General features: G+C 59.1%; 1 protein-coding gene across 1 annotated transcript; it reads left to right on the top strand.

Moving 5' to 3' along the window:
* The first annotated feature begins 47,865 nt into the window (after nucleotides 1-47,865).
* Nucleotides 47,866-138,863, top strand: PHF21B (PHD finger protein 21B). Its single transcript, XM_043562874.1, has 13 exons — nucleotides 47,866-48,037; nucleotides 48,913-48,978; nucleotides 117,269-117,361; nucleotides 119,612-119,962; nucleotides 122,098-122,238; nucleotides 130,598-130,649; nucleotides 131,217-131,293; nucleotides 132,217-132,271; nucleotides 133,069-133,091; nucleotides 134,972-135,130; nucleotides 136,356-136,431; nucleotides 136,747-136,850; nucleotides 137,792-138,863. The coding sequence occupies exons 1-13, from the start codon at nucleotides 47,984-47,986 to the stop codon at nucleotides 138,008-138,010; spliced, it is 1,470 nt and encodes a 489-aa protein (XP_043418809.1). The 5' UTR covers nucleotides 47,866-47,983; the 3' UTR covers nucleotides 138,011-138,863.
* Nucleotides 138,864-139,279: the final 416 nt, after the last annotated feature.

The raw sequence follows: 139,279 nt of genomic DNA, 5'->3' as shown, positions 1-139,279 counted from the left end.
CTACGCAGAAGGGAAATATAATTTCCATCTGGGGGGTCAGGGAGAGTCTGTTGGAGCGGTTGGTATTCAAGTTTTTCTGTACCTGTGACTATGCCACGCACATAGTAGGGCCTCAAAGACCTCTTGTAAAACAAAACGGGCCGACAGCTGGTAGGCTGGCAGGTGGCAATGTGCCCACAGTAGACTATGGTGGCTCAGCCCTGGGGCCTTGGAGCCAGAGGCCTGGACATGAGGCTTTTGAATCTCATCTCCACCACTTACTAACTTGCCGCCTTGCTAAGTGTCTTTGCCCCTCAGCCTCGGTGTCCTCGCCCACAAAATAGGGATGATCACAGAGCCCAGCTCCCAGGGTTATCGTAAGGATTAATTAGAAAAAAAAAAAGAAAGAAAACATAGGAAGCCATTTGTAGAACGTGTGAGCATGTGGAGAGACAAGAGCTAAATTAGGCTGGACAGAAGGAAGGGTGTTTGTGGAGGCCTGGGTGCGAGCCACGGGGTGGGGCACCCTCGGGAGTTTGTGGAAGATCGAGGCTCTGAAGCATGACCTCATCCGCACAGGCTTCTTCCAAGGTCATGCTGGACCTTCTACAAGACTGTTCTGGCTGCAGTGGACAGGGCTAGATCGGACAAGGGGGCAGGATGGGAAGCCTGTATTGGGGCAGGGGTGGCCATGGGGACGGAGGGGCACAGGTGGATTCCAGATTCATTCTGGACTTGGCGGAGCTGGAGGGGAAGGAGGGCATTTGTCAGGGGCGAGTGTAGTGTGTGTAATTGGCGGGTGGCCATTCAGTTCCCAAGGCGGGAAGCGTGGGGGGGGGGGAGCAGAACCGGGTGGGGGGGAAACATGGAGAGCTTGGTTCCGGACAGTTTTGGAGCTGAGGCAGATAGAAAGGAAAGAGTGAGAAGACCATGAGAGGCTAGGGAGAGCTTCCAGGAGCCCCCACGAATGTAGGGATGGGGTGGGAGGGAAGGACAGGATCCCACTGCTTTTTCGGCAGGGACTGTAACATGTCAAGGAGAGGAGCATCTAATTAAGACTTTGTCTGGATGTGGCCGGAAGACAGGAGCTAGTGAGAGCACTTGGGAGGGGGCCAGGGACAGCTGTGTGCTTGGGACAGCCTTGTACTTTGTTGAGGGCTCAGATCCACGGGGACCGCGGAAGGCTCCAGAAGAAACATCGGCTTGGACTCCTAGAGCAGAGGCTTCCTTCCCCGAGGCGCCGCAGAGGTGGGGCCGTTGGCTCTCCGGGAACCATGCAGCCCGCACAGTTTCACCCCTCAGCCACCCTGTGCCCCTACAGGACCCAGTGACGTCCCCGGGGGGGGGACTGGCTTTTCCTCGCTTGGTCTCCTCTTTTGCCATTTCAAGGACACCGAAAAGCCCTACGCTGTGAGGCGCAGCCAGGAAGAAACTTCCGCTGCTGCCCCCGCCACCTGTCAAAGGGCTCCTTCCCCAGTGCAGGTGGAGGGCGGCTGCGGGCTGGGGGCTGGAGGGCGTGGTCAGAAGTCACCGGGCCTTGGGGTCTTCAGGGCCTTTGCACTCCCCCTCCTCTCCTCCCTTCTCCTCTCCTGCTGCTCCTCACCGCTGCTGCCTTCTCCTTCCTGCCCACCCCCCCACCCCGCTCCCTCTCCGTGTCCCCTCCTCCCCTTTTCTCATCTCCCATTGACATCATGACATCATCCCCTGGCTGCCCGCTCACTCAGCCATGTGGTTACTCGGTGAACGTCTGAATCACCAACATGGCAGGTGCCCCACCATCTGCGGCAACCCCGGGATGGGGTCAAGAGAGTGAGAGACGGAGTGTGTGCAGGGGAGGGGCAGAGAGAGAGGGAGACACAGAATCTGAAGCGGGCTCCAGGCTCCGAGCTGTCAGCGCAGAGCCCGACGCGGGGCTCGAACCCACGGACCACGAGGTCCTGACCTGAGCCGAGGTCGGACGCCCAACCGACCGAGTCACCCAGGCGCCCGGAGAGAAAGTGCTTTCTTATTCATTCCCATCCTGTTTCACGGATCGAGGGGCCCCTCCCTGCTACCCACACTCTACGCAGGAAACTCTGATGCTCCTTCAGCCATTACAGAGGCCAACACAAGGCACTCACCTGCGGCATCAGCTAGGAGGGGAAGGAGGGACGGACATCGTGAGTCGGTATGCCCCGGGACGAGATCGCTGAAGTCACGGCACAGCTAAACCTTTCAGGTCTGGAGCGAGGATGTGAGAGACGAGACGAGACGAGACGAGACATCATAAGGTAAGGTAACACATACAATAAACCAAGGCAAGAGGGGACACGAGGGAATCAAGATCCTCGAAAGAAGGGGACTCGTGTTCCATACCGCTGTCCCTTAAGGCATTTGTGGATTCCTAAGAAGCATCAAGCAAGAACCTGAGAAGCCAACACAGAGTGATGGTGAATCAGAACTCTCAGCATTTTTACGGAACTGGGGAGGCAAAAAAAAAAAAAAAAAATCAGGGCTACGAAGGCAACCGGGACATGAGGGCCCAGAACCGGGAGAGAAGAGAGGCAGAGAGACACAGGTCCCACACTCTGCACGGCCGCTATTAACCACTTACGCTATTGACTAATATTTGTAAGCCGCCTGCGCTCAGAGGATGAGACCCTGGCTGCTAAGAGCCTGAAAAGATAAGCAGAGATTTTGGCAGTTTCTCCAGCACTGGAGGTCAGGAACTGGTGCCCAGGACCCGCCAAGGAGGAGCAGTCCGATGAACAACTGAGACGCTTCACCGGGAACCAACCACCGGGCTCTGCCCAAAGGAAAGAGTCAACTCGAAACAGACCGAGCCCCAAACGGAACTATAGCCTCAAATCAGCCCCAACCCTCTCTAAGCACCTGCCAAAATCTAAAGCAAATTCTGTCTGGAGGAAGATGTCCATTATCCAGAGTCCTGGAAGTCTTAACACAACATCTGGCATTCGATTAAAAAAAAAAAATTCCCAGGTCTACCAAGAAACAAGAGCTGAAGAAAAAAGTGACAGTAGAAACAGACCCGCAGATGACCAGAAGCCAGAGGTGTCAGACCTGACAGTCAAGATAAAAGTGATTCATGTGTTCGAGAATAGAGGTGACCGTGGAGAATTTTTTTTTTTTAACAGAGCAGCAGAATTTGTAAAAACGAATGCAATGAAAATTCTAGAATTGAAAACCTCAATACGTAAAATGACGAACTCCGTAGATTGCTGGTGGCCGAAGACGAATGGGCTGGAAGGCACGTTTGCACAAGACGTCCGGCGGGAAGCGCAGAGAGAGAAAAGAGGATGGAAAACCTAAGAGTTTGTGAGACCCTGAGACGCGGTGCCAGTTGTAACACGTGGAACGGGACTGTCACCAGCAGCCAGACACAGTGACGTCCTGTGCCTCTCAGTGCTGTGCAGCCGATGGGATGCTGACTCCCAGCCCCCAGGACTGGAGAAAAGAAACATCTATGGTTTCAGCCCCCCGGGTCGGTGGTATTTTGTTAGAGCAGCCCGAGCTAAGACGCTTGTACAGGAAGGAGACCAGATGGTCCTTTTCTCCCTTGGGGAAATGCCATTTGGAAGACACGCTTCCTGTGTTCCGGCCACGCTGGCCTGTGGGATTCTCCCAGCATCCCAAGCTGCTCCCTCTGACTGGGAACATCTACCCCAGCCACCCACATGGATCCTCCCCCCCCTCCCTCGGGCCTCTGCTCGGGTGCTCCTGACCGCTCTGGAACACCCGTCTTCCCCATCACCTGGACCGCCCTTCCTGCCTTACCGTGCTTCGAAGCACACTGGCCCCTGACGCCTTCGGTATTTGTTTACTTGTATGTGATCAGCCCTCCTCACGGGCAGGAGAAGCCTGTGACTGAGCAGTTTGCTGTGTTCATTGCTCGAGTCCCAACAGGGGCTTAACCCGTATTTGCTGAGTGAATGCGTGAACAAATGGGTGGCACCTTGGATAGCAGAGCAGAGGACGGGGAAGAACCCGGGTCCCTCGACGGCACCCCTGAGCTGCGGAACCCGTTGGTCCTGGAGGTGGTACGGGCTCATTCCCTCACTGGGGAGCCCCTCTGGGGCGACAGGCTTTGTTACTGCCCCCCACGCCGTGATCTTCCTCGAACGCCGCACCCTCGTGCTCGGCTTGCTGCCTGTCTGCTGGGGGTGCGGGTCCCCCGGCCCTCCTTGCGGGGGCCCCTGCTGACCATTCTGACGGCTCCAAGCGGCCCTGCCTGCCTCCCCGCTGACCTGCTTATTCCCTTCGTGACACATGCTGTTATCCGAAAGCGGCTCGCTCGTCTGTTCCCTGGCTGCGCTGTGTCCTCTCCCCACCCCCATGCCCTCCAGGATGCGGTGACACCCCACGAAACCACTTCTCGCCCATTCCTCAGGGTCTAGAGGGGCTCCTGGCGCATATCGTGGCTCAGCACACGTTGGCGAATGCGTGGATCTCTATTTCCTAGAAAAGCACACAAACTTTTATTTATATGGTCGACCTGCCACGTAGGGGTAGTTAAGTGACACCTTCAGAGTCATGCTGTTAACCTCGGGTTTGGCACCTGCTTCCGGGGCTCCCTTCATGGAATCAAACCTCTTCCTCAAAAAACAAAACAAAACAAAACAAAAGACCAAAAAGAAAAAAAGAGCAGGGAGAAAGAAGGGGGGGGGGGAGTTTATAAGCTCCTGAAATCAAAAACATATTTGTGGAAATGTTCGGTTTGCTTGGTGCTGAGAAGTGAATTGTAAAACTGTGTCCATTATAGAAATTTCTTTCATAATGGTCTATGCCGAGGATTATGGAAATTTGGAATACCTGGGTTGGAAGGTACCTTAAGATGCATCTAGTATAATTATCCACTAGATGCTTTAATCTCTTCCCCAGCAGGCGGTGCAGGGGCAACGCATTAGGAATTCGTCGCTTGGAATCAGCCCCAAGTGAGAAGATCAAGGCTGTTAAATTGTATCCAAAATAAAAATCAATGCCTTAGAGCAGGAGCCTGAGGGGAAGGGGTGGGGGTGGGGGGTAGGGGTGGGAGGGGGGGGGGCAGGGGCGTGAAACTCAGGGTTTGGGTTCTGGGCATCTATTTTGAATAGTCAGGGACTAGTCTTTACTATTTTCAGTTCTAGAGAATGTTCCAGAAAAGTGACGGAGCTGATAATGGATCTCCAAAGAGTCCAGGAGTCTCTGTGGGGTTGGCTTTGTCACGGAGCCTGGGTTCGTCTTTCTTTAAATGGGGGAGAGCTGTCCCGGCCCCTGTCCTCACGGGGCCCTGGAGGAGGAGGGACACGTACCTGTCACTTTCTTCAGCCGGCAGAAGCGCCCGTGCCGTCGAGTCAGGAATAACCAGCGCCAGGCAGTGGGAAGGCTTCTGCTGGCTTGTGAGCTGCCCCCGGTGACTAAGACGCGTGAAAATAGCGGCTGAAAATGTCACACCCACCTCCCAACTTTCCAAGAAAAAAACCCACGAGCCGTCGGCCCAGGGTAACGCGGCCTGTGAGCCAAATGAGGAAGCAACAGGTTATCTGTGGCCTGAGATGAGACATCCGTGGAAACGAACATTGCTCGTGACGACCTTTGTTGGCCACGGACCAACGGATCCCCCCGCGGGTCTCTGTGAAGAAAGCCCAGTCAGTTCCACCCGGCGAGGCCCCTCCGTCCCACGCTGGGGGTGCCACAGTTACCGGGGCCGTGGCAGGTCAACCATATAAAGAAAATACAAACAAAATATGCCACTCACGGGGGCGCCTGGGTGGCTCAGTCGGTTGAGCGTCTGACTCTTGATCTCAGCTCAGGTCATGATCTCACAGCCTGGGATCGAGCCCCGTGTCAGGCTCTGTGCTGACAGCATGAAGCCTGCTTGGGATTCTCTGTCTCTCCCTCTCTCTCTGCCCCTCCTGCGCGCGCTCTCTCTCTCTCTCTCTCTCAAAACAAATAAGTAAACTTTAAAAAAATATGCTGGGTGGCTCAGTCGGCTAAGCGTCTGACTCTTGGTTTCGGCTCAGGTCATGATCTCGCAGTTTGTAAGTTCGAGCCCTGTGCCTGGGATTCTCTCTCTCTCTTCCTCTCTCTCTGCCCCCCTCCTGCTCTCTCTCTCTCAAAATAAATATGCCACTCACAACCCATCAGCCTTGGATCCCTCATGTGTACAGAGGACAGAGTTCCTACCCAGGCTGCTTTCCAGTGTGGACGTGAAATTTTGTGAGGGGTGCAGTGTCCGTCCGGGTCCACCAGTTAACCTGGACAGCACCCCACCCCCCATCACGGACTGTTCTGTCCTTCTTGGGGTCTTATCTGATGAATGGGAATCGGGGGCCACCACGTTGCTCAGGGAGGATCCCTCGGTCCCCAGCCCCCAACAGGAACTTACCGGCTCTCCCTTTTTTTGGGTCTAAGTATAGCATCAGTTCCTATCCTCATGAGGATAGAAGACCGTCTGGTCAACGGCAGTCGGGGTGCCCCACAGAGCGGGGGGTGCGGGCGTTAGTCATAAAGGTCCTTGATCATAGCACGGACCTTACTCACAAAGGGTCAAATGAAATATTGAGAAGTACGTACTAACTAAGTGATTCAGAGAGCACATGACCTCAGAGTTGGAAGAGGGGCAGCGGATGTTGGCTCCACCCTGGGTGAGGCGGACAGAGATCATTGTCCCCGTGCAGAGACGAGGCAGCTGAGACCCGGGTGGCCACCCCAGCGGCACCCTGCAGCCTAAACTCCCTCCCAGGGAAAACCGGGCGCCGTGAGCAGGGCCGTTTGCGGGTTCTGGTAACAAGCCTTTAAAACCAGTCCGGCTAGTACCTGGAAGGATTCAAAAGGAGGCACATGTTGTCTGGGGAGAAAATGATACAGCTCTTGACTAGCAGACAGGAGGGGACAGGAGTGGGGAGAGGTAGTGGCAGAAAAGGATACAAAGAACATGTGGGTTGAAGACACCGATGAAGCTCTGTGGTCAGCACGATGCCTTTAAGGCTGATGATTGCTGGTGTTTAACTCAGCTCTTACCGTGTGCCAGGCAGGCTCCAAGCGCCTCCCTCACATTTAGTCTGTTGAACGACCACCCTGGGATCTCCGTATCGGCTCTGACCCCCCTTCTGTCGACGAGGAAACTGAGCTCAGAGCTGTTAAAGAAATCGCCCAAGATCACCTCTGTTCGTAAGTGGCTGAGTCTTACGAGAATGTGCGTGTGTGTGTGAGTGTGTGTGTGTGTGTGCATGACAGAGAGCCTCTCGTCATTTCTCGATTTCCAGAAGCTTCCCCTCCCAGACTGCAGTCTCCACAATAACTGATGGAAACAGTGCACTTATGTCTTTCGCGTTTACGCGTTCCATCAAGAAAGGACTCAGGATCTTCTGAGGTTCTTTTGACTTTCATGCCGCTGCTCTTTGCTTCATTGTTATTGGAGTTATAAAAAAAAAAAATCCAGCCATAAAGATTCAGATGTGGCAGTGGTTTGGGGGGAGCATCTTGCCCTGTGCCCCGTTTGCAGCTTGGGGAAGCTGGGAGGCCAAGGGGAAGGAAGGCAGGCGGCAAGGCCAGCCTGCGGCCGAGCCAGAGCCCCCTGGCGACTCTTCCGTGACCTCCCTCGGGGGCCAGCACCCCTCACAGCTGAACCACCCCTCCTGCCCGGTCCGCTGCGGGTGACGCCTAAGTCTGTCCTAAATCCACCCCTGCCATTTAGACATCTCCACTCACTCACGCAGGAGACCCTCACGAGGTCGTCCCCTGGGCTCCAGCCTCACACAAACCAGCGACTCCCCACCCAAAAGTGTCCCCTCATGCTGTAGCTTCCGTGCGACCCACCTGATTGCCCTTGATGGAAACCCCAGGGTCACAGTCCACTCTTCTCCCTCCCCCCTTCTTCCCCTCCTCAGCCCTCCCACCACATCCTCCACCCAGAGGCATCTGCCTCTGTGCTGTTGGCTCGGGTTCATCCCCCTCTCCAAGCCGGGAGGATTCCCCAAGCCTCGCGGTGAGTGTCCCCACCTTCGTGAGGCACTCCCTGCCCCACCCTCCCCCCACACCAGACGAGGGTTTCGGGGCCCATCCTCTGGGCTCTGTCCCTGCCTCCCCGTGCATGCAGGGTCCTGGGGATGATAGGACATACAGAGAGAGGTTTTGACCCTTGATGCCCCGGGGGCCTGGCACGCCAGTGGATGTGGGGGGCGTTCCGGCACGGGTCTCTGACTATAAGAATCAGCTGGTGGTGGCATCGCCATTCTTGGATGCGGGGCTTTTTGCAAGGATGAATTCCATCTGGACCCCCGGATCCTGAAGGTCTCAGGGCACCCCCGGCTTGAGGTTTTCTGTTGATCGTCGGTAGAGCGTGAAGCTGCCTTCAAATCTTGGAATCAGAGCTGTCTCTTGGTGTTAGACTCGCAGAACCGTGAGATGATAGAACTTCATACGCAATAGAAGACAGACTCTTCATATAATGTTAGAAAGATCTAAAGACACTCACGACGACGAGCATGAAGCTCCCGGAAATTGTGCCAAGTGAAAGAAACCAGACGCGAATGAGCCCGGACTGTGTTATGTCATCGAGGCGAGGTTCCCACAGCAGGCAAACTCGTCTTTAGGGAGAGAAGTCAGAACAGTGGCTGCCTCTGCAGGGGTGGTGGGGCGAGAGGACTGAAGAAGCAGGAGGCGCTTTCTGGGGTGCTGGGAATGTCCTAGATGTTCACTGATCACGTGGGTGTGTGTGTCTGGGTGGCTCAGTTGGTTGAGCGTCCAACTCTTGATTTTGGCTCAGGTCGTGATACCAGGGTCGTGGGATCAAGCCCTGTACCAGGACCCACACTGAGTGCGGAGCCTGCTTAAGACTCTCTCTCTCTCTCTCTCTCTCTCTGCCTGCCCACATGTTCTCACTCTCTCTAAAAAAAATTTGTTTTAAGGGGCACTTGGGTGACTCAGTCGGTCGAGCATCCGACTTCGGCTCAGGTCGTGATCTCACGGTTCCTGAGTTTGAGCCCCTCGTCGGGCTCTGTGCTGACACCTCGGGGCCCGGAGCCTGCTTGGGGTTCTGTGTCTCCCTCTCTCTCTCTGCCCCTCCCCTGCTCACATTCTTTCTCTCTCTCAAAAATAAATAAACATTAAAATTAAAAAAAATTTTTTTTTTTAAATAAAGAAGAGCCACTCTAGGGACCCCCTCCCTGCATAAACATGACCCGTGAAGGGGAACCCAGCGCCTGCTTCATAAGACACAACCCGGTGACAGCAAGGACACCCCTCTGATACGTTCCCAAGGGGGCCCGGCCGGCTCCTCCTTTGCAGCCACCAACCATCCAGGCCCCGACCCAAGTCTTTCAGGGGCCAGCGACCCAGCGCTGCAGGCGACCGAGGGACTAACGATGCGTTGGACAGGTGACCGGGGTGTGGGGTGGGGGAGAGTGAAACACCCACGTGGGACGCACGCTGTCAACCGCTTGCACTATTTATAGGTTGACAATGCCTTCCGAGCGGTGACTCATCCATCGTACTGAAATCAGTCAGGATCTTTGGGACGCAAAGCAGGGCATCGAAAACGCTCTGCGGACAGGGAGGGAAGGTGGGCGGACGGGCCCGGCGTTTACAACCCAGACCAGCACCCAGAACGTGGAGGCCTGGACTTTCTAAGTCGGAAGTTCAGGGACCACCGAGCTCCCCCCGACACACACACACAATCGTGCGTGCACACACATATGGACACGCACACACACAGATACCATATGCACACGTATACACACACACACACACACACACACACCCTGACCTCTATTCTAGCTCCGCTCAATGGCCTGTGCACGGCCTGTGGCACATTTGGTGGCTGTCTTCAGCAACCACAGACCTTTTCTTTGGCGGGGAGTGTGATTTGGGGAACAGCCAGAAGAACGTAGATGAAAAACCTCGAGGTCACCCCAGGGGACCCCAGCGGGCCTCCCTGTGTGAGTCCCTTTCCCTGCGCGTAGTGGGCCCTGTGTCTTGCTCTCACCAGCGGAACACAGCAGTGGTGACGGGGTCGCTCCTGTGACGGGGTGACGTCATTTGGCGAAGGCGACAGGACGTTCACCCCGTAGCTCGCATCCATCTTGGCGGCAAGAGACCCTCCCTTCCCGTGTGTAGGGGCCCGTTGTAAGAGCTGCAGGGGCCTCTGGGAACTCAGAGGAGCCCCCAGCTGCCACCCACCGAGGGCCCCCCCCAGGCCCTCCTGGGTGGGTGCACAGCACGGAACGAGCCTGGCAGGGGACCCGGGCTCCAGTGCGGCCCCAGCCCAGTGGACACATGGAAGCAGCTGAGCCGTGCAGCCCCTAACCCACAGGAGCTGGGAGACAGGCCAGCGTCACTTCTGCTGGGTTTGTGGGGATTCGTCACACGGCCACAGAAGGCTGGCATGAGTGTATTGTCACTTTATACTAGGGCACACTGATGTTCCTCGCTGCCTCTGTAGGCATGACAGATCCTGGAGGAGACACAGGAAGCCTACAGGGCGTCTGCGGGGACCGAGGGCCAGGCGGCCGGGGCACCGCACTCTGTCCCTCTGTTTGCTCTGCTCTTTCGAGAGACGAGTGTGTTGACCCCTAATCAGAAAGTGGACAGGACTGATCGTGGTAGTGGCGGCTGACAAGTTACTGAGGACTCTTTTAGGCACCACGGATGAAATAACTCAGCTGACCCTTAACCACTGGGAGGGGGGGGCTGTCGGCACCTGCATCGGACAGACAGGGAAACTGAGGCCCATACACTTGCACACTTAGCATGCCTAGGCTTGCAGAATCTCCCCAGAGCTGGGATTCCAGGGAGGCTGCTGGGCTCCGGGTCTGAGCCCTTCTCTGCTTGGTCCCCATCAGCCAGGTCTCCTGGGGCGGCAGAGCCAAGAGGAGCCCAGAAAGGGGCGCCTGGGAGCCTCAGTCGGTTAAGCGTCTGACTTCGGCTCAGGTCATGATCTCGCGGTTTGTGGGTTCGAGCCCCGCGTCGGGCTCTGTGCTGACGGCTCGGAGCCTGGAGCCCGCCTCGCATTCTGTGTCTCCTTCTCTCTCTGCTCCTTTCCTGCTTGGGCTCTGTCTCTCTCTCTCTGCCTGTCTCTCTCTCTCTCTCAAAAAAAAATAAATAAACATTTAAAAAAGAAAAGGAATTTAAAAAAAAGAAATAAAGACACTGTTGGTGTAGGAAGGGCAGGAGTCCATGCGGGGCTGGGGACACTGTGGTGGCTGGGGTCTCAGCTGTCATACCTTGGGTACTGGGTGACCCCCATCGGAGCTTTACAGACTCCACGGGTTATAACCTACAGTCAACGCTCGTCAGTCAGACCTGGAGAACGCTTCTGTCCGTTCGGGACACTTCCTTGCCTTGACCTTTATGATTTACATCTATAATTATCTCAGCACCTGCTCCTGCCCCCTTCACTCATTCCTGAGCCCCCTTTGTTGAAAATCCCCATGGGAAAATCTCCTTTGATCACAAAAAAAGAAAATGTTCTTTAAAAAGGACTTTACGTCTCCCACGAGCAAAGAGACATTTCTAACTTTGTTGTTTTACGTGGAGGAGTTGGATTTCGCCGGCAGGTTCTCGGGGTTTCCACATTTCCTTGTATGATTTTTGGAGGGCCGTATGCAAGGATCGTTCATCGGTGCCATTTCTGATCTCGGTGCGTTTTTCTTTGGTTAATGAAAACCACGGTTTATAAATCAGGAATGCAAAGGTGGCATTTCCCTCGGCTTCCAGGAGGATGCAGTGATAAACCCCTCAGCTTACGTCTTCAATTTTGTTTTTCTTTTATTTTTTGGTCTGAATTTCCTGAGGAGACAGCTCTCCAAACAGCATCCTTAGGAGATAAGGAGACCCACGTTTCTTCTGGTTTTATTTCCGTGCCGAGACGCGTCTGCAGAATATTGCCGCTGTTTTGTGTCTCCTAACAGGGAAGTAGCCTTCTTACAGGTATCAAAACCCGTATGGTTTTAATGATATTCCCCTTCTCGCTCCCTTTCTCTTCCTCCGGTGGAGGGTCTTGAACAATGATTCGAAGGGCAGCGGAGCAGAGGGGTCCAGAGACCCCAAAATTTGGCTCCTGGGCTTGCCACTCTCTCGTTAGCTGTGTGTCCTTGGGTAGTTACAACACCTCTCTGACGCTTGGGTTCCTCACTGTCAAGGGGGTCACCTCCATAGCTGCATAGCGGTGCTGGGATGGACGAAACCTTTACACAAGGTGACTGTCATCACAACTGTTGTGAATAATCCTTAGTCGCACACTGACACTAGACTTCAGGCAACCCTGCTCCGTGGGGTTCAGTGTGTCCAGTAGGTCGCCGTGACACATTCTATGCGACGGGGGACAGGTGGCTATGGCCAGGTGCACCCCAGCCCCGAGGCTGAGTCCCAGTAGGACCGGAGAGCCTGGGATCTCTTCTTCGTTGATAGCTGTACGTCTACCAATGGCCGGGACCCGCTGAAGAGAATCCCAGGTGTTCAAATCGTTCCACGTTTCCCGTTCGAGATGCAGTGGAAAATTCAGGACTAGATGGGAAGCATGTTCCATGCGTAACTCTGTGAGCGTCTCCACCCAAAGATACGGGAATAAGCCGATTGCTGTGCTGATCCAGGCTCTTGGCTGGCCGTGATGGCTTCGCCGGCCCGTACGTGTGTAGATTGGGTAAACTTCCAGCCTCTCGGGGATTGCTTTCTTGCCATCGTCCTGACGTGTGAGGGTGGCCCCGGGCCCAGGAGCATGTTCCGTGACCTGCCTCCCTGGCCATGGTGGGTTGGTCCCCAGCGTGACCACTCACCACAATTACTTCCTTTCTCTCTGAGGCTAGGAGGGTTAACGGGTCACCACTGTCCCTCCCTCCCCCAGTCTCTGGTGGATGCAGGAAGCAGGGGGGTGGCCACTGAGCCGTGATATATGACGGGGGCCTTAAAACAGGTATGGGCTGGGGCGCCTGGGTGGCTCAGTCGGTTAAGCGTCCGACTTCAGCTCAGGTCACGATCTCGCGGTCCGTGAGTTCGAGCCCCGCGTCGGGCTCTGTGCTGACAGCTCAGAGCCTGGAGCCTGTTTCTGATTCTGTGTTTCCTTCTCTCTCTGCCCCTCCCCTGCTCATGCTCTGTCTCAAAAATAAATAAAAATATTAAAAAAAAAACAGGTACGGGCTGGCTGGGCAGAAGGAGAAGGAAAAAAGAATGAGCTCCACGGGATGTTGGGGAGAAGGTGCAGCGACCTGGCGAACCGGGGACTGTTGGGGAAAGCCGAGGCAGATTATTGGAGAGGAGCCAAAAGCCGGACTCAGGGCGCCTGCTCGTGGGCTCAGCATAGGGCGGCACCTGACGTCCCCCGTGACCACCAGCATCTCCTGTAGCCGCTGACCGAGGCGCACTGCACCCTGAGCAGCTCAAGCAGACCGCAGTCGGGTCTGAATTCCGGAGCCCCCTGTGCACCTGCCTGTCCAGCTTCCAGAAAGTGGCAGCCCGCTCTCTCTCTCTCTCTCTCCCTGCATTTTATACGGAATGTGCATCCTCCGGTCTCCCTTCGTGTCTCTCTGTTGGGGAGCTGGCAAAGCAGAGGTCCCCGGGCTGTTTTTATTTTCCTGGAAGCCGAGAAAACGAATGCGTGCTGTGTACTTCAGCGTGTGATCTTCATAAAACCCGTAACTGTGTTATTCAAAAACCAATTTCATTTCCTTCTAAACATGGCAGAGTTACTGGTCTTAATTCAAGGACTCCAGCGTCCGAGGTGTGACGTGGTAGGTGGGTCGCAGGGAGAGAAAGGACAGATACAAAATGCCATTTGGGCGTCCTGAGACCCACGGGGAGACACCTGGTGGGGGCGGGGGGGGGGGGCTGAGGGATTCTGGTGTTGGTTTCAGGTTAAGGAGTCGCTGCTGATGTGGCCCTATGAGCAAAGCCTCCCACTGGACCCGAGCAGTGCGGTGGGACGGACAGGCTCTGGGGTCCCCTGGGAATTGCTGCGGGGGCCCCGTCTACACCCCTCCGATCCAGCACGTGCTCCCCGGGACTCCTCTCATACTTACTACGTGCGGGGCCCCAGGATGGAGTCTGGGTCACCGCCAGACGTAGAAAGTGATCCGGATTTGGAGGATCTTTGAATCCTAGACTCAGAAGCCAGAGCCTGTCCTGTCTCCTCCCCACTCGAAAGCCAGTTCCCAGTAGGCCCTTGGGTGCTTTCGAGAACCGGAACCTGCCTTGCGCCTCCCCGCGTCCTCTGACGCCCCAAAAGTACTTCTCTCCCAGCACGCCTGGCTGTCCGCCACCCTGAGGACCTGGGGGGGGGGGGGGACAAGCTGTCACTTTCCCAGCATCCCCGAGCCTACCACGCCCCACCCCATCCTGCCCCGCCCCCACGTCCTCCCTGACGAGCTCCTAAACCCCGTCCTCAATTGCACCTGTGGGCCTTTTCCTCCTTTTGCTCAAAACTGCTCCCCCATCTTCTCGTATTTCAGGTCTCCACTTAAGTGACACTTCCACGGGGAGCCCCTCCTGATCCCTGGGTGATAGCGAGGTCCCAGAGCTGCAGGCACAGGGTCAGAGGCAGGAGCCTGGCCTCCAGGGGTCCACAGCCTGGTGTGGCCAACCGAGCCATGAGTTGGCGATGACCAGGTGGCACAGGGTGTGCGTGAGTGCTGGGAAGGACAGGGAGCCCCTTCCTGGAGGCCTTCCTGGAGGTGGCCCGGTGACATAAACAGGGGAACTGGTGTCTGAAGAACGGCTCTGAGTTGAGCAAACAGGAAAGAGAGCGTTAGAGGCAGAGAGCCCGGGCTGGGCAGACGGTGAGGCAAAGGGGCTCATTTGTGGATCTGATCTCAGTGGTGGGGAGCAGGGGCAGACGACAGAGGGCTGGGGAGGTCTGACGGGACGCGGGACTCCACACCAGTGGTTCACTCAACAAATGGTTCTGGAGACCCTCTGATGCCAGGCTCCTGCCCAGGTTAGCTTCCGTTGACAAGGGTCCAAGCAGAGCATAGATAGCAAGCCTCGGGCAGCACTGTGTCCCCGGGGCCCCACAGACCTGGGGAGGGGAGGGGAGGGGAGGGGAGACAGGCCGGTGCTGGGGACACCTTCCTGGGGGGGCTCGAGGGTGAGCCAGTGCCCTGAGACCTGGAGAAGGTCCTGCTGGAGACAGGATGCGCTGCACGTGGGGGTTGGGGAGGAGATAGGGCCTTGCCCGCTCCGGGGCTTTGCCTTAAGTGGCCAGGCCGAGGGTGGCAGGTGGAGTGCCAGTTTGGGGGGGAGGGGAACAGGACTGCGAGGTGCCTGCTGGGGAGGCCAGAGGAGGCGGCAGGGGGTGGATGGCCATGCGTGGAGCTCGGTTCGGGGCCGCAGGGTGTGAGAGCCAAGGTGAGGTCACGGGCCCGCCAGTCTGGCAGAGAGGAGAGGTGCTGGCAGGGCAGAGGGAGCCCCAACAATGGAGCCGAGCAGGGGGGCTGGGGGGCAGCGGGAACCAGGGAGGCTGGGGCTCCAGGGCCCGGGTGGGGTGGGGGAATGGATGGGGACCTGGGAGTCGGTGGTCCTGAAACATCCTCTTTACTAAAGTGTCTTCCGTCGTGTCCCAGTTCCTGGATCTCCCCCGACATCAACCTTCCCGCAGTGCATTCCTGGACTGGAAGGTTCTCCTGTGGGGTTGGGGGGAGACCAGTAGGTACGAGACGACAGCGTAAGAACTAAGGTAGCTGCAGCCAGCACTGCCGTTGCCGGTGGGCTCCTGGACAGCCTCCCGCGGGCAGGTGGTGCAAACACGCTTGCGCCATTTTACAGATGATCAAACTGAGTCATAGGGAAGCTGGGGGACTTTCCCAAAGTCGCACAAGCAGGCACTGGGGGAGGCAGGACCGGAGCACCGAGGAAAGGTCTCCTGGGTCCAGATCTGTTTCCCCAGCACGCTTCCCGGAGGAAGCCCTCAGTGAACACACCCCTTCCGACCAGAGGCCGTTGGCCGTGACCTCGGGGCCTCCTTCATCTAGTGCTGGGAGCTCAGGGTATTGTCACCTCGGGGTGCCCGGGGACAGGTGACACACGGGCTTGAGAATGGAGGCTTCGACAGTGTCAGAGAGCCGTGGTGTCCCGCAGGGGGGAGACTCGGGGACTCTGAACACGGGGCGGGGGGCACTTGGGAGGAAGAAGCTGGCTCAGCCGGAACATTCACACCTTGGGGTAGAGCACTGTCTTCTCATGGCGTCTCCCCCCCATCCCCCACCCCCACCCCCCACTTCCGGTTTCCCCGTGGTCCTAACCTGCGGGAGTCCTCCAGGATATTTTACCCTTGCAACTGACCCCGCCCTGCACACCCGCAAACTCCTCCTTCCTGGGTGAAGAAAAACGGCACTTAATTAAGATTAGACGCGTTTTTGCCGTTCTTTGAAACGAATTTGCCTCTGCAAGCTAATAATCTCCAGCGATCACCCCTTTTCCGGCGCACGCAATTCGCTCTGGGGGACAGCGGCAGTGTGAATGGTACCTGATTTACCTTAAATGGCTTTGAACTTTTAAAATGTCCCCCTTTAACCGTGGAGTTGAAATCGCTCTGAATCCTCATAATGTTGTAATTACAGGTGCCGTTTAGGTAGTGCCAGTGACATACTGGACATTTCACAGCCACCCTCTCTGCTTCCAGAAAACCTCTGCAAGCCAGGAATTATGACCGCTACTGAAAGAGAGAGAGAGAGAAATAGAAAGAGAGAGCGAGAGTCCTCATTAGGGAAGCATATCTCAGAGAGGTTAAGTCAACTTAAGCTCACACAGCTGGATTTGACCTAAGATTTGAACCAGGCGTATCTGCCCACGCTTCCGTCATCCCCCGGTGAGGTTCTGATTCAAGGACATCGGAGCTAGAGAAGACCTTAATCTTGTCCCCCACGCCTGTGGCTTTGTAAGTGAGCACACCCACCCTCCAAGGGTAGATGGGGACAGTTGCAGAGTTCTCAGAAGGGGAGGGGTGGCTCCTTTTCCTCCCGAGCTATGCAGGGTGACTGGGGGGACGGGGTGTCTGTGATGGAGGCTGGGGGGTGGGCAGAGGGGAGAGAGGGGTGATGGCCAGCTGGGGTCAGGCTAGACCCAGATGGGCCGGAGACCCGTGTTCTGGGGTGGCGAGGAAAAAGAGTGTGCCTGAAAGGGGGGGGCGGGACAGATGCTGCCAGGCTCAGGTCAGCAGAAAAGAGCAGGCTGGCCAGGGCCCCCAGCTGTTATTCCAGCAGCTTCCGCCACCATATCACGCCCCTTCCGGAAACCTGCTGGGCTCACTTACCTTGATGTTACCGGTGTTTACAGCTCTTCGAACAGGCGAAATCCATTATAGATGCAGTTCCTGTGCCTGCTGGGTGTCTCAGATCTCTGTGTTCTGCAACTAAATCACCCTTCAGCCAGAGACGACAGGACAGAAGCAGCAGCAGGGAGGAGAGGCAGGGAAAGAAGGCTGTGCAAAGGCCCAGGGGTGAGCGTGAGCTTGGGAAATTTGGGAGACTGCTCGTGTCCGCCATGGCTGGAGTGACAGGTGAGGCTGGGGTGGGGAGGGCGCCAGCTCCCAGAAGCTCTCAGTCCTGGAGCTGATGACTCTCAAGGGAGGGATGGGTTCAAACCAGCTGTCCAGTGGTGAACAAGTTGAAAGGAGGCGAGGCTAGGGGCAGCAAGACGGACGGAGCCGCCAAGGCTTGGGAAGCACTGTGGGTAAGCGGGTAGCCACAGACCCAGGAGGGTCCTGGGGACCGATTGTCCGCAGGGGTTTGAGCCAGCTCAGGGATGGCCCCAGGCTTCTGACCAGCATGGGTGGTGGGCCATTCACCCAGGTCCCAGATGCAGGAGGAGGAGGGGGCTCAGGGAGAAGGGAGGACACATTCTGTGTGCTCCACCTGGGGGTTGTCCCCACGGACTGATACCTAGAGAGTTCAGGAGACAGTTCTTTGCCAGAGATAGAGATACGGTAGCAAATGGTCATTTCCTTCACCTAAATGCAGGCAAAACCCTGTCAGCCAAGCAAAACAGCGCCGAAAGCAGTTTTTAAAAGATTAAATAGGGGCGTCTGGGTGGCTCGGTCGGTTCAGCATCCGACTCTTGGTTTCAGCTCAGGTCACAATCTCACGGTTCCCGTGCCGAGAGCACAGAGCCTGCTTGGGAATCTCTCTCCGTCTCTCTCTCTCTGCCCCTCCCTGGCTTGTGTGCTCTCTGTCTCTCAAAAAATAAATATATAAACACATCATAATAAAAAAAATTTTTTTAAAGAAGGCGCTTTCTTTGGTTCGTTTGTTTTAATGAAGGCCCAGCGGGAAGTCTTGACACGAAGGCTCCGTTTCGCTTCCCAGATTGGCAACGCTCTGTGCGTATTGTCACACGCACCCAGAGCACGACGGAAGCTTCGCGTTTGGCGCTTTTCTGGACCCTGCCACACCCGCCTCTTCCCGTGACTGCTTTCCCGTGAGGAGGGCAGCTTCCGGGGCGTTCTGGGAGGTCGTCTACTGAATGACCAACACTGACGGCGATCTGGGGAGCCCCTGCACCGGCGGTTGGTGTCAGAGGTGAGGGCGGTCCCGTGTGGACAATCCCCTCGTATTTTGCAGCTCCTTGGGGTCAGGCTGAGCCGTCTCGGGCAGACTCAGCTACGTCGCGACAGCCACGCGGTGAGCTTCGACTGAGCCAGGCCGACTCAGGGAACAGAAGGCGTGTCCACGTGGGGCGGCAGCCAGGTCAGTGGTGGGCGGGAGTCTTGTGTTAGTGGTTGAGCAGTTGGAGGACGAGGGAGCTGGAGCCCCAGCTGGGAACCGGCTCCCACGTTGGCAATCCAGACAGCAGCCCGGGGGGCTCCTCTTGAGAAAGCCCTGGAGGGATGGTCCGAGGCCAGGGAGGGCAACGTGGCCACGGAAGGGTCTCTTCAGTGTGCAAAGGTGGAGGTTGGTGATCGAGAAGCAGGGGGCTGCCCGAATGACCCTGAAATCAAGGGAGAGCCCACACAGCTGGGGCCCGTCCTCACCCCAGATCTGGGGGTTCCCTCGCGAATTAGCCCCTGTGAATGCTGTAACAAATTGTCAAGGATTTAAAACGACACGGGGCGCCTGGGTGGCTCAGTCGGTAAAGCATCTGACTCTTGGTTTCGACTCAGGTCATGATCTCAACAGTTTGTGAGTTTGAGACCTGCTTGGGATTCTCTGTCTCCCTCTCTCTCTGACCCTCCCCTGCTCACACACACACACTCTCTCTCTCTCTCTCTCTCTCAAAATAAATAAATAAACTTACAGATTAAAACAACACAAATGTATTGTCTTACAGTTCTGGAGGCCACAGGCCTGAAATAATTTCACTGGGGTTGACAGGGCTGGTTCCTTCCAGAGACTCTCGGGGAGACTCCGTTTCCTTGCCTTTCCAGCTTCCAGTGGCGGCCCGTCTTCCTTGGCTGGGGGCCCCTTCTTCCACCCACAAACTGCATCGTTCCGGTCTCTGCTTCCCTCTTATAAAGACCCTCGTGATGACTTTAGACCCACCTGGGTAATCCAGGATCGTGCCCTTGACTCAATCATGGCTGCAGACTTCCTTTGCCATATTAGGTCACAATCAGATTCTGGGGTTTGGGACGTGGAGGTCTTTGGGGCCACTGTCCAGCCTTCCCCAGTGGAGCCCTTGTTCATGCCTCCCACACTTGTATCTCACACTCCCCCCCGCCATCCTCAGAATTCAGTTCAAGCCACCTCCCACAGGAAGCCTCCGCGTATCTCCCCGGTTGAACACTGGACATGTTTCTTGTTTCTTCCTGCTCAGGTCCGCCTTCTGGGTCCCCATCCCACCCGCACGTGCCTACACCACCCGCGGCCTCCACCCCAATCATCGAGTTCCTTTCTGGCTTCCGTGGATGGGCCCCTCAGCGTATGACCTGTATCTCTTGTGGTTGGATGTCCCATAGCGGGAGCAGGATCACTGGCAGCAGGAGTGTCGTCGTCAAATAAAGGCAAGTCCTGCTCCCGGTGGGGAGGATACCTTTCAAATCCCACGTCTAAAGAAGCGGGGTGGCACATGACGAATCCGACCAGGGCACTGACAGACCACAGGGAGTCAGCTCTGGAGCCATCCAGCTCACTGGGTGGCGGGACGGGCCGCCCCGAGGGCGTGTGAGGCCCCAGGCCAGTGTTCGTCGGGGTCCCTGTCTCTAGAAGCAATGTCATTTAAAGACGCATCACAGGTCCACGGGCCCGTGAGAGGCACGGTGGTTTAAGGGTGAGGATTTAGAGTGATGGTAGGTAAGAGTTGCTAACGTATTTATCAAGGGGCACACGTGAAGATTCTGGGTGCCCTTCCCTCCTGTCCACATCCAGGAGCCATCCCTGCGTGTCCCTTGTCAACGGCACTGTTCCCGGGTGGTTTCACGTCTCCCACGGCAAGAAAAACGTGGCAACGCTGTTATTACCTACATGGTCATGACTCTTGCACAGACACCATGCAGACCTTCCCCATCCGCAGTCTCCTGGGGCCGTTTCTTTGAGACTAGTCCCAGGGGCGCCTGGGTGGCTCAGTTGGTTGAGCATCCGACTTCGGCTCAGGTCAGGATCTCGAGATTTGTGAGTTCAAGCCCCGCGTTGGGCTCTGAGCTGTTGGCACAGCTCAATGTACTGATCAGGGGCAGGACCGGGTGTTGATTGGAGGGACCTGTGGGTGTGGGGAGGGATGGTCTGGAAAACCCTCCAGAGGACCCTCTGACGGGTGCCGTTGAGCCTGCGGGAGGCATGGGTAAAGCCACCAGCCCCACCGCCCTCAGGTGCCGTAGACCAGAGGTGGCACCTTCTGGAATATGTTCAGGCAAGAGCCAAGGCATGGCTCCCACACAGCTCAAGCCCAAGGGTGGGCCGTGGGTTGTCAGTAGCCCACATGACCCACATGATTGGGAGTCACCTCCAAACCAACGTGTCAGCACCTTCTGTCGGCCTGCAAGAGAAGCACTGGCCGGATGGCACCCTTGTTGTGGTCAGTCCCGGGGAGGGGGGTTGGAAAATGCGGAGGGGAGAGCTCAGAAGGACAGGCCCCCTGACACAAGGGCCCATCTACCCTAAGGGCCTAAGGATCTAAGGGTGATACTGACTCTGGGCCTCCGTTTCCGCATCTGTCAACTGGGAACAATACCCACCAGCCTGTGTCCGTGCTCAGGTCACCTGGGATTCCGAATGTTGGAGAAGCCCACCAACGCTCAGACATCATCGCAACAGAAGATGTTACTTTGACGGCGTTTTCACCTGTACCCGCAAAGGAATGTGGATATCAGTTCTGGAAAATTACTAGGACAACAGAGAGTAAAAGACAGACAAACAGACGAAAAACCAACCAAACAGCTCTTCTGATGAGCATACACAAGCGGCGGAAAGTGGAAAAAGAAAACCCTCGTTCCCAGAATGCTAAAATGTATTTCTCCGGTCTTTGCTCGGGATTGGACCACCTTTTCTTGCAGCTCTGCCCTGGAGTTTTCGTCGTGGGATGCGGGTAGGCTTGTCCACTGACGGAGGAAAGTGATGGGGGATGATGTGAGCTCTCAGGTGCCCCCGGGGAAGAGGAAGCAGGGGGAAGGGATGGTGCTGTGGGGAGGAAGGAGGTGCAGCCCTGAGCATTCCCATGGGAATCTGGGGGGCTTGTAGGGGAGTGGGGTTTCTGGAGTTCAGGGGAAAGTGCAGCGTCTTGGTGAATTCCGCAAGGAAGGTCACAGGAAGGGAAGGGAAGAGACAGGCCTCTAGACAGGTGCATGGTGTGGCCGGAGGGACCAGCAGAGCATCTCTCAGCACGGTCTCTGCAAGTGTGGCCTCTCAGACTCCCCGAGGGACCTGGGGGCCACCTGACTGCCATTGTCTGTGATGGAAAGCCCCAGAGAAGAGCAGGATCATCGAAACACATGAGGGACACCCCAGGGGTCAGCCCGGCTGGTATGGATAAAGGGGCAGCACCCCTTTACTGAGCAAATCCCTCACCCGCCCTAGGCCGGCCACACCCAGGCCTGTCCCCACTGACACGAGTCGAGCAGGACCCACAGAAGCAGGGGCCTGGCTGCTGGGCTCACCTACCCGCTAAGCAGTTGAAAAGACGTAGATGTCTGGAGCAGGCAGGCTGCGTGGGGACCCGGCAGGGAGTTTCCAAGTGCCCTCCCCCTCTTGGGAGGGGACACCCCACTCCCACCCAAGCCCTTTTGAGCCCACGTCTGGTCAACCAGCTGCATTGAGAGCAGAAGGGAGCTCTTTGGAAGAAGCAGGACAGAGTGGCCCCGGGCCCCACATCCCTTTGGGTTTAGCCCCATCCTTCGTCCTGGCCTGAGGCTGGCAGAAGGTCTAAGGATCCGCGGGGGACTGGTCCAGGCCATCCTCTCTCTAGGTGACCGTGGGCAACAGAGTCAGAAAATTCCCCAGGGCAGCGTGCTCTGTCCCTACCTGAACTTACGTGTGTCTTGACCGGTGCTGGCGAGAGGAGCTCAGAGGAGGTCCCCACCCTTGCCGGGTCCTAGAGCGGATGCCTCTGCAGATGCTCCCCGTGCTTCCGCAGCCTTCCACTGGTTCCCACAGCCCCGTCCCATGGGGGGAGGGGTGCGTGGACAGGGCCGTTGCCATGCTGTGGACGCGGCTCCGTGGCCCCGCCTGGAAAATCACATCTGCCTTTAGAGGGAGCGCCTGCTGCTGGGACATACCTTGTCAGCACCTTGGAGAGTCCCAGAGAGGTCTGGCCCCACCAGTAACAGCCCCCTAGCTTCATTGTGTGCCATTTGCCATTTGCCAACTCCGACCCCCCTGCCACCCGCGGTCGAGGGAGCAGAATGGAAAGGGAGTTGGGAGCCACCAGACACGGGACCCATTGCAAGCAATCCCGACCGAGCCCAGCTCGGGGGAGCAAGGGGACACCCGCGGAAGGGGCCAGAGCCCCAGGTGGGGTAGGGAGGATTCTGAACAGGCTCAGAATTGTGCGGGAGGGAAGGTGGGGTGGAGATGGCGAGGGAGAGGGTCCCCCCAGCCCGCCTGCGCTCACTTTCACCTGCCCTGTGAAACTCAAGGACCACCCCTCCGGGGTGCCGCACCCTGTGTCGAGGACCCTGCCCTGTGCACGAGCCCAGTGGGGGTACAGGTGACGTCGTGAGAGCAAATTACGTACCCCGTTGTGGCCCCGGCCGTAACTTTCCTTACCTCCAGCAAAGACACCTACAAATGTGCTTCATAGTTTCTTGGACACTTGACATACTGTTAGTGAATATTTCATTGTAGTTTCTGGCCCAGTCACTCATTGGCATTATTGCTGCCCCCGGGAATAAAGGTTCTGACAACAAAAAACGTCCTTGTAAGATGTTCTTTTTATTAAGAGAGGCGATATTGTCAATGAAGAGTCAAACGCGGGTGCCGTGTGAATTAGGGGGTGATTATTCCCGTTACAAAGAAGCTCTCATTTTAGAGATCGATTCCCTATGGCATTCCTTTAACTAGCCAGCTTTCCCAATGCATTTTTAATGTGCTTCAGCATATTAAAAATTATTTACACGCGGCTTTCTCGGGTCTATCCAGTCAGCCCCCGCGTGCGGGCTCCCACCCGGAGGGACTGCACTCCCGCAGGAGCGTCACCCAGGGAGGGGGTCACCCGCCTGCAGTGAGCAGCCTCACTGCAAGGTGAAGCCTAAGGACGTGTCCCCACTTCCCCGGGGAGAGTGGGATGTTTTCTCAAAGCAGGGAGATCCCGCCGGCCGGGCAGGAAGCAGAAAGATCGGGGGTTCCACGGGGAGAGAAAGTGAGTGGGGACCCTCGGAGGAGGCCAGGGGTCATTTTGCCTGCGTTGCTGGAGGGATGCGTCCGAAGAGGCTTGGCTGGTGGCGGAGAGCAAGGGCCCTTGTGCCAGTCAGAGGAGCAAGGCCATCGGGGCAGTGGGGGGCAGGGGAGTGTCACCCCCGGAGCCGGGTTCCAGGGAGGTGGCTTGGCCCAGCGGGAAGACGGGTCAGCGCCTTACCTGGAGTTGCCGGCCGGCTGTGAGCGGCTGCAGTGACCCGACGAGCCGCGTGCAGCCCGTCGTTGGGGCAGAGGCACTGGGGGCATCAGGGAGGGCGACAGCTCTGAGAATCACCTCCAGGAGTTACGAACAGCCAGACATTCCTAACTCGGGCCAAAGCTGGAGCCGAGGGATGACCCAGCGGGGACACGAGGCCCAGCAGAGAAGGCGGGCCTGGCACAGGTGGGCTTCTCTGTGCTTCTTCTGCTGGAAGTTTCTGGCATGGGGTGGGGTGGGGGTGGAGGGAAGCGAACCGAGCAGGGAAGTGAGGCGCAGAGGCGAACGCGGGACCAGGGAAGCCTGACCACCGGAGGGGGGTGGAGGACGAGTGGGCTGGAGGGTCACACAGACCCAGAGAGGACCGGAGCGGAGCTGAGAGGGAGGCAGGGGGCAGAATGGGAACAGTGAGGCTGGGGACCGGGTGGGGGCCGGAGGGGACGCGGCCTGAGCGTGTCCACGACCAAGGGCCACAGCGGTGCCCCACTGCCTCGTGTCCCGTGGCCCCACAAGAGCACCCCCTCTTTTGAAACTGACAGCCCAGAGTAGCTTGTCCGAGGACACGCACGCGGGGGCTCCCGCCCGCCCTCGTTGCCAACGGCGGTGTCGTCTGCCGGCTGCCGAGCCCTGGCTCTCTTGGCCCGGGAGCGATGAGGGAGAACAGGAGGAGGAGGAGCAGACGCACCCTGTGGGATCTCTGCAGCCCGTGTGCTGCCCCAGCGTCACCCTCACGGGCGAGTGCCCGGCTCTTCTGAGACCGGGACTTCAGGGGCGCCTGGGGGGCTCAGTCGGTGAAGCGCCCGACTCTTGGTTTCAGCTCCGGTCACAATCTTGCGGCTCCGTGGGTTCGAGCCCCGCGTCAGGCTCCACCCGGACAGTGTGGAGCCTGCTTGGGATTCTCTGTCTTTCTCAAAATGAATAAATAAACTTTAAAAAATAAAGAAAAAAGACCCTGGGAGCTCAAGCTGCCGGCCCAGGGGCTGTCTCGGCACTCGGTGGAGCTTCCGGGCCACGGGGCTGGGTGGTCACGGCCCGTCCACTCCTGTCAGCCAGGCTTCTTCCCTCTGGATCCCGCAGGAACGTGCTTCCTCCGTGAAGCTTCCCTGATAACCCCCCCAGACACTGCCCTCTGCACGGGCCCTGGTCTCGGACCCCCTTCGCTCCCCAACTTGCCCTCCAGGGATCCCCGCACCCCCTGCTCTCCTTCCGGACTCAGAGCTCTCCACAGTGGCCGATGTCCTCCTGCCCGACCCCTTCTGCACCACAGGGCCTGGAGGCGGGCTCGGTGCCCCCAAGAGTTGGGTCAGCCCTGAGTAGGGGGAGAGTCGGGGACCAGGTATTGATGGAGGTAATTGAAGCCACCGGAAACACAGTAGGCAAGAGAAAATTTGTTTGGCCAGTGACTTTTCGCGAACCCCCCCCTGCCGGACTGAAGCAGGTCGGTTATGTGTGACGTGTGCACCTGCTGAGTGCCGATTTGAGAAGGCTCACGGTGCGTTACCTCTGTCTGTGAGACTCCCGATTCGGGGGGTCAAAACCCAGATCGTGCCCTGTGGAGTCACGCTCTGTTGTGGTGCTTCGGGGGGACCAGCACTGATGGCGTCCTTGGTCAGCGAGCAAAGCGCCCGAGGGGACATCCCACTAGGGGTGAGGGTGGAAACAACACATAACACCGAGCCCACACGAGGCCTTTTGTCCCCAGATTCCCAGGTTCGAGGGAGCTAAGTTAGAATCCAGGCTTTCCTGTTGCCCAGCTGCTGGACTTTGGGCCAGTCCCTTTATCTCTCGAGGCCTTAGTTTCCGCATCTGAAAGTGGGGGTGACAGTCCCCTCCCAGCCCACCTCTCAGATGATTACGGGGACTCATAGGTAGAATGGGAACACGAGGAGGACGTGCATCACACGAGGCAGGTGCTTTCACTGGACCGTGTTTGCCTCATTCCCCTGCAGCCGGGCCGCGGGCCACGGGGCCTCTGTCCCCTGGGGTGCGTTTCTTCCCTGTGTCTGAGTCAGACAACGGAAGCATAACCTGTCACGGCTCTGGAGGCGGAGAGTCCAGAATCGAGGTGTCAGCAGGGCCGTGCTTCCCCTGACATCTCGAAGGAAGAACCTTCCATGTCTCTTCCAGCTTCTGGTGGCTGCTGGCCGTCCTCAGCGCTCCCGGGCTTGTAGGGGCTCCCTCCAGGCTCCCCTGCCTTGTCTTGTGGCCACCTCACCTCCGGATTTCTTATAAGGACACAGTCACTGGACTAGGCCCACTGTCATCCAGCGTGACCTCACCTGAACTGGACTGCATCTGCAAAGCCTGTGTTATTGTTGTTTTAAGCTTTTTCTAATGTTTATTTATTTTAGAGAGAGAGGGAGACACAGAATCGGAAGCAGTCTCCAGGCTCCGAGCTGTCAGCACAGAGCCCGACGTGGGGCTCGAACCCACGAACTGCGAGATCATGACCTGAGCTGAAGTCGGACGCTCAGCCGACTGAGCCCCCCGGGCGCCCCAGAGCCTGTTTCTTTTTTTTTTTTTAATTTTTTTTTCAACGTTTATTTATTTTTGCGACAGAGAGAGACAGAGCATGAATGGGGGAGGGGCCAGAGAGAGGGAGACACAGAATCTGAAACAGGCTCCAGGCTCTGAGCCATCAGCCCAGAGCCTGACGCGGGGCTTGAACTCACGGACCGCGAGATCGTGACCTGGCTGAAGTCGGACGCTTAACCGACTGCGCCACCCAGGCGCCCCGAGCCTGTTTCTAAATAAGTTACATTCGTGGGCTCTGGGTGGACACGCAGGTTTAAGGGACACTCGTCCCCCCAGCGTGGGGGTGAAGCCCCAAAGGCAGGAACTAGATTTCTCCTTCTGCGAGTCTGGTGTGCAAGCAAACCCTATTGATGACAGAGCCCCCGGGGGTCCCGAGGGCAGGCCCTGTGGAACCGAAGGAAGACCATACGTACGTGACATCTGTCCCCTTCCCATCTCGGGATCGGGGCAGGAGGGAGAGGGTCGAGGGAAAACAGATCCAAATGGGCCTTGGTCAAAGACAGGTCTCGGGGAGAAACTGTGCCCCCCGTGTCACAAAGAACCTCATTTTAGGGCTGCAAGTCAGCGGGTCAGGACAGTGCACGTTTTATTTCCTGCAGCTGACGCCCTTTCCTCCAGCAGAGCTCGGTGTGACCGGAACCTCCCCTCGGATAGATGCCAGGTGACAAACGGTGACATGTCTTCACGTGGGTCAGCAGAACCACATCCGGGTCATCCTGTCGTCAGGGACTGCAGGGCTGGGACGTCGCTCCCCTCCATTGTCCTGGGGACACTCACAGCGGGTGCCCCTTCTTCTTTCCTCCATTCAAAAGCGAAGGAATGTGTGTCTACACTGGGCCAGCCGCTGTGTCCCTGGTCTGCTCCCAAGCTTCATTGTTAGCCATATGGGGAGAGAAACGCTTATCTTTCTTGCTTGCTTTCTTTGGGCGCAGAAAGCCGGTGGTTCCGGTCTGGGAAAGCGAGGCCGGCGTGGCCACGGCCACGGGGAAGCGTGGCGGTGGCCAAGACCCCCTCACTTTGCAGCTGGGGCGTCTGAGTCCAAGGCAAGGAGTGTGTCTAGTGTCATTCAGCAGGGCGGGTGCAGCGCAGGAGAGGGACGCCGGAGCCCAGGTCAGTCCCGCGTGTCCCCAGCTGCGTCCCGTGGGGCAAGGTGTGCATGGTCTTGCGGTGGTGGGGGTTGGACGCGGTCTCCCCACACCTCTCCCCTGCTGGGGCCTCGGCGAATGCTTGCACCCTGGCTCACCCACCAGGAGCATGGGGACTGGTCGGCTAGAGGCAACGCAGCGAGAGGAGACGGACAGACCAGATGCGAGCGTTTGTTCCCATGGGAGACGGGTGTCCCCGGCAAACTGGGGCGTCCTCTCCTGCTTCCACACAGCGGCAGGTCAAGGAGACCCAGGGTGAGCTGCCCGCAGGTCGCTGGCATGACACCACGGAAAAGAGCCCGGAAGCGTTGCCCAAGGTCAGTGCTATCGGAGGGCCGGGGAAGCGGGGGCGGTGAACCTGTCGGTGTTCTTGCAGGAACCTCAGACTCGGCTTCGCTGCACCGAGACTGCAGAAGGGCCTGGTGGCTTGAAAGGTGACCGCCATTCGGGGGAACTCGCAGACCGAACGGGGGAACCGACTTTTCAGAACGAAGGTGTCTTTTCTTCTTTGGGCCAAGCAGACAGAGCGCTGGCTTGGGGGCTTGGCAAAGGGCGCTCCCGGCCCTGTTCCTGGGTGGTCCTGGGCAGGTGGGAGGCTCTACCCCCGACCTCCCCCCCCCACCCCCCCAGCCGGGTGAGGGCCACACAGCCTGCTGGCGTGAGATCTGAGATCCTAGGTCCGCCAGGGGTCGGTGACGATAAGGGCCTTTCCAAATGCCGGCGAGCGCAGAGCCCTTTCCGGGGCAGGGGTGCAGGGAGGGCTGGCCCCTGGCCGCCCTGAGCTGACCTGACCCCGGCTGGTCGAGGTACTCACCCCACTCGGGGCGTCGGGAAGTGAATTCGGCGCCAGCTCGGAGCTTTGACCTTCCGTGGGGTTCAGCAGCCCCGTCCCCACGGGAAGGAAAACGGAGGCAACGCTTCTATGGGTCTGTTTTAGATACCAGACCCCCCGCCCATTTGATCTTGTTGTGCCGGACTGTTGAGACTCAAAAGGTTAGGTCGCCTGCCCAGCCTCACCCACCTTATGGCGGGGAGGGCCGGTGTGTGACCCAGTCCATGGGCGTCCGCGGGCCGGCGGGGGGGGCGCGGGAGTGGGGCCAGGAGAGGCCAGCCCCCGCCCCCAGCCCCACAATCAGCTCACTCTGAGAAAGCTCCAGCAACCCAGCGTCTCGGTGCCCTTGGAGGAAAGAAGGGACAGAAAATCCCAGATACCCTCCCCCCGCCCCCACACACACCTCACAGAAGTCCTGAGCCCTTCTAGAAAAAATAAGGCTGCTGCCGTCTCAGGATGTCTTGACCCCCAAGACACTTTTCATTTCAGCCCTCGCGACAGTTTGGGGGGTGGGGGGAGGGGCAGGCGTGAGCATCGCCCTTCGGGGGATGGGGCGGTCAGCTGGCCAAGTGCGGAGAAGAGTGGACTCTTCTGGAGCTCACTGGAGCCCGAGCGTGGCCCGCGGGACCCCCGGGCACGTCACTGCAACGTGGCTTGCCCTCCGCAAGGCAGGCGAAGCCTCTGGCCTGGCCTGGCCCCACCCCCTGCTGCTCTGTGACCTTGGCTGGTGACTCCTGGGAGCCGCACTTCCCTTACTGTGATGGGCGGAGGGGGGGGGCGGGGGGGGGCATCGGATCTCGGACCTGGTGGGTGGCTTTTAGGCAGGGATGACGTGCCCAAAGTGCCCCGTCCGGTGCCTGGCAGACAGGTGGTGCTCGGTTGGCAGAGGCAACACTTAACGAGGAATGAAGGCCCTTCAGCAGCGTCTCGGGGCCACTCCTCAAAGGATGTCTGCCGTCCTGTGCGTCCCCTTCCCGTCCCTTTCTCCCCCCACCCCTGCCCCGCCTCCTTTCCCTGCTGCCCTCCCTCCCTGCCCTCCTTCCTTCCCCCTCCCACGCAGGTATTTGGAATTACACCATGCCAACGTGTGAAAGGAGTCAAGGTGGCCTTTAACAAAATAAGCGCAACATAACCGCTGAAATGGGAGGAAGGAAAGAAGTCAGATGTCCCCGGGAGAAGGTTGGTGAGCGATGCTGCCTTTTGCCTTAGGAAGGACCCGGGGCGGGGGGGTGGGGGTGCGTCGCGGGGCGTCTCTGAGCACAGGCTGTGCCAACGCGGAGGAGTGAGGTCCCGGGGCGGATCTGCGGAAGGGGCCGCGCAGGGTGGAGCCCCGGAGCTGGGAGACTCTCAGGGTCCTTCTGTTCCGCGTGGGGATCCCGACTCCCACGGGCGGTGTGTGTCAATATCAAATCAGTAAATAGTCTGAACTTCCAGATCTCCGGTCATACCTGCCTCAGTGGGCAAACCTGTGACGGCCTTGATGGAGCGTCGTCTCCGGGGCACCTGGGTGGCTGTGTTGGTTAAGCATCCGACCTCTCAGCTCAGGGTAGCATCTCACAGTTGGTGAGATCGAGCCCCACGTCGGGCTCTGTGCTGACGGTGCGGAGCCTGCTTGGGATTCTGTCTCTCCCTCTCCCTCTCTGCTCCTCCTCCTCCTCTCTCTCTCTTTCTCTTTCAAAATAAATACACTTAGGGGCGCCTGGGTGGCGCAGTCGGTTAAGCGTCCGACTTCAGCTCAGGTCACGATCTCGCGGTCCGTGAGTTCGAGCCCCGCGTCGGGCTCTGGGCTGATGGCTCAGAGCCTGGAGCCTGTTTCCGATTCTGTGTCTCCCTCTCTCTCTGCCCCTCCCCCGTTCATGCTCTGTCTCTCTCTGTCCCAAAAATAAATAAACGTTGAAAAAATATAAATAAATAAATACACTTAAAAAAAAAAGCATGATTTCCTGTGTGAGGGGGCATGTACAGGCACCAGCTTTGGTGAGAACTACGGTCTTGAGTCCAGAGAACATGACGTCAGGTCACGGTTAGTGGGTGTAGGCGCGTGGCCGGCTGCTGTGAGTGGGGATGTGCTCTCTCGGCCACTGTCGGGGCTGGAGTTCCGATCTCATCCACACTCCGCTTCCTACTTCCTGCTTCGGGGAGATCACACCTAACCTGAGTCTCAGCGAGGGTTTTTCCTGTCAAATACAGACAACACGTCTCCTGTCTCTTCGTTGGACTTTTTTTTTTTTTTTTTTTTTTGTGAACGAAATGCGAAGGGATGTTAAAGTATGTCTTAAAGCACGAAAGTGTCCCCGGAGGATGGGGCGTCGCCAGGTGCACCTGCCCTTGGGTCAGGCTCCCCCTTCCCTGTGGATCAGGTGCGGGCGGGGACACCTTGAAGATTCGGTTTGGCTTTGCAACGCTTCAACCTGGGGTCCGTCCTGTGATGCTCCCTCTTCCTACGTGCCCCCCACCCCGGGAGCCCCTCGGCACGTCCCGCTGCTTACCGCCTCCCCCACGCTGGCCGTTTCCCTCGGGTAAGGGTGAGACGGACTGACTTCCGCGTTGTGGTTCTCCTCTCTTCTCCGGGTGCGTGTTGTCACACGCCCAACGTCCTACGGAGAATATTAAGCAGGAGAAAGGACTTGAAATAACTTGAGAACTACCAAACATCTCTGCTCTCATTTCCTTTAATAAACACAAGTTCCTCCCTCTCCACTAAATATAGCACAGACCATATCCATTCCTGTTCATCTTGAGGACGGGGAAAAACCCACCCTGAGGCACGGTTCTCCTGGTAAGATGCTCCTTCTTGTCACTGGGGGGCAAGTCCTCACATTTGGAGCACAAATCTCGGAGTCTGGCTCCACTGGCAGTAAGTGATTGCCCATGAGGTAGGACCCAGGAGTCATAAGACCTCTTCCTCCTGACAGAGAGCTGCCCACCACCCCCTCCCACCGGCCTGTGGAGGAGAGCCAGATGGAATCAAGTTCCACGAACCATTTTTTCTTTCTCTGAGATGAACTTGAAAGTGTCTTTTCACTTTGAGAGTTGGGTTGGATTAAATTGACAGGATCTGTCTCCATGTGTTAAGTTAAGGGTTAGGGTTAGGGTTAGGGTTAGGGTTAAGATGGGTCTCTGTGTGTCTGTGCACGTGTGTGTGTGTGTGTGTGTGTGCGTGTGTGCAGGGCCAGGGGCCGGGAGCTAAGTCCCTGCTGCTCTGGACACAGTGAATGGTCTCCTTTGGCCTGAAGGCAGGAAGCTTTAGGCAGGGGGCTGAGAGAACGGGGCTCCGACAGAGAGGTCAGGCTCCACACTCTCTGTTCTGTTTCTCCTCATAGAGTTCCCCAAGGTCAAGTTGGATGGGCATTTATCGGCTGCCTACTGTATACCGAGGAGGCCTGTTTAGTGCACACGCCCAGACTATGTTGCAAACCGCCCCGGGAGACCCGCGGAGCAGAGAAGGTCTGGAGCAGGTGCGGGTGTGGCCGGGGCCCGGGGCAGATGGCTCACCCTTCCCGGTGGCCAAGGACACAGTTCAGGTCGTCACCCTTGGTCACCCCAACAAGGGAAAATAAACTGTTTATATTCTGAGCGTCTCTGCTCTTCGCAGATGTATTTTTACCCCTCAGACTCTATTTATAAACGCCAGGTGCCAGTTCTGAGCTCAGAACTGCACATGTGCCCACACCTAGGGCCCCTCCACCCTCCTCTTGCCCCAGGCCCGTCCAACAGTCCGCAAGCAGGGGCCTGGGCTGGGCTCCGTGGGACAGACTCAGGCAGGTTCCCATCCTTGACTCCCAGGAGCTTTCTGTGGTGGGACAGACACACACACACACACCCAGGTGACGAGGGCACGAGGCGGGAAAAGCAAACCCAACCTTCTTACTCTGGAGACGGCCAGAGTCTGGAGACTCTGCACCGGATGGGGGCCGGGGCAGTCAGAGAAGCCACAGAGGGTGTCCCCACCCCCGGGGGGGCAGCCCCAGAGCTGGGAGGGGCCCCCCAGGAAGGAAGGGAGGGGCAGCGCCGCAGGAAGCCTCATGGAGGGCTTGGGAGGCTTTCTCCTATATCTGAGAAGACAGAACACCCTTGAAGGGGTCCTCTGGCCTCTCTGTGCCTCAGTTTCCTCATCCCAAACCGTCTGGAGCCATCAGCTTGGGTACCTCTGCCCCAACAGATGGGGCTTAAACAACAGAACTTTATTTTCTGTCAGTTCTAGAGGTCAGAGGTCGGGGATCACAGTGCCCTTGGCATGGATTTCTGGCAAGGCCTCTCTCCCTCGGTGGAGACAACTCCTTTCTCGCTGTGTCTGCATATGGCCTTTCCTCTGTGTGGGCAGGGAGACAGAGGTGGAGAGGAAGGAGGGAGGGGGAGAGGGAGGAAGGGGGGGGGCTGAGAGAGAGACAGAGGGACGGGGGAGCGGGGGGCAGGGGGAGGGAGAGGGTAAGAGAGAGGGAGGGAGGGGGGAAAGGGAGAGAAAGAGGGAGGAGGGGAGGAGGAGGGAGGGGGGAAGGAGGAGGGGGGAGGGGGGAAGAGGGAGAGAAGGGGGAGAGGGACGATGGTGGGTGGGGAGGGAGGGCCACTCTCTGGTGTCTCCCCCTGTCCTTACAAGGGCACCAGTGCTATGGGATCAGGGCCCCAGCCTTACGACCTCCGGTAACCTCAGTTACCTCCTTAAAGGCCCGTCTCCAAATACAGCCCCTTGGGGGGTCAGGGCCTCTCCACCTGCACTCTGGGGGGGGGGGCGCAGACACGCAGCCCACGCACAGGGTCCCGCCGGTGTTTTGCTCACAGTATCACCGTGATGATGAAAGACTCACTTCAGCAAATGCTTGTCCCAACACAGGGACGTAGAAAAGAGACACTCAATAAATAATCCTAATTCTTACTACAAAACATCGGCACCGCAGACACCAAGACGAAAGTGAACCACGGACGGTGTTCCCATCAAGCGTTGCCTCGCTGGGGGCCGGGGGGAGTCAGGACACAGCGACAGAATGCAGGCTGGTGGCTGAGGGACACACGGAGCCGGGGCTGGGTCGCCTCAGGGTCACCTTCAGCCGTGTGGGTATGGCCAAGTCTTCTGGCCTTTCTGAGCCCTCGTTCTTGGCCAAAATATCCCCATCCGGGCCCCCCGTTTCCACCCCACCCTCCGCAGCCCGTTCTCTCCGCCTAGCCTGAGCCTGGCGTCCCCCGAACAGCCTCCGTCACTTGCACCATCAGATCTAAGAACCTCCACCGGGGCTACCGGGCCTGGCAAACTTCAGCGACTCTCTGACCGGACCCCTTAGACCCCTCCTGTCCCCCTCACTCACCTCCTGCTACACTGGCCTCCCTGAAGACCCTGCCCCAGGGCCTTTGCACAGGCCGCTCCTCCCTCTGTACTGCCCTGCCCCCATCCTTTACCTGACTGCCCTGCTCCCCACATCGAGGCCTCCGCTCCGATGCCATGGCTTCCAAGAGCCTCTCTCCTGCAAAGCAGAAATGACCACTCCTGTCACGTCGACCCCCTACCCGTCCCGGCCGTGTTCCCCTGCGTCGTGCTGGCGGCGGACTGAACCGTGTTCCCCGCAAATTCATACGTCGGAGCCCTAACACCCAATGTGACTATTTGGAGGCGAGGCTTCGAGGAGGTGAGTAGGTTTACAAGAGGTCGTGCGGGCGGGCTCCTCATCTCCTAGGATTGGGGGCCTTGGAAGAAGAAGGAGAGTCAAGGAAGGTGGGGAGGCGGCCAACACCACCCTGGGAACTGTACTTGCTGGCACCTTGACCTCCAGCTTCCCAGCCTCCACCGGGAGCTGAGAGAGGGGAGCCCTGTGCGCACGCCCCGGGTGTGGCGTTGTGTGACGGCGGCCTCAGCTCAGACGCACTCGGCACTCGGCGCCTGTCCCCGTACCTGCTTCCACGGTGATTGTTTCTTACCCCAGAAGTACGCCCTGCGGAGCCACGGACTCGCTTCTCTCGTGCGTGACCGTAGGCCCGGCCCCCGGGACAGGGCCGGGCTCAGCTCGTAGGCACCGACGTGTGTATGGTTGGGGATCAAAAGTCAGCCAATCGGTCGGTCAAGTGTGTGGCTATCAGGCCTGTCTGTGAATGCCAGGAGGCGTCGGGGTGCCGTGACCGGCAGCTTCATAGAAGGCGGCTTTGGGCCAGGCCGTGAGCCCTGCGCACAGGCCCCTCCTTCCCGGCCGAGGATCCTCAGGGAGCAAGGGGTGACGGGAATGCGCAGGACCCATCCCAGGACGGCAGGGAGGCCAGCGCTGGGGCCGGGGGGGCCGGCGGGGACCAAGCAGGGAGGGTCAGGAGGGAGGATCGCAGGGCGGCCGGAGCGCGCCCGGTGGCCAGGCAGGGTCCCTGCCTGCTGTGCTGTATAGGGGGAGGTCACGGATGCCACCGAGACAGCTCCCCTCCCCCCCACCGGGGAACTTCATCAACCTGCCTGGGGCCTCACAACAGAAAGCCTGCCCCGGTGGCTTTCCACTCCGACTCTTGCTAACTTGGTTGATGCTGAGACGTTATTCATTTGCAAGTCGGACGGCCAAGACCCTGGCCTTGAACTGTTGCCCTCGGCAAGGCCAGATCTCTGCTTATTTCCTTCTCTTCCCTGGAAACTCTTTTTAGGAGGAAGGGGTGGGGCCCCCATGGGTTCCTGGAGCACAGGCCAGCGGCCCACACAACCCCTCTGCCCTGCCCACTGGATCTCAGACAAGGTCAGCAGGTTCCGGAACCTCTGAGGGAGAATCCATCCATCCCGTGCGTCTGGCGTCGAGTCGATCCTCGCTGGCAATTCCTGGCGTCACCCCGGGCTCTGCCTCATCCGTACACGGGCTGCTCCCCACATGCGCCTACATTTCCCTCTCTTGGAAGGACTCCAGTCTTTGTGTTAGGTCACACCCGAATCCAGGATGCCCTCCCTTAACTTGGTCACACCCGCAAAGACCCTACTTTCAAATAAGGTCATGTGCACAGGACCCCGGGGCGACGTTAGGACTTGACCGTATCTGTTTGGGGGACATAGCTCCACCCACTACGGGCACCAAGTGCGGGGGACCTTGCTTTAAAGGCATAATTCTCCCAACAGCCCCCGGAGGCAAGTACCATGATCGTCCCCACTGGGCAGTGAGGGAAACTGAGGGCCCTCAGGTGGGGGCTCTGAAGCCCGTGCACTGACCGCTCAAGTAGACCTGAGATCGTGGACGGAAAGCCCTTGCTGCGTCGTGTTTCCTATGACCCGCCGTCAGGAAGCCTCAGTTGGCCAGTGGATTAATTTGGACATATTGACTCTTCTCTTTTTGATGCTAATATTTTGCTCACCTGAATTAGATTCTGATTTTGAAAGCCGGGGATGATTAAGTTTTAAAATGTTGTGCCTGAGGGGCGCCTGGGTGGTTCAGTCGGTTGAGCGTCCGACTTCGGCTCAGGTCACGATCTCGCGGTCCGTGAGTTCGAGCCCCGCGTCGGGCTCTGTGCTGACGGCTCAGAGCCTGGAGCCCGTTTCGGATTCTGTGTCTCCCTCTCTCTCTCTGCCCTTCCCCTGCTTGTGCTCTCTCTCTCTCTCTCTCTCTCTCAAATAAATAAACGTTTAAAAAAATTACAAAAAATAAAAATAAAATGTCATATCTGGAAACTCAGCCTTTGCTTTCATCCAGAGGTGCCCTGATGAAGGGTCATGGTCCTGCCTCAGCGGACACGTCCCCTTTGCATAAGAGCATGAGAGCCCCGGTTCGATAGCCCTTGGTGGCTCTTCCTGGCTGTGCACATGAACTTCCAGGCAGACATGCATGGTTCAGGCAGAGGGGACTCTCGACATTCAAAACTATGGAGGACAGTCCTCTGCAGTGCGTCCTCACGGGCACTGTACCCTTTCCCTGGGACGCACGCGAATGGCGAGGACCCAGGGCTGCGGATGCTTCCTCCACGGCCCAAGTCTGCTGCTTCTTGAGCTGGTCAAGGCCAATCCCGCAGCCCCTGGGATTCAGTGGACGTGGGGGAGGTTGGCGGGGAAGTTGAGTTAAGGAGGTGAGGTGAGGCTCTGTTTAGCACATTTCCACCTTTGTCCCACCTCTGGTTCTGGACCCAGCCTCCTACCTCCGCGAGCCAGCGTGGGCAGAGGCCACAGCCTTCACATTCACAAATAAGAAAGCGTCTGTAAGATTTTGCAACTCGAATCTTTTGGAAGGGTGTGAGTTTCAACGTGGAAATTTAATGACAAACCACAACTTTATGCACCCGTCCAATTTTTTTTTTATTTTTTTAAAATGTTTATTTTTGAGACAGAGAGAGACAGAGCATGAACGGGGGAGGGGCAGAGAGAGAGGGAGACACAGAATCGGAAGCAGGCTCCAGGCTCCGAGCCGTCAGCCCAGAGCCCGACGCGGGGCTTGAACTCACGGACTGCGAGATCGTGACCTGAGCCGAAGTCGGCTGCTTAACCGACTGAGCCACCCAGGCGCCCCAACAGCTGTCCAATTTTTAATGCATTTATTTAGCACGGAGTTGACTCCTTATTTGGAACACAGAAGCACACAAATAAACACACACACACACACACACACACACACACACCTGCAAGTGTGTACAATGAAGCCTGGCCAGCAGTTAGCTGGACGAAACACCCCCATTTGGTGATCGCCTGCCCTGATGCAGGCCCTGGGCTGGGGACTGGCATTAAGGCGGTGCCCGGGGGCGGGGGGTGGATATGAACAACACCCCTGCCCCTCCGCTCGCCCCACACGCCCTACGGTTTACCTGTGTTGCAGGCTTGTGTCTAAACAGCTGCCACCTTAGCCTGGAAGAATCATCCTAGGGTCCAGGGTGACCTTTTTGGGTTTTTTTTTTTTTGCAATTTTAGGGGATACAATATATTAGGAGCTAACCAAGGTAGGGGAATATCCTCGGGAAAGCAATTGTGTGGAAATTTCCCCCTGACCTCAGTCAGGCACGTATTCAGAACTTCCAAATTCACGTGTTTTCTCACAGACTTACCTTTCTCATTCCTCCCTGATTTACAAAAATTGAATCATCTTCTAATTCCCGCTCCCCCCCCCCCCAATGAGTAATTATTGCAAAGAATACTAGTTTATGGCACCTCTTACTGCTTTTTTTTTTTTAATGTTTACTTATTTTTGAAGGAGAGACACAGAGACAGAGACAGAGCGAGCTGGGGAGGGGCAGAGAGAGAGGGAGACACAGAATCTGAAGCACTTCAGGCTCCGAGCTGTCAGCACAGAGCCCGACGCGGGGCTCGAACCCGCCAACCGTGAGATCATGACCTGAGCCAAAGTCGGACGCTTAACCCACGGAGCCACCCAGGCGCCCCCTCTCGTTGTTTTAATAAAGGTCTTCATTTCATTGTTATAAATGTTATTAATTACTTGTAACTCCTTAATTACTAGTCTCCCTGGTGACTGCCACGTGGCCGTTGAAAGATTTTTACCTGTGTCCTCCCCAGAGAGTGACAAAATGGAGCCGGATGTCTGTATTTCAGTCTCCCAGCCTGTGGTGTCCATTAGGCCACTGGCCGTGTTTGCTGGGCGTCCTTTGCAAGCCCAGTAGAGCTGCCGTGTAGAGGGTAGTGCACCTGCTTGGACCTGAGTCAGTTTCCGTTGGAAACAATTACGTACCAGCCACGCTTCCTTGGATGGCTCGCTCCGCGTATGTTGGCCTCAGTTCCCACATCCACACAATGGGGTTAACACTACCTACCTCCTAGGGTCTTGGCGAAGATGATTAAAGAAGCCACGAAAGCCCTCGCCATAATGCCTGGCATTTAAATATGTCCACATTCAGTAAACTCTCCTCTTATTTTTATTATAACTTACAAGGTCTACTGTGGAACCAAGGTCTACATGATGGGCGCTCTTTCGTTTGGAATCTGCAGGCTCAGACGTGAAGCAGGGAGGCGGGGGTGGGTGAAACAGGAAGCAAGATGCTGTTCCGTTCTGCTGTTTTGGCATTCGGCTAACTAAAACGGGGAGAGAATAAAAGCGCTTTTTTTTTTTTTTTTTGAAAAGTCCTTGAAAGTTTTCAATGAACTATGGGAAAAAATATGCTGACTGTGTGCATGAATAATTGAACTCGACTTCCTGTGCCTGCAAACACAGGCCACTGAGGAAGAGCAAGCAGGATCTGAGGACAATGGAGCACCAGGGTTGCAGACCGCAGTGTCCCGTTGACCCGAGGGAGACTCTGACGCCCAACCTGCTGGCGGGAAAGGGGCGGGAAATCTGACGAGGGCCTGGCACGGGGGAGGCCTGATGGGAAGCATCGGGCCCAGCCTCAGTGCTCCCCCATGGAAGGAGGTTCAGGACTTTGATCACAGTGGCTCGGAGACAGAGGTGGGACCCCACAAATAAACTCAGGTTTGGCTAAGGAAGGAAGGAAGGAAAGGGGGCGTGTCCGTGCCCTGGGGTTCCACGGCGGGCGGCTTTAAGCAACAGAGGGTCTGGAGTCCGAAATCAGGGTGTTAGCACGGGCTGTCTTCTCTGAAGGCTCCAGGGTGGAATCTGTCCCATGATTCTGGGGCTGTTGGCTGTCCCTTCTGTCCTCTGTGTCTCTCACCACGTGGGATTCTCCTCTCTGGATGTGTCTCTGTCCCATTTGCTCAATCGTGGAACTCCTGGCCCCAGCCTGGCTTCCTACCCACGCAGGGGACAGAATCAAGGCGGAGCTCAAGCAGGGTCTGTCCCAAGAGGCCCCGGGTAGGGCCACCAACCTTTGCATTCAATTACTGCTCTGCTCCTGAACTCAAACGTTACCGGGTTGCAAGTGCTTTTTAAGGAAACCTAAGCTGTTTGAGCTGATGCTGCCCTGTCGTCAGGTGGGCCTGGCATGTTCTGTGAGTCTTGAGAGAGCAGGGCCACCTGGCCCGCTGTTGGGAGATGCCCACTGCCCACACAGGGCACAGCCAAGCGAGTGAGCTCGGCTTGGCCGTGGTGAAGGGGCCACCACGTCTCTCCTGGGCCACATCTGAGCCGTGGTTGTAACCTGTAGGACCCTTTTTAATAATTAATTTTAAAATAATGATAATAATAATGGTAAGGGAGCATCTGGGTGGCTCAGTTGGTTGAGCGTCTGACACTTAAAAAAAATTTATTTTAGGGGCGCCTGGGTGGCGCAGTCGGTTAAGCGTCCGACTTCAGCCAGGTCACGATCTCGCGGTCTGGGAGTTCAAGCCCCGCGTCGGGCTCTGGGCTGATGGCTCAGAGCCTGGAGCCTGTTTCCGATTCTGTGTCTCCCTCTCTCTCTGCCCCTCCCCCGTTCATGCTCTGTCTCTCTCTGTCCCAAAAATAAATAAACGTTGAAAAAAAAAAAATTAAAAAAAAAAAAAATTTATTTTAGAGACAGAGAGAGAGTGCCAGAGGGGAAGAGGGGCAGAGGGGGAGAGAGAGAATCTCAAGCAGGCTCCACGCTGATGCGGGGCTTGATCCCATGAACCACGAGATCATGACTGAGCTGAAATCAAGGGTTGGACGCTCAACCGACTCAGCCACCCAGGCGCCCCGAGAGTCTGACTCTTGATTATGGCTCATGTCATGATCCCGGGGTCGTGGGATGGAGCTCCACACCGGGCTCCGCACTGAGCGTGGAACCTGCTTGGGATTCTCTCTTTCCCCCTCTGCCTCTTCCCCTCACCTGTGCTCTCTCTCTCTAAGAAGAAAATATAATAGTAGTGATAACAATAATAGGACACGAGTCACCGGACTGGGGCCCACCCTACCCTAGAATGGCCTCGTCTTAGCTTGATCACATCTGCAAAGACCAACCAGGTCACATTCTGGGGTTCTGGGAAGGATGCGAATTTTGTGAGGACGTATTCTAACCCCACGCGGGGAGGCAAAAGACCACAGACCTCACTTCCCCCTGCCTGCCTACCCCTGCACTAGAACTTGGCCCTTTCTGGGTCGCAACACGTCCCCCAGACAAACCCGCTGAGGGCGGGGCCTCAGCGCCCCAACCTCATCATCTCTCCAACCTCCCCTCTCCCACCCCCCGAGCCTGCTGCAGCCACACAGGCCAGAAACCACACGCTGCCCGGACCCCCGCCTCTCCCTTGCTCTGCCCCCTCGCCTGCCCACCCGTGTCACCTTCACCCAGCCTACCCGGTGGGTCCCACTCCTTCCTCCTGTCGTAGATAGTGTCCTGCTCCAGTCACGGGGGGCGGGGACCACCACCCCTCCATCTGGGACAGCCGATGACCGGCGGGTCCTTGCCGCAAACCTTCACGGCCCGTCTTCTTGGCCTGTGATATCGGGTCCTCCGCCAGGTGGCTGCCTCCCAGGTGTGCTCTGGGGTCCAGCTGAGCCCAGGACGCGCCTCCGTGTCGCCAAGAGCGAGGCGCTCCATTGACTCATTGTATGTTCCCGCCGGCTCGTAGCGTGCGCTCTGCGACCCACTACTGAACGGGTAGCCCCTACTGTGCAGGAGGAGAAATAGACACTCGGAGCAAAGAGCTGGCTGTACGTCATTCAGCCAGGGCGACAGCCAGGCTTCAGAATCGCCCGACCTCAGCCGGCTGGGCCGGCCCACTCCTGTTACCTCTCAGAAAAGGCAAGTGCAGGGCCCTAGAGGGACACTGTCAGCCCCCAGTGTCAGCCCCCATTGGCAGTGCCCCGAGAGGCCAAGGTCCAGGGCAGATTCAGGTCAGCACATCAGGGACAACTGAGTCATCGTGCTCGTCCCTTGGTGCTCTGGACCAGACCTGCAGCTACCTGCCCCGCGTCGCCCCCCGACGTCCTAGCCATCAGCGTCCCCCTGGGCTGCAGCCCTCCCACACCTGCCTCTCGGCCTGCCCACCCAGCCTGTGGCGGGCAGCCTCACTGCCCACTTGGCCTCGCGGGTCAGACGGGCAGGAACGTTTTGGAGCCTCTCGTCCCCGTGCTCACGTCCACTCAGCCTCCACCCCAGCTCCTCGCGACACCTGCCTCTCCCGCCTGTGCCCCCCAAACAGAGCCAGGTCCAGACGGCCCCCACCCCCGCCCCCCGGGTCTGAATTCGGCAGACAGTGATGCAGTCAGAGCACTTAGCCACCTCCCCATCACCTGCCGACTGTCCTAACTGCTTCTAGGAGGCATTGGCTGCCGCCTCCATTTCTGGCTTATCGCTAATGCTCTCTGGCTGGGCAGATACTGCCCCGCCCTGCCTCACCCCTCCCAGCCTCCCGCCTTCCTCCTGTGCATCCTGAGGCTTCTACTGTGATCGTCCAGCCTCGGGAGCGGGTGTGAGGAGAATGTCCCCCCCGGGAGCGGCCCTCGATCCGTGAGGGGCAGAGAGTTGGGGGAGAACCACCCCAGGTCTCTCCTCTTGAGTGGGACGACTCACAGGTGAGGTCCACGTGGCCTCCCTGACGGAGCTCCGTGGCCCAGCAAGGTCACGTGCTCCTTAACGCACCCTGCCCGGGCTTCCTTCCTCTCTCCAGGCCGCTTCCTGCTCCCACTGGTGCTTCCTGGGACCACCCGCCAGCTAAACTCCTCTCTCCAGTCCCACTCAGGCCAGCTTCTGGCTTAGATCCAAGTGAAGCCATGGCCTCGATCCTCACTCAGTACACCTGTGCCCAAACCCACCGGCGCACTCGCGTCTCTGCGTCTGGACCCTCAGCGGCATCCACCGACTAGGTGATTTGCAGGTAGCCCGACTGCCTTGAGCCTCAGTTTCCCCATGAAGAGTGGAGGCGACGGCAAAGCCCCCACCTCCTCCCCAGGGTGTAGCAGGGGCAGTGGAATGATGGCGTGTGAAGCCTACCGGTGAGAAAGGGGACTCCCTCCTGGGTGCTTTCCAGCCCCCATACGGCTCACCAGCAGCTATTTTGGGCCCACCCGTGGGATGGTGGACGGGAACCTGTTATCCCATCAGACTAGGAGCCTCTAGAAAGATCCCATCTCAGGGTACCTGGGTGGCTCCGTCGGTTAAGCATCCGGCTTCGGCTCAGGTCATGATCTCGCGGTTCTCGGCTTCGAGCCCCGCATCGGGCTCTGTGCGGACAGCTCAGAGCCGGGAGCCTGCTTCAGATCCTGTGTCTCCCTCTCTCTCTGCCCCTCCCCCACTCACACTCTATCTGTCTCTCTCAAAAATAAACATTAAAAAAAAATCAGTTAAAAAAGAAAGGAAGGAAGACAGATCCCATCTCCCCATAGCCTCCAGGACGAGGCCCAAAACACAATAGGATCCCCACATGATGCCGTGGAACGAAATCCTATCTTTCCTCCCTCTGTGCCCCATCAATTACTCCCCCAGATGCACTTTGGCTCTGTCCATGGAGAGAAGAACCAGGCTCGGGGGCAGACCATGAAAAATAACTTTCACTATTACTCCACAGAGAGGTCCCAGGGTCAGAATCGCTGCTTGGCCAGAAGCCTGGAAACAAAAACATCACCCAGCGTGAGAAAGAAAATCAGAGAAGCAATTCCACTCTCGCAGGCGTCTCGAGTCTTCCAGGGATAAAGGTGACGGGGAAAGAGGCCTTAGCTCAGTGCGTCCCCGGGGGATTTCACTCCGCCCAATAAAGGGCATCCTACATATGTGTGCAACACGTTGACTCACCCTCAAGAGAGAATTGAACCTCTGACTTGAAATCTATGATGTGGGTGTAGAAGTACTAATTAGGAAGCTTTTGCTAATAATGGAAGCTTCAGGACAGACACATCTCAGGTGGCTCCAACGCTTGGATCCCGTGAGGCCTCTCACTTGTCTCTGTGGCTGTGCTGGGGCTCCGGGCAGTCAGGGCTGCAGCTGGGAAGTCCCTGTCCTTCCCTGGCCATTTTCTCTCTTTGATGTTCACATCAACCACTTTTTCCAGACGGAACCTGAACCCCCAGAGGTGAAGCCAGGAGCCTATAGTTTCTGACTCCAAGGAGGTCCACGTACGTGGGGGGCCCTGGGTTGTGACTTCATGTGGTGGACCTTGGTTCTCTCCCCTGTAAACGGGCATGATGTTAGCACTTCCCAGGGCTACTACGGGATCGCCCGCAGCGTGTGTATGTATTCAGTCAAGGCCGCCGCGCTCTCGAACGTTCTCCGCAAATGCTAATTCCAGTCTCCTCCCCTGCCCGGCCGCCACCTTGCCAATTCTGACCCTCTCTCAGCCCAGTCCACGTCTCTGTTCCCCCTTTTAGGGCTGACGGATGGAGGGACGGAGGTGTTCAGTGGGGCGGGGGCAGAGGAACGGAACTACAGATCCGCGGGACCACACAGGACCCATAGTTGGCGATGCCATCCTGTGGATGCAGAATTCTGTCTCGGTGGTAGATCTTGTGTTCAGCGCCCTTCTCACCACGAAAGAAACAAGTCCGTCTTTAAAAAGTTTTAAGTCAAAGAGTCCACCGGAAACGGCTGGAAAGAACGGATGAGTTCATGGCCTTGACTATGGCGATGGTCTCATGGAGGCACACTTGCCTCGAGCTCAGCATGTTGTCCGCTGAGTATCCAACAGCTTTCTGTTTGTCAGTCATCCCTCGGTGGCTTTTCGGGATTCTGAACTCTGCCTTTGGAAACTGGGCCGTTGCTTGCAGGGGAGGGAAGAAAATGTATTGGGGGATAGAAAAACAACTCCCCAAGTGGCTTCTTGACCCCTGACCCCAGGATGGAGAGCCAGCTGGAAGGGGAGGTGGCCAGAGGCGGTGGAGACGTCCTCCTCGGTTTGGGATCAAACCGTCCTGAGTTTGAATCCTGCCCCTCGCCCACATTGGCCAAGGTCTAAGACAACTATTTAGCTTTGCTGGGCTTCCTTTTCTGACAGTGAGCAATTACCTCTGCCTTTTCGGGGCGGCGGGTGGGGGGAGGCAGGGCACAATATTGACGCGCGTGATGATGTGGCAAAGTGGTCCAGTTAGCCTGGGGTAGGCGCAGTGATGGGGGGCTCATCCGTGCTGGCTCCCTGCCTCGTCTTTTCCCGCTACGAACGCCCAGGGAGCCTCAGCCTTGGATCAGACCCTCAGAACCTTCCGCATCCTGTAAAGGGGAGTTCTCCTGCCCTGTGGGCATTCACTCAGTCTCCAGAGCCATTCTGTTCATGTTTGAAGGGATGTGGGATTGCAGGAACAAGCTGGTCTCCAGTCACGTGATCCATAATATGGCGGACTTCTCTCTCGTCTTTACTGACTGAGCCCTAGGTATGTAGTTTAGAAATGCCCTGTGGAACGATATATGTTTTGAGACTTCTCGGAATATCTGTGTTTGAAACCAAAATGTCAAGTTGTAAGGGCGCCCGGCTGGCTCAGTCGCTAGAGCATGTGACTCTTGATCTCGGGGTTGTGGGTTCAAGCCCCCTGTTGGGTGTAGAGATAACTTAAAAATAACATCTTTCAGGGGCACCTGGGTGGCTCGGTCGTCTGAGCTTCCGACTTCAGCTCAGGTCATGATCTCGCAGTTCGTGAGTTCGAGCCCGAGGTCACGAGGCTGTTAAGGGGTGGACCCAAGTCTCAAACCCAGATATTCAAGCTCCAATCCAGGCCAATTCGATCGCAATGCAGGTGAAGAGAAATGTGGATGCTGGGATGGACCGCAGACACGGCTCATTTCTGTGGCTATTATGAATAGTCCACCTTTCCAGAAATGGAATGTATTTCTCTTAGCATTCATTCATTCATTCATTCATTCATTCCCTCCTCACTCACCTTCTCATCCGTTAGGCACCTACTTGGCTCTAGGCACACACTGTGCCTTCCTTCAACATACTTAGACCATGTTCTGCTCACAGGCCAGACTCGCTCTGAGCTGTCAGCACAGAGCCCGACGCGGGGCTCGAACTCACAGACCGTGAGATCATGACCTGAGCTGAAGTCGGAGGCTCAACCGACTGAGCCACCCAGGAGCCCCTAAAGAGGATTTTTTTTTTTAATTTTTGTTTTCAACGTTTATTTATTTTTGGGACAGAGAGAGAGCATGAACGGGGGGGGGGGTGCAGAGAGAGAGGGAGACACAGAATCGGAAACAGGCGCTCCTAAAGAGGATTTTTAAAAGGTAGGTTCGAAGGGGAGCGCCTGGGTGGCTCAGTCGGTTAAGCATCAGACTCCTGATTTCGGCTCAGGTCATAATCTTACGATTTGTGAGTTTGAGCCCTTGATCCGGCTCTGCGCGGACAATGTGGGGCCTGCTTGGGATTCTGTCTGTCCCTCTCTCTCTGCTCCTCTCTTGCTCTCTCTAAAACTAAATTAACTATTAAAAAAATTTTTTTTAAGGTAGGTTATGAGGGAAAGGGCATCCCACATGTGGGGGGGGGGTGCAGCATGGGCAAGGGGAGGGCGGTCCGGGGTGCAGGACGTCGTCAGGGAAAAGCGTGTCCACAGCGGCAGCACAGAACTCTGCACATTTACTGACAAGAACTTCAGCTTTGGTTTTCTGCACGTAACCAACGCCCTCGTCGTCAGAGAGCACCCCAACCCTGCGCCTTGGTTGCTGGCTCAGGACTTAGGCAGCTACGGAAACAGCAGAGGGCCAAGCAGATGATAATTGCTGTGCCCCGAATTAATTACCAGAAACTTGCAGACAGCCCTTCGAAGTCTCCGCAGCAGAGAGCACCCTCCTCTAGCCAGCATCTGCCTGAGCGCGCGGGTCACGGACAACCTGAGAGTCCTCACTGGTGATTTAATTACATACACGGCCAATGAAATTATTATGAATTTTTAACCAAAAAGCCAGTGACATTTACAGAGATTACAGTAGGAATGCTCTCACGTGCCGTCTCTCCCTGGCTCTCTGAACACCGGTCCCCTGGGCAGCCCACTTCACGGGGCTGATGCGCAGCCCAGCAAAAGCACTAGGGAGAGAGGATGCCATCCTGAGCTGGGCCGAACCCACAGTGGAAGCAGCGAGAGCCTCTTCAGGGTAGCCGGAGTCAGCCCTTTTGTTTTGCATTGGGTGAACGGGTGCCTCCCTGATTGGTGCTACACCAAACGGGTCATGACCACTTAGAACGTGTGGATTAACCAGCGATCCGTCACTGAGGTCTTCCTAAAGGCTGGCTGCTGGGGTCAGAGAGGAGAGGCCCCTGGTGTCTGAGGGCCCAAGGGACAAACGCGTAAGTCACGTGTGGCAAAAGCCCTAATGGAGAGGCCAGAGCAACACTGGGGTCCTGACCTGAAAAAAAAAAAATTCTGGCAACTTCTGACAGTAGACGAGCTCGTGGCCCGTTGGCATATGTTGAAAGGGCCATTTGTTGATCGTGTGTGCCTGGGTATTTTTGTGCCGTGCAGGAACAGGAAGTTACGATGATTTACCAGCTTAAGCCTTTACTTCGAAAGACAATTGCCATTTCTCCCCAGCATTTTTCAAACATACCAGGATGCTACCAACAGGGCACAAAGCGCTCCGACGTTAATTGATGAGGGTTGGTAACTCGACCATGGTAATATCGACTCCGAGACGTTAACCGCCTGGCCGTGGGCTGGGAGTTTTGGAATACGACCTCGGCAGCTGTACTTATAACTGTTTTATGTGACATTGACCAGGCGTGTTTACGATTTTTAACAACAGCCTTAAAAAGTCCAGTGACATCTGTTGAGAGTTTAATCGTCAGTGTAAAAAAAAAAAAAAAAAAAATCATTAAAGGCACAGTCAAGAGATCAATGTCCTTACTGTTTAAACAACACGGTGGCCATCAGGCGGTGGGGGAATCTGGCGACAGGACTAATTGACTCTCCCAAGTAGAAGCGTCAGTATGCAGGGGGACAGGAGGGGACGGCAGACAATTTAAATAAAGTAGGAGACGGAGGCTGACGGAGGCAGGGAAGAGGGAGCGCGGGGAAAGCGGGAGCACCGAGAGCCAGAGGAAAAAAGAAATGAAAAACAAAAAAGAAAACATGGACATTCTTCTTCCCCCCCACCGGAGAGTATCTACAAGCCCGGCCCTGGGCCGGGCGGCCCGGGGTCCTCACGTCTGGCTGCGCGCGCGGGCGGAGAGGGGGAGGGGCGTCCGGCCCGAACGGTCCCGGGGCCGACGGCCCCAAGCCGCGGGCCGGCGAGTTTGCGCCCCTCGGCGCCGCCACTTTTGTTCTCCGCTCGGGGTGCGGGGCCGCGGCGGGGCCGCAGTGCGCACGCGCGGGCGGGGCGGGGGCGGGGCGGGGCGGGCGGCGGGCTCCGGCACCGCCCCCCGCCGCCCCGGCCCGCTCCATCCGGGCACTGCCGAATTAGCATCGCGCCGAGGCACAACTTTGCCGAGGCCCAGCGAGATCCAGGCGCGCGCCGGAGGAAATATAGTCCCTGCCGGCCGGCGGCGGCGGGGCGGGCGCGCGCGGGGCTGCGCGGGGCTGCGCGGGGCGCCCGGCGCCTGGGGGCCATGCGCCGGCCAGCGCGGGCGGCCCGGGGACCCGGCGCAACTTGCCGGGCAGCCTGAGGAGTTGGAGCGGCCGCGGGCTCGGCGCCGCGGCGCCCGGCCGCCTTTCTTCCCCCCTCGCCAGACCCCCCCCTCCCTCCCGTTCGGCCTTGGGGGAGGGGGCTCGTGTCCCCCCCCCCTCCCCACCCGGTCCCCGGAGGCCCGGTCCGCCCCCGCCCGCTCCCGCCCCCGCGGAGTCGCGCAACTTCCCGGGAGCCGGGGCCAAAGTGAGCGCAAAGTGCTGCCCAACTTGCCGGGATGGAGCTGCAGAGCCGGCCCGAGGCGCTCGCCGTGGAACTCGCGCGCCACCAGGTAGGCGGCCGGGGCCCCGGGCCGGGAGTGCGGGGCTTCAGGGACCCGAGCCCGGCGTCTTCTCCCGCGTCGCAGGGTCTGCGCGGCCGGAGGTACGCGGAAAGGGCTCCTCCTCAAGCCTGCTCCCGGGTGGGGGACTTGGTACCTGCACGGCCCCCGCCGACCCCCGGGCTCCTCCTCCTCCCTTCGTCTCTTGCAGTCTTGCATACTTTGGGGGCGGGGGGGGGCTGGAGCCCGTGGGACCCGAGCCCCGCGTCTTCTCTTTCTCCGCTCGGGGTCTGCAGGACGGAGGGGGCCAGGAGGGGGCCCCTTCGTGAGCCTGCCCCGGGCTGTTTGTGTGAGAGTGCGGGCCGGCCCCCGCCCGACCCCCGCTCGCGTGCAACCCCGCACAGTTTGCAAAAGTAGTTTTGGCGATTGTTGCTCGGGCTGGCGGCGGCGTGGCGGCCGGAGCCCGAGCGGTATTGCGGCGTGCGCGTGTGTGTGTTGGGGAGATTAGGACGCGACTTGAATATTTATGAGCTTTGCTCGACACGGACTCGCCGTGTTTACTTGGCTCTTTGTTCCTCCCCCCTCCCCCGGCACACACTCACACTCACTCGCACACGCACCCCTGCCTGCAAACTTGCACGGCTCGGGGCGCGCCGCCGGGTGGCCGCGGCCCCCGCCCCGCCCCGCGAGCTGCCCCGATGAGGCGGCAGCCACAGGTAAGCGGCCCCGCGCGGCACTGCCCGGCCGCCGCGCGTGCGGGACGCGCGGCCCGGGGAACTTGGGGCGCGCTTTGCACGGCCGGGCGGGGGTTGCGGCCCGCGGGGCCCCGGGGCGCACTCGGCCCCCCGGGGCGGCCGGCCTGAGCCCGCTCCTCCGTGTTTCCGCAGAACGGCGACCTCAAGAAGCAGCTCCACGAAAGGCAGCCGCGGATCGCCGCGCTCAGCGACAAACAAGTAAGCGAGCTGGAGGCTGCGCCCCCCAACTCCGCCCGAGGTGGGGAGGAGGGGTCGCCCGGCACTTTGGCAGCCCCCTAAAAAAGTGCCGGCCTCGGCGCCGCAAGCTCAGACTCCCAGAGGAGTCTGTCTGCAGCCCTCAAAGTTACCCGCCCCCCCCCCCTTTTCTGGAAAGAAAGAGCCGGGTTCCTGGAGGCCGAGGGGGGCGAGCCAGCCAGGCTCCGGCAGTGGCCGAAAGAGACGAGCTGCACTCAAAAGGCGGCGAGCAGCCCGGCGTCCATTTTGAGTTGGTGGACATGTTTTTGGAATGTGGCAGTTTCTCCCGGCTCGGTGTCCCCCACCCCACGCCAGTGCGAGGGTAGGGGTGGCGGGGGGCCGTATTCGGGACCTGGACGCCAAACTACTTGGAAGCAGCTTCTGGATTCCATTGCGAACCTTATTTAAAGAACCTTCCTCCGGGCTCCCCCCCCCCCCCCCCCTTCCTCGCCACTTCTCCAGCATCACTTTTTATTCTTGGAACCTGACGCCAGCTCCCGGGGAACAAAAGAAAGGCGCCCCCAGGACCCCCCAGTTCTGCCTCAACTTTGGTCTCGGGGCTTCAGGTGTAGATTGGGACTCCCGACAGCCGCCTCGCGCCGGGGGGAGGGGCTGGCACGGCCGCCGACCCCCCTCCCGGCCCCTCCGGGGAGGAAAAGTTGTCCATTGTGACTTAGTTGCGCTGAGCTCAGCGCTCGGGGTTTCAGCACCACGAACAGATGCCGCCGCCAGAGCGCGGCCGGCCGCGCGCCCCCGCCCCCTCCCTCCCCTCCCTCCCTCCCTCCCTCCCTCCCCGCCGCCCGCGCCCCTCCCCCTCCGCCCCTCCCCCTGCGCGCCCCGCTCCCCGCACTCGCGCTCCCGCCCCTTCCCCCCGCGCCGCCCGGAGCCGAGAACTTTGAGCCGCGCAGCCAATGGCGCTCCCGGGGCTCCGAGGCTGGCGGGGGGCGGGGGCGCCGGCGCCCCTCCCCGCGGCCCCTCCCCTCCGCGGGCCCGCCCCCGCCCCGCCGCGCCCCCTGGCCATCGATCGCGCTTCCTTCGGAATGCCGGCCGCCGCCGTCAGCACCAAACTTGGACAGCGCCGCCCCCGCCCCCGCCCCCGCCGCTGGTGCGGCCCCCTCCGGCCTCCCGCGGCTCGGGGCCGCGGGTCGGATGCCCCCTCCCCGGAGGGGTTTTCGGTGGAGGGAGAGACGTGGACGAGATCGGCGGGGGTGGCGGCGACCGCGGAGCGGGAGAACTCGGAGGCCGGGTGCAAATTTCGAGTCTTTAAAGTTGAAAAGTGGTGGGAGGGGGCGTGCTGAAGAGGAGGGGGCCGGAGGTCGCGCAAAGAAAGATGGCTGTGCCCGCGGGTCCGCGCCCGGTCGGGGGCGCCCGGCTGGACAGGCGGGTTGGGACGAATGCATTAACCCCTTTCTGACGCTGCCGCGGCACCCCCCTTCCAACCTTCCCCTCCCCCCCCTGCCCGGCCGCGCGCCCGCGCGCGCGCGCCCGCCCGCCCGGCCCGCGCCCCCGTCCAGGCGTGGAAGCTTCCATTCCCGCCGGAGGGGGGTCCGGCGCGCGGCCCCGGCGAAGTCGGGGAGTTCGCGGGGGGAGGGGACCCGGGCCCCGGCATTACCATTTTGATTGCTTTTGATGCCATTTTTGGAGGGGGAGGGGTTGGAAGACCCTTCGCTGAGCACAAAGATGTTTAATCACTGTGTAGAATCAAATCAGATACTTTATTTGTATTTTATTGTTTGAAATCCGCCACCAAATCGGGTGCAGTGTGATAGCTGAGGGTTCCTAAGCCCTGTTTTCAGTGGGTAAAACGGCAAGTTGTTGACTCTTAGGCTCGGAGTGAACGATTTAAGAGAGAGCGAGAGGGAGGGAGGGAGAATCCAGGAATCCAGCGGCTTCATCGCAACAATGTCTTTATGTGTGCTTCTACATGGCAATAGTTTTACTATTGAGTGGCTTTTCAGAGCTTAGGTCTGATCGTTTCTTCTGTATTGTAGCAACTATGCCAGGGCTGTTTAAAATTTCATGTTGATAGTAAATGAGTAGCTATTTATTATCCGTCATGCCAGAATTTAGATGAGGCTGAGCGAAACATTGGAAAATTCTGTTTGGAGGCTCCATGCATCTCAGGGGAAGGAACTGTCCTACTCCCGGCTGCCTTTGCCTTTAAATTTGAACTCCGGGAAGGAAAGATGCTTGCGAATGGAATGGACCTCCATCTTTTTTGTGTCTGTGAGTGTGTGTCCAAAAAGAAAGAAAACAAGGAAAACTTTTGTTCTCTGGCCTTTTAAAAATGTTTCTCTTTTAAATGACTAAATATAACATCTGGTAAGCAGCCAGCGTTGGGCCTGGCCATCGGAACTTGTGTTTGGAACTGTCCGTTGTTTTTCCTTTTCCCTTTGTGGCATTTTATATAACAAGGGCTCATAAAAGAGGGAGGGGAGGGGGCCGAGGCCGTGGTGCAGCATGCTAATAAAGCTGCCTGGTCTCTCCCAGGCTCCGAGGTGAAATCTTTCAGAAGTCACCTATGAAATGAGTTGGGTAGACTTAACATTTACTCGTCTCTCTCTCTCCTTGGGAGAGTTTGGTGGTGATTGGCAGCTTGGTGGGGGGTGGGGGGGATGGTCCAGGAACAAGCTCTTGGAGGTGATTCCGGGCTGCACCCAGGGTCTTAAAGGGGGGCAGTGGGGCTCTGCCTGGGAGTGGCTGAAATGTGGGAGCAGGCATGAAAAAGCCAGTATTTTTAGAGTTTGTTTTTAACTCAACATGAAACTAAAGGTAGGGCTCATTTGTAGATTGGCTGGGGAAGAAACTCACCGTTTCCACCTCCGGAGATGTGTTTTCGTGCCGCTCCCTCTTGGAATGTGGGATGTAAAGGTTAAGTTTCAATTAAAAGTGCGTACGTGGATGATGAACTGGATAGAAAAGCGAACGGATGACCCCATTATCCACATCTGTTAGAAATACAATAGCAGCTGAGTAGCATCTTTGGGTGCCCTGCCATCAATTTCCCATTCATGCCCTTGACACTGGAATTTGTTCAGTTACGTCTAGAAACACAGACAAGTGTTTCAAGATGTTCATGGAGGACTCCTGGAAGTAAATAGGTTAGTTGTCGGTCGGAAGCAGAGATACGAGTCCCGTATAACTGTTGAGTGCGTCTCCCACCATTGATGGACCAGGGGATAAACAGGAAACCAGTGTCTGTGTGAAAACGGAGTTCATAGTTTTTTTCTTTAAAAAAAAAAAAAAAAAGGAGGTATGGGAGTTGGTCAGAGTGGAGTTTTGGGCCAGGCCGCATTCCCAGGTGTGGCCGCGCCTGGCAGCCGGGTTTTTTGATTTCAGTGGAGGAGGGACCCTTCGTCTTTAACGAGATATGATGTTTGAAGACTCTATTAGTTGCTCGGACGGTTTTACGCCATGAATCTGCGGCACACGCAGAGAGTCAGTAACATTTTTATCTAAATTGTCAAGCAACAAGCACTTCCGTGTAAATAACAGACCCGTCATGAATACTGGGTGTCTTTGCTTTCTTGCTTGCTTGCTTGCTTGCTTGCTTGCTTTCTTTCCTTCCTTCCTTCCTTCCTTCCTTCCCCCTTCCCTCCTTGAAGTTCTCAGCACATTTAGATGCCACGTATCACGGGCATCTCTAGACCTGAACTTCATGAAGTTCAGCTTCACCACGGAGCGAGAAGAGCCTCCTGTGTTGACTGTAGTCCACGCCGGCGTGGCTTCGCGAGAGAGACCCCGGAGGTGAACTTGGGGCCTTTCCTGCTGCTCGATCCATCGATTTGATGGACTCTGGATTCCGAGGGGCTGTCCTTAAGTGCAGCAATAAAAATATGTCTTCTTGAAAGGTATTATGTATGTGGCGTGCACCCGGGCGCTGAATCACGTCTTCACCGTGATTCACTAGCCGCGTTGGACAGCAGAGGAATTCTGCCTTGGAAGTATCCGCTGAACAGAACTACAGGCTGGCTACAGTCTTTTGGTAAAAGGGTGTTGTTCCGTTTTCCAAGCTTTCCTTCCGGTCTGCCCCTCTCCAGGGGGGTCAATTTCCATCTTCCTGACTTAGCGTCGAAGATGTCATGCTTCAAATAGTATCATTACTTTCTAAAGAGAGAAGCCTCGCGGAGCTCCGCACTCCGTCCCCTGCGGGGAAGAACGTGGCCTTGGATGGCAGGACCCAGCCCTGGTTTCGCCCGCTATCACGCTTCTTAGCCCGCAGCATCCCGAACCTACCCGCGCCCCCGCCCCCCTCACCTGAGCCCTGCTCCCTGAGGCCCCTCTTCCCCTCCCCCGACTCCCACCATCATCTGTCAGTTGAGGATTGAGGCTGCCACCTCACTGCATCTCCTGTGAAAACCAAAAACCCCCAAAGCGGCTTTAGTGAGGTACATGTCACATGTCATACAATTCACCCATTTAAAAAGCACAATTGAATGGTTTTTTGTGTATTCACAAAGATGTGCGACTGTCCCCACCATCAACTTTAGAACATTTTCATCTCAGAAAGAAACCCCTGGGCTCTCGCTCCCCACCCCCACCCAGCCCTAGGCAACTGCTGATCTACCTTCTGTCTTTCTGGGGTTGCCTGTTTTGCTTCCCTGTGAATGGGATCGTACGACCGGCTTCTCTCACTGGACATAACGTTTCAAGGCTCATCCGAGTCGTGGGAGATGTTGGTGCTTCGTTCCTTTGTGCATCTGAACGATACTCTGTTGTACAGATAGACCATATTTTGCCCGTCCGCTCACGGGTTGACGGACGTTTGGGTTGTGTCCTCCTCTTGGCCATGTGCATAACATATCGCGTCTCCTCTGGCCCCCTCTGGTATGTTCTGCCGGGCTCTGCTCAGGGCGGTCTCCATCCCACTCCTGCACGTGGCGATGCAGTCTCCGTGGTTGCTTTCCGGCGGCTTCTCTGGCACGTCGAGCAGTTTCCTGCCTTTACACGGTGTTGGCCGGCGTCTGTCTCGATCTTTTCACGTCTGCTTCTGTGCTGGACTGTAAGCTCCGTGCAGGGGGGTGGCGCGGCCTGCTCTCCCTCTTCCCCTGCACCTTGTAGGGACTGAACGCGCTCAGTTGAGTGAGTGGATGACGTTGTAACAGGACAGGCATGAGGATTAGTGGAGTCCCCTAGTGGGGAGTCCCTAGCCTGTCATAGGCGTGCAGCAAATGGTAGGTTATGCTGTGTCTGAAGTGAGTGGACTCAGCACTGATTAAGACCCTCTTGGAAACCTCACAAAAGAGTAAGGCGTAGATAACCACGTTTCGAGAAGATCCCAGCAAAGTTCTGGGAAAGTCATGCTGTCTGGCCTGGAGGTGGAGGACAGCTTCCTGGAGAGGAGGTTGGGGGACAGGTAGGTCCTTGAGGACGCCTAGAGGTGTGGACAGGAGATGCTGGTGTGAGCCCGCTAGGGGATAATGGCCTAAAGAAACTTGCAGGTGCTGTGACCCTTCTGGCAGTAAAGCCTTGAGCAAGAGAGAGACATCACAGAAGGTGAGCTGGGGCCAGAGCAAGGAGGGCATCACTTGCTTGGAGGAAGGGCCTGGATTTTACACCTTAGGCTCGGAAATAGCCAAGGGCTGTTAGTGCATAGGTCAGGAAGGTGCAGGAATGGTGCTAAGGGCAGGTGGGAAGGGAGGAGAGAGAAGGACGCCTGAGCTCCCTCGTTGCTTGGCCGGGCCGGGCCACGTGAGTTCTTCAGATGTTTGTCACCTCCATGGGGAGGCCCTTGCATGGACGCTGGGTCCCGTGTACGACATGGGACAGGAGGCTGGGAGGCCGTTGGCCACGTAGACTTGATGACCGGCACCTAACAGGCTGTGGGGGCAGGGGGCCACTGGGTGATCCTCTCCCTCCTGCCTTCCCCAGAGCTTCTTCGAGCTGAGAAATTAATGGGGGGAGGGGAGTGCTTCTGGAAACTTCTAGAAGGTGTCTCGGTTAGCAGTTCTGTTCAGCTGGTTTAAGAAAAAGTGTATGTAGGAGCGCCCGGGTGGCTCAGTCAGTTAAGCGTCTGACTTCAGCTGGGGTCACGATCTCACGGTTTGTGAGTTCAAGCCCCACCTCAGGCTCTGTGCTGACAGCTCAGAGCCTGGAGCCTGCTTCGGATCCTGTGTCTCCCTCTCTCTCTACCCTACCCCACTCACACTCTTTATCTCTCCCTCTCTTCTCTCCTGCTCGTGCTCTCTTTCTCTCTCTAAAAAAAAAAAATTTTTTTTAAATGCACGTGTATATACGTATACGTATACACTTATCTGTCAGGTACATCTGTGTTAGTGATTTCATTTTGACAACGTAACAAGTAAAGTAGGTAATAAGCGTGTCACCACATGCCAGTAAATACATGCAAAGTCTATGTAACGTGTGTATAAAAATCAGTTACTAACTTTCCAGGATTTTCTAATGAAAATGAGAGGATTTGTTTTTTGTTTGTTTTTTTAATGTTTGTTTATTATTAAGAGACAGAGACAGAGAGTGAGTGGGGGAGGGGCAGAGAGAGAGGGAGACCCAGAATCCGAAGCAGGCTCCAGGCTCCAAGCTGACTGTCAGCACAGGGCCTGTCGTGGGGCTTGAACTCACGAACCGCGAGATCGTGACCTGAGCCGAAGTCGGATGCTCAACCGACTGAGCCACCCAGGCGCTCCTAAGGATTTGTTTTGGAAGAAAATAATTATCATTCTCCTGAAGTAAAATCTTAACCGAGGAAGGTGGTGATTGACGTTCTTTTTTGTTATTTCTGTAACATTGAGGAGATAAAGAAGAATTCTGCTTGTAAAAAAGTTTTTACTGCAAAAGCAGCATGTGCTTGTGAGGAGGAAGGTTTGCAGTACGGATCTGAGTCCTAAAACACGAGTCCCCTTCCTTCCACCCCACCCCCCACCCTTGCTTGGGGATGAGAGCAGGGCTGTGTTTGTAGGGCACGTTCTGTACACACACAAATGTATACAACACAGATAAACACGCTTAGTGCACGGGCTGGGCACATACCTTGCCTAAACTTGCTTTTTACGCTTGACCTTGTAGTGCAGCCCTCTCTCTTGGGAATAACTCGGTTTAATTATTCCGTAAACACTTAATGAGCATCCACCAAGTACCGGGGATATGGAGGTGATGGTGGGTAGTGTGCCGTGAGCAACCGGGGCGTCTCATTTTGTAAGGCTTTATGCTGACAAAATGCTGTCACCCATCTTTGGCTGCACACATTTTCACATACAGTTGGGGCGACAGGTGCCTCCACAGCTCCCTATCCCGTGGAGCCCGGTGAGGTGTCTGCGTGAGATGTTTAACCACCAGGCTCACTCGGGCAGCAGACGGGATGGTGTGCTCTGATGGGGTGCTTGGGGACCGTGCCGAGGAGGTGACGTGTCCCCCTGTAGAGAAGCCTAGAGACAGATTGCGCACACGACCCCTTGGCCGTCAGCAGCGGCGATCAGTTCTGTCACCTCTTTCGTGCTGTCTTTTTATTTGATTGTCGGGATGATCTCATGACTTGGGTCAGGCCGGGCAGGTACACGCTTCCTGCCAGACAGGTCAGAGAAGGGCAGCTTCCCAAGGTCACCCAGCTTGGGACCACTGAGAGGGTGCCCTCTGTTTCAGCCACTGCCTCGTCCCCAACTGGCCCCCTGCATTCCAGAGCATAGCATGATGCAGCCAGAAGAGCAGAGGCCCTAAAGTCACACGCCAGCGTTCATATCCCAGCTTTCCGCATCAGGCTGGGCAAGCTCGGGCAAATGGGGTTCATGTCCCAGCTCTCCGCATCTGGCTGAGTAGCCTTCGACGAGTCGTGTTGCTTCCTTGGGCTCTGTTTCCCGTCCGTAAGGGATGTAAAAGTGCGCGTCAGCCGGGAAGGGGAAGCGAAGGGGTTGATTGGAGCGAATTGTGGTCGCTGTCCCCGTGGCCACAGAAGACACCTGCCGATCCCTGTCCTGCACCTGTGGAACCTGCCACCTTTGCATTTCCACCTGCCTCCTGCTCACGGTTGGGGGAATTTCGTTTTTCCAAGCGTGGGCGTCCCGTTGCTCGGTGGCCCCGGGTGAGCTTGACGTTGGCTGTGCCGTCTTCTCCAGCCGGTGCAAGGTTCGCTTTGGTGCTTAGCCTCTTACAACACCTGCCGACGGAACTGCACAATTGATTTCCATTAGCTTTGAATTTTTTCAGTGAGACGACTCTGATAACTTTGGTAATCCCACGATGCCTCATTAGAGCTGCTGGCTATGATGATTAGCCCCGTGATTTCGCAAGTTTTTCCTCCAATACCTTTGTCTGTCCAGGAGCCGAGTGACCGGCTCGCTGCTCTGTTCGCGTCCCTCGTACGAGCCAAAGCTAAGCGTGCCGCTGCCTGGTCTGCCCGCTGGAGCTCGCCGCTGGGTCTGAGGACGCGCCTTCCTTCTCCAGCAGAGCAGCGTCTTGGCACGCTTTGGTGACACACGGGGGACTCGAGGAGGGCCCTTTGGGGGTATCTGTTGGCTTGGCCTCCGAGGCCCTCACCCCAGACCCGGGGGGACTTCGGGGGAAGAGGAGGGTGTCTGCAGTCAGTATGGCTACGCTGTTTGCAAAGTGCACTGTTTAAGGAGTTAGGACCCTGGATTTGGTTTCCCTCCCAGAAGAGGGCTGCTGAGAAGGCTTTTAACTTTTGTCTCTGAGAGGCACGTAACAAAGAGCTTAAAGCACAGGCTTTAGAGCAGGACAGACGGGGTTATGGACCCAACGCCACCCTTCTGTGGCTGTTCCACACTCAGTGGCTGTAAAAATGGGTATGACAGTGCACTTCGAACCAGGTGGCAGAGGGCTGGCACGCGGTAAGAGCTAAGGAGGTGACCCGAGAGAGGCGCTGGGAGGGTTCAGCCAAGACGACGCGGTAAGCGCCCCCCCCCCCCCCCCCCCCGCAGGTCCTCAGCAGGTGGGACCTGGAGGTCGTCCGATTCGGTGCTGAGTCCCGGCCTCCCTGTCTGATGCTAACTGGAGCCACGCCCCTCCGAGGGTTCCTTGGACCCGTCCACCGTTCACAGAGCCCTTGGGGAAGGCCTGCTCAGAATTGCATCGTCGTGCTCAGGACCGGCTGAAGCCCAGAGAGGTTGACCGGCTTGTTGACTTGACGCATGTCAGGTGACGAGCGGAGGGGCTGCAGTCCGGTTCCGGGCCTTGTGGTCCTCGCCGCGTCGGAGGAGGAGCGTGGGGGGGGGGGGTGGCGGAGAGGACACACGTCGGGCCACGAGTTAGAAAAGCAGCCAGGGCGTGCGTTCGGACGCAAGTAAGTGGCGTTCGCGCCTCAGACGAGCGCGGGTGAACCAGAAGCAGCCGTTCCGCAATGAGGAGCGGGAGTTTCACTCTGAGGTGGAAGGTTCTAGAACTTCGGAAGGGGCCTGGGCCTGCATCTGGTCTCTGCACGCGGCACCAGGGTAGGGAGTGGGCAGCGGGCTGGGTGCAGGGGGTGGGGGGCTCCGCGGTGTGGAGCCGGGGTTTGTGCTGACCCCGCCCTCGGTGAGGAGCCCGTGGGCGCTCCCTCCCCCCACCCCCCGCTCCGTGAGCCCCACCTTGGCCCCCGTGGCTTGGTTACTTGCGAATCTTTTTATTTCCAGTGTCATTTCACACTTGAACGTCGAGGCGTTGCCTCGTTTTGAAATGGCCTCTGTTTTCGAAAGGAACAGATACGCTTTCTCAAGCTTTTTTTTTTTTTTTTTTAATTTTTTTTTTTTCCAACGTTTTATTCATTTTTGGGACAGAGAGAGACAGAGCATGAACGGGGGAGGGGCAGAGAGAGAGGGAGACACAGAATCGGAAGCAGGCTCCAGGCTCTGAACCATCAGCCCAGAGCCCGACGCGGGGCTCGAACTCGCGGACCGCGAGATCGTGACCTGGCTGAAGTCAGACGCTTAACCGACTGCGCCACCCAGGCGCCCCTCAAGCTTTTTTTTTATTATCATCGGTGGTTACTTCTTGTTGGGTAGCAGCAGTTGCCAGAGTGTGGTGAGAAATTGCTGCTACAGATTCATTCTGGTTACGACCTCTGCCCGCCAGCAGCGGGCGTCCCGTGCGGTCTCAGATGGGCCCTGCTGTTTTCTTTTGCTTCTTCTGCTTGGCACCTTCTTCTGTGTCGGTCTTGCTAAAACACAGCAGAAAGAAGGGCTTCCTTGGGGCATTTTCTTTGCCTTCCTCTTTTTCTTTTTTTTGTCTAAGGCCGAGGGGCTCGTCAGCCTCCAGGTCGTTACAAGAGGAGGGGCGGGTGGCTGCGTCCTGATCTCAGAGTATCTCAAAGGGGAAAATGCTGCTTCCCAGGCAAGTTGTCCTGAGGATCGGTGAGGACGTGTGTCCCAGGTGCCAGGCGTAATTCCCAGCATGCTGCAGGTCAGCGGAGTCCGAGGGAGCGCGGTGAGCAGTATCCCTCCGTCACCCAGGGTGTGAGATGTGGAGAGCTGGCCACACCCCAGAGATCTCACTGCCATGGGGAAGTAGACCGGCTACTGGGGCTTTTTGTCAGGGCGGGAGCCTCTGGCTTGCTTTGGTCTCCTCGGACTGGCGTGTCCGCAGCTGGGATTGGGTCGTGAGTTTGGGGTTCAGTGGAAATGGAGGGTGCATGTCCCCCAGACTCGGCGTGATGACTTAAGGCACAAGATGCAAGAGCCACGGGGGGCTTTGCGGGGCCCCTGTGCTCAGCCCCCACGTTACATGTGGGGAACCGAGGCCCTGAGTGGGGGTGGGGGTGGCACCCAGGACCCAGAACGAGCCCCGGAGGACGCCTGTCTTCCCGACCACACTCCGCAGTCGTGCAAGAAGTCTGTTGTCTTTGCTCAGGCGGTTCTGCTTCATTCACTGGAGTTTTCCTTGGGAAGCACCCTCTTGGGTGTCCCCTGTGTGACGGGCCGGGGTCTCGCACAAGATGTCCCCTGTGACCTCAGGACCACCCGACCACCTCAGTCTTAGACTTTAAGAGCGGGTGACCCCCGATTTGCCCAAGTGGGGGGGGGGCGGCCGCTTTGGTAGAGCACTGCGCATTCCTGAACTGTCCCTTTTACGCGAGCGGCTGAATCTGATTGACTGGCGCTCTGTAGGTGCCAGTGTGTTCCAAAAGGAGGAAGGATGGTTCAGAAAGAGTCCCTGTGGGGGGGCCGCTTGTCACCCAGCCCCCTGGACGCTTCCTGCCTGTCAAGTCTGCCCTCGAGGTGGAGACTGGTTATGGCCTTGGGTGGGCAGCCCCCCTCCTGAGCAGAAAAGGCGGTGAGGGCTGCAGTTTGCGGGGAGCAGCCATCTTCAGGGGAGACGCGTCTGCCGTCTCGTCTGTTGAACGGAACCCCAAAAGTTACTTGCAATAGCAGTTGGGAGAGGTCAGTCGGAGCCTCCCCGGGGGGCGCCAGCAGCTGTCCCCGGGCGATACCGTAATCCATCTGGGGACAGACTTTTTGCCCCATGAAAGAGAGGGGAAGGCAGGGCTGGGGCAGGAGAGAGAGAGAGAGAGAGAGAGAGAAGATGTGTTTCTCCTTGATGTCATTCAGGCGGAAAGCCAATCTGCACATGTAAATGAACTTGAAAATGCAATTAAAAATATATACATATTAGAGACTGTGATCCAGAATTTAATGGGAGATACAGGTTGCAAAGTGACAAACAGCATTTCCGACAATCAGTGTTAGCAGCTCTTCTCCGTGATTAACGCGTCTCATCTCGGCGGTGATAAACGCAGCCACAGATAAACGCCAGAACAGCCCCACTGAACGCAGAGTTTGCTCGGCCCACGCCGCTAACCTGCTCCCAGCTGCCACTGCCGAGGGGACACGTCCTCAAGAAGGCCCCTCCAAGGGCTTGTCCTGGCTGGACGGGAGAGGTGGTGACAGTTGCTGGCATCATCGTGGGCAGAGATCAGAGGGGTCCTGAACCTGCTTACAGCCGTGGCGCCAGGAAGTGGGCACGTCACAGGGAGGTCACGAGGAGCCACCCGTGCCCTGCGGCTACACCAGGAGCCGGGATGTGGGAGGTCCGAGGGGTTCAGCATAGGGAGGGGGCTGGAAGGGAGCGGGGTGAAAGGGTGTGTGTGTTTTAAGCCCGTCATTGAGGAGACAGCCCTGGAGCAAAAGCCTGCAGAAGCCGCGGGGGTGGGCCTCGTGGTTCTCTGCAGGAAGAGTGTCCCAGGCAGAGGCAAAGCCTGTGCAAAGGCCCTGAGGTGGGGCGTGCCTGGCATTTCCAGTGGAGGCCAGTGTGGCAGGGGGAGAGTGACAGGTGAGCACGAGGGAGATCTGGGAACTGAGGCAGGGTGGGGGGCTGTCCTCTCCAGAGTGACTGTCCTCTGCCATTAACTTGTCTACTGGCTGGGGTGGAGGGGGTGCAGTGCCTGGGTGGCTCAGTTGGTTGAGCCCCTGACTTAGGCTCAGGTTTATGAGTTTGAGCCCTGCATTGGGCTTACCCTGATATTTCAGAGCCTGCTTAGGATCTCTCTCTCTCTCTCTCTCTCTCTCTCTCTCTCTCTCCCTCTCCCCCTCCCCCCCGCCCTTCCCCCACTTGCCCTCTTTCAAAAATAAATAAAATATTAAAAATCAATAATAATAAAAAAAATAAATTGTGCACCAGCCGTAACGAATAAGTGGGAAGAGCCGTTGGCTGGGGCAGAATTTTGAGGAGAAGCTGGACGTTTTCAGAAGGGCAGCCTTAACTCCCAGGTCTGGAGAAATTCCCTGACAGAGCTGGCCCGGGGCAGAAGTGGTTTTGCTGGGAATTCTTTGTCCGCCACACCAGCACCTCGTCAGCCGAAGCGAGGCGAGGCGAGGCGGCCTCCGTGACAGCGGGAGGGGACCCCGGGCCGCTTCTCCCGACACCGAGGTTCTGCCCAGAAGTGCCAAGGCTCGTCAAGGATCCTGCAGCTGCCTGATGAGAAGCAGAGATGCTCTGACTAACGCAGACCCGCAGACTTCGACGCTGCCTGTCGCCAGTGGTCCTGAGGCCGTGCCCTGCAGGGGGAGGGCAGTGTGGCCCAGCACCTGCCCCTTTGATATTTCAAGAGAAGCCGGAAAGTCGTGCTTCTGGGGACCTCCTGAGGGGTAGGTGTGGGCAGTGCACAAGGCCTCTTGTAAATGCTGCCCGCCCGCCCGCCCGAGGGAGCACCCCTGCAGCCAGACCCGAGGCGCCTCTTCCGATCACCTCCCCGAGTCCCCTCCCCCGTGCCCTGGTGCCTTCCTCGGCGGCGTCCGGGCCTCGCTGAGGCGGTCAGTCGCCCCGACCTCGCAGACGGGCCGGTGTCCCTCCTCCGGGCCAGCGCCCTCCAGGGCTCCATCGCACCGGGGGTCACGATCTAGTCGTTGCCGCCCGCACATGCCCCGGTCCCGGTCTTGCGTGGTGTCCACGCACAGGGCACTAAACACAGAGCCACGGGCGGAGGGCGTGAGAGCCAGGGCCCTCGGGTGGTTCTGTAACCTTCAGTCACTAGGGCGCGAGTGTCTGATAACCAGAGCCCTGAAGGGTCAGCGGTTCTGCGGCCCCAGAGACTCCCCCCCGCCCGCCTTGTCACTTGGGGGAACACGGCCGATCGCGGGGCTAGAGGGCCATTGCGGTTTTCTTCAAGAACGTTCATCTCTCACTCAGATGCGTAAGCGGGACTCAAATACATTTCTGTAAATAAAACAGGCCCGCAGCCGCCCGCGCCCCAGCCGAAGTCGGCGCCTCGTTGAAGTTATTTTATTAACGAGTTCTGCTGAGTGGGCTCGCGTGGGGGCCGCCGCTCTCGTGTTGTGGAGCTAATTATAAACATGAGGGACGGAACCAAATAACTGGCCTTCGAAGGGAGAAGAGTCTGGTGGCTCGGTCTAAGTGTCCTTTGATGAACTTCTTTGGAACTCGTATCTTAGCAACGCATTTTATTACATCCTGGTGCAGCTGGACGCGCCGCCCGGTAATTTATCCCCTCCCCCGGCGGCGCCCCCCACCCCGGCTCTCTTTGGTGACAGAGGTGACAGAGGGAAGGACGCGAGGCCCGCTTTCCCCCGGGCTCTGTTTGCATCGCTTCGGCTTTGTTCCGGCGGTTGGAAAGGGCGCACGCGGCGTTGGGAGCGGGGGCCCTGCCCGCTGGCTCGAGCTGGCACGGAGGGGACCCCGGCCCCGGCCCGAGAGGGGGGCGGCCCTCCCGCGGCCAGGCTGCCCGCGAGTCCGGGTGCCGCCCGTCCAAGTGCCGATTCGCTCCCGGGCGCTCCCTGACTTTGGGTATTTTTATCTGGACTTCTTGTCATGACACCGATTCGGATGTGGTGGAAGTGAGGACGTTTGCAAATCGTTCGCGGTAATCAGCAGCCTGCGAGTGGGGCCGGGGAGCGTTCTAGATGAGGTGGCCGTGGTGGGGGAGGGCAGGACGGGGGCGGAAGGACGGAGGGCTAGGACACGGGGCCCCCAGGGTGCTCAGCCAAGTTGCCTTTTCTGAGCTTAACTTTCTTGCTTGCTGCGTGAGTGTCCCGGGGCCGTTGTCACAAAGGGCCACAAACCGGTGGCATACGACAGCAGAAATTTACCCTCTCACGGTTTAGAGCTGGAAGCCTGAAGTCAAGGTGTGGGCAGGGCGGTGGTCCCTCCTGAGGAGGGTCCCACCCACCTCTCCCAGCTCCGGGTGGCTCTGGGCTCTCCTGGGCTCGTGGCCAAGTCCCTTCAGTCTCTGTCTCTGCCGGCACGTGGCCGTCTTTCCTGTGTCTCTGTCCTCTCCTGTTCCCATCAGGACCCCGGTCATTGGACTTAGGACCTGCCTTAATCCAGTGTGGCCTCAAACGATCTCATCTGCAAGCATCCTATTTCCACACAAGGTCACGTTCTGAGAGGTTGGGTGGACGTGAATTTGGGGCAGACACTGTTCAACCCAGTGCACCGGCCAGTGGAAGGTTACCACGCCCAACTGAGGTCAGGGTCGGGGGGTCAGAGTAGACGGTGAACCTTGATGCTCACCCAGCGCCAGGAACGCCCTGGGCTCCCTCGGCGCTGGCCTCCCCACCCTTTCCCTTCGGTCGGGAGCCGACAGAGAAGCTGCTGAAGCCACGCTCCATCATGAGCAACAGGGTGGCCCTGTTCCCCCAGCATGGCAGTTGGTGTGGACATTTGAAATCAGGGCCACCCCAGAAAACCTGGGGGTGTCGTTTCGTCTAGCTGGTGGCCCACCGCACGTGGAGGGTTTGCCGTGAATTTGCGGTTTGGAAAACCAGCCGGCCCCTGGTTTCACCCGGAGTTGTCCTCATTCGGTAGCGGGGACAGAATGCTCTAGAACACGGTGGATGGTAAGCAGGAAAGGGCACCCGCGGGGCTGCGCAGAACCTCCCATTTGTCTCGTAGGGAGATTGGCCTCCAACCCTGCCCGGGCTGGAGTTAGAGGCTCCCCTCCGAGGGGCTCCCACCTCTTTTTCTGCATCTGTAACGTGGGAACGGGACGTCACTCCCCACTCACAGGGGAATTGCAAGAGCGGAATGAAAAAACACGAGGGGAAACCCGGGGGCTCAGGGGACTGGGCCTGGGCTGCTGGGGCCACGTGAGTGGGCCGGAGTCCAGAGAGATGGTCTTCCCCACCCCCATCCCCACCTCTTATTTTGAGCCTACTGTGTGTCAGGTGCTTCACACACGATAGCGCCACGTTCCTCCTTGGAACCGAGCCCCGATCCCTATTTACGGGAACAGGAAGCATAGAAGCAGCTCTCGGGAGCGGGAGTGGCTAACGGCACAGAGGAGCAGGCTTTGAACCCTGGAACCCTCTCCCGCCTCCAGATTCGGAGCCTCCGCTCCTCGCGTGCAAAATACCTTCCACAGCAGCTCCTGGGTCTTCGGAGGGTTGAGCGGGGTGACGTGGTCGGTCATCGCCCTCGCTTGGGTGCCGCCCGCAGCAGAGCAGGACTGGACGACGTGGCTGGTGGGAAAGGCCGGGGGGCGGGGGGGGGGGGGCTGTCTCTCCTCCTGCGTGCTGGCGGGGGGCGCTCAGGTCTGGCACTCCCAAGGCGCCCCCTCCCCCCGCCGAGGGGCTCCTCCTGGTGTCGGTCCACCGGCTCTCCTTTGGCAGGGAGGCCCTTATCCCGCCCCGCCACCTGAAGGCACAGAGACCGCCTCTCCGGTCCTTTCATTTGGACCCCTGTCATTACCGTACACCGAGCTGGAAAATTCTGCAGGGCCAGAATGTGTCAGTGGCTCATTGGTAGATAAACAGAATCCAGACTCGTCCCCTCCCAAAGGAGGCGGGAAGGGGCTGTGCCGCGAGGAGGCTCGGATGCCGGGAGGCTGTGTTGGTCAGGCCCCCCAGGTGCCTGCTTTTGCTCAGCGCCTTCCCGTTGGGGCCTTCGGACCTCGGGCCGTGTCCCGAGGCACTCTGGCTCCTATTCTGTTGGCCAAGGCGGGCCACGTGGCCAACTTGCCAGCGGAGGGTCCCCAAGCGGTGCCATCCTGCCACAGTGTGTGGCTGGTCACCACCCAGGCACCTGCTCAGGTGGCCGCTTGGCACACCCACTTCCCATCACCCCTGGGACAAGTGGCGGCGGCGGGGGGGAGGTGGGGGTGGGAGAGAGTGGCCTCTGGAGCCCACAGACCTGCGTCCACGTCCCGCCCCTACGAGCCCTCTGTCCTGTGGAAACTGTCCCCGCCCTGCTCCCGGCGCCTGTGCACCTGTGTGCTCTCCCAGCTCCCAGATCCGCTCACCTGTCGGGCCGGGTTTGACCTGTCTGTCCTTCAGGCAGTGCGTCCCTGGCACCCCAATGCCCCGGGTCCCCGTCCCTGTCCTCTGCGGCTCTGCAGTTACTGGTGGAGGGCAGTGGTGGGGAAGGGGGGTGGCGGCTGCACAAGGCGGGGCTGGGCCCGCCCCTCCCCCTCCCGGGTGCCTCACCTGGCCTGCCTGCACTGGGCGGGAACTAGACAGCCTGGCCTGGCCGCCAGGGGACGCAGCTACCTGCGTTTGTAAGGGAATCCTTTCCCTCGGAGGCTGCAAGCGTGTTAAGCTCTTCTTCAGTTAACTTTTCCACCTGGTCTCCAGTAAGCATTTGTCGTTCAGTAAGTATTCACTTCCACCATAGCGCTCTGCCCGAGGCTCAGGACCCCAGAGGAGGGGTGGCTGGGAGTGACTGTCATTGCCGTCATCCCCAGTAGCCTTGCTCATCCCTGTCGGCGCTTGGATGCCCTTTGACCCCCCCCATCCATCCATCCATCCATCCATCCATCCATCCGCCCGTCCATCCATCCGTCCATCCATCCATCTGTCCATCCATCCGTCCATCCGTCCATCTGTCCATCCATCCATCCATCCGTCCGTCCATCCATCCGTCCATCTATCCGTCCATCCATCCATCCACCCATCCGTCTGTCCATCCATCCGTCCGTCCATCCATCTGCCCGTCCTTCCATCCATCCATCCATCTGTCCATCCATCCATCCGTCTGTCCATCCATCCACCCGTCCGTCCATCCATCTGTCCATCCATCCACCCGTCCGTCCATCCATCTGTCCATCCATCCGCCCGTCCATCCATCCATCCATCCGTCCATCCATCCGTCCATCCGTCCATCCATCCATCCATCCATCCGTCCATCCGTCCATCCATCCATCCGTCCATCCATCCATCTATCCATCCATCCATCCACATACTCATCCATCCATCCATCCATCCCTGCCAGTTCACTGGGCACCTGCCACGTGGCAGAGGTGAGCGTGCTGCTGTAGACAAGACTCAAGACTCGGCCTCCAGGAGGGAGACAGAGACAGGACAAGAGCACGTGCTCCATCAGCTTCTGGCCCAGTTGTCACAGACGCTCTGAGACAGCCACCTGGTGACGGTGGTGGCTCTGAGGAGGGGGTGGTCGGTTCTCTGGGAGGCGTCACTGTGTGATTCTCCCCAGTTTTCAGACGAGGAAACAAGTGACCGGCCTAAGGCCCACAGCAGCCAAGGGGCAGTGCCGGATTCCAGAGGCATCTGCTTGACTCCAGTAGGCACTCTTACCCCTGTTTGAAAGGTGAACAAACTGAGGCCCCAAGAGGTCATTGGCTTTCCCAAGTCACCCACCTCCTAGATGGCGGTGCTCAGATCCCCACCCAGGTCTCTTGACCCCAATTTCTCACTTCCTTCTGGGCTGTGTGGCTCCCAGAGACCTGGGTGGGAGGATTCAGTGTGGCCCTGGTCTTCAGGTCACTTGGCTGGTGGACACTGTCCCTGCCCTGTCCCCTCTAAGTGCACAGAGTCCCCTGATGGCTGAGCCAAAGTGCACTGTGCCTGACACGGCCTGGCTCAGTATTCACCACGCATGTGCTGTCTGAGGAAGAAGAGAGGAATTTGATGGGGAGGATTTGGTTTTTAGTTTGGGTCTGGGACCTCCTGTGTCGGGTCCCAGATCCCCCCATCCCTGATCTCTCCTCCCTCCATCCATCCACCCACTGGGGGAGACCTTATTGATCCACAGACCGGTCGACGATGCAGCGCTTGGGGGGCTGCTTCATGGGATTACGAACAAACTGTCCCCCAAAAGTTATGCGTCACCCCAAGGACAGTGGTGTAGCAGCTCGGGGCACAGTGACCGGAGACGGCAGCCATCGGTGTAGGTCTTGTGACCTCGCGCAAGGTATTGGCCGTCCTTGGGCCTCCGCTTAGGCCCCTGGGCGGCAGAGACAACACGGGTGGTGGGGCCTGAAGTGAGAGGTGAGGCTGGTGTGCGGTGAGGGTTCAGGAGGGGCGAGTCTCTGCGACCTTCTCTCCCCGGGGCTCATCTGCACCCCAGCTCCCCACCATCCTCTTGCCGGTCACCTCCTCCTAGTTCACTCTGCTTCCCTGCCTCTGCTGCTCTCATTCGCCTTCAGCTGCTCTCACTCAGAGTGTTCCGGAGCCTCCTCGCTGCTCTCACTTGCCTCCTGCACTGGTCCTCCACACTGTCACCACAGTTGTCATTCTGAGGTTCAGCCCTGCCTTCTTCTCCCCCACTCCCCAGCGCCCACAGCGGAGCTCTGGGTGCGAGTCCCGCGAGGAGTGCTCTGCCCGAAGCAGGGCTGGGGCCCGGCCCCCCATGCACCCTGCCCTGTGCCCCCCCCCCGCAGGGCCGCTGGCGAGTGGGGGACACCTGGGGCTCCAGGGGACACCGCGTGGGGGGGCTAGTGACTTGAAGAAGATTCAGAAATTCTTTGATGACGGGCCTTTTGTTATGTGACCTCGGATCACGTCTTCAGCCTCGTGTCCCGACACAGAGCTGTTGACCATTTCTTAGACACAGTATAAACGCCTGGGGATCGCCCTTTTGAATTTAGCAAGATCCTGCTCATCTGCCAAGGTCGAGGTCATCTGCTCACCCTCCAGGAAGGCACCTCTGGATTCATTTGGATCGGATCGCAGTGGGGGGGTGGGGAGTGACCACGGTCACGGTCACGGTGGTGGTGGGGAGGAAGGTGACGGCGATGCTGACACCGGGGGTGATGAGGGTGGTGATGCGGTGCTGCTGCTGATGGTGAGGATGCCGGTTACCGTAGAGGGGATGGCGAGAACACCGTCAGCGATGGTGAGAGCCACTACCGTTTGGGGACCACTCCCGCCGTGGGTGTGAGTGTTTTCTGAGCTGCCTGACCTGGGATCGCAGCACATCCCCGTGAGGAAGTCTCATCCCCACCACACACTGGAGGAGACAGACGCGTAGCAGGGGCTAGTGCGGCCGGGCTGGGCTTGGCTTTGCTACTTAGGGGCCGATCAGACTCCTCAGTAAAATGGAAGACTGAGGGGTGTTGTCTGTGTCTGACCCATCCGTGCACAAGAGTTCTGTTTTAATTAGTGGGTAGTGGGCGGGGATGTGCCTTAAAAACTGTAAATGTGATAGAAATGTCTTCTTTGCTGTTATATTGTGTCCCTGAAGACGAAATGCTTGTGGGGCACCTGGGTGGCTCGGTCGATTGAGCACCTGACTTTGGCTGAGGTCGTGATCTCACGGTGCGTGGGTTCGAGCCCCCGTCGGGCTCTGTGCTGACGGCTCAGAGCCTGGAGCCTGCTTCGGATTCTGTGTCTCCCTCTCTCTCTGCCCCTCCCCCGTTCATGCTCTGTCTCTCTGTCTCTCTCAAAAATAAATAAACATTAGAAAAAAAAAAAAAAGAAATGTCTTTGCTGTTCTATTGTGTCCCTGAAGACAGAATGCCCGTGGGGCACCTGGGTGGCTCAGTTAAGCATCCGAGTTCAGCTCAGGTCGTGATCTCACAGTTCGTGAGTTTGAGCCCCGCATTAGAGCCCGCTTCAGATCCTCTGTCTCCCCGCTCGCTCTCTGCCCTCCCAAATTACGTGTGCTGTCTCTCAAAAATAAGTAAACGTTTAAAACTAAAAAAAAAAAAAAAAAAAAAAAAGACAAAATGCTCGTGTGTGTGTGTGTGTGTGTGTGTGTGTGTGTGTGTGTGTATAGAGGGGAAGCAAAAAGCTCCAGAGGTTCTAAAGTGACCAGAGTCAACACCCAAGCAACAAAGTCCCTTGTGCCCCTTGCATACCACCCTGGGAACCCCTACAGGGTTGATAACAGATGACAGAACACGAGACTCTGCCAGTATTATTGATAAAGACTGTGGGGCTCAGGTAGCATTTTCCAGGCAGGTGTCTGTTGTTGGTTTGCAGGTATGTTTGTGACATTTGCTGCCACTTAGTAGGTCTCCTTGGAAGCCGGCTGTCCCCTCTTGTCGCCGCTGAGGTTCTGGAGGGGAATCCCAGGCGTAGAAAATACTATGTGATTTTTCTTGAAAATGACGACTTTTTAAAAGATTTATTTACTTATTTAAGTAATCTCTACCCCCAGTGTGGGGCTCGAACCCACAACCCTGAGATCAAGAGTCAGGTCGCGTTCCCCCACCTGAGCCAGCCAGGTACCCCTTGAAAATAAAAACTTTATTATTTTATAAGTTACTATTATTTTCAATGTTTTTATCTATTTTTGAGAGAGACAGAGCACGAGCAGGGGAGGGGCAGAGAGAGAGGGGACACAGCATCCGAAGCGGGCTCCGGGCTCCGAGCTGTCGGCACAGAGCCCGACGCGGGGCTCGAACCCACGAACCGCGAGGTCGTGACCTGAGCTGAAGTCGGACGGTTAACCGACCGAGTCACCCAGGCGGGCCCAAAATTAAAACTTTAAATGAAAAAGAACGAGATAAGCAATCGTGCCACCCCTACAAATGTCATTAACGGGTTCGGGAGCGATATCGAAATAAAAATAAGCATCCATATCGTCATTGACGTAACCGCTCCTTGTTGCACGTAGCACGTGTTTTTTTAACTCCCAGGTGACTCTCTACCCTCCACTGCGGTGTTTTCGGGCTTTGCAGAGACTCGGGCCCCAATTGGACCTTTGTGCAGGGTCTCTAGGTTCTGGCCCCTTGACCACCTGTCTTCACCTGAATCTCCTGGGAGCTCCATCTGCCAGCAGGTGCTTGGTCCGTAGTTGCAGAAGCAGCAGCTCCCCGCTGAGCCCAGAAGTATGTGCGACGTGCCCCCTCCCCCCGTGAGATCCTGGAGCCCCTGAAGAGTGAGAACCAGTCCTCTGAGTGAGGATAACCCTCTCCCTGGGCACCTGACACAGTGGAAGGGTGTGGACAGCCGTGATCATGGGGGTGATGATGACGATGAAGAAGAGGACAAGGGTGGTGACTGTTGTGATGGTGGCAGCGTGGGTGGTGATGGGTGTGTCCTGCCTTGCTACCCTCACAGAAGGGTTGAGGTCGGGGCGTGCGAGGGGGGCCCAGCCCCAGGTCCCCCGAGTGCTCGCCTTGCCCCCTTGAGTAAGGCATGGAAACTTCCTAAACCTTACTTACCCTGCTCGCTAAAGGAACGTAGCTGTATCTTTATAAGCTGTAAGAGCCTGTGTCGACGTTCGTGGCTTTATTATAACTCGGAGGACTGGCCTCGGTTTTAATCACGTGACCTCTGCACGCAAAGGGGTAGCGGAGCAAGGAGGACTATCGGTGAGAATGGTCTGTGACGTTAGACTGTTTGCACTCCTGTTTTGTGTCGCTGATACTTGGACATTTCTTCTTTCCTTCCTCTTTCTTGGGATGAATTTTAAAACCTATTTCCGTAAACGTGCGTGTAAAAGACAAACACAGAAAGTGAGGGTCATGGCACCAGCCTCCATTACCTGCCCCTTGGTGTGATGTCTGGGGAGAGGCCTGGGCCCCGTGTCACACGCCCCAGTTCTCGCAGGCTCCTCTCTTGGTGCCCTCCGTACAGTCTGTGCTCCGGTCCCCACGCAGGGCGCCTGGTGCTGCTGCCGTAGCCTCTGCCCGTGTCGGCGAGCTGCCTGGACGGCTGGGCTCCCTGAGAGCCACTGGCCGAGGCTGAGAAGCTCTCCTCCCCCATTCTGGGTGACTCTGCCTTTGCCCCATCCAGATCAGGTTTTGTTTTATCTATTGGAGCTCCATTTCATAATTCTGCTGGCTTTGATCTTGCCATCACGGTTTAGACGTCTTCCTCTGCTGGCTTCTCCCGTTAGCCCCAGGTGCCTCCTTCCTGACACAGGGCCTGCTGCTCCTGTAATACATCCTCACCCCTAATGAGCTACTTAAAAAATAAGCATTGATTTCTAGATAAAAATCACAATTAATTTTAAATGCCCTCTGTAAGCCTTGTTACAAATAATTGCCAGAAACACGCAAGATCTGAAATTAATTAAAATCGACAGCCTCGTTTGATGTGGGATGCGCTTCATCATTTTTTAGTTACGTACGGGAGCCGTGCGGATACTCTACTCTGGCAGAACCAGTGACTGCGGGTGGGGGGATTTGCAGGAGGAGGAGCTGAGCTCTCTGTACCCCCCTCCCCCGGGTCTGGAGTCGTCCGGACCTGGCTGGCAGCCCTGCATCCTCTTACAGTGGGGTTGGCTGACTTTCCATGCCTCCAGTTCCACATCTGTGAAATGGGTTTATCAGTGTCGGCCCCGCGGGCAGCTGGTGGAGGGTGATGGCGAGGAGGTGCTGCTGTGAGGCTGTGGTCAGTGCTTAGTCTCAGCCTCTGTCCTCCCCACTGCCCCTTCCCTTGCCCTGGAAAGGTTACCCCACACTTCTGTTGTTCGGGTCGTACCGTTCCATTCATTTACTTACTTCTGCCGCGAGATGAACACGGAAGCTGACTAGTTCCCCTCCTCCCGGCGAAGCACCTGAGGATGTTGAAGGTGGGGAAGTGACTTGATCGAGGCCAGGCCTGGCCGAACCAGGGGTGCACCTTTCCACGCTACCACACCGATGGCCTCGCCAGGCTGTTGGGGTCGCTGGGAGTTGGCTTTTGCCAAGGCGGAAGGAGCCAGCCGAGGGCCACCGCTCTGTGGTTCCCCTGCCCCCACCCTGGGGTGGCATAGCCCCTTTCTCGGCAATGGGGTGGACGTGGAGAGGTGAGGAGGGCAGCATTGCTGTAGTAACAGGTGCATTTATACTAACTTGCGTTCGTGGTCAACCTTTGGCAGCTTGCGTTCCAGAATTCTGCGCATCACGGCAGTGTGTCCTTGAGCACAGAGCCCTGTGGCCCTTAGCATTTCATTACTGGTCCCTGTGTAGCTATATGAGGGGCCACCTCCCCCCGCCCCACTTCCCGAAGGAGCACCAGCGCAGGCTTAGACCTACCCAGGACTGGTCCTTAGGTCCTGCCCTTTACTGACTACAGATGCTGGACAGCTACTGCTTAGTATCCCTTCACACCTCAGTTTCCTCGTCTGCAGATAGGGATAGAGTAGCACTGTGACCTAGTTCTTACGGTCCGTTCGCGTGTTTATTGGGGTGGGGGTGGCGTTTCCTGCGCACCTGCCGTGTGCCTGGCCTTGGCTGAGGTGCTGGGAAAACAGAGCAACTGCACAAGGTCCCTGCCCTCTACAAGCTCCTAGCCAGGTCTGGGGACACATCAGGGCAGCCCTCCTTGGTGAGTAAAAAGAGGGAGCTCGGAGGGGGTCCTGCAAAGGACCCACCAGGCCAGCCAGGGGCCACGGGAGACAGCGACCCCGAGAGGGTGGAGGTGACACAGGAACAGTGCTTAGCAAATTGTGCGGGCTCAGTTAGGAGGGTTTCCTGCTCACCTCCCCCCCTCCTTCTCTCCCAGTCCCCGAGTGTCTCTTAACCCTTTCTCTCCCCCTCTCTTTGGAAGCTTTGGATAGTAAAGGCCAGTTCCTCGTCAGACTTCTCCCATGCCTTTGGTCCCAGAGACAAGTATGTGGACCCCCCACCCCCACCCCACGTCCCCACAGACACGGCTGCAGGAAAAAAAGAGAACAAAGCTCGGGAGTGATTTATTTCTCGCTTTGCAGAAATGTTTATTTCGAAGCCGCACGGCAAGGTGGGACGGTTTGATTTGATTAGCAAGTCTAAATGTATTAGCAGCAAGACAGAAACGATATTACAATTAGTGGTAATTAGTTGTGCTGATGACTCTGGGTGGCAGTGCAGGGTGACAGATGTTGCTTCCTGGTCCCGGGTTAGATTGGGGGGGGGCACTTTCCCCTTGTGAAGGGACTCGTTCGGCTCCCTGGAGACATAGGACCCCAGCCGTGTCGTCAGCGTGTCTGAGTCACAGCTAATTAGTCACTTCACAGAGACACGTGTGCCGGACCCACTTGTGTAAAGTGACTTCTTGGTGTTTGGGGGGCAGTGGGCCTGACTTTTGGGGAACCAGAACCTTCCAGGCTGCTTTGGTTTGGCACCACGGATGGCCACAGCAGTGGATTCCTTCGTACCTGACTCATCTGTCTCCACGTCTTTATCACGGCCCAGCCCTCCGTACCCCATTCGCTTGGGTTTCCTTGTGGGTTCTCTCCCTGAGGCCCCCCCGGCCTAGGCTGCAGGGCGATGCCCTTGGTTACATTCGCTGATGCTGCTGTGGTGGAGGGTGGTGGCACTGGAAGATGCTGGGTTTACACTTAGGAGACCCTGGAGACCACGTGCCTCATGTTTAGAAGTTACTGCACGTGTCGGTGACTTTGTTTTGTTTTGTTTAAATGTTTATTTTGGGGAGAGAGAGCATGCATGCACATGCAGGGAGGGAGAGAGAGAGAATCCCAAGTGGGCTCTGAGCTGTCAGCACAGAGCCCAATGTAGGGCTCGAACTCGTGAACTGTGAGATCGTGACCTGAGCCGAAGTCAGACACTTAACCGAATGAGCCACCCAGGTGCCCCGGTTGTCAGTGACTTTGAGCAAGGATAAGGGTGGGGCGGAAATGGCCCGAGGCCCCGCCTGCCCTCCAGGAAGGAGTTCCCAGTCTCCCCACGGAGGCCCCAGACCCCAGACTTGAAAACGACCTTGCAGGAACAAGCCAAGTGCTTCTTGTGGGGGGAAGGGAATGTTTTAGAGCTGGGTGGACATGGGGGTTGCCTGACTCTGTGAATCGGTCGAATGCCACCGAGTTGTCCTCTTTAAAATAGTTATCTTGGGGCGCCTGGGTGGCTCAGTCAGTTGAGTATCCGACCTCAGCTCAGGTCATGATCTCACGGTTTTGAGTTCGAGCCCCGCGTCGGGCTCGCTGCTGTCATTGCCGAGCCCGCTTCGGATCCTCTGTCTCCTTGCCTCTGCCCCTCCCCTGCTTGCGCTCCCTCAAAAATGAATAAGTAAAAACAAACAAACGAAAAAACACTGAAAATAGTTACTTTCACGTTATGTGAATGTCACCTCCGGTCTTTAAAAAGGCAGCAGAGTGCTAAGAGGTGTATTTGGGAAGCCCAAACACTCTACACTGAGCATATCTCAGAGGCTTTAAGGAGATAAAGTTTCTGAGAACACAGAGCCAGTATTCGAGATGAGCATGGATGCTGAGTCTGCCTCTGGGGTTGAGGGAGCACAGGGGGGAGGAGGGAAGAGCCCTCCCCCCCGCCTCCACTGAGGCCCCAGGTGCTGGAGGTGCAATCTTTGGACAAGAGTGAGGAAGAGGCGAAAGAGTTCAAGTGAGACCACATTTGCTTTCTGCCTTGGCTGCCCTCCGGGGGTTGTAGGAAGGGGGAGCACGAGCCACGCTTATGCTGGGAGGAGGCAGCCCCACCTGCCTCTGTTGCCACCCGGGGCTCTTGTGCGCGTTACAGACCACAGCCGCCTCTGCCTCTCCAGCGTGGCTGCCCTTTCCCTGGCCTCAAGGCGGTCTTGGCCTCAGCCGTGGCATCTGCCAGGCCTGCTTGGAGCCCCCAGATGGTAACTTCTTCCCATCCTCCACAGCCCCCACCATCGGGAGGATCCTCTGGGTTCCAGATCTGTGCCAGACCTGGACCAGGCACTCACTGCAGGTGCAGCAGAGTGAGACAGGCATGGCGTGCCCACGGGGGCTAGAGCCCCCGAGAGTCAGCCCGGAACTGCCCCTAAGGCTGCGTGGTGGGGTTTCCGGGGGACCTGGGAAGGGCTACAGCTCGAGGGGATGCTTTCTGAACCCGAAGTGTGATTGCAGCTTAGGGGCTGTTATTATCAGGGGTGGGGGCAGCAAGAACGCATTTAACTGTGAACCTGGAAAGTGGGCTCACCTGGGGGGTGAGGACCCTGGGGGTGGGCGGGGCTGCTGTCCTCTGCAGCTCCAGGCAGACTCCACACAGAGCATCAGCCTGTCCGGTCCTCTGAAGGACATGCGTTTGGTCCAGAGCCTTTCTACTGAAGCCGGAACCCAGAGGTGTCGGCGGGGCGGGAGCAGGGGGTGTTGGACAGACCTTCCTAGAAGCGAAGAGTCAGTCAACTTGTGAAAAGATGCTCAGCCTTACCCGTGTCCGGGAAATACCCACGAAAACCACGTTGAGCTTCTGCCTCCTCCTTGTGACACCAGTCTGATGGTGCTGGGGGCTGGTGAGCACACACAGACCAGCCCAAACTATGCAGTGCTCGAGGGCCAGAAATTGGGGAACTTGGAAAACAGTTTGGAGTCATCCAGTAAAGCTGAAGACACACTTATCCTGTGGCCAGAAGTCCTACTTTTGGGTGCGTGCCTTAGAAAAAGTCTGACACAGGTGTGCTAGAGATCTGCACGTTCCTAGCAGCCCAAACAAGACCATCAGATGTGTGCTGACTGTGAATGGGTCACCAAGTACACGCATGCGCCGTGTGGCAGTGGGGAGGGGAGAGCCGGGCCACAAGCAACAGCAGCGAACCTTAGGAATGTGTCGTTGAGCCCAGAGTGGAGGTTGCACGGTACTTTGGTATGATTCCATTTATATAAAGTTCAGAGATAGGCAAAGCAAAACTGTATTTTTGGATATGTAGATTTGGTAAACTACGAAGAAAATTCAGGGAGTGATGAATGCAAAATCATAGTTACCTGTACGTGGGAGGGAGTGGGGAGGGCACGTAGGGGTATTTCAAAGCTAGTGTTGATTTTCCTTCTGTAACCTGGGCACTGGGCACACACACAGTATAGTTAGTCTTTAATTTTTTTAATTACATTTCTTTATTTCTGAGAGACAGAGAGACAGAGCGCCAGTGGGGGAGGGGCAGGGAGAGAGGGAGACACAGAATCCGAAGCAGGCTCCAGGCTCCGAGCTGTCAGCACAGAGCCCGACGAGGGGCTCAAACTCATGAACCGTGAGGTCATGACCTGAGCCAAAGCTGGATGTTCAACCAACTGAGCCACCCAGGCGCTCGGTATTGTTATTCTTTAAACGATGCACGTATCTTATCGTCTTTGGTATGTCTTTAGTACTTAATAAAATACATATACGTTCAAAAGGTGAACCTGCAGGCGTGAAGTGTCCTGCCTCAAATGCACAGTGAGATGATGTGCTTTAGAGCAGGCAGACGGGGTGGGGGCGGTTAGGGCTGTCTTTGGCCATGAAGCCTCCAGGGATAGGGCATTTCCAGCTTCCCAGAGGAAAAGTTGTGTAACTTTTGGAAACGAGATAGAATGGTGAAAACTGCATGATACTAGATGTGTACATTGTGAAACCTAAATCATAAATCTGCTGTCCGCCCAATCTAAGGTAGCTTAAAGGCCACATTTAAAAGTTTTTTTTTAACCTGGATAATGCAGCAAAACCGCTTAGCGCCCTCTCCTGGACAAGACGGGATGGAACCCCTGGTGCCCCGGGTGGTTGGAGAGCTGGGCCCGCGTTGATTCAGCACCACGGACAGCGTCCGCGTCTTTGGTCGCCACCCCGTTGGGCACGGCTGGAATTGGGCTTCCCGCACTTGGTAGCGGTGTGGCTTTGGGCAAGTCTCTTAGGATCCTGGAGGGGCTCCCCTCCTCGGGGAACACGGAGTGAGGAAAGCTACCGCCATGGCACCCAGCATGGGCTCTGTGCTCCAGAAACGGTCATCCAGGGGCTGATGGGGCTGAATGGGATGGGCAGGGCAGGGCAGGGCAGGGCAGAAGATGCCAGATCAGTCAGTCCTTGTTGGAACCGTGTGACTTGTGAGGAACACTGTGAGTGGTGACTCGTGTAACCAGGCTCTGCACACACTTGCCAGGCTGGCTGGCTGGGGCTCCCGGGGTGGGCAGGAGCGTCACTGTGGCTCTGGGCACCTGCCCATCCGCCACCTGCACTTCCCGCCCAGGGCCAGCCTCCAGGTGACCAGAGGAGGAGCGAGGCCAGGCAGGTGCAGACGTTGCCTTGGGCTTGCTTGCCTCAGTGGTGAGGCAGGTGGAGCCAGCAGAGGGGTCTCCATCAAGAGCTTGGACCCTTGCTTGGCCCTCAGTCTCTGCAGAGAAGGTGGCTTGGTGCACGTGGGGAGGGTAGTGAGATGGTGGTGGCGGTGGCTTCTGGAAAGTTCTTTGCTGTGTTTTCTGAGTGAAATGAGAAGCAAGGCCCTCAGCTGAGTGTGGGGATGCAGCAGGGGAGGGGGGAGCAAGTGAGGAGGGATTGGCCAGGAGAGTTGGCCAGGTGGCTTCGTGCTGGAGAAGAGGCAAAGCCTGAAGGAAGATCTCAGGATTCGGCTTTAAATTCTAGGCCATTTGTTTCCAGCCACAACAACGCTCATTTGTTAATCCACATTTCTTTTTTTTTTAACGTTTATTTATTATTGAGAGAGAGAGAGACAGAGCATGAGCAGGGGAGGGGCAGAGAGAGGAGGAGACACAGAATCCGAAGCAGGCTCCAGGCTCTGAGCTGTCAGCACAGAGCCCGACGCGGGGCTTGAACCCACGAACCGGGAGATCGTGACCTGAGCCGAAGTCGGATGCTCAACCGACTGAGCCACCCAGGCGCCCCTGGAATGATTTTTTTAAAATTTTTTAACGTTTATTTATTTTTGAGACAGAGAGAGACAGAGCGTGAACAGGGGAAGGGCAGAGAGAGAGGCAGACACAGAATCCGAAGCAGGCTCCGGGCTCCGAGCCGTCAGCACAGAGCCCGACACGGGGCTCGAACCCACGAACCGTGAGATCGTGACCTGAGCCGAAGTCGGACGCTCAACCGACTGAGCCACCCAGGCGCCCCCACATTTCTTTTTGATTTACTTGTTCAGCGATTGGGGCACTGAGTGGTATCATATGACCTAAACTTTCAGCAACAGCAAGAACGTTACACCATTAGTTGGAACGAATTGGTTGGCATCTGTATCTCCGTGTATCACCCTGATCTCATTAAATCTAAATCACATTCACACTCGGCAGGTCTGATTTGAACTGTAAGCCCAGCGTGGTGGAGGGATACCTGCTGTTTGAAGACCTATCTTTCTTTCTCCTCTGATTTCTGGCTTGATCCGACGTTAGCTATACAGCGTCGGGCCGTGTCTGTAAGGGCCCGCGAGGTGGTGGCAGGGTCCCAGAAGTGACCCACCGTCGGCAGGGCGCATCTGTCTGGTGTGAAAACTCGATGTACGTTGCACAGAGGCAGGACTCGGTGCTGTGTTGCACCAGCACGCTCGAGTGTGTGGGTTGTGTACGTGAAAATGCAAGCGTGTGCCACATCAGGGCATGTTTGTACAGACCGTCATGTCCCTAATGAGGCCGATTATGACTTCACACACCGGCCCTCCAGGGCCAAGAACAGAACTGATGTTCCACTCCTGTCTGTTGTCATAACCGCTATGGCTGCAGCCCAAAGTTCACAGTGCTTCTGAGCCAGGAGGAGAGTTTAGCCTAGCCCAGGGGTCCAGGGACACAACCCCAGGCCCCACGTTCCACACTCGGATGGCTCATCAGTGTCCAAAACGTGTGCATTTAGTATTGTTTCTGCTAATTCTGTGTTGTCTCTTCCTGCCTTGTCTCCTGGCTCATTCCTGCAAATCCTTTAAGAACTGACTTGGTACTTCCTCCTCCTCCGGGAAGGCTTCCCTGACTTCACAGTGCTGGGCTGGGTCTTCCTCAACCAGCTGCACAGCTCTGGGAGGGAGCAGGGGCCACATAGTCCCCTCCCATCATACCTTGCCAAAGCTGGGAAATCAGTAGGTGATCAATATGTGTTCATCGTATTTCAAAATGGTTACTTTTCCCCTCCCCTCGGTCAAGCACGAGAGGATTTTCCTCCAGGATTTACTAGGAGAACCTGATGGGGTTCCTGGAGGGAAACCCACCAGAGTATGAGGGGCCCCTTCGACTGAGCCGTCAGGAGATTTTAACTCTCCAGCTTGTTCGCATTCAGCCTCCAGAAGGTCTTTGAAGCCACCGTTACGAGTGTTTTGCCGGTTCCTGGCCGGCAGCTCTGTTCTCAGTCAGCTGTGATTGTCTGTAGCTCCCCATCTCCAGGCAGCCTCCTGCTCGCTCTCTGGGCTTACGGGGTACCAGGGTTGTGCCAGGGCTGCGTCTGGCAGCAAAGAGGAAATCCCCATTTGGGGCAGACACACACAGCCCCGGCGCACACTTCTTTGCGGGGGGGGGGGGGGGGGGGAAGGGCCGCAGTCGTCTTGGTCCCAGGGCCAGGTCAGCTGCACTCGGCCCAGGCAGGCAGAAACGCTCCTTCGGCGTTTGTTGACCGACTGAGGGTTTGTGAGGCCGGCGCTGTGCCTGGCTCTGCCCGGAGCACCCCTGAGCTGACCCTGGCAGAGGAATCTGGACCCAAAGGCGCGTGCCAAGAGGGCCATCGCCAGCCTCCGGGCACTCGGTCCAGTCGGGGAGCCGTCTCAGCCAAGACGAGGTTCCAGGCTACTCTGGCTCCCCTCCCCCTTAAAATGATGAAAATGCACAATCGGCCAGAATGCCCAAATCCAGAACGCGTTGTACGTTCTCCCAAAGTTAAAAAAGAAAGAAAAAGAGTCCCCCTTAATCACCTTTCATATTTTCATTAACAACATCAAAGCGATTAGCTCTGGAAAAACCGGTCGAACCATAGTCAACTCAGAAGAGGTGGATGAGGAACGCGAAAGAATTTGAATTTCAAAGCCGAGCCTTTATCTCTCATTAATGCTTTCTGCTGTGAGGGCTCCCCCAAGACCCAGCCGTGTCATCCATTAGGGGAGCTGCTGGATGGTGGATCTGTAGTCCTTGCTTGCTTTAAAGCCTTCAGTGCTGACGGTGCGGGTGGCCCCACTGTGAGCCCACGTGACTGCCCCCTCCCACCCCAGTCCAGGGACCCAGTTCAGAGCTGCGTCGCCTCCCCCGAGCAGCTAGCTTGTTCTTACTCATTTGTTGGAAGCTGGGGACACCTGTTGCATGCGTGACTCTGCACTGAGCCAGGTGGGGGGCGAGATCTGTAAGATGCCCTCAGGGAGCTCCCTGCCCAGTGGGGAGACGCCCCCAACCCCACAGGGGAAGGATCAGCACAGGCTTCAGTCACGTTCTGCAGGGGGTGGACCAGTGCCAAGACCAGTGCCAAGGGCCAGGCCCCGTCCTGGCTGCCTGAAGGCACCGCACATCCCCGAGTCGATCAGAGCTGTGTTGAGGCCTCCAGATGTCTGCTGGGACCTGGGGACACAAGGCGGGGACACACACATCATTGGCTCCATTTCCACCAAGGTCAGCCACGCCCAGTGGAAACGTAAAGCCCCTTCTCCCCGTCTTCCTGACTCTGGGGTGTTAGTCACGCGTGTATACCGAGTGCCGGGTACATCTCGACCGCCGGCCTGACACGAGCCGGAAATCCTGCAGAGTGGTGATTCTTACCGGGCATGAGTGCCTTCTTTCGTCACCTGGCAAGTGGCGGAAAATCCAAGGGAAGACAGAGCGATCCCGCCAGGTGAGAGGTGCAGGTGAGGACATCAGAGGCATCCCCATCGGACAGGCTTTGTAGTGGGGGGGCAGGGGGGGGGTCACTGATGGCGACTTGCTCTGTCCAGCTGGGAAGGAAGAAATGCCCAGAAGTGTATTACAGACACCTCTGTGTCCAGTCCCCTGGGGACAGGGAGGGGAAGCCTCGGAGGGGGGGACTGAAGGGGATTCAGGACCCGGATGCCGAAGCCTCAAGTTCCAGAATGAGGTATGTGGACGTGCGCCGAGGTCCTCGTTCCTCAGAGCTGGTCTGAGGATGGGTCGCCTCAGAGTGGCCAAGGGAGCTCTGGTCACACAGGTGCCCTGCCCCACCTTTGCTCCCTGAGGTCAGGGCTCTAGGGAGGGTTCGAGAATGGAGCCTGGGAGCTGCTGCTGGAGCCGGCGACAGCGGTGTGTGGGCCGTTGTCTGTGCGGGGAGAGGCGGCCCGCCCTGCCCCCAGCAGAGAGGGAAGCCTGCGGGGGTGGCCGGGGTCACAGCAGCCTTGGTGATGCACTGACCTGGCCTCAGGAGCAGGCACAGGGGGGGTGCCTGGGGGCTGTGCAGCAGCAGACCTGCCGGCAGGGGTGTGGGCACTGCTCATGCCCTCTGATGCACGAGCGAGCGAGCGAGCGAGCGAGGTGCATCTGGCCCTGCCGGGTCCCGCCCTCCCGGGGCTCAGGTGCCGCCTTTGGCGTTTCGGCTCCGGTTGATCAGCACCTGCCCTGTGGCTCTGCAGGATGGACCTTTGCTGGAGTCCGTCCCGAAAGAACAGTGTTCAGGGAAGGATTCCCTCGGCCTTCTCTGCAGAGCAGATCGCGTGGCCAGCCCCACGAGAAGGGCTGGGGAGACACCGCAGAGTCCCGGTGCCCAGGGGCTGGGAGGCAGGGATGCCCTCCGGCTGTCTGATGAGCGGGCTCTGTGGCCTCTCTGGGCTCTGGTGTCCCCACATATCAGACACTGGGGTGGGGCTGTGATCTCTGGGCCTTTCCAGAGCTCACCTCCTGTGGTTTCAGGAGACGAGGGTGCTACCAGAGGACCTGAGGACAACGGAGCAGTGACCCTGAAGGCTTTCCAGAGCAGGCAGATGATGAGATGGGGTTTCGATCTCCGTGCCAACGCTTAGCAGCTGGGTGTCCTTGGGCCAGTTACTCAACCTCTCCGTGCCTCTATTTCCTCATCTGCGAAATGGGGACGGTAAAGGCTCCTGTGGGACTGTGGCAAGGACCACGTGAGATGATGGAAATCCTGCACAAACACTAGACTTTATTCTAACCAAGTGCGAGCAGCCTCTCGCCCCTAATCGGTTATCCTCAAGCAGCTCCGTTCTTCTGTTGAATCCCGGCCCCTCCTGACTCCACAGCTCACGTACTGCCGGCTACGGGGTGTCATTTGTGATGGAAACACCCTTTGTTTGGGGGGGGTCTCCTGCTGACTGACGTGAGGGGGGCCTTGGCACCGCACAGAGACCCCGTCGCTCCGACGCCGTCTCACTTAGCTCCGCGAAGCCAGGGGGGACTCTGGCCACGTCCTTCGATGCAACAGATAAAGGGTGTCCAGGAGCACAGCATCTTGCAGTGCTGGAAACAAAGAAAAATCACAATGATGGGAATATGTCAGAGGGACACAGGAGCCGACTCAGAGCACCCCCTGGCCACGGCTGGGACAGTTTGAGGAGCAAAACATAGTGTGGGGTTATAATCCCAAGGGTAACGTGACTTCGTGCTTTATAAATAAGGGATTGAATAGGCAGGGGAGAAGAGACAAGGCTCCCACACAGAAGATTCCAAATGCGGGACGCAGATACTTGGCCCCGGAGGAGCTGGGGCAGAACCGCCTCCTTCCGCGTGGGCCGTGCAGTGCCGCCCCCTCCAGGGCAGCGTGGACGGGGTGGGGTGGGGGTGACTGAGGCCGGCACCTCGGTCATCAGTCAGGCTGACAAGCAGGTGCCCTGATGGGGCGGGACGAGGAGGGCCCTTCTGTGTGCTTCCTCCCAAACCCGGGACCCCAGTTCAACCCCGAGCAAGACGTCAGACGAATCCCGGTTGAGGTTCGTTCTGCAGGATGCCGGACGAACTTGCCTCGAATCTGTCAAGGTCGTCAAAAACGGGGAAAGTCTGAAAAACTGTCACGGTGCGGGAGGGGCCCAAGGAGGCGTGATGGCTGTGTCACGTGGGGTCCTGGGTGGGGTCCCGGGAAGAGGACGTGAGGTGGAAACACTGGAGCTCGGGATGGAGTGTGGACGTCAGTTAACAAGGAGCATACAGATCCTGGGTCCGTAGTTGAGACGAATGTGTCAGACCCCAGGGGGAGGCGATGACGGCAGGGAAAGCCAGGCGTGGGTGTGTGGGACCCGGTACCATCTGGGCCACTTTTCTGTATGTCTGAAACTATCCTAAAATGAAAAGATTATTTGTAAAAAATTAGGATTAAGGGGGCGCCTGGGTGGCTCAGTTGGGTAAGCCTCCGACTTCGACTCAGGTCATGATCTCGCGGTTCGTGGGTTCGAGCCCCGCGTCGGGCTCTCTGCCCCTCCCCCGCTCGTGCTCGGTCTCTCTCTCTCTCTCTCTCAAAAATATCAAAAAATTTGTTTTTAATAATAAAAAAATAAAACAGAAGGGGATTCTGGCGTCTCTTCCGCAGGCACCAATCTGACAATGGCTGCCACTCACTGGTTCCCAGTGGCCGCCTGTCATTTCATTCGGCCTTTACGACTTTGCTTGTGGTCACAGTAGGTGGGCACCAGGGCTCCTGTGCTGCACCTTGATGCTCACACGGACGCTGGCATGGTCACCTGCTTCTTGCTGCCCTCCTCTTGGGGCCCCGGGGACAGAATGGCCTTGGGCCTGTCCTTTCCCGCCCCCCTCCCCCATGCCTGGGGACTTTGTGAGGACAGTGGCTGGGCCTGACTGCCCTATGTCTCCAGTGCCCAGGCCGGCCCTTCCGTGTGACCCCGAGCTTCCCGAGAGGCCGGCCTCTGAGAAGCAGGAACGGAGCGTGGGGCCCGCCTGAGGCCACGGGCAGGCGAGCCCCGAGGTTCAGGCTTCTCCGTGAAGGGGCCTGAAACACTGGGTTTCTTTTTGGTTGTTTTAATTTTTTTTTTTTTAAGCTTAGTTGTTCATTGAGAGAGAGAGAGAGAGAGAGAGAGAGAGAGAGAGAGAGAGAGAGCCAGGGAGGGGCAGAGAGAGAGGGAGGGACAGAGAGAATCCCAAGCAGGCTCTGTGCCATCAGTACAGATCTCACAAACCAAAAAATCATGAATTGAGTTGGGCAGTTTGCCGACTGAGCCACGCAGGCGCCCGACCCACCGGGTTAATGAGCTTTCTCTGCGGCCACGTGAGGGCTGACCGGGGCCGGGCGGGGTGTGCTCGGGGCTCCGGGCTCACCCCCCCCACCCCCCCCCCGTCTCTGTCTGTGCTGGAAAGCCGGTGAGGGTGCTCCCGGGGCCTGGAACGCCAGGGGAGAGCCCAGGCCAGACTCAGAGGCTTGGACTTTTTTGCACATCATCTTTCCAGAGGCGTGCCTACTGGGCCCTTGCCCCCCTGTCCTGGCAGCTCCTGACCACAGCAAGGAAGAGGCAGTGGGTGGCAGCGTGGGGGGGACCTGGGTGACGTGGGGTGACCTGGGTGAAGGGCGGGTGAGGTTGAGTTGGGTCTGGGCCGTGGCTAGCGGGAGGAAAGGGCCTTCCAGGCTGAAGGGGCAGCAGGAGGGAAACGCGTGGCCGTCTCTGGAATCCTCCCGCCCCTGCCCGCCCCCTCCCTGCGCGGCTTAGTTCCAGGTGAAGACTCATCCCTGCCTTGGGGTGGGTGGGTGAACAGACGTGTGGAAGTGAGGCCTCCGGAAAGAGGATTTCTGGCCGGCGGCCGCCTCCCGTGTGCAGGGCGCAGGTGGCTGGGGCAGGTGGGTGATCAGGGTGGGGAAAGGCCCTGGTGGTCGGCTCGGAGCTCCTGGGGATAAACGGCTGGTGCTTGTGCCCCAGGCTCCAGGGATGGGCGCGTCCCCTGCCACCCTCTGCCGGCCGTGCCGGGTCTGAGGCCCTGGAGGAGCAAGTGCTGGACCCCCTCACTGAGACCCTGCCCGCCGGCTCCCGGGTCAGGCAGGGCCACTGGGGCTCTTGTCTGGAGGGGAAGGAGCCAGATTAGCTGACAGCAGCAGCAGGGCTCCGAGAGGGTGGAAAGAGCCAGAAGAGGCAGGACCTGTGGGCTGAGGGGGGAGGGGACGGGGGCGGAGGTCCTGGCTGGAACTGTGGCACCTGAGCCGCCTGCTTGCCTCTCCCACCCCCGGAAGGGCAGGGGGGCCTGCGCCGGAGACCCGGATGGAGGTGGCTTGGCGTAGTGAGGACGGGGGAGCTGGGGAGAGGTGCGCCGTCCGGGGGTGCCGTGCAAGGGCCACGCGTCCCTTGAGGGAGGAGGAGCGTGGCCCGCCACCTGCACGTGGGTGTGTGCCCGAGGCTGGGCGGGGCCGCCGGACTGAGAGGTCGTCGGAAAGCCCTGCCTGGCGGCTGCCCTGAACAGGTGGCCCAGGTGGGGGGACTTCCGCCCAAGTGCATCATCTCCAGGCCGGTTCAGGCCGGGTGGGGTCCAAGGCTGAGACTCCGGGTGGCTGGGTCATCCACACCACGTGCAGGGCAGCCCCGCCGGGAAGGCCTCAGGACCCCTTGCTTGCCAGCCGCCTCCTCTCCGGCACGTGGATGGGAAGCTGAGGACCGGAGAGGTTAGGGTTGCTTGCCCAGGCACACACAGCAGAAAGCAGCCGGGGCAGGGTTGGGCCACACCCTCCGCCCTGAGAACCATCCAGAGTTTCGTGTGAGTGTCCACGAGGCCCAAGAAAGGAGGTCTTTCCATTTGGGCTGTCGGTGGCTCAGGCTTTTATCTGCTCCCGCGAATAAATAAGTAAATCCAGGAGACCTGTTTCTTGTCTAAAGTCACATTAGAACATTTGCTGCAGGCAAGAACTTTCCCCCAAAGATCTCACCCTGGGAGGTATCTCCCTTTAACTTGTAGTTATTAATCACTGCAGCTGAAATCAGCATAATCTGTTCGTTTAAATGCAGAGCGCAGTGAGTGAGGATCTCCCGTGGAGGGGGGGCAGGGGCTCGTCTTACTGCTGGCGTTCGGGGTACCCAGGGACGGCCCAGGGGTCAGGCCCGAGCTCCAAGTGGGAGGGGCCGGGTGCAGGGTTGTGGGAGTCTTGGGGGGGCCTTGAGCCCAGCTGGGCCTGGGGAGTGAGGTGGGAGGGGAACGGGGGGGCCCCCCCCGAGGTGAGCCACGTGAGCTCCCGCCCTCTCAGGGCTGGGGCTCTCGGTGACCCGGTCTGGCAGGTGTGCTCTGGGGTCTGTGTTTTGAGGACAGTCACCTGAACCACCGCTGTGAGGGGAGAACAGAGGCTGGGGCCTCGATCGGTAATAACAGTAATTTGTGTGTTCTCGTTGGTCCTTGCGGGGAAGGGGAAGCTGAGGCTTGCGGGCCCCCTTCCCCCCGCCAGCGCACACAGCCGGACGGGGCCAGGGTCGGGGTGTGAGGGCAGGCCACCTGGCTCTGGAGCCAGTGCCCCTCCAGAGAGTAACCTGAGCGCCCCGTGCCTTCCAGGCTTTTCTCCGTGAGGAGCGACACAGTGGTTTGTGTTCATACAGCAGGTGTTTAAAAACACCTGCTGGGGGGCGCCTGGGTGGCTCAGTCGGTTAAGCGGCCGACTTCAGCCAGGTCACCATCTCGCGGTCCGTGAGTTCGAGCCCTGCGTCAGGCTCTGGGCTGATGGCTCAGAGCCTGGAGCCTGCTTCCGGTTCTGTGTCTCCCTCTCTCTCTGCCCCTCCCCCGTTCATGCTCTGTCTCAAAAATAAATAAACGTTAAAAAAAAAAAAAACACCTGCTGGGGCTGGTCCTTTGGGCCGTGGCCCTCTTCTCTGAACTTGGGGTGTTTCCTGGTTCTGCCCCAGGGGCCAGGCCTGCAGGGGCATCAGTCAGGCACGCCCTGTGGAGGTTAGGTCAGAGAAAGGCGTGGGGTTCTCGGGGTTAAAGTGAAGTCTTCGGTTCGTGTCTGCACGCTTCCTGCGGGTCTTCGTTCTCCACCTGAGCTGCACTTTGCACTCGGGATGATGATGGCGACAGCTGTGACACTGATGGCCAATGGAGGCTTGGTGACACCCTGTGGGTCGGGCCATCTTGGAGCCTTCGGACCCGGCTGGCAAGGTCCCCATAGCAGCCAGCTTTCTGGGTGGAAGCCAAACGAGCCTGTCGGCCCCGGAGCAGCAGGAGGGTCTCTGTGCTCAGCACGTGCGTGTCCTGAAGGGCCGTCCAGTGTGACGCTCGCCCTCTGCTCGTCGGCGTGAGGTCTCGCTCCCCGGGCCACTGCCAGATGGCGTGGAAGTCGTCCCTGCGCCCAGGCTCGCGTGAGTCCCCCGGTCATTCACACATGACGAGGGGGCTGGCAGTCCACTGCATGCGGGCAAAGGGTCCCCATGCAGGGAGGGCCCAGGTTGGAGCCAAGACCTTATGCTTTAGGAGGTGAGAGCCGGCGGGGGGAGCCCCTGCGTTCCAGAGAGCTCCGTTTCCTCCAACGCAGAAGGAACCAAAGAAGAACAAGAAGGAACCAAACGAGAATGGACGAGCTGATGCTTTGCGGCTCTCGGGCCACCACGTACAGGTCTGAGGCGTCACTGTTTTATGGCCCTTGTCACCTCGGTGCTCGGGGCAAATGTGGCAGTGGTAGTGACGTGTTCCTGGGAGGCCTGCGTCCTCCGGCCATGTGGAGAGTAGGGGGGGCCCCTCTGTCCCCCACTGCCGCCCACCACTGTCCCACGAGGAACAGAGGGCTCTTTGTGCATTCGTCTTCCATTGCCACCAAGTGTCCCCTGCAGGCAGGACTCGGAGCTGCCTGTGACCAGCTTGCGCTGGGCTCTCCAGGGAAACAGCCAACAGGATGGAACTTTTAACATATGCACGTTCGTATATCGTACACGTTTACATTACGTGTTTACGTATGTTTTTAATATATGTGATACGTTAACGTTTATACATATGCACGTATTTAACATACGTAACGTGTATATTATGTACGCACGTCCATAGACACAAGCGTGCGTAAACGCAAGAGATTTGTGGCAAGGAATCGGCGCGTTCAATTCTGGAGGCTGACAAGTTGGGAATTTGGAGACCCAGGAGCTCTGATGGTATAAGTTCCAGCCCAAGAGCCAGCAGAGGCACGAGACCCTAGAAGGGCCCATGTTTCGCTCTGAGTCTGAAGGCAGGGTAAGCCCGATGTCTCAGCTCGCGGTCAGGCAGGAAGAATTCCTCCTTACTCAGCCTTTCCGTTTTACTCGGGCCTCCGGTAGGTTGGATGAGGCCCACCCTCATCGGAGAGGGCCGCCTGCTTTACCCTGTCTGCTGCTCGGAATGTTCGTCTCATCCAGACGCACCCAGAGTAACGTTTAACCGGATGTCTGGGCGCCCGGCACGCACCCCGTCAGGCTGACACATAAGATTAACCATCGCACAGCCCCTCGGGGGACCAGACCTCCGAAAGAGCCGGCAGCCCCGGGCAGTGCGAGCACCTCCCCCAACTCAGGGCCCGGAGCACAGAGGAGCTGGAAGTGATGCCAGCTGGTAGGGGAAAGATGGGGGCAGGTAGGGGGCCTTGGAGACACGGGAGGGCGGACCGTGTCTGCCTGCCGCCCACCAGACCTGCCCTGTGCCAGAGGTCGTCTGATTTTTTTTTTAATTTTTTTTTTTAATGTTTATTTATTTTTGGGACAGAGAGAGACAGAGCATGAACGGGGGAGGGGCAGAGAGAGAGGGAGACACAGAATCCGAAACAGGCTCCAGGCTCTGAGCGGGTCAGCACAGAGCCCGACGCGGGGCTCGAACTCACGGACCGCGAGATCGTGACCTGAGCCGAAGTCGGCCGCCCAACCGACGGAGCCACCCAGGCGCCCCGAAGGGTCGTCTGATTTTTAAGGCGGTGAGGGAAAGAAAGATGTCTCGATGTTATCTTCTTTTGAAGTTTATTTATTGAGAGAGAGGGAGAGGGAGAGAATCCCAAGCAGGCTCCGTGCTTCCAGCGCACAGCCCGACGTGAGGTTCAGACTCCTGAAACTGTGAGATCGTGACCTGAGCCGAAACCAGGAGTCGGACGTTCAACCCTCTGAGCCGCCCAGGCGCCCCTGGACGTTGTCTTTTAAAGCCAACATTTGGCAGTGAACTTAGGTAGCCGTGGAGGGAAGGGGTGTCTCTGCAGGGCCAGGTTAACTGTAAATAAAACAGCAGGAAATGGAAAAATACATCCGGGAAGTGGGTCCGTCGGCTCGGCTCTCGGAAGACTGAGCATCTGGGGGGTTTTGTCCAGGCGGATGTTTATTTAGCATTTACCGCGTGCCAGGCCTTGTGCTCGGTGTTGGATGCACACTGGTGAGTAAGCACCCTGAAAACTCGGGTTTCGGTGAGAGAAAGGTTTGCGCACATAGAGAGGAGTGCGGTGCCCTTGCCGCAGGCGCTCGCTGCCCTGCGCAGAACCTTCCGGGCCCCACAGCCTTCCGGAATGGCCTGGCTTATTCCGCCTCAGCCCCCATCGCCTCCGCCCCAGTCAGGCCGCATCCCTGCGTCTCCTTCAACACGCTGGCCTCCGCTCCTACCTCCGGTCTTTGCAGAAATGTGTTTCTCTCCTGGAATGGCCTTTCCCCCCCATCACCCATTGAGGATCTGCTTAATTTCAGTTCTCAGCTCTTCCTGCCCCGGGGAGGCGCCGGCTTCCCTGCATCAATGCCTCCAGGCCCTCCAGACAGGCATCCTCCAGCCCCGGGCCCTGTCCCTCATGCCTCATCATTACGTGCCCGCCTTCCCCACCGGCCCGTGTCCTCTCGGCCAGGGCCCGCTGCAGCCAGGTGTCACAAAGGCCTGCTGAATGAGTGAGCACTTTTCCAGAGGGCGTGGGGGTGGCCTCGCTCATCAGGACCACGGTTAGAAGAGGGCAGAGGGCTCGGGCAGGTGTGGAGGCACCGAGGGGCCCGGACATCGTGAGAAGTTCCGTAGATGCAGCACGAAGCCCAGAGGAGGAGCATGAAGAGATGGGTAAGGACAAAATGCCGTCACCCGTAGACGACGTTGGTGACCCAGTGCAGACCCTCCAGAGGCTCTCAGTGCCTTGTCTTGAAGTGGGGGTGAATAGTCAGGGGTCATGGCACATTTGAGTCTTCCAAAACCTTAAGCCTAAATAAGTTCTCCAACCAAAATAAATAAACTTAAAATTTTTTTTTAATTTTTTACATTTATTTATTTTAGAGAGAGAGAGAGGCAGAATGCAAGTGGGGGAGGGGCAGAGAGAGGGAGACACAGAATCCAATGCAGGCTCCAGGCTCTGAGCCGTCAGCACAGAGCCCGATGGGGGGCTCAAACTCACGAACATGTGAGATCCAACCTGAGCCGAAGTCAGATGCTTAACCGACTGAGCCACCCAGGTGTCCCTTAACTTTTTTCTAAGTTTATTTATTTGAGAGAGGCAGCGCAAGTCGGGGAGGAGCAGAGAGAGAGAGAGAGAGAGAGAGAGAGAGAGAGAGAGAGAATCATAAGCAGGCTCCGTGCTGTCAGCACGGAGCCTGAGGTGGGGCTCGAACTCACAAACCGTGAGATCGTGACCTGAGCTGAAACCAGGAGTCGGACGCTTAACCGACTGAGCCACCCAGGCGCCCCTAGAGAAAGAACTTAATAATTCAGTCGGGGCATTCCGGAAAAATTAGCAGGAGAATCATAGGAAACCAAGCCAGTGAAAAGTCGGAGCGGAAAGAAAAAGCAGTTTTGTGGGAGGGCTGACTATTGATTATGGATGTGCATTATTTAGAGACAAATCAAGTTAATTTGAAAACTGCCCCTGGAGGCAGCGGGGAGGAGGAGCAGACAGAAAGGGACGTCACGCCCCGGCCCCCATTCTTCCGCGACTGACCGCCACATGCACCAGCCTTCTTTGGTACCTTCGTAAAGGTGTTCGTGCATGTAATTGGGGGAAAAGAAAACTTTTCAAAGAGAGTTAATCCTCGTAAAGGATACAGTCCACTGCTTGACCCAGGAAAGGGCGTGTTCTCAACCCGCTGTGTGGAAATGTGGTCCTTCTGCAGAAGGTCAAGGGCCAGGCCAGCCCGTGGTCGTGGCCAACAGGAAGCATCCTCGGTGGTGGTGGTGGGCGGGGCGTGCAGGGTTGGGGGAAACCGGGCCGGGAGCCGTGTGGGAAGGTTATGCGGATGGGGCGGTGGTGACCTGCGGGGAGGGGGTGTGCTCAGGTAGCTGTGGCTGTGGGGCCACCGTGGGGGCAGCGGAGGGCATGGGTGGCACTCTTGAATGCCCCAGAGCGTGTGGGATGCTGCTCTCCTTGAACCCTTCCCCCTTCCCGGCTCTCAGTGATGAGACCCAGCGAGGGAGGTCAGAGGACCAGGCGGGACCACCCATCCCTTCCCTCTGCCTCTTTCCAGCTTCCAGAGGGGCCGAGTGGATTCCAGCAATGGGAACCACTGCCCCAGGTGGGCCCAGCGGGGCCCCCGGGAGACAGCGCCCCATGGGCCTCCGTGTTCCCGAGCAGCGCGGGGATGCCCCCCGAGGTCTCCACGCCCCTCACTCACAAGCCGCCTCGTGGAGAAGGTCCAGCAGTTCTGTGTCCCGTAATGTGTGAGAAATCCCAATATTTCTGCCATTAAACAATAGCGTCACGAGGGCTGAATTGCCACCTGCAATGAGTAAATTAAATATTGACGATTTCATTGACTGTTAGATTTAATTTGGAGCCATCTTGCTGCGGCCGTAATGGGGCTGGAAATGACTTACTATTTAATCCTTGCTGTCATCCCCGTTAAGAGCTGACTGGTAAGGAAAAGATGACTCACCCAGGCGAGCAAGTCCTGGCTCTCAGGCCGCTGCCCGGTCAACCTGGGGCCGAGTGATGGGGGCTGCCCCCCTCCTCCCCCCGCAGCAGCCGTACCTCGTCCCCCAGGAAAGATTGAGAAACTCTGGCTTCCTCCCCAGGGGAAGCCGGGGTCTCCTACTGGAGGCTGGTCTGCCAGGATGGGGGTGGTGGCTTCGCGCCGTTGGGGCTGAGATGCTCGGCGCCCTTCCTTGCTGGCTGCTGGCTTGGCTCCGTGGGGCAGGGAGGGGACCCTGAGCCCCAGATGGCTCAGTGTCAGCCCAGTGTGGGCGGGGCTGGTGACATGTGTATCAGGTAACTGCAGGAACCTGGGACACTCTCCTCCTCACTTAATGGCCACAACCAGTGACCTGTGAGCATAGGTCGAGATCACCCAGATGAGGAACTGGAGCCCAGAAAGGTTCAGGGACCTCCCTGAGGTCAAGGTCACACAGCTGGGTGACCAGGATTCTGACCGAAGACTGGGCCTCCACCCTTTGTCTCCTTAGGCCCGACCCGGCTGGATCACTGGGGCGTGACTGGCAGGGTGCTTGCTCTGGGCTGGTGGCCCCATCCCGTCCACCTGCCCGTCCGCCCCACGCACTCCTGGCCCCGTTTGCTCCGCGTCTCACACCTCCTTGCCTCGGACTCCCTTTCCTCCTCCCTGCAGGGAGAGCCCCTTGCCATCTGTCAAGACCTGCCCCCTTCTTCAGAGCCGACTTTTGCGGTGTGGATAACCACTTCTCAGTCAGTCCGTAGCCCCGAATTACTCCAGAACGGGCCAGATGGATGTTCGCAGAGAAGCAGGGTGAGACGGGACGGAACGTTGGCGAAGTCGAGGCAGGACTTTGTGCAGAAATATTCCACGTGGCTCAGGTTGGCTGGGTTGACGCGAGGCGGTCCTGGCCTCAGAAGCCCTGCTGGGCAAGGGACAGCTAGCCACCGGGTGCCACCGTGCCTGTTCATTTGAGCACCTTCCGGCCGTGGCTTGGGGCAGTTCAGCCAGATGCCTGTGTAGGAGAGGCTCGGACAAGAGTCACCTAACGTCTCAGAGACAGAGATGTTGGGGTCCAGAGGAGGGAGGGAGCGATGTGTCCTGGTGGCCGTGGATTTCGGGGGGGGGGGGCTGGAAAGAACCGAAGAAGCATTGGGCGCTTGCAAAAGTATTTTCCGAGGGGATTTGAAAAGAGAAAGGAACTGGTAGCCGCTCAACGCAGTCACGAGAAAAAGACCTTGACGGATGGTACTTCCCCAATGTAAGCGCGGCCCCTTTCTCGGCCGAGGAATGCTGTGGGTCACACCCCACACGGTGGGGTCCTGAGCTGGGGGAGGCTCCCCGAGGGCATACGGATTCAGGGAGGCCCCAGCGGATGGAAGGAGGGGCACCCTCAGAACCTTGATTCCTAATCAAATAGGACTCGCGGCTTCGGTCGCCAAACCCACACACCTGGAAGCTGTGGGTCTCAAGGGGGAGGGCTGGAAGCCTCCAGAGCAGGGGGCCCCCGCGTGGCTCCCCCCGCCCCCCGCCCCCCGCCCCCCGCAAGCAGAAGAAGAGAAAACGCTCAGAGATGTTGGCTGTGTTGAAGGGATCCACTCCGGGGCTGGGATTATGTTGTGAGCAGAGAGACTAATTAATGAATTAGAACAGGAAAAATAAAACGAAAGGGAACATGGGGAAGTGAGGCGTGATCAAGGCAGGAAAGCCCCACGGGGTCTGGGACTGGTGGGGTTTGCGAGGGACTGGGGGCCGAGGCGGGGTGCCCGCGGGAGGGCGAAGGCTGGATCGGCCAGTTTGCTGTTCCTAATTGGTCGAGCTTCTCTGCTTAAAAGAAAACGAACTGGGAAACCACACTCAGACTAGCAGGTGCCTTCCGTCCCGAGCCGCGGGACCAGATCCCCGAGAGCCTCTCTGCCCCGGCCCGGGTTCTCCGCGTCCGTGTGGAGGGCGCAGCGGGGAACCTTCTCTGGCTGGAGCCAGGCCCCACGCCTGGGCTCCCGGCACCAAGCCCACCCCACCCCCTGGCCACCCTGGGCTGCTGTAGGAGAGACCCCAGGGGCTCTGGAGCGGAAGGAGGGGGAGGGGGGTCAGGAGGGGGGTGCACCCACTGCTCAGGAGGGCCGACTGAAAGGGCCCCTCGTGGAATGGATAAATGAGTGACTTGGGCCAAGGGAAAGGGAGAGAGATCCGGACGGAAGACACGGTGTCTTGCTGCTGAGACTCGGAGAGTTCTGGGACCCCCAGCCCTGCGTGGAGCCCCAAGATTCAGTGTGTCCAGGCCACCGCACCCGGTGCCTGCCCGGGCTGCCTGCTGAGGTTGGGGGAGGCAGGGACCCTTTACTCCCCCATCCTGCCATCGGTATTTGAGGGGAGCCCAGTCAGGTGCCAGAAGAGGAGGGGATCCCAGGACACCCCCCCCATCACTGCCTGTCCCCTCAATTCAAGCCCTCCCTGAGGCCCGGGTGCAGGGACAGGGACGCAAGCCCCAGGCTGCCGGCCACTGCTTGGGCACTGCCCCACATTTCCCCTTGGGGCAGTAAAACTCGCTCCCCACTCAGGGGCGGGAGGGGCTCAGATTCAAGGCTCTCGTCTGCCTCGGGAGCCCAGGACCCCATGTCGTTGGGTCGGAGTTAAGTTGCCCCATTTTGCAGTGAAGGGAGTACAGGCCCCACTCAGGGGTGCCACGAACCTGGGCCAGAAATACTATACAGTAGGGTGCCTGGCTGGCTCAGTGGGTTGAACGTGCGACTCTTGATCTCAGGGTCATGAGTTCAAACCCCATGTTGGGTGTGGAGTCTACCTAAAGTACTACGCCTGGGTGGCTCAGTCGGTGAAGCGTCTGATTCTTGGTTTCTGCTCAGGTCAGGATCTCGAGGTTCATGAGATCGACCCCCGTGTCAGGCTCTGCACTGACAGTGTGGAGCCTGTTTGGGTTTCTTTCTCCCTACTCCCCCCCGCCCCCCTCACTCTCTGCCCCTCTCCTGCTAGTGTGTGTGCATATGTGCTCTCTCTCAAAATATTAAAAAATTTTTTAAAAATGTTTTTTAAACATTCATTTTTTGAGAGACAAAGAGACAGAGTATGAGCTGGGGAAAGAGAGAGAGAGAGGGAGACCCAGGATCCGAAGCAGGCTCCGGGCTCCGAGCTGTCGGCACAGAGCCCGACGTGGGGCTCGAACTCATGAACCGCGAGATCGTGACCTGAGCCAAAGTCGGACGCTTCACTGACTGAGCCACCCAGGTTCTCCTCGAAATAAGTAGTTTTTAAAAAGTGTAAAGTGGGCCGCCTGGGTGGCGCAGTCGGTGAGGCGTCCGACTTTAGCCAGGTCACGATCTCGCGGTCCGTGAGTTCGAGCCCCGCGTCGGGCTCTGGGCTGATGGCTCAGAGCCTGGAGCCTGTTTCCGATTCTGTGTCTCCCTCTCCCACTGCCCCTCCCCCGTTCATGCTCTGTCTCTCTCTGTCCCAAAAATAAATAAACGTTGAAAAAAAAAATTTTTTTAAAGTGTAATTTCCACGTGAACCAGAGCTTCATAAATGCCAGTGCTTCTGCAGCATTGCACGTGCCTGAGGGCTCCCCCTCGTTGTGTTAGGTGAGCCTCGTCACCGGCCAATCACAGGAAATTAAAGCAGGAGAGGGACGGAAGCGGGCCGTGATCAAGCGCCTTCTAAGCACGCAGTCAGCCCCCCATGCAGCAGGTGCACTGCGATCCTGCAGGGAAAGGGTCTCCCTCCCCAACTGACGGAGGAGGAAGCTGAGGTTCGGGTGGACCTCCGACCGAGCAGGACGCGAGTGCCAGGCCAGAGTCCCGCTCTCCCTGCCTGACTGCGGAGCCTGGACGCTCCCGTTCCCCCACTCTAGTTCCCTGCTCTAGTCCGGGGCTCTCGCGTGGGTTTTAGGTCCCCCCCCCCCCCCCCCGTGAGGTGGGCTGGGCCAGGGATCTGCGGTTTCTGGTGTCATTCATTCATTTGCTCACTCACCCACTCATCAGGAGCCCGTCTCTCCCCGGGCAGACAGCCGGACGTCCCATTGCACGTCCTGATGGTCCACGCTGCGCGTCTCCGGCTGGCGGAACCAACGTGTGCCGGCCGACCCGGGGTCGCGTCAGCTTGCTGGTCGGTGGCGGCGGGGCTTGGCGGGGCGCGTGACGTGGCGGTCAGTGCATTTCCTAGCTCTGCGGCTGCCTCCTTTGAGTCCCCAGCGTGTCCCTGACCCGAGGCGGTACCAACACGTTATTGATGGCCCAGCTGTGGTCAGGGCCTCCGGACAGTCCTTTTCTGGGGCCTTTGCGGCCGAGGGAGGAAGAACAGGAGGACGTCACATGGCACGTGGGCTGGAGTTGTGCCCCCCGCCCTCCCATGTGAGCGCGCGGCCCCTGGGAGCTCCTCTCTCACAACACCAAGTCTGGAGATGAGATGCGCACAGGAGGGACGCGTGTTTCCTCCCTTCTCTTGAAGGGGATGTGGTTTTCTGCTTCCACACAGAGCGCGCCCCACACGGCTCATCAGAAGTCTTACCAGTAGGTGGCCATAGGATTCCCATTTGCAGACGGGGAAACTGAGGCTCGCGGGGCTCAGCCTGTCACGGAGGGTCAGTGGGCCGAATGGCCGAAGGCGTTTTCTCGACCGCCTGCCACACGCGGGGCACCGAGGGTTTGCATGCGTTTGAGACCGAGTTGGTCTCCCGGCTGCTTCGACACGGGCTGGAATGCGCCGGGCAGATTTCCCTGGGGCCCGTGGACCTGCGCGGGGCAGGGGGGCTGCTGGGCCGGACGCTGGCGCCTCTGTCCCTTGGGCAGAGCCCAGGGGTGAGCCTCTCGCCCCTCCCCCCGGCCGGGGAGCACTTGTCATCTGCGTCACTGCACGTGGGGACCAAACCCTGTCACTCGGCTGAACGTAAGGTTGCCAAAGAAGGGCTTGGAGGCGGCACAGCGGGCACGGTGCCCGCCGGGGATTCCAGACGGCAGGGTGGGGCCCGCAGGAGCGCGCGAGCTGGCCACGTCCCGGGGAGGAAACCGAGGCACAGCCCAGCCTCCTGGGGAGCCAGGCCTCCTGACCTCTCGTGGGGCCTTGCCCAGAGCCCCACACGCTTCCTCCCCTCCGCGTCCTGAACCTTCTCCACATGTCTGTACAGATCTGGTCCTGCGTCAAACGAAACGGGAACATAGGTCTGTCTGTGCTGCCGAGAGCCCGGGCTTCCTCTGTCCCGGGGATTCTCATGCTGCTGTTGCAGTCCTCGGGGTGGAGGTGACCCCCACCCCCTCACGGTGTGCTGCTGGGGGACAGACGCCAGGACCTGTCTGGTTCCACCTGGTCTCCGGGCTTCTGGGCAGAAAGCACGCTACGATGGGGGCCTGCGGGCAGGATCGCACCTGTTGGGAAAGGAGAAGTAGAGGGTTGGGGTGGATATGAGGGGCCCGGCTGGGTGGTCAGGGGTCTCACTGAGCAGGAACCTGTTCTAGATCTTTCTTCCAGCCTTGGCAGGCCTTGGCTGTGGCTCCCGGGCCCCCTGCCCCCCCTAATCCAGGGGCCTCTGCCCCCGGCTTACGTCCTAAGGTTCTCAGATCCTTCCTCCTTCTCGGAGTCAGACCCACCACGCTGGACCTCGGGGAGCAGCCAGTGTAGCCCCTCCCCCATCGTGCAGGTGGGGAAACTGAGGTCCATCTGGGTCAAAGGGTTTGCTGGACCTGAACCAGACACCCCGCACACCCACCTCCTGGGTGTTCTCCGGAGATTGACTGTAACTTCCTGGCATGTGTGGGTGGTCCTGCCCTCCGTGTGGCCTCCTGCTCCTCCTTGGGGGTCTCAGCTCAGCAGCCAGGCCTTGCTGGAGCTGCAGGCATTTGCTGCCACCCTGAACCTTTGCTGTGCGTTCGCCGGGCCTCTGAGGACAGTCTAGAGCGTGCACAGTCTCTGTGGCCAGGCTGGTTCTGGCCCGGCTCCCTTCACCTCGTGGCCGGATCTGGTCACGGAAGTGGAATGATCTTCTCAGGCTTGTGGAGGGAATGAAATGAGCCGTGCCCGTCAGGGGCCTAGGCCAGGGTGGCCTGTGCGCCTGGCATCCTGTTCTCTTCCCCTGCAGTCTTGGTCCCCAGATACCGGGGACCTGACTCTGTCCCCAGGCCCCCGTGGCCAGCTTTGAGACGCTCCAGGCCCTGGATCGTCTGCCTCTTTCCTGAGTCCGGCTGGGAAAAGGGAGAGGAACCCTCAGTGCGGGTCCTGAGCATGATGGCCTGAGGCCCTTCTGGCCCCCGCCCCCTGCAGGCTGCGCCCTAGACCCCCCAAGGGCACACCCTCTCCACCAGGCCTTAGCCGCCGCTGTGTCCTCTCTCGTGGGCCACCTCACTCCCCTCCTCTGGGAAGGTGCTCCCTCTGCCCCCACCAACTGAGGGGGGATGGGTCTGTACCCACCGAACTGAGCCCCTGGGGGACGGGAGCTGCGTCCGATTCACCCCTGCTTCCCTGAGCCTGGAACCGAATACAGAAGGGAGTAAGGGAGGGAGGCAGGGAGGGAGGCAGCTTCCGTGGCTCAGGAGGGCCCCACGGGGGTCCCCGCCCTGGCGCCTCTCCGACACTGCCCTCACCGCGGTCTGTCACCGTCAGCCGGTGTGTCTGGCCCACCGAAGCCCCTTGTCTGGCACACAGTAGGTGCGCGGGCGGTTTTCTGACCAAGGGGGGGGGCTCAGAGTCGGGGTTGGTGTGAAAATGGAGCTGTACGTGACCTTCCGCGGCCGCCGCTGGGTCAGAGGCACGAGGCGTGCTCAGCTTGGGTGGGATCTGTGCCTTTGTGGTCTCTCCACCCCTTCTGCTGCACCTGCTTATTCTCAGCGATGGCGATGAGACCAGCCGAGGGTGTGAAGGTGCAGGGTGGGGCCTGAGCCCCACAGGGGCCGCCTGACCCGCCCCCCCAGGCCAGTGGCACGTGCCCAGTGCTGCAGGGCCCCTGGGAGTCGGGGAGGCTGGCGGTGGGGGCCTGGGAGGGGCCGGAAGCTGGGGGTGACCTTGGGCAAGTCACTGTGTCTTCTGAGCCTCCGTTTCTGCACGTGAAAGGGAACAGCGGTCGTGAGCACTCGGGGCTCCTGAGTCAAGTCGGGGCTGCGTGACCCAGGGCAGGGGTCATGCCAGGAATGCCGTCATCACTCTGTGATCTCTCCCCTTGCTCCGCAGATGTTTGCGGAACGTCTTTTAAAGCTTGAAGAGGCTGGAATTTCAGAAGTTGGTCTATCGCTATAAATTAAAATTAAATTCCACGAAAATGACAGTAAGGGGGCTGCCGTCCGTGTCTGTGGGCTGGGTTGGCATGTCCCCGGACGTCTCCTACGTGTGTCCCCTTCTGCCCACGGTGGACCTCGTGTCCACCTCGGGCCCCCAGCCCCGGAGGAGGCAGTACTGGGTAGGCCGGCCCCACCTTGGCCTGGCCGGAGCTCGCCAGCTGCAGGGGGCGGTCCCAGTGGTGGGGGAGGCCCCGGGACCCCGAGGCAAGGAAGCTCCCACGGGTCTGCCGCTGCCACTGCTGAGCCAGGTCCTCAGCGGGGAGTCCCAGGCCGCACTGTGTCCCCTTCGCCGTGAGGCCGCGTGTGGGGGTGATCTGTCCTTGCCCCAGCCTCCTGCTCCACTCTCCCTCCTTGAGCCCTCGACACTTAGGGGGACTCCGGGACACCCACCTTCTGCCCCGGGGACAGGCTTGGGCGCACTTGGGTCTTTGGCCAAGGGCTGGGGGTCACGGCCAAAGGCGACCTTCCTTTTCGCCCCGGGCCCGCAGCGAGGACCCACGTGATGCGCTCCCTCTGTGGCCCCCGTCGGTCCACACGCCGTGTCCTGGCCCCCAGGCGTGCGCAGGGACGGCGTGAGAGCCTTCTCTTGAGCCCGGCCCGACGCTCTGTCCTGACACAAGGCCGAGCCCCGGTCCCCCAGCCTTGTTCACGCTGTCTTCCGGCAGCCCGCCGACCGGGGGCGGCACTCGGCCCCCTCCCCGCTCCTTCCGGTGGTCCCGAAGAACCTGAGACCCGGAGACCTGAAATCAAAATAGCCCTCCATCCCGTTGGGCCCCGCTGCTGGGTGCAGCCTCGTTATCCTGGCTCGTTAACGTGAGGACGCGACGCTCGGCCACGCGCCTCTGAAGTCGCGCAGCAGGCGGGCGGATGAGAAATGCTAATGTCCGGTGATTAGAACGTGGTCGGATGGTGCGTGCAGCCTCGCGGTGCCCGTCGGGGCTGGGTTTTGGGTTTCGGGTGTGGAAATAATTAAGCCGACGGGAGGCTTAAGAGCAGGCCTGCCCGGGTCGGACCCTCTTGCCGAGAGCAGGGGCGAATGATTTCCTGCTGATCTGAACACTCCGTGCCCGGCACGGGTTGGCGGAGTTTTAAGCACATCTGCGTTTTACCTTGACTGTTCCCTTTGACGCGTGGGGAAGCGGAGGCTCTGGGCGAGGGGGCCCCCCACCCCCCCAACCCCCCCCCCCACCCGGTAACCGCGGCTGTCATTTTCTTGAGGACGAGGGCCTGATCTTCACATCTTTGTCCCCACCGCCTAAAGGTGGGCTTGCTGGGGTTTTCAGCAAGGTCAGTCTCCTGCTTAAAGACCCCGGGGCCCCAGCAGGTCTCCGTGGCTCCTTGTTCGCCTCACTTGTTCCCCTGACCCCTCCCCGCCTCTCCTCCCTCAGTTCCCTGCCTCCACTTGTACCCCTTGTGGCCCATCTCGAGCCCCTGCGCTCCTCACGTGTCCCCAGCTCTCTGTCCGCCCCGCACGGGGTGGCCTCCGGGGCCCTGGGACCCACTCCCCCCCACCCAGCCTCCCCAGCCTCGGCCCCCTCTGCATCTCTGCCCGTCCCCTGTGTCCCTGTCATCTTCTGGTGTCCTGGGCATCCCCACTCCGTGCCCCCCACCTGTGAGATCCTGTCCCAGCGTCTCCGTCATCTTCCCCTTGGGGCCCCACGGAGTACTGTGCCCCGGCCCCGTGTGAGCCCCTCTCTCGGGATTTTCGACTAGAGCCTCCTTGGAGGTCTCGGGGAAGGCAGGTCGCGGCAGGTGCCTCGTGCACGCAGCCCGGAGCCACAGTGGGGTTTGGGGAAGCCCTCGGCCTCTGCGGCTTTAAGTACTTTCCATGCTTCTCAGAGAGGTGGGATCAGACTCGTCAAAACCCTGCTGGTAACTGACGAGGCTGGCGAGGCTGTCGTGTGTTCCTACGAGAACAGCCCCGACAGATTCCCTGTGACATGTTCCTGATTCCATTTGATGACACCTCGCCTTTTGGGCCGTAACTGACATAACCACAAACACGATTCCAGTCCGAACGCAGCGAGTTAGCCGTAAAGTCTCGAAATCCAGGGGCAGAGGGAGGGGTCTGCACCCCAGCTGCCCCCACTTTTCCTTGCTGTCTGGGGGGTTGGCATTGCAGCCTTTGCATTTTTTTTTAATTTTTTTTCAATGTTTATTTATTTTTGGGGGGACAGAGAGAGACAGAGCATGAACGGGGGAGGGGCAGAGAGAGAGGGAGACACAGAATCGGAAACAGGCTCCAGGCTCTGAGCCATCAGCCCAGAGCCCGACGCGGGGCTCGAACTCCCGGACCGCGAGATCGTGACCTGGCTGAAGTCGGACGCTTCACCGACTGGGCCACCCAGGCGCCCCAACAGCCCTTGCATTTTGTAAACACGTATAGCTTTTTCCTTTGAAATATATTTACGGCAAAAAAGGGCGCCTGGGTGGCCCAGTCGGTTGAGCGTCCGACTTCAGCTCAGGTCACAATCTCGCGGTCCGTGGGTTCGAGCCCCCGCGTCGGGCTCTGTGCCGACAGCTCGGAACCTGGAGCCTGCTTCTGATTCTGTGTCTCCCTCTCTCTGTGCCCCTTCCCCGCTTGCACTCTGTGTCTCTCTCTCTCTCTCAAGAATAAACAAACATTAAAATATATATATATTTACGTACCTTGAACTTCACAGATCTTAGCCGTACCGTGTGACGAGTTTTGACACCTGTATACGCTCGAGTAACTGATCCCCCCAGAACGTTCTCACCACCTCAGAAAGCTGCCCCGTGTACCTGCCCGGTGAGGCTCCCCCAGGGCAGCCCCCTCTTCTGATTTCCCCCACCCGACGAGCCCGCCAGCTCCTGGGCTTCGTGTCAGTGGGACTAAGTGCTCAGCGAGTAGCCTGTCTTGCTTTGTTCATTCGGCCCCATTTTGAGGCTCCCCGTCCCACATTCACCAGCTGACGGACATTTGGGTGGTTCCCACGTTCCAGCGGTTATGAACAAAGCTCGGAGCATCTGTGTGCACATCGTTTTGGGGACGCGTTCTCATTTCTCGTGTCAATACCTAGGAGGGAAACTGCCAGCTCCTAGGGCACAGGTGCGTGTTCGAGTTTGCAAGGAATCGCCGAGCTCTTTCCCAGAGGGGTGGCCGCACCTCCCAGTCCCCAGCAGCGGTCTGTGACGGCCCCGGCCGTTCCGGCACACTCGGCTGGCCTCCCGGCCCCGTGCCTCGGTGCCTGGGTCCCCTGTGCACCTGTGCTCACACCGGGCGCCCGCCCCGGTGTGGACACTCCCCTTGCTGCTCCCCCTTACTCCCTGGAACTTGGTCTTTCTTGTGTCTGTCACTTGTCTCCAGTCCTTCCATAGAGAAGTATGGTTTTTATTCTGAGTGAGTCTTCCTTCTTGTTACCATGGAGCACAGGGTCGAGGCCGTTCTTCCTCTTGCTTTCTCGTTAGAAGCGGACGTCCGCGGCTTTTGTCTTGAAATTGCAACGTCCCGTAGAAGAGCTCCATCCAACGGAAGTATAAAGGGAGCCACGTGCGTAACCTCACATCTTGGAAGCCTCGTAACCAGTATATCCAAAACCTTATCACTGCAACACGTAACTAACCTCTCCAAATATTCGCGAGCTGTTTTATTCACGCTAAGTCTGTGAAGTCCCGTGTGTGCCTTACGCTGACAGCAAATCTTCGGTGGCACCAGCCACATTTCACGTGCTCACCGGCATCGAGTGCCTGGCTGCCCACAACTCAGAGGTGGCTCTGGAGCCGTGGAGAACTGAGTTCGGATCCCGGCTCTGCCTCTGACGCGCTGTGCGATTTGAACAAGCCACTCTGCCTCTCTGAGCCTTAAGCTTCCTTCCCCGTGAAATGGGGCTTCAGCTCCAGGTTGTGGCGGACAAGCTGTGCCAGTGGAGACTGTCCCTGTCGTTGCTCGTCTCTGGGGTTTCTTGGCAGGATGTCTCAGGGGCCTGGGGTGCCACCCTGGGAGGGTTGTGGGGGGAGAAGGGAGCGCGTGAGTATTGAGAAGTGGGGGCCACGGCCTGGAGCGGCGCTTGGCACAGCAGCGTCCTCTGCAAGAGAGCAGCCTCGAAGTGGGTGGGCTGCTAGAACCTTCCCTGCCCTGGAAGCCCAGCAGCGCCCCTGCCCTTGGTCTGGACCCCGCTGGGCGGGGCCCTCCAGGGGCGCATGGGGCGGGGGTGCATCCCAGCTGTGGAGACACAGCATCTTGCTTCCTCAGGACGCCCCCTAGAGGTGTTCTCCACTATATTTCGCCTACAAGGACTTTTTTCCCCTCCCCTAGTACACGGAACTCAAACTCTAAAACTTATTTTCAACACTTTATTCGTTTCCATGCCGAATCTTCTAAAAATACCCTGGCAGAGAGAGCAGGATGTTGAGCGTCTCCCCGGGGCAGCGGGCTGTGGGCACACCGTCACCATGCACGGCATGGCCGGTGGCCGCGTCCAGCTCAGAGCAGGCTCTGCGTGAGGCCCGGGGGGGCGGGGCCGCCCCTTCCAGAGCTGAAGGTCTTGCGTTCCTAATCTCGCCGATCCCTCACCCCCCTGTGAAGCCGATGTCGGCGACCCCGCGTCCCCGTCTTGTAGAGAAGCCGAGGCTCTGGTGGCGAGGTGGCCTCACCAAAGTCCCAGCTGCCTGAGACCATGTTGCCCTCGGGGAGCCACCGTTGTTTCAGGGACTCCGAGGCTCCAGGTGTGTGTCCCCTGCTTCCCTTTGGACTGTCAGAGCAAACCAGTGTGGACCAGTTAATTGTCCCTGTTTTACAAAGGAGACAGCCTGAGGTCCGGCGAGTTTGCACAAAGCTGTGCAAGAAGTGACAGCGCGTCCACGGCAGGGCTGGGATTTGACTCCAGGTCTTTCGGCCGCTTCCCTGCAGCTCCCAGCGAGGCACCTCGGGCGCGTGTGGGGGCAGGAGTGACAGCTGGATGGGTCACCGCGACCCCTTGGAACCGTCAGCGGCAGCCTACACGTGTGGACGTGTGGTTGGCGTGGCATTTTTAGAAGCTCTGCTCTAAACGTGGCAAGAGTGGACGCTGTGTTCGAGTGTGTGTTTAACGGGGCTTCGACGCTTCCAAGGTTCCGGGAGTTTCCCCAAGTGCAGCGGGCGCTGCCCCCCCCCCCCCCCCCCCCCCCCCGAGGCATTAGGCTGCAGGTACGTGGCTCCCAGCCCGAGGTCTCCCTGGGACTCTCGAGGGGAGGATGACAGCCCCGGGGTGGCAACGTGAAGCAGCCCGGGGATGGCCCCAGGGTCCTGCAGTCTCTGAGCAAGACCACAACCGGATGGGGAGGACGGCTTCTCTTTCCACGCTGGAGAAGTCGTCCCAGGGAAGCACTCTGATTGGTCTGCTGGGTCACATGCCCGCCCTCTAGACCAATAACAGATCCCGGATAATCCGGTGCTGTGATTGGCCCGGTTGAGTCATGTGGCCCAGCCCGCGCCCCCCCCCCCCACCCCCCCCACCCAGTGGGCGAGCGTCCTCCTGTAGCCCATGCTCTTGTTGAGTGAAGGCTGAAAAAGGGCTGCTGGCCTGGCACGGGAGCCAGGGAGGGCATTCCAGGCAGGGGCCCCGGTGTGCACCAACACACGCGTGTGGGAGGGCGTGGACGCACGAAGTGTCCCCGGGTCTGCTGGCCCCTTGTCACCCTGCTTCCCAGGGAGGGGGCTAGGCGGCGGTGTTTCCAGACCACCGCCCTTGGGGACGTGGGCGGAGCCTGGCCAGGGTGAATCCAGGAGGGACATGCATGTCAGAGGAAAGGCCCCCCAAAGTCTGCTCAGCCGTTCACCCAGGGGTGAAGGGGGGAGCCACTGAAGAAAGCAAATTGACGATTCTCCTGGGGCACCTGGGTGGCTCAGTCGGCTGACTGTCTGACTCTTGGTTTCTGCTCAAGTCGTGATCTCACAGTTCATGAGTTCGAGCCCAGCTTCGGGCTCTGCGCTGACAGCCTGCTTGGGATTCTCTCCCTCTCTCTCTGCCCCTATGCTGCTAGCACATGCTCTCTCTCTCAAAATAAATAAGTCAACTTAAAAAAAAAAAATACCTCTCCCGGCACGGCATTGAGTTCTTGGGCCTCAGCTTTCTTGTCTGGAAAATGGGCAGCCCTCTGCGCCTCACAGAATGGCGGGAGGATTGGCCGAGGTGGTGTATGCAAAGCACCGGGTAGGTGCGGTGCCTGGCGGCCGGTGGGTGAGCAGTAACCTTCTTACGGTCTCGCTGGACTAGAGCGGGCGTCAGGCTCCCACGGGCAGACGGGAAACATTTGCTGTTGGGCCCCTTCTCTTTCTCTTTTTGGGTCAGTATCACCTGCTCCAGGGCTCAGTTTCCCCACCTGTAAAACGGGAAGCCTGGAGAGATTCTGCGGGGGCGCATCCGGCAGCTCACGACCGTCAGCAACTGTTCGTGTTCTTAGAAGGCCGGCCTGAGACGTCTGCCCCGTTCGGCTCTCTAAGCAGCTGCCGGGCCGCCATCCTGGGGGGCGTAAAGGTTGGTCTGAGGGGCACGGGAGTGCTCAGAGATGCTCTGGCCCCGTCCTGTTTCCTGTAGAGTCGCAGGGGATGCTACTGCCTCCGAGAAATGCCCTTTAGGCTGAACGGTCCCTGGAGGGAATGGCGTGAGAGGGTCTCTGTCCCCGCCAAGCCATGCTGAGTGTCCCTCTGTGCCTGTGGCTGCAGCCACCTAACAGACCTGGTCCCCTCCCCCTGAGAGGATGATGGATCTTCTTCCCCGGGATGTGGGGAGGCCGGAGGTGGGTTCTGGGTGGGCTTCCTCCGGCATCTGTGCCGCACCTGCTACGGCCGGCCTCGCTCCTGTCTTTTTACCCTGACCTGGGGGCGCATCTCAGCGAGGCTGGGGCGCCTCCCAGGACGTGACCTCGTGGAGCCTGCTCAGGGTGCGGTGGGTCTGGCATCCGGAAACGTGTCGGGGAAAGAGTGAGGATCAGACAGGGTGTTCTCTCCTGCGGGGGGAGCGCGCGGGCGCGGCACGGGCCTGGAGATGCCACGGTGGGCGCTATCAGAGCAGGTGACGTGTGGAATGCCCTTGGCCAGGCCTTCACCACGCCCACCACACCCCCTGCCCTAGGCCTGGGCGGTCAGTGTCGAGTTCAAAAGATGTCTTCCAGTGATCTGGTTGACCACCCCCCTAGACAGCGGTGACCCCGTCACAGAGATGGGGAAACTGAGTCAGGAGATGAGGTCACTCCGAGGTGAAGGCAGCACCACCTTGTTTCTCTTTGGCCCAAGAGACCTTGGGACCCTCCCCTCCTCCCACACGGGGCCACGTGCAGAAGAGTGACCCCTGTAATCCCTACCATGGCCGTCACCGCCCAGGTCCCAGAGTGCTGCCACCAATCGAGTGTCACAGGCCCCTCGGGTCCTGCTCCAGACAGGCTGGTGCTGGGACATACCTCTGGGAGGGAAGGGGTTCGTCTTGTGCCTTTATCAAGCGCCTCCTGTGTGCCAGGCATTGTCTTCCGCAGACCCCCTGCATGGCTGAGATGGCCGTGCTGAGCCCTCGGGGGACACTGAGCCCCTCTCTGTGTGTCCTCCCTTCCTCCCCACGACCAGGTCTCATCCTGCAGGACAGAGTCAGGAGGAAGAGAGGGAGGGGTAGGCCAGGGTGGTGGGAAGAGAAGGGTCCCCTCCCAGGGTGCCCCCCAGGTCCCCTCCCAGCCGTCTCCCTCAGGCCACCGCCTGGGGCAGGTCACTTCCTCTCCCTGCGTTTTGAACATCCACACATCCATCGGAGTCCTGGTACTCGTCTTCCAGAATGGTGGCGACCAGCTAGACACAGAGGTGCTTTATCAACGACGAACAACGCTCCCACGCCCTCCCCTGCTGGCAGGAACCTCCCATCCGCCTCCGTCTGTGCTGGCCGAGTGGGGGCCGAGTGGGGGGGGGGCCCGCTCACCGGCCGGCACCTTCAGATCTGAGTTCACATCCAGGCCCCGCACCTGCTGAGAGCCTGTACCCTCACAGCCCGGGTGGGAACCTTGACTTGCTTACATCTGTCCACACGGTACGCTGCTCCCCCAGCTAGAACCCTTGTGGGGATGCCCGGCCCTCCCCTGAGGGGTGCTCAGGAGCCCCCCGTCGAGTTGCTGGAAGGTTCTGCCTCTTCGTCTGGGTGGTGGTTATTTGGGCTGAGCTCTGCGCCTTTCGCTGTAAATAAATCGTGTCTCCGTTTCACGCGGGGGGGGGCCCTTTCGGAAGCCGAGAGTGTCTGGGTCACTGCCCACGGGAGGCTCGGCGGAGGCGCTCTGTCAGCGGGCTTCCCAGGGCTCCGTGCAGATGTGCGTCCCCTAAATTAGATTCTGGGGCAAATTAGATTCCGGGGCATCGGAGGTGGCAAGATGATGAGGCTGAGGCCAGGAGGAGTGCGCGGCCGCCGACCACACGTGGAAATTAGATTTATCTTCCCAAGGTCCGCGGGTCGGTGGGGAGAGCCGGGAGAAGCCCTCCCGTGGATCGCACAACTCGGCCGTTGTGATTTGTTTGAAGACGTGGACCTGGCAGGGCCGCCTCCACATCCGAGGGCCCAGAGAGCTGCTCCGGGCCTCCCGCCAAGGGGCAGACACAGATACTTCAAGTCCCAGATAGCAGGGGCCCCGAGGCGAGGGCGACAGGTGGCCTGTGGGGAGCAAGGCCTGGGGACAGGCAGGTACCACCCCTGCCGTGTTTTCCTCTGGCCTCGGGCCCCTGTGTCCCTGCCCGGGCAGCCTCGGAGACAAGCCGGCGGCCTTCCCGGCAGGCAAGGGGCTCCGGCCACAGCATCTTCGCTGTGGCCCGGCCCCTCCTTGAGAGGACCCCTGCAGAGCGGGGGAGGCAGCCTGCTCTCGGGCCTTCTAGCCAGGGGCCACCATCCCTGGGGACAGGGGTACCTGGAGGGCCGGGCAGGGGTGCCAGCTGGCTTCTGCCCTCCGTAGTCCAGTGCCGTCTCAGAAATGGCACTTCTTCCCCAGTTTCGTTGATGTGATACGGCTGCTTTAGCTGCTCTCCCCGACGCCCCTCTCCACTACCCCCTCAACTGCAGAAAGGGCACAGCCCCCCGTCTTCAGTCCACCAGGCCATTTAGAGCGTGTGTTTCCTACTAAATAGCATAAAATTACACCCTTTCAAGTTAATGAAAGCACTTGGCGACGCTGGGGCTGCTGGGGCGGGGGGTGGGGTGGGGGGGTAAATGTCAGCGCAGAGAAGCCGCCTGTGTTCTCTGGGGCTTGCTGATTACGAGCGGCCTCCCCTGGAAGGACCTCTGCATTGGTTAAGTGGCCCCGGGCAGCCTGCCTCCGCTGGCCCACTCGGTCAGGGTCACCGGGACCTGGCTGGGCGGGAGCCGCCTGTGCGGGGGGCCGTGCCGTTTCCCGCGCTGTGCACTCGGGAAATGGGTTTGCGTTGCAAACCCTGTGGTGCTTGGAGAAGCCGGTTTCGGGAGACGGTTCTTGTGTTAAAGCCCCAGTGCCACAGTCTCCTGAGAGTCCCCTTGGACGTGCCCCCCTCTCCCGGGAGCTGCTCTCAGTGGGGACCACCTGCCAGCCCCCGGGGGCGAGCAGGACGCCCAGGGCAGGGCCGGCAGGTGTGGGTGCCCGTGGGCAGGAAGAGCCTGAGGACAAGGCCGGTCCTGGGCTGGGCGCCACCGTGGGATGCTCAGAAGCCCCGCCCCCTCGGGAAGCAGCCAGCCAGCCATCCCTCGTGTCAGAGGAGGCCAGAACCCACTTCCTGCTGGCCCCAGAGGGCTCCCTGGCTTACAGTCCACACCTTACCCCCCGGCCTCAGATCTGGCGTCCACACAGAAGCCCCCTTCCTGCCCTGCTACACCATCCAAGAGCCTACGGTGGCTGACGGCTCCCCATCTCCCACAGGGCGTGGCCACGCTCTTGGGTGTGGCATTCAAGGCCCTACCTGGCTGTCTACTTCACCATACCCACCTTTGGCTTTGTGGTTCGGCCCCCAGTGCTCCGAGCTCCTGGTGCCCTCGCCCCTCCCTCCCCCCCCCCCCCCCCATCCCTCCTACTTACCACGCACTTACCTGGCTGCCCCCTTGATCGATTCTGGTGCATCTCTCAGGGCCCGGCTCGGACACCACTCCTCCAGGGTGCCTCCCCCCTTCCCCTCTGCAGAGCCCTTTCTGCCTTTTTTTACGCTCAGTTTTTAATTACATGTACGCAAGGGTGCTGTGATAAGCCTGCTTGTGCTCTCTGCCCGAAGGAATCAGTGGGCACTTCGTCACATTCGCGCTGATCGTCTTTTGAAGAAGTAAGATGCGCAGAAGAAGCAGGTGCCCTCGGGACTCCCCCTCGCCGTCCCCCTCTCCCCCCACCGCCGGGGGCACCCACGATCGTGCGTCGGTTTTGCACGTTTACTCGGCGTCAGCAAACCAGGCCGTCCCGTGGTGCTTACTCTACGTGAACGTAGCGGGTGGCGGGCGCCGCGCGTGGGTTTCACCCAAGGGCCTGTCTCTGCGGTGACGCGTCTACATCCGGCTTGTGGCTCTGGCTGCCGGGAGCCAGAGAACGTCCCCCGTCGGAGGGACGTTGTGATGGGTCCGTCCCCTGCCGGTGGGACAGTCCCTTTTCCCCGAGGCAGGTGCTGTGGTGCAACACGTGTGTCCCGGGCACGTGGGCACGTGTGGCCCTGGGGGGTGTGTCCAGAAGGGGAGCCGCGGACCTGGCCCTGCCTGTGTTCACTCTGTCGGGCAACCCCGTGGCCGTCGTCCCCACGCCGGCCTCTCCCTCTCTTCCCTGTCTCCGTGCCGCCTTGGTCCTTGACACACATTCGTGACGGGAGGAGCCACTGGAAGGACCCAGGCGCCAGCAGCTCTGGGCCAGGTGGGAGGGACGCTTGTCCCACTCCTGGCGATGGGAACGAAAGTGTCTGCCGGTCGGCCGAGCCCCCCCGGTAGGGACACGGGCGTGGTGGACACAGGGACTCCCGGGACACGGCGGCGGGAGCAAAAGCAGGCGCGTGTTTCCCCGGGCTTTCGCACGAACCTCCAGTGGCCCCCGCTGGCCCCGCGTGGACGGGCTCGGGTTAGCGGGAGCCGGCGTGGGGGCCCCGGGCCGGGTGGGCGGTGGTGGCCGGGCTGGGCGGGAGCAGGCCGGCCGCACGTGGAGTGAGCCCGGGGCCCGTCCCCGGCGGCCAGGGTTCACCTGCGAGCCACAAGCTGGTTTCGCACAACAGCCAAAGTGGTGCTTGTGGTAGAGTACTGTGTATCGGCACTTACTGGTGTTGGGGCTCGCTTGCGTTTGGCCTGCGTCCCAGCCGGCCTCTGAGAAGGCAAGGGACCTCAGAGCTCCAGAAGCCACACAGCCGCGCGGCTCGAGTGGAGGGATGCGAACCGAGGCCACCTTCCCTGGGGCTGCTGGGTGGTCCTGGGGGGCCCGGGGCTGCCGCCCCGCCGTCGTCGCCCAGCTCGGGGGGAGGCGGGAGCCAGGAGGGGTGCGGGATGTGGGAGCCCCGGCTCTGGGCAGCAAGTCCCGTCCCAGCCGCTGGAGAGGCCCGAGAAGCGGGGCCGCACGCTTCCCTGCTGTCCTCAAAGCTGCGCTCGGCACTCCGCGTCCCCTGCTGGACGGCACCCTCCCAGGCGAGGTCAGTGGAGGTCGCGGGGAGAGGCGGGTTCCTCCGGGGCAACCCGGCTCCTGTGTCCACAGTGCTGGCCGGAGCCCCGCCACCGAGGGCGGAGGGCAGGTCGCGGCTCTGCCACTCACTGTCCCGGGGCCCAGCAAGCCCACCCCCTCTGGGCCTGTCACCTCATATGGAACACATACGGTCAAGTAAGGGAGGGACAGGCGTGCACTTACAGAAACGTTTGTCTCTGTGTGAAGCGGCCTCCTTCTGTGAGGCCGCTGCTCCTGTGATGAATTCTGAGGTCCTTAAGGGCCACCTTCCGCTCCGGCCACTGACCACGCCAGGGGTACACAACACCCCCACGCACACACCAGCCAGGGCTCACACTGGATCTCCCTCCTCCTCCCTGTCCATCCTGTCCCTAAAGTGACCCGGGGGAGGGGCTCGCTGTGACCCCATGCCCGCCCCTTGTACCCTTCCTGCACCAAGGGAGAGGAAAGGGGAGGGCCTGGACGACTGGGTCCCACTGACTCGCGGCCTGTCCCGGGGGCCGCAGCCTGGGCGGGAGAGGCAGACGGCCACCGAGGCCCTGCACGCTGATGGAGCCTTCCTGTGATTGCCCTCTCCACCAGTTCTGGTGTTGTGGCCGCTGGGGTCCCTTCCTGCTGTCCGCGTGCAAGGCCCTTGCTGGTGGGCCGTGTGGAAGGCGCAGGCACACGCCTGCCTGAGGACGGTCCCCGGATGCGGTGGGAGGTATGACGGTCACTCTTCCCATCGTTGAGCGTCAGGGGCTGACCTTCGGGGTCAGACGGGCCGGAAGCTGGCAGGTCAGGGCAGGCCCTGGCTCGAGGTCCTGCATGGGAGTCGTTCTGTCCGGTCCTAGAGGTTGGCCAGTGCTCATGGCTGGGTTGCTGTCTGCTTCGGGAACACGTCCACCCACGTGACCTGGACGGGGCCACCTCAGGACCCCCTGGGTTCCGCCGAGAGGACAGCCCTGTGAGGTCTGGGGTCGTCCTGGACACAGGAACTGGACCCAGCACCCAGAGGTCACGGTCTGAGTGGGTGTGGAGAGCGGGCTCAGGCAGGGGTGAAGCTGGCCGTGGCCTGCCGCCTATGCAGGTGCCAGAGGGCAGGCCCACCTGATGGTGGACCCTGGTGGCCGTGCGTGCCGGCGTGCAGAAAGAGCCCCCCGTCCCTCGGCCGCTCCCCGAGGCCCTCCTGGTTTAATGACATCTGTCAGACACCCGCTCCGGCCAGGACCTGGGCTGGACTCCACACGGAGAGGGGCTTCAGCCCTGCCCCGCCCCACCTTGCCGAAGGGGCCCTCCTGTCCCGCCCCGCAGGGGAGCAGAGACCGGTTCTGGTCCCTCGGGTCAGAGGCTGGGGTGGGAGCAGCCGCGGTGAGGCCGGGCTCACGGACCCCGTTGCCAGCCAGATACCCCGTGGGTGCTCCGGGACGTTTGCCGGACGAATGAGGGAGAGAAGGGGGTCGCCGTGGGCAGGGGGCGTCTGGCAGTGCCCGGAGGTCTAGGGAGGCCACGACGGGGAGGAACCTTGGCCACCGCAGTGCACGAGCAGCAAGTCGGGATGAAAGCACCTCCACCCGGCGGGGGCGTGGCCCCGTGGCCTGGTCCCGTGGCTCGCCCTGGCCGGGGGTTTACTGAAAGCTCTGGTGTCTGCACTTGGGCACAGAAGAAAACACGGTGGGTGGGAACACAGGCGGGAAGCCCGAGAGGTGGTGGGTCTGGTTTCCTTCTCTTCTTCCTCGCGCTGCTGGGCACCAGGGTATTTTACTCTGATTTTGGGGGCAGGGAGAGGCAAGTCCGTACACCCCATCTGAGAGTCAGGGGGTGCCCAGGTTTGCCCAACAAGACAGGGGCCACTCCGGCGCGGGTACCTGGTCAGGCTGATGCCACGAGTCCCGTCCCTCCCCCGTTCCCGGCAGGCTGGCCGGCTCCGACCCTCCCCCTTTGCCCAGCGCTCACCGTGCGAGCCGGCCCCGCGGCGCCCGCTGCCTCCGACCCGCCCGCGCCCCGTGCAGTAGGCTCTGTTCCTGTGGCAGATGAGGGGACTGGGCCCCGGGAGCTGGGGGGCCCCACGCAGCTGCTGTCAGAGCCGGGCTGCCCCAGGGACTCCGCCGATGCAGGACAAATGTGAAGTTATCTTTGACTTTTATGGCCCTTTTTTTCCCTATTAAGATGCTTAGAGCTGTAAATGTAGTCCTAAAGAGCTCATTTATCCTGACGAAAGTGTGGCTATAAACTATCCAGTGCTCGTGACATAGCCGCTGAGATGATTGTTTCTGCTGGTACCGATAAATTCCGACGCGGAGCAGAAAGGTCAGCCCCTGCCAGATAAAATGTCTTTTCAGCTTGTTAATTAAAGCTTCATAAGGACATGGAAGAACGCACTCTGGGGGCGGAACTTAGAAACGGAGCAAACAGATGAGGCTTGCAGGGTGCCCGGAAGCCGGCCCCGCGCAGACGGGGAGTGGACGCTCGTGGCAGGTGACTTTGGTGTCCTGGGAGGCGACCCAGCGTTCCCAGAAGCGCGAGGTGGAGGGACCCGGCTCAGCAGCCCCGTTTGTAGCAGACTTCTCCTAAGAGCCCAGGACTTCAGGCTTTGACCCGGGGGTGGTCCCGTCTCTGGGTCTCCTCTCGATGCCCCGGCACAGAGGGACCCCGACACCCTGCGAGGTGCTCCTTAAAGCCCGGTCAGGCACCCCGAGCGAGCCCCAGGCAGCGGCCGCCGTGGGGCTGGGCTGCAGTCAGGCAGGGTTTTAGCTGGTGGGGTCAGCGGGTGAATGCTGTTCGTTCTGCGAGCTGGTGGCATCCGGGGGCTTGTCTGGGGGCGTCTTAGCCAGAAGGGGATTCCCAGGGGAAGTAGGCTGGCCCCTTGTTCCCTGGCTCCTGTCGGTGCTGGGCGTGCATTTGCCCAGAAGTTGTGCGGCCTCGGGATCTTCCGGTCGGCTCCCGTCTGTGCAGGAATCCCTGCTCCCAGGGGGCCACACAGCTTCGCTCACTGATGACACCAGGTGCCCGTGGGGGTCTCTGATGCAGAACCTGCTAGAGGGACAGGGCGGTTTCCTCTTGGCTTGTGGTCCCCAGGTTGGCAGAATCACCCGGAAGCTTGCTAATCAGATAGGGCACCGTGCCTGCCTCCACCTGTGCACGCCTGGGCCGGAGCGGGGCGGACGGGGGTGGTCGGGGTGGCGGGGTTGTATCCGGCTGGAGGCAGGCCCCACAGGTGGTGCGGATCGCCAGCAGGGCTGGGCCGGGGAGGGCAGAACCTTCCACACTCATCCCTTTGCAGAAGGCAGGGCAGACTCGTAAAATGTGGGCGTTGGGGGGCGCCTGGGGCGTTATCTTAGCACTGCTCCCCAAGCTGTTCTGGCCAGAGACCTGAGACGGCATTACGGGTTGAGACGCGTCCCCGAGAAGAGACCGCGTGTGTTTTTCATGCTGGCTGTGTTGCGCGTCCAGCCCTGTTCCGGCCAATGTCCACGGTGGATTTGCGGTTCAGTGTGCAGGGTGTGGCTCCCCACCGAGAGGCGGGCAGCCGGCTTGGACGACCTGAACCCACTTGGGGCAGGTGACCTATTCCAGAGGAGGGAGGAGCCGGCCCTCCATCAGCAGAAGCTGCGCTGGGGCTTGTGGGGCCTGAGACCCTCCGCTGTGTCATTTGGGGACAGATGAAACCAGCACCAGAATCGGGGCGGTGAACACATCCCCCCGCCCACAACCTGGAAACGTTTCCCGGTGCGTTTTGTAATCCCTTCCTCCCATCCCCCCCCCATCTCCGCGTGATCTGACCTGCTGCTTCGTTTTGGAGATTGGTTTGCTCTTTCTGGAATCTTACATAAATGGCATCGTACGACACGTCCTGCTTTCCTTTTTGGCGGGGGTGCCCGGCTCCTTCATTCAGCCAACATTTGGAGGTTCGTCCCGGCCGCGTGTACGAGTTGCTCATTCCTTTTGATCGCCGAGCGATGCCCCGTTGGGTGGAGACAGCGCAGGCTGTTCAGCTGTGGGCCTGGTGGCATTTAGGCTGTTCCCAAACGGGACGTCTGGAAGTCCCCGATCGGGGCGCCTCTGTGTTCGGGTGCCCTCTTCTCGCTGAGACCTCGCGTGGGGTAAGGGGCTAGCGGTCTCTCTGGGGCTCTTTTTACACGACGCTAATCCCACCGAGTTCATAAGGCTCCACCCTCCTGACTGAACACTTCCCAAAGTCCCCACCTCCTGACACCCCCACATCGAGAGCCTGGACTCGCAACATGTGATTTTGGGGGGACACGCACATTCAGTCCAGAGCAGTAAGTGTGCGTTTAAGTTTTTGAGGAACGGGCAGACTGTTTTCTGGGGTTACTGTGCCCTCTTACGTTCCCAGGAGCCGTGGGTCAGCTGCTGTCTGTCACCGCCACGTCCCGATCTGGTCCCTCCCCGAGGAGGCGGGAGGAGTCCCTCATTGGGGCTTTAGTGAGCACTTCCCGAATGACCGACGCTGTGTAGCATCTTCTTGGGGGCTCGTTTGCCGTCCACGCGTCTTTAGCGAAGTATCCGTTCGGATCTTGTGTTCGTTGTTTTCATCACGTTTTCTGATTAGCGTGTTTCGAGAGTTTTTTGGGTTTTTTTAATGTTTGTTTATTTTTGAGAGACAGAGTGAGCCGGGGAGGGGGGAGGGAGAGAGAGAGAGGGAGAGAGGGAGGGAGGGAGACACAGAATCCGAAGCAGCTCCAGGCTCTGATCTGTCAGCACAGAGCCCGACACGGGGCTCGAACCCACGAACCGGGAGATCATGACCTGAGCTGAAGTCAGACGCTCAACGGACCGAGCCACCCAGGCGCCCCTCAAGAGTTAGTCGAAGTCTGGACACCAGTCTTTTATCAGCCGACTTTTAAGTGTGTTTTTCCCAGTCTGGGGCTTTCTACTGTCTTCACAGGTCAGCTTCAGGAGTTTTTAAATTCTTTTTGTAGCCCAGTTTACTAATTCGTTCTCCTATGGATCATGCTTTTGGTGTTAAACGTATGACTCTTTGCCTACCCGAGGGTCCCAAAGATTTTCTCCTGCGGTTTTTTTTTCTAGATGCTTTGTATTTCTGGGCTTTACATTTAGGCTCTGCTGCATTTTGCTGTGGTTTTTAAAATATTGCGCCACGTATGGATTCAAGTTCATTTTTCTTGGTTTTTAGCGTACAGGTATCCATGGGAAAAACCTTACTTTTAAAAAAGCAGGTTGGGGGGGGTGTGGGTGGCTCGGTCGGTTAAACCTCAGACTTTGGCTCAGGTCCATGAGTTCCCAGCCCCCAGTCGGGTGAGCACAAGCCCTGCTTCGGGTGAGACCTGCTTCTCTCTCCCTCCCTTTCTCTCCCTCTCTGCCCCCACTGTGGGATATTCTCTCTCTCTCTCACCTTTTCTCTTTGCCCCTCACGCACTTGCGTCCCCCGCCCCCAAAATAAATAAATAAGTTGGGGCCTCACATTGGGTGAGATCCAGCCCTCTTCTCTCTCTCTCTCTCTCTCCCTCTCTCTGCCCCTCGCTCACTTGCCCCCCCCCCCAAAATAAGTAGAAAATAAATAAATAAATAAATAGATAGATAGATAAATAAATAAATAAATAAACGATTAAGAAGTCGAGGCGTCTGGGTGTTGCGGACGGTTAAGCATCTGACACTTAATTTCAGCTCGGGTCATGATCCCAGGGTCGTGGGGTCGAGCCCCATGTCGGGCTATGTGCTGACAGCTGGGAGCGTGTTTGGGGTTTTCTCTCTCTCTCTCTCTCTCTGGCTCTCTCTCTGCCCCTCCCTCTCTCTCTCTCTCTCTCTCTCTCAAAATAAATAAGTAACATTAGAAAAAAAAAAAAAAGAGGGGCGCCTGGGTGGCTCAGTCGGTCGGGCATCCGACTTTGGCTCAGGTCACGATCTCGCGGTCCGGGAGTTCGAGCCCCGCGTCGGGCTCTGTGCTGACCCGCTCAGAGCCTGGAGCCTGTTTCCGATTCTGTGTCTCCCTCTCTCTCTGCCCCTCCCCCGTTCATGCTCTGTCTCTCTCTGTCCCAAAAATAAAATAAATAAATAAATAAACACAAAAAGCTAAGGTGCCTCAGGGCTAATTATTTTCTGGACGATGCCGTCCTTTCTCTCGCTCTAGTTTCCAGAATTTCTTTTTCTTTTTTTTAATTTTGTTTTTAACGTTTATTTATTTTTGAGACAGAGACAGAGCATGAACGGGGGAGGGGCAGAGAGAGAGGGAGACACAGAATCGGAAGCAGGCTCCAGGCTCCAAGCCGTCCGCCCAGAGCCCGACGCGGGGCTCGAACCCGCGGACCGCGAGATGGTGACCTGGCTGAAGTCGGACGCTTAACCGACTGCGCTGCCCAGGCGCCCCTAGTTTCCAGAATTTCTTACACGATCAAGTTACCTCGGTGATCGTAAACTCCTGATGAAGGAAGGGAAGGGCGGGGTTTGCTGCCCCCTGCTCGGCCAGCCCGGCGGGAGCCACGCACCCGCCGGGTGGGCCTCGTGGTCTCAGCGCCGTGTCCCCGTGGTCCTGGCTCAGCGCCCCCTCCTGTCTTGCAGGCTTTGGGAACCATCACTGCAGTGCCTGTCACGGGTCCTCAGGTCAGCTCCTTGCAGAGGTTGGCCGGACAAGGAGCGGCCGTGCTACCTCAGGTAAGCAGCTCGCAGGTGGGCCCCGGAGAGTCTGTCTGTCCCCAGCCCCTCTGGTGCCGAGGACGTGCTCCCGTCCCTTCCCTCCCCTGCCTCTCCTGCCTGTGAGAGGAGGAGACGGACGTTCCGAGTAGACCCAGTGTCGACAGTGAGGAATTGCAGAATCCTTTTAGTGGGTCGTGACCAGGACTTTTTCTGTTTTCACGGAATCAACGAGGCTGGACTAGAATAGGACAGAACGTAGCAAGATGCACCGAAGGCATTGTTTCTCGAATCCCTTGTGTCGGGACCGGGTCGCGAGGTCACAGGCGTTTCGGTCACAGTTAAAGCAGCGCCAGAAACTCTGCCCAAGATGATTCATTCGGGGAGGCAGCGAGGTGCTCGGCTGGTCCGTGCCTGGGCTCCGCACTTTGGACAAGTCGCCTGGCCTCTCGACCCTCCTGGACCGAATCTCCTGTGCTGCAGAGGGGCTGGTGCAGGTGGCTCCTTGGTGGCCGTGGGGATGAATCGGACGGCACAGAGGCGTCCTGGTACGCAGCAGGTGCAGGCCAGCGGTTCACCGGTGCTCGGCTGTGTTGAGCGAGTGTTGTGTGCCCGGTGGCCCGCCAGGGCTGCTGGCCCCAGAGGGGAGGACGGCTCCCGCAAGTCATGAGCTCTGGGGTCCCCCGCATCCGTGTTCTCGGGCTTGGAGGCCCAGCCCCTGCAGCCTGGGCACGGCTCGCCCCCGTCCAGAGTTGGGATTACGTGGTGTGAGCTGGCCAGTGTGGACCAAACCCGGAGTGACCTGGGAGGAACGGGCGGCCCAGAACGGCCTCACTTGACCTGAACGGACATCGCAGCTGGGAGGCCCCCCGCCCCCAGCCCCCACCGCCGCCCACCCGGTCCACCCCCCACCCCAAGAGGATGGGGGTCCCCAGGCTGGCCCAAGGCAGGCGAGGACCAGAAGAAGGAAACTTCCCGAGGTTCTCACGTTCAGAATCGGTGTTTGTGCCGGGCTCTGCTCCTGACCCCGCGTGCCAAGGACGCAGCAGGACAGGATCACACGCCTGGGGGAGTCCCCCGATGGCGGGAGGGCCCAGCTGGCGGGGGAAGGGCAGGGCACTAGAAGGGAGGCCAGCCCCCTGGCGGGCCCTGGCGAGAAGCAGGTGGACGAGACGCCAGCTTGACTGAGGGGCACGCCGCACCGAGGTGACCTGCTCAAGGTCCCAGAGCCCTGTGGGAGCCACCCCGAACCCCTCCCTCCACGAGGGCATGGGTGGAGCCAACCCAGCCCGCCGCCAGCCCACGCCAACACCTGGCAGGCTCGTGGAGGTCCCGCGTGCACGTCCCTCTGCCCTAACGAGGCTGGAGCCTTGTTCTTCTCCCTGGGGAAGCCCCTTCCTCTCCAGGCCTCCATTTGCTCATCTGTAGGATAGGCCAACGTACCTGCTTCACAACGTGGTCACGGGGGGGGCGGGGGGGGCCAGTAAGGTAAGACAGGGCGGGCCCTCTTCCGCCTCCTCGTCCCTAAGAAGGTGGCCCTAGGGCAGATGTCACGGGGTTGGCGTGAGGCTCGTTTCTGGTCGCAGGGGAGCTGGCGACAGCTGACAGGACGCACACGTTGTGCCTTCTCCCCACCCCCAGCGCACGGATGAGGCGCGTGTCCGGCACCACACGGGTCCCGGAGGGGCAGGGCTGGCCCCGGACGAGCCGTCCAGAGCGCTGGCCGGAACCACGTCGTGGCTGCCCGCACCTGCTCTCACTCTGCGTGCGTGGGCCTCGCAGAGCGCGATGTGGCTCCCGGCCCGGTGGCTTCCGCAGGGGACACGGCGGCAGCCCCCACCCCGATCACGAAGCAGACTGAGCGGGGCCGGGAGCCCCCGGTGGCCCCTCCCAGTCCCCCCCACCCCCCCCCCACCCCCGCAACGACAGCGCCCTGTGGACTTCTGTCTTCCGGGAGAGCTCGCTGCTTTGCGGCTGGAGCCAGAGGGCACCCGACTGGCCCACGTGCAGCTTTCCCATCGCCCTCCTGGTTGTCACCGTTTTGGGTTGAGCCGGAAGGGGCTTGGGTCCGGAGCTGGGCCCCGCGGCCTCTCCACTGCTGTCCCCTCGCCTCTCACCCGGGAGGCCTCTGAGCCCGGCCGCGTCCGTGCCCGGGCTCCTCCCTTCCCGAGTCCCGGCTGTGTTCGGGGCCGCCCCTCCTCCGCGTCTGTCGTCACCCCGCCTGCCTGTGTGTCTGCCCCACCGTGCGACTGTCCTTCCCTCCCTCCCCAGGTTAGGCCAAAGACTCTGATTCCAGACAGCCTCCCCGTCACCCCAGGCCGGGACCGGCCCCCCAAGCAGCCCCCCACGTTCCAGAAGGCCACCGTGGTCAGCGTCAAGAACCCCAGCCCGGCCCTCCCCACCGCCAACAACACCGTGAGCCATGTGCCAACGCCCAGCAGCCAGCCCCAGGCCCTCGCCGAGTCCTCGGCCATCACCTCCCCCCTGAGCGGCGCCGGGGTGGCCTACGCCATCATCTCCACCGCCCCCAGCAATGCCACCGCCATCGCCCCCAGCACCGCCGTGTCTGTGGTCAGCGACAGCGTCATGGTCCAGCCCCTCCTCATCAGTGCCGACAAGAAGGTGGGTGTGTCGTGCCCGCAGGCGCGGGAGGCCCGGACGGAGCGGGCGGGTGGCTGGCGGAGTGACCACCTGCGGGCCCGGTGAACCAAGGGTGAACCAAGCGGGTGTGAACAGAGGCGCGAATGAGCCGTCAGGAGAGGGGTCAGTGCTCGAGCGCCTGGGGCACCCAGCGAGGGAGGGAGGGAGGGAGTCGGTGACGGAAGGGATGGTGGTGGGAACGAGGCACGAAGGGGAAGGGCTCCACACGTGAACGGGGCGGCACGGACGGGCGGGTGTGTGGCCGAAACGCGTGGCCGAATGCATCCGTATCGGTGGAAAAAGGATGATTGGGCAGCGAATGAGCGACTTCATTCACGGGAGTCATTAACTGGGCAGTGAGGTCTGTGCCCGGAGGAGGCCGGAGCTGTTGACGATGGGTCTCTGGCCGGTGTCGCTGGGTAGCCGAGGACCTTTGGGGACGCCAGGTGCCCGGAAGGAAAACCCGTGATGTCTTGGCAAGATTGAAAACCAAAACTCAGATCCTCTCTGTGTCCCTCTCCGAACTCCTTGGTGCTTGTGCGGCTCGAGGCCTCTGGGGCTGCGTGAAAGGCACCCCTTCTTCTAGGTGGCCCCCTTTCTTCTGTCCCCAGTTCGGGATCTGCCACAAGGCCCGTCTTGCTGATGGTCAGCGTCCCTCCTAATTCCCAGCCTGAGAGCTGGTGGCCCGCTTTCCTGCTCCTGTACGTGGTTGCACACGGTGTATTTCTGGGAGTATTGTGGTTCTGGGCCCTGCCACCCGCGGACGGTAGCCCCGGGGATCCTCGGTTAGGACAAGCCGTGGTCAGGTGGGGGAGACGTGGCCCTCAGGACCACGGCCGGTCACGAGTGGGGAGCTCAGCAGGCGTTTGTGGGATGAGTGCCCCTTTCACTGCAACCTCAGCAGCATTCCGTGTTGCCACTCTAAACGCTTTTTGCTGTTTAATCGGTGCGAACAGATGCTCGCTGTTCAAAGTTGAATTCCTTTGGTCATTAGGAAGCTCGAATGTTTCCCCTATACTTTTCAAGAATCCTGTCTCCTTCAACGTGACTCGCTTGAGGATATTTTTTGCCCTGTTTTCTACTGGGGATCTTAACGTTTTTCTTCCCACGAATATAAAGAGGGACCTTTTTTTTTTTTTCCATCCCGAGAATTCTGGGGTTTTAAAATTGTGATACAAAGGAGAACAAAGAACCTCTCCTCGAGCCAGCCGAAAAACAGAATGCGTTTTCTCTTCCTGCTCAGGAGCTCCAAATTCACGAGACAGTCATGTTCTCAGGGGGAGAAATACAAGTTCAGGTTCTTCCTGGCTTGGGTCAGACCCTGGCTGGCTGCTCCTGGTGAATTCCTTCCCTCGGATCCGTGCAAGATAGCGATCCTTTGCCAATTCCCTGCCCCAAACAACTAACAAAATAGTTGAGCCACAGACGGAGGGAGGGAGAGGCTGGGCTGCACGACTCCCTTTGTGACTTTTCAGCCGCAGACCCTTCGATCAAACCACACGGTTACCCTGAACCCTGATGGAAGCTGGCTGGAGTGGGGCCGCTCTGGGCGATACTGAGCTGGGTCTGGAGTCTACCTCCCCCTTCTCGCCCCCACCCCGCTGAGGCCAGATGTGAGAGCCTCAGACACAGTGGCCCGGGGGCCCAGGGGCATGCTGGGGAGTGGGCAGGCTGGGCCCTGCAGACAGATAGACCCCTGATGACCTCAGGCGGCAAATCTGAGCCCTCCTGGCCTCCGTTTACCTGCGTTTGAGGTAGGGGTAAAGAAACCAACCTTTCTTGAGTCTCTGCTGCCCGGGTCTCCACCGCCTCCCTGGAGGTGGGTGTTTATTGCCAGGAAGCTGAGGCTCAGAGAAGCAAAGTGACCGCCCCGAGGCCACACAGCCGCGACATGCCAGCGGAGGCCTGAACCCAGGCCCTTCTGGTTCCTAAACCAGGCCTAGCCTCACGCAGACCCTCCTCGCGGTGTGATGGGCGGGCTGGAGGCGCACACCCTGGGGGCAGGCGCCCCCTGGGCCCGAGAGCCTCCTCGGTCCGCTGTGATCCCGCCTTCCAAGGCCCCTCTCCCTCCCCAGTTCTCCCCCCCTCACCCCTCCCCCCTCCCCCACCACTTCCAGGTCATCATCATCCAGCCTCAAGTGCAGACGCAGCCCGAGAGCACGGCGGAGACGCGGCCGCCCACGGAGGAGCCATCTCAGGGAGCTCAGGCCACCAAAAAGAAGAAGGAAGGCCGGCCCCCGAGCCAGGAGAACCCCGAGGTAGGGTGGCCGGGGTCGGGCAGGGCGCGGTGCAGGAGGCAGGGACAACAGAAGCTCCCTGGGGTTGGGCCTCGGCCTTGCGTCTCGCCGATGGGCTCGCCGAGTGGCGCTGTGGGGCGGACGTTCGCACAGATTCTAGAAGCAGGCGCCTGGCTTTGCACTTCCTGCCGCCAGCTTTCCAGCAGTGTGACCGGGGGCAGGTCCCGTCTGTGTCTTTGTCTGTAATGCGGGTGGTGAGCGTTCCTGGCAGCATCCTTGGGAAGATCCCGCGGGTCGGGGTCTGCTCAGTCCAGGGGACGGGGCTGCTCCGGGCGGCACACACGCACGGCCCTCCGGTGGGCAGAGCGAGACCCCGAATGCCTCAGAAGCCAGCTGCAGCCAAGGCTGGCGCTGGAGAGGCAGATGACTCCCCGAAGTTCCTGTAGAACTTTCCAGAAATTGCACGTGAGTGCCTCCTCCCCCACCCCCACCTGAAGGAGGAGGGACGAGTGGCATCCTTCTCCGTGGCTAACACAGAGCCACCTGCACCAGGGAGTGGAAGAGGCCAGCAGCTAATTCAAGGTCATTCTTTGTTAACTTTCAGGGACAGCAGGTGACCATTCTTGTGTTACTGCTTCTGTCCTCGGCCATCCTGGGCCAAAGTCAACCCTTTGGGCCTTTTTCCATGCGGCTACCCTCCCCTGACCCCGGGGCCTTTTCTCCCCTATTTGTTTGTCCGATGAGATTCACTTCAGACATCCTCTCCTCCAGGCAGCCTTCCCTGACCACCTCACCTCACTGGGCAGAAGAGACCCCTCTGGGCTCCTACAGCAACTTGTGATTCTTTTGTTGTTGTTGTTCTTTACATAATTTATTGTCAAGTTGGCTAACATGCAGCGTGCACAGTGTGCTCTTGGTTTTGGGGGGAGATTCCCGCGATTCATCACTTACACTACGCAGTGCTCACCCCAGCAAGTGCCCTCCTCAATGCCCACTGCCCATTTTCCCCTCCTCCTCCCCCCCCACCCCCTACCCGCATCAGCCCTGTTTGTTCTCTGTGTCTGAGAGTCTCTTATGGTTTGCCTCCCTCTCTGTTTTTATCGTATTTTTCCTTCCCTTCCCCCATGGTCATCTGTAAGTTTCTCAGATGACATCTGTCTTTCTCTGCCTGACTTACTTCATTTAGCAAAATACCGTCCAGTTCCACCCATGTCATCGCAAATGGTAAGATTTCATTCTTTTCCATCGCTGAGTAGTATTCCACGGTGTATATGTATACACCACATCGTCTACACCACATCGTCTTTATCCAGTTATCCGTCGATGGACACTCGGGGCTCTTCCCATACTTTGCTGTTGTTGATAATACTGCTGTAAACATTGGGGTGCATGTGCCCCTTCGAATCAGCACTTTTGTGTCCTTTGGGTAAATTCCCAGTAGCGCTATTGCTGGGTCGTAGGGTAATTCTGTTTTCAGTTTTTTTGAGGACCCCCCCCCCCATACTGTTTTCCAGAGCGGCTGCACCAGTGTGCATTCCCACCAAAGGTGCCTCCTCCGCATCCTTGCCGACATCTGTCATTTCCCGAGCCCTTATGATTCTTTTAAATCAACGGGCTGTCGTTATCAAAAGAAGTCAGCCTTTCTTCCGTTCATTCACTTACTCTTCGGACATGTCTTAGAGTTTGCTCCGTGCCAGGCTCCGTGCTGAGGGTAGGGACGTGGAGATGGGGCAGTTGGAGCCCTGGCCCTGGGGGAACTCACTCCTCCCGGCACGACCACCAGGACTTCAGCTTGGGTTAAAAAATGTCAAGTGTCGGGGAGCCCCTGGGTGACTCGGTCGGTTAAGCGTCCGACTTTGGCTCGGGTCACGATCTCGCGGTCCGTGGGTTCGAGCCCCACGTCGGGCTCCGTGCTGACAGCTCGGAGCCTGCTTGGGACTGAGGAAGGCTTTGCAGAGGAGGGGCGGGGCAGAGGCAGGAGGGACAGCGTGTCGTGCAGAGGACATTGCTTGCACAATCTCGTGGATGTGAGAAGGCATTTAGCAGGCCCAGGAAAGCCAGCGGGTCCGCTTGGACCTCAGGTGGCACGTGTGCATGAGAAACCCTAAACCCAGGGTCGGAGAGACGTTGGAGCCTGACCCTGGGGGGCCTGCATGCTGGCTGCCGTGGTGCAACTTCATTCCTTGGGCAGTGGGGGGCCATGGAATATCCTTGAGCGGGAGAGTGACTTCATTATTGTCCTTTGGCGTGTCCAGAAAGCCCATTGGCTTTTTGGGAGTAGCTTCGATTCAGAGTCGACCATTCACTGAGGCTGAGATAACCTGGGTTGTCCTCTGTGGGCCCCGGGCCCGATTTGTCTCAGGAGGCTCTCCGTTCCGTCCCTCCGTGACGTTTGTGCACCTGCCGCGTGCGCGGTGAGCCCCGGGCCGGCCTCTGCGTGCGCCCCTGTGTCCTCCCACGGGGACCCGCAGCCTTCCTGGAGGTTTTCCGGGCGGATTCTCTGTGTTCCCTCAAAGTATATCTCACCCGGTTATTGTGCGTTTATACAATTAGTATAATTACATTTAACTACATAATTAGCGTAAATACGTGTAATGACTTAAATAGAACCGGCAATTACAACACGTCCCAGCGTAAAAATCCTTATTAAACTTTCTTTTTCATAACACGGGGTCTGGGAGCGGTTGTGCGGGGCCGACGCGGGGCTCTGTGGCGCCCTTTGAGCCCGTTCACCAAGAGCCCGAGTCCAGAGCTCCCGAGGCCAGGGCGGCCCCTGCCCCGGAAGCTTCGCCGGAGGAGTGGGCTGGCGTCCGGGGTGGCTGGTGGCAGTGGAGGCTCCCGGGGCTGCACGAGCCCCGCTGAAGGGAAGGGAACGCCGAGTTTACCGGCACCCGGAATGACTCCAAGGCTCTCTCCCCTCGGCCCTGTCTCGAGGCCCACGGCCACCTTTAGGACACAGCTGTGGCCTTGCCTGTGCCGCCCATCATCCTGGCCTCGGGCAGCACCTGACCGAGACCGGCCGCCGTCAGAACAGCACGAGGACTGCAGGGGCCCCAGCCCCGCACGAGCCCTGACTGCGGCCACCTCCCTGGGCGGGACCCGTGCGCACAGATGCCCACGCCGCCCGGGTCACCACGGCCCCCGTTCCTGCCCCTGGACGGGTTCCTCCCCGTCTGTCCTCCCAGTAGCTACAAGGATCTTTCTAAACTTCAGAAATAACCAAGGCACCCCCCCGCTTCTTGAAATCGATCCGGGGCGGCTCGGGGTTCCGACTTGGAGGTAGCCCCCTGCGGCAGACCCACAACAACGGCAGAAAAAGTGTAGGAACGTCACGGGACCAACGCGAGTTCGTTTCGTGGGGAGTCACAGGCGCGCCAGGCGGAGTTGGCACACAAAGTCAGCTTTGAAATAGCTCTGGACACTGACTGCCCGGGGGGGGGGCGGTGCCTTTGGTTTAGGGTCAGGATGAGTAGACAGGGAAGGCTTGTCATCGTAGGGAGACAGGGCGCCTTGACGAAAGCTGCCAGTGCACCCAGTGCGTGTCCCGTAAACGCGGCTGAGGCTCATCCGGGGGGAGGTTTCGGTATCATATTGAGGTTCAGGCGATTGCCCGTCATTCCAGCGTCACTCCGTGGTCCACCTGCGCAGGCACGAGGTGGGGGCTTGGCTGTCACGGCCTGGAGGTCCGGGCCGGGTCTTGGCGGGACAGTCGCCATCACCTGAGGACCGGTTTCGGGTGTCGTTTGCCTGAGTTTAAGAGCTAAGCCGGAAGGGAGAGCTTCGGGAAAAATGTAAGACGTTTGTGGGTACGAGCAGGTGAGCAATAAAGGCCAGGTCCTGGGGACTAGCCGGTGACAGGAAGAGACAACAGAGAGGCCGCTGTGCTGTGTCCCAGAAGCCCAAGCAGCGAGCAGGACCCCAGGGCCACCGGGCTGCAGGTCCGGAATGCCGGAATCGGGTGAGGGCCACCAGGAGGGCAGGGGAGGGGGGGGAGCTCACACCTGGCAGCGTGGGTCCCATAAGCTCTTCAAGAAGGAAAGGAGCCAACCTGAGCCTGAGGCCACAGCCACACCTGGGGAGGGGGAGGGAGGGGGAGAGAGGGACGAGCAGGAGGTGGAGGAAGGGAGAGGGATGGAGGGGGAGGGAGGGGCGAGCAGGAGGTGGAGGGAAGGGGAGGGAGGGAGAGGGAGGGAGGGGCGAGCAGGAGGTAGAGGGAAGGGGAGGGAGGGATGGAGGGGGAGGGAGGGAGGGGGAGAGAGGGGCGAGCAGGAGGTGGAGGAAGGGGGAGGGATGGAGGGGGAGGGAGGGGCGAGCAGGAGGTGGAGGGAAGGGGAGGGAGGGAGAGGGAGGGAGGGGCGAGCAGGAGGTAGAGGGAAGGGGAGGGAGGGATGGAGGGGGAGGGAGGGAGGGGGAGAGAGGGGGGAGCAGGAGGTGGAGGAAGGGGGAGGGATGGAGGGGGAGGGAGGGCAAGCAGGAGGTGGAGGGAAGGGGAGGGAGGGAGAGGGAGGGATGGAGGGGGAAGGAGGGGTGAGCAGGAGGTGGAGGAAGGGGGGGATGGAGGGGGAGGGATGGACGGGGAAGGAGGGGTGAGGAGGAGGTGGAGGAAGGGGGAGGGATGGAGGGGGAGGGAGGGGCGAGCAGGAGGTGGAGGAAGGGGGAGGGATGGAGGGGGAGGGAGGGGCGAGCAGGAGGTGGAGGGAGGGGGAGGGAGAGAGGGGGGAGCAGGAGGTGGAGGGAAGGGGAGGGAGGGGGAGGGAGGGAGGGGGAGAGAGGGGGGAGCAGGAGGGAGGCAGAGAAAAACGGAAACACAGAACAGGAAGGAGGAGCTGTGCCCCAGATGAGTCTGGACAGAATTCTGGAACACGTGACGCGGTCCACGCGGAGTATGACAGAGTCCACGTGTGGAACGTGAATTTCCTCCAGATGGACCTCGTTTTGTGGCATCGTCTGGCCACGACTTGCACACGAGTTTGTTTACGGGGTACTCGGGCAAGTTTGTGTTTTAAAAAACGGAATAACAGCCCCTTTTTGGAATAAATAAGAAATAACGGGGCAAACGATGTCATGAAAGTTAAAGCGAGATCAGGTGAATGTAAAACCCGTTTGGAAATCTTGGTGATGAAGAACATGGTGATTGGCGGAAATTAAGAGTCTTACTGGACGGGGTCGCTTCTGGGGCTCAGTCTGCTGAGTGTCCGACTCTTGATTTCGGCTCAGGGCATGATCTCACGGTTCATGAGTTCGCGACAAGATCCTGAGGAGAGACAGAAAGAGCCTAGGGTTTTACGTCCCGCCAAGCTGGCCTTCAAACTGGAAGCCTCCATCCGCGTGGAAGGTTTTATTATTTTTTTAATGTGTATTTATTTTTGAGAGAGCGAGAGCGGGGCAGAGAGAGGGAGACAGAGGATCTGAAACAGGCTCTGTGTTGTCAGCGCGGAGCCCGACGCGGGGCTCGATCCCACGAACCGTGAGCTCGTGCTGAGCCGAAGTCAAGAGTCGGTCGCTTCACCGACCGAGCCCCCCCTCCCACCCCCAGGCGCCCCCCTCCAGATAGGTTTTAAATCTGCTAAGGACTCGGGAGATGCTGTTCCGTGGGCCTGGCTCGACCCCCACCGGCCCAGAGGAGACCGGGGCCCCTCTGTCACCAGCCCTCGGGCGGGCGGCTCCAAAACGCAGCCGCGGGGTGAAACGAAAGGGTAGGACATTCTCCGATCTCGATCGCGTACAAATGCTTCATCTCCGTAGCGTCGGGGGTGGGGGGGCCGTGAGAGAAGGGGGAGGCCGGATGAGCTCCGGGGGGAGTCTCCGTCGTAGCTGAGACTTTCAGTGACTCAGAGAATATCACGTAAAGCCGACAGATGGAGGGGGAGAACTATTTTTAGCAGCACAGAAGTAAAAAAAAAAAAATGGAAGAGTAAACAGTCACTATTTGGAATGATTTGGAAAACCCAAGAGAATCGATGATAAGAAAACAAATCTGCAGACAGAAGTTGTCGAGGCAGCGGGGTTTAGTATTAATGCAAAACATCGATAATCGTCAACAGAAACACAGAGCAGCCTGTTAGAAGCCTTACAGATAACCGTATTTACAGTAGCAACAAAAAGATTAAATATCTAGGGACAGACACGCTGACACCAGTCAAACCCCGCTGGAGGGTAAGTTTAAACCCCCGAAGGCAGAAGAGGAACAGAGAGAGAGGCACACCACGGTTTTGGGGGGGAAGATTGCGTATCACAAAGTTGTCATTATGCCCTACGTTAATTTTTTAAAAATGTTTTAATGTTTATTTTTTTAGAGAGAGACAGAGAGACAGAGCGTGAGTGGGGGAGGGTCAGAGAGAGAGGGAGACACGGAATCCGAAGCGGGCTCCAGGCTCCGAGCTGTCGGCACAGAGCCCGTCGCGGGGCTCGAACTCAGACCGCGAGATCATGACCTGAGCTGAAGTGGGGCGCTTCACCGACTGAGCCACCCAGGCGCCCTGCCCTATGTTAATTTATCGTCTTGACATCATCCCAGAAAAGCTGCCAAGGGGCTCCCTCCGGCTCCTTCATGGTTTGTAAATTTCACCTGCAAAAGACAAGCAGGAAGGACCGGAGAGCCCTGAACAGGAAGAACACAGAGAAAAGGATCCTAATCCCGCCAGAGTTCTGTAAAGCCAAGGTAGGGACACGGTGCCACGGGAGCTCACGAGCAGGTAGGAAACAGAACAGGGGGCCCAGAAAGAGACCACGGATACGCGTGATCATTTAGCGTACGATTCAAGCGGCTCCTCGAACCAGTGAAAAGTGGAAAGACGGAAGTTTCAACTGAAAGGAATCCGCATTTCACGCCAGGATACGTTCCCAACGGCTCATAAACCTGCATGTAAACAGTGAGGGGGGCCTGGCTGCCTCCGTCGGTAGAGCGTGTGACTCTTGATCTCGGGGTTGTGAGTTCAAGCCCCACGTTGGGTGGGGAGCCTCCTTTTAAAAAGTCATAGGAGGGGCGCCTGGGGGGCTCAGTCGGTTAAGCGTCCGTCTTCGGCTCAGGTCATGACCTCACGGTCCGTGGGTTCAGGCCCCACGTCGGGCTCTGGGCTGATGGCTCGGAGCCTGGAGCCTGTTTCCGATTCTGTGTCTCCCTCTCTCTGCCCCTCCCCCGTTCATGCTCTGTCTCTCTCTGTCCCAAAAATAAATAAACGTTGAAAAAAAATAAAATAAAAATAAAAAGTCATAGGGGCGCCTGGGGGGCTCAGTCGGTTAAGCTTCCGTCTTCGGCTCAGGTCATGACCTCACGGTCCGTGGGTTCAGGCCCCACGTCGGGCTCTGTGCCGACAGCTCGGAGCGCGGAGCCTGCTTCGGATTCTGTGTCCCCCTCTCTTTCTGTCCCTCCCCCGCTCGCACTCGGTCTCTCTCTCTCAAAAATAAATGAAGATTAAAAAAAAATGAAAAAATCATAGGGGCATCTGGGTGGCTCAGTCGGTTAAGCTTCTGACTCTTAATCTCGGTTCAAGTCATGATCTCAGCGTTCGTGAGTTCAAGCCCCGTGTTGGGCTGGCTCTCCACTGACAGGTGGAGCCTGCTTGGGATTCTCTCTCCCCACCCCTGCTCCTCCCCTGCTCTCTCTCTCTCTCTCAAAATAAATAAACTTAAAAAATCATAATAAAATAAAGTAAGCAGTGAAATTACAAATACTGAAATAAAACATAAGCAACTTGGTTTACAACCTCAGAATCTGTGGCTAAGATTCAAAAACCGAAACGCTGAAAAAGAAAATACTGCTAAATTCTACTACGTACAAATTTTTTTTTAGTCTACGTGGCCAAAAAAGGCCACCGGGGAGCACAGTTCCCTGCTTCTTAAGTGTGAGTGGTGACCAGCCACTTCTGCCAATGAGGACAGTGTGGACGGGGAAGGAGGGATTTTCAGTGGAGGCGGCCGACCGATGCCTCAGCCGGGTGGTCAAGGGCAACGTCACAGTGCTGAGTCACGTTGATAACACGTGCCCTGGATATGATGGGTTGGCGGGACACTTCCCCTCTGTGGTCCTCCTCCCCCAGGCCCATAGCCCAGTCTAAACCATGAGAACACCATCAGGCGAATCCTAACTGAGGGGCATCCTTTGAAACACCTGACCAGCCCAAGCTCAGAACTGTCCCCATCAGAAACAAAGAAAACCAGAGAAATCCGGCCCAGCCCAGAGGAGCTAAGGAGGCACGGCCACTGAGTGCAACGGGAGATCCCGGATGGGGTCCTGGGACAGAGAGGGGACCGTAGGTAGCAACGAAGGAGACCCGAGACAGATCAGCCAGCCCCATGGGTAGGTGCTCCTGTCGAATTTGTCGAATGGCTGGACAGACGTGGAAGGTGGTGGTAACGCCTCTCCGTTTCCCTCTCTCAGAAAATCGCCTTCATGGTAGCTCTTGGCCTGGTCACAACGGAGCACTTGGAAGGTAAGGACCCCGCACAGCGGCAGGCTGGGCTGGGACCGGCCTGCGCCGTGGGGTGACAGCCGGCGGGGGGGCGGCAGTCCCTTCTGGGACGTGTGTCCCAAGTGCCGGAGGTTGTGAGCACAGAGGGAGAGCCTCCCGGCTCCCCCTGCCTCAGTGGCTCCCCGCACAACTTGGCAAGAACGGGTGTGAGGGCTGCGTTAACGGTGCCTTGCTGATAGACTCGTGACTGTTACTACGGTTTTTGTAAATAGCCCTCCTGGGGGCGCCTGGGGGGGCTCGGTGGGTTCAGCGTCCGACCTCGGCCCGGGTTATGATCTCAGGGTTCGTGAGAGAGGCGGCCCCAGGCTGGGGGATGGCACACGGGGGACCAGCACTGTCGGTGGGTACCTTTCACCCTCCGGCCGGAAGCCGGCACCTCCGTCCGCCCCAGAGGGAGCCGTGCCGGGGCCACTCTGGGGCGCGGATGCGGGGCAGGAGGGGACGGGGCCGCCCAGGGCTTGCAGCGGAAGCGTTCAGGGTTGCCGGGACAGGAAGGATCCAGTAACTTCTGTGTCTGTGTCTTTCCAGAAATCCAGAGCAAGCGCCAAGAGCGGAAGAGAAGAAGCACAGCCAATCCCGCCTATAGCGGCCTCCTGGAGACCGAGGTGAGGGACCCGCCCTCTGCGCCTTTGGAGGGAACCCCCCCGCCCCGCCCATGGTGTCCCCAGCAGGCCCGTGGTGTCCCGAGCACTGCACCCTTTTGGAAGGGTGTCACCGAGCTGTTCCTTGACCTCCACGCAAGGAGGTGCTGACCGCTGTCTGGACCAAAGGGCCCCGTTCCCTTTGCCGTGCTCACTGATGAAAGCGTCCCCTGCTCTGTGCGCGAAGCCACACCCCAGTGTCCCCAGTCTGTGGCCAGGGCCAGAGATGACCTGATTAAGGAATCAGGAGCCGCCTCCCAGCCGTGACCCCTGAGCCCTGGACACATCTGTGGCTCCACGAGCGGCCCTGCCACGGGGGCCTCGCCCTTGGCTCTGAGCACAGCCCCACCGCGACGGGGGAGGCGGGTGCAAAGTCGGTCGTGTGTTCTCGGCCTGTGGCTGAAGCCACCGTTCGGAACGTACCGGAAGCCTCCGCGTCTCCACGATGTTGGGTGCCGGGGCCGACCCTGTACCGAGGGTTCCTGGGCCCCGTGCCGAGAAGTGAGGTTTGGGGAGCGAGTCCCTCACACCCTCGTCTCCCCACCTGACCCCAGAGCCAGCTGACAAGGTGCAGGAGTCAGACGGACGGGGAACCTGGTGGCTGCTTGTTACTGGTTGGCCCCGATTCGGGGCCCCCCACTCGTCCCTCCCGAGTGAGGCGGACGTATCGGCGGGGAGCGGGCACAGGTTCCACGCCTGCCACAGGGCAGAGCCCTTGCTGACGCCAGCCCGCCCCTCCCCTGCCCTGCAGCCCCAGTGTCCTTCCCTGTTTCTGCCTCTGGAGCCCTGGGTGGGGAGTCTGTCCCGGGTACGCCCTGGGCAGGGGCAGGGTCACTGAGGAGGGCTCCCCGCGAGACGGTTTTTCTTTTGTTTTGTGTCCCCTGCAGAGGAAACGGCTGGCATCCAACTATCTCAACAGCCCCCTGTTCCTCACAGCAAGAGGTAAGTGCCTGCGGGGCGTGGCTTCTCCTGCCGCGGCCGCTGTGGGGCCGGGGGCCAGGTCGGCTTTGGTGGCTCTGGTGGCTTTGGTGGCCCTCCGCTCCTGGCCTCCGTGGGGCTGGGCTGGCCCGTCCGCGGCCGGGACAGTTGTTTCCGGCGGATGGTGCATTCCAGCGCCACGCCCCGGCCCCCTTCGCCCTGTCGTCGTCTGTAGGGAGGAGGAGGGCGGGTGGCGGTGCCGGGACTCCGAGCTGGGTGACGACGTAAGGGCTGGATGTGACCGCAGTTTGTAAACTGTCCCGTGCACACCGAAGCTGAGCTTCCCCCGGGACAGCGTTATGTGCGGACAGCCCTGACCCAGAAACTAAGAGGAAAACCACTTTTTGTGATCATTAAACGTGTGGTTTGGCATCGCTTACTGGAAGGAGGGTGGGTGGTTATGGGGGGAAAAAAACAGTTGAAAATAAGTCACCTTGAGAGGTTCCCGGAATCATGGGTCCCTCCCCTGGGCAGCTCCCTGCCTGTCCCACGGTGGGTCCTGGCCATGACCGGGGCAGAGACCCTTATTCCTGTTACTCCCTGGGTGAGACCCAGGTGTCCTGGGTCCAGCGGTGCTCCCATCATGCCCCGGGTGAGACCCAAGTGTCCCGGGTGAGACCCGGGTGTCCCGGGTCCAGTGATGCTCCCGTCATGCCCCGGGTGAGAACCCCCTGCCCATACTGGGCCTCGTGGCCTCCAGTCCTGATCGGCACTCCTCCAATGCCCGCTAACATGTTCTCCGCCCTTCTTCCCTGTGCCAGCCAATGAGGACCCCTGCTGGAAGGTACGTGTCCCCTCGCTGTCATGCCTGGGCGGGGTGGGGCATGTTTCCACGGTCCAGGTGTGGGGGCTCCTGGCAGGCGGGAGCCGAGTAGAGGGGCTGCAGGCTCCGTCCTCAGCGCCGAGAGCTTTGCGACAACACGTCGGCCGTCGTCCAGCCCGCATGGTGCATTAGGTGTCACCCCAGGGCCAGCCCACAGGGTTCAAGCACGAGCTGAGGACGCAGGGACCCCGGGAGCCAAGGAGGCCCAGGTGGAGGCAGCTGATCCCGGGGCTGCCAGCCGGGCCCTACCTGGCTCTTCTCGGCCCCAGTGTGACGCTAGGTGCAGTGGGTCCCCTCCGTTTCTCACTGTCCACCTCACGAGGGTCTAGACTTAGTAACCCCCAGGGTCTCAGCCCTCACGGCTCCGTTTCTGTGATCCTGTGAGACCCCAATCCCCCCGTGCACAGACCACGTCCCTGCTTCCCAGGACACAGGCTGGCCGTGACCTCATGTGCAGGCATGGCCTCAGAATTTATTTAGTGGCTTTTTTTTTTTTTTAAGTAAGTTTTGGATCTCGTCCTAAAAGAATTTTCTAGTCCCTACATGCCTAGAATGGCCAAGCCACTAAGCAGCAGCAGGTGACGGGTATAAACTCCGATTATTCCGGGCTTCTTGCCACCAGAACCCTGTAGCGTCACGGATCAGGGCTGGTGGCCTGCCGTGCCCGTCCACAGCCACCTGTGCCCGACCAGCGTGAGCACAGGAGACGCCTGGAGCCTGAGCCTCGCTTCTGCAGACCCCAGAGTCCCGCAGGGGCCTTGGCCTCGAGGCGGGAGACCCCCGATGCTGGCCCTGCTTCTGTCTCCAGCTCCCTGAGTGGTCTCGGGCGAGTGGCTCGCCTTCCCTGGGCCCTTGGTCTGCTACCCCCTCCCTCGTGGACGGCCTGGGCTCCAGGGTCCTCGTGGCCTGGGTCGTTCCCGATGGGAGCCCTCTGGTCCCTTGCAGCTCTGAAGTCGGAAGCTGCCGCTGACACACAGGTAGAGAAGCGACGTCGCTTGCACGGAGAAGGGTTTCTAGCGGGTGGTGGAAAACCGTTCAGACTTTGCAGGTCACCGGAAGCAGGGCGTTAGGAAAAGCTCCTCTCTCGGTCAAGGCTGTGCACCGGGCAGCGGGCTGGCTGGAAAGGCAGTGAGCCCCCTGTCCCTGCAGGTGTGTAAGTGGAGGCTGAATGCCCAAATGACGACTCCACAAGGCACATTTGAAGTTCCTTTGTCCCAAGGAAAGAGGGAGCTGCCCTTTCCCAGGCTCCTTCTGGACTGCGCTTGGGGTGCCCTCTCCTCTCGAGTCATCCCGGTGGCCTGGGGGGCGGGTGTCGCTAGCCCACATTACAGAGGCGGAAACAGGGGCGCGGTAACCCACACGGGAGGCCGGAGGTGCCAGGTCGGGCTGCGCCTCCCTCAAGGGGCCTGGAGAGCGCCGTGAATCCGGGCCTCCCGAGGCAGCGCGTGCAGGAAACCGTGTGGGAGGGACGCGTGGCGAGCACTGGCCAGCCCTCCCCCCCCCCCGATGTGGGGAGCAGTGTGGACCCGAGGGGGACCGTTTCCTAAGCCACGGCAGGACCGCCTGCCCCGCCACCTGCATCTGGGGACCAGGTCTCATGCGGGGGCCACACCCACCTGACCCTCACCCCTAGTAAACGTGACCTGGGGGATGCCCTAGAGTCCCGCGTCTGGCCGCCTCCTCCTCCCCGGCTTCCGGGCTTATCCCTCTCTCTCCCAGAGCTGCTGAGAAACGCTGGCAGAAGCTGGGTCCGGCTCCCTCCCAGCCCAGCTGACCTGGACCCCCTAACCCCCACCCCTCACCCCCCACTGACCCGCCTCCCGCCCCCCCTTCTCTTTCAGAATGAGATCACCCACGATGAGCACTGTGCCGCCTGCAAGCGAGGGGCCAATCTGCAGCCCTGCGGCACCTGCCCGGGGGCCTACCACCTCAGCTGCCTGGACCCGCCCCTCAAGGCCGCGCCCAAGGGCGTGTGGGTGTGTCCCAAGTGCCAGCAGAAGGTAAGGAGGCTGCGCTGCGGGGCGGCCAGCCCTCCCACCCCCACCCTGCCTCTCTCCCTGTACCGGGGGACCCTCCGCACAACATCTGCAGCTGCTCACACTGTGTTTTGGGGTCGGGTCGGGCCACGGAGGGGTGACCAGAGGGGCCGGCGTGGGAGAGGCTTTCTCCGCCTCGGCACGACCCAGTGACTCCAGCTCTGGCCTCAAAACTCCTTCCCGGGTGGAGCTGGACCGATAACACAGACCACAACGATAGCACTACTTAGCAGCTCCCATCTCCCTGCTGACACACGAATGAAAACCAATCAGGTTCAAAAAAACAGTAACACTCCCTTCCGGTGGCCATGTGGTGAGGCAGGCACTCTTAGACGGTGCAGAATTTTATCCGAGCCTCAAAAGCGCGCGTACCTTTTAAACCCAGAATCTAGCTTTGGGGAACGCAGTCTAAAGAAATGATCCAAATACAGATAGGATTCTGGGCACAAAGAAGCCCCTCGCCCCTTACTTACAAAGGAAAGACACAGCCTACTTCAAAGCAGCAGGAGATAGTGGAATTAATCCCAGCGGGTGCACTCAGTGAGATGTTGTGTGGTCATTGAAAATGATCTTTGCATAGGTTTTGTGATTCTTTGGACTTGTTCACCGTATGGAATTAAGTTTAAAAAGAAAAAGAGAGAGAACTCTAGGCTTCATAGCCGCTGTACAGTTGAATCATCAGCTCCCTGAGAAAAAGTGTAGGCCGAATAACCCAGGGAGAGGGTGGGTACAGTGGGCCCTATGTCACTGTGCCACCAGCCCCTGCACCGTGACTGCCCGGGGGTCGCAGCTCTTTGCAGGAAGACAGGGGGAACAGGATTCTGTTCCCCGCTTCGGCGTGACGGTGGGGCCTCACCGGGCACTCGACTTGCCCCCCGGCTGGCCTGGGGCTGCCCGGCACAAGGGAAGAACACCCCAGTGGTCATTCGCGTATTCATTCATTCAGGAAAAATCAGAAACTCCTCCCCGCCAGCACGGTCTGGGGCCCTGGCGATACGAAGGCTCCTGTCCTCGGGGAGCTCTGGGAGCCAGATCGTGAGGCAGGAGGGACGGGCTCCCTCCCGTCCCAGCTGAGGAACCTGCAGCTCAGGAAGCCTTGCTCCCCCCACTCCCGCCCCCCAGCGCTGCGCGGCCAGACCGAGGCAGGCTCTGGCCCGTCTGCTTGTTCATTTCCCCATGTGCCCTCTAGGCCTTAAAGAAAGACGGTGGCGTGCCCTGGTCCGGGATGCTGGCCATTGTGCACTCCTACGTCACCCACAAGACAGGTAAGACGGTCTTGCTCCCTTCCCTCCCACCCCACCCAGTCCCCTGGGCTCGCCCTGGGCCCATCCGCAGCCATTCCTAGCCAGGGCTCTGCGCGGAGGGACCCTGGGAGCGGTGCGGCGTGCAGGGCCATCACTGTGGGGGGAGCGGGGGCTCATCTCCAGTCCCTGTGTCCTCAGCCAGGGCCACTGGCTTCTGCGGGAGGATGTGGCCAGAATGGCCCGTGGGCTCGGGTTCTCCGTGCTTCTCCCGCTCGCCCACGGCCCGGCCTTTTTGCTCACCTAGTTTGCTGGCTCACCTGGCCTTCTCTTTCCTAGTCAAGGTAGAGGAGAAGCAGAAGCTGCTACAGAGAGGCAGCGAGCTACAGAGCGAGCTCCGGCAGCTGGAGGAGTGTGACCGGCGCCTGGCCTCGGCGGTGAAGGTGCGCTGGGGGTGCGGGGCAGGGGGCTGGGGGACCTTACGGCCGCGAGATACAAGGCCAGGGTTTCGCTGTCCCGTCCCTGAGGCCCCAGGAGAAGACGGACTCACGGACGTCGCTCCGCGAGGCGGAGTGCGGCTCTGATCCGCTCGACGTTCAGGTCTTGAGCGGTTGGACTTGGGGCTCCTTCCTGGCTCTTTGACTTTGGCAAAGCTCTCGGAGCCTCAGGCGCTTCGTGCGTGATGTGAACGCGATGATTTCTCTCCCGTAGTGTGGTGGTCGTGATAATGTGATGGTCGCGATGGTGGCGATGGTGGTGGTGATGGCTGAGGTCGTGGAGGGGATAATGGTGGTGAGGGCGGTGCCAGGCCCTAGTGAAACTCTTTAAAGGCGGTATCTCATTTAATCTCCCAAGAGCCCGGGCAGAGGCTCTCTGATCACGCCTATCTGGGAGTCGGGACACAGTTTCAGGGGGTAGGAGCGGTTTCCCCGAGCAGCAGATGGCTGACGCTGTAGCCTGCGCGCCCGTCCTGGCTGCCTGACGCACGTGACACGTAGAGAGCCCACGAAGAGGCAAGAGCACAGCAGGCGGGAGCAGAGCAGAGAGCGGGCTGGCAATCCGTAGGTCTCCTGCAGGTGCTGTCGTTGAGGCTGAACCGGCCCCAGCTTCCTCCAGGAGGAGGAGGGGTAGACGTGGTCAGCAAGGCAGCACCGCAGCCACGAGGGAGAACGTTCCACGCTCTGGCACAGGCACGCCGTTTCTAGCCCTGAACTCTAAAACGGGTTTCTCCAGCGCTGCCGGAGGCCCTTGGCCGGCGTCCTTCGGGCCCCCGCAGTGGAGGGGAGGAGCTGTAGGGGCAGAGGGGCCGAGAGGGCGGCGGCCCCGGGACGCCTGCACGGTTGAATTCTGAGAGCCTCCCCCTGCCCCTCTCTCCCCCTGACAGAAATGCCTAGAGCTTAAGACGAGCCTGCTGGCCCGGCAGAGGGGCACCCAGACATCCCTGGACCGCCTGCGGGCCCTCCTGAGACTGATACAGGGTGAGCAGGTGCTGCAAGTTGCCATGACGACCACCAGCCCCGCCCCGCTGCTGGCCGGGCCCTGGACCAAGCCCTCGGCAGCAGCCATGCACCCCGCCCTCCAGCAGCCCCAGGGGCACAACTGACCCCGAGGGACCGGCTTCACACCCACGGAAGGTTCCTGGGACCCCGCTCACCAGACCTGAGGGTTCTGTCCGCCTTAATTCATAAACACTATGAATTTCAGACGAAACTAAAACCAGACCGAGAGAGAGAGAGACGGAGGAAAGAAGGGGAGAAGGAACCGGGACGGGTTGGGATGCAGTCCCACCCTCCACGTGCGGACGGGACCCCAGGAGGCCAGGTGGGCGCGAGACGGCCGGGCGCACAGTCAGTCCCCCGGCCGTTGGGGGGCTGGCCCGGGCCCCTGGCTTCCAGGCACAGCTGTCTCCCCGGCCTCGTGCTGTCTCCCCCGGGGGAGAGAAGGGCAGAGAGAGGTTGGGAGGGGAGCCGGGGACCTAGCTGACTAGTAGGGGTAGTTGGGACGAGCAGTGGGTAGCGAATCTAGGTAGGGGCCCGGGGCTCGGGGCTCGAGGCCGCAGGGCTCCAGCGCCTTCCGGATCGCGGGCCCTTGTCAGTCAGTATTATTAGCGTTAAGAGTCACAGCTGTTGAACTTGAAAGAAACTACACTGTGGGTCCCTCCAGGGACGCTGCGGTACCCACCTGCCAGGGTCCCCGCGTGCCCCCGAGGCTCCTTCCCTTAGCTGATCGTTTGGACTCCCTTTTGCCACCGACGTATTCTTCTCATGGAGCTTTTTGGGCAAGACGGGGCTGCAGGCCCGCAGGGGAGGCACGTGGCAGGTTTTCTACTTGGGGTTGAATCCTTCAACTTAACGACCGAAGCCTTTTCCTTTCTCCCCTCGGAGAGCCGATCAAGCGTTCCACTCCTCTTTTCTTGCCAGTTACAGACACTATGCCAAAAAATAACTTTACATTTTTGTATGGCGTTTTTATTGTGAGCTATTTCACGTGAAGGGGGGATGCCTTCCGGTAGTCTCAGCTGCAAGGTACGAATGCAAAAGCCCTTCCTGGGGGAACCCCCAACCTGGAGAGATCCGGAGGGTTCTTTCAGAAGGGGGCTGGGGGGCGGGGAGAGAGGGTGGGGAGGGAGAGGGGGCCGTGGCCTCCGGAGGGTTTGGCCTTTGGAGACTCGAGAGTCCCTTTTCTTGCTGCCTGCTTGAGTTAGTGAGAGCGGAGGGCGCCGTCCTAAAAGGGCTCCCGCGTCTTGGGCTGGGTCGTCACGCCCCGCCTCCGGGCTTCTCCGGTCCCCGAGGGGCCTAGCACGACGGGATAGGCGTCGGGGAAGCCGCAGGGCTCCCACCCCAGCATATCACACGGTGCCGCGCTGCATCGG

The sequence above is a fragment of the Prionailurus bengalensis genome, chromosome B4, assembly GCF_016509475.1.
Source record: "Prionailurus bengalensis isolate Pbe53 chromosome B4, Fcat_Pben_1.1_paternal_pri, whole genome shotgun sequence".
Taxonomy (NCBI): domain Eukaryota; kingdom Metazoa; phylum Chordata; class Mammalia; order Carnivora; family Felidae; genus Prionailurus; species Prionailurus bengalensis.
This window is presented reverse-complemented; position numbering and strand designations above follow the sequence as displayed.

Bases quoted from the DNA above. Each gene is read 5' to 3' on its own strand.
- PHF21B (XM_043562874.1), top strand. From the start codon at position 47,984: ATGGAGCTGCAGAGCCGGCCCGAGGCGCTCGCCGTGGAACTCGCGCGC. The intron at 136,432-136,746 runs GTAAGACGGTCT...TCTCTTTCCTAG, and splicing joins CTACGTCACCCACAAGACAG to TCAAGGTAGAGGAGAAGCAG. The intron at 136,851-137,791 runs GTGCGCTGGGGG...TCCCCCTGACAG, and splicing joins GCCTGGCCTCGGCGGTGAAG to AAATGCCTAGAGCTTAAGAC.